The 142,551-nt window shown below is 47.1% G+C and overlaps 1 protein-coding gene across 4 annotated transcripts; it reads left to right on the top strand.

Moving 5' to 3' along the window:
• Nucleotides 1–33,840: 33,840 nt before the first annotated feature.
• Nucleotides 33,841–126,676, top strand: CACNA1I (calcium voltage-gated channel subunit alpha1 I). Of its 4 annotated transcripts, none has more exons than XM_076337442.1 (35): nucleotides 33,841–33,945; nucleotides 34,945–35,078; nucleotides 54,731–54,828; nucleotides 71,942–72,101; nucleotides 74,353–74,668; nucleotides 75,351–75,443; nucleotides 81,443–81,749; nucleotides 83,149–83,552; nucleotides 91,754–91,905; nucleotides 92,529–92,714; nucleotides 94,249–94,366; nucleotides 94,855–95,010; nucleotides 95,458–95,548; nucleotides 97,486–97,688; nucleotides 98,875–99,291; nucleotides 100,229–100,329; nucleotides 101,433–101,556; nucleotides 102,371–102,439; nucleotides 103,408–103,592; nucleotides 103,932–104,058; nucleotides 105,189–105,314; nucleotides 105,804–105,893; nucleotides 106,897–107,089; nucleotides 108,187–108,338; nucleotides 109,966–110,075; nucleotides 110,684–110,817; nucleotides 111,579–111,649; nucleotides 115,365–115,443; nucleotides 116,022–116,143; nucleotides 116,895–117,224; nucleotides 117,846–117,992; nucleotides 122,366–122,482; nucleotides 122,865–123,033; nucleotides 123,914–124,110; nucleotides 125,878–126,676. In XM_076337442.1, exons 1-35 carry the CDS (start codon nucleotides 33,853–33,855, stop codon nucleotides 126,577–126,579), a joined length of 6,273 nt encoding a protein of 2,090 aa, XP_076193557.1. In that variant the 5' UTR covers nucleotides 33,841–33,852; the 3' UTR covers nucleotides 126,580–126,676. The 4 variants fall into 4 exon arrangements, with proteins under 4 accessions (XP_076193557.1, XP_076193549.1, XP_076193535.1 ...); XM_076337434.1 differs by having other exon boundaries at nucleotides 106,897–107,116; XM_076337420.1 differs by having other exon boundaries at nucleotides 33,843–33,945; nucleotides 106,897–107,116; nucleotides 122,868–123,033.
• The last annotated feature ends 15,875 nt before the right edge of the window (nucleotides 126,677–142,551 follow it).

Below are 142,551 nucleotides of genomic sequence, written 5' to 3'. Positions count from 1 at the left end.
CCAGATGGTCTCTATATGGGAGAGGGGCTCCTCCAGCCCCATATCACTTCTGCCCTGTCCTCACTGCTGGTCTGTTGCTGGCTGCAGGTCTCTCCTCGCTGTCATCTCCCACCTTAGTGGCCAAGGATGTGCACCAGACCTGGCACACCTTGCTGTTGCACCAAGTGTGACTACCTGGTGTTGCTAGGTGGCATACAGTGCTATTTGGGGGGACCTGCCCAAAGGGGACAGAGCAGTGGAAATAGTTTCCTGTATCTGGGTGAGGCCACTTGCTTTCTTACAGGAAAAAATAAATACGTCCTCTCCCCTTTCCTCTCTTCCCCCGTTATTTTACTTAGCAGTTGTTTGCACTTCTCCCCTTTCAGGCTATCTCCTTCTCTTGAAAGGAGGAAAAAAATGGCCCCGTAAAACCTTTGCTCATAATTGACAGAGCTGCCTCAGCACTGGGGCACAGAGAATGAGCCTGACTGAAGGGGGGGAAAAACAAATAGTGTTCCTGTTCATCTGAGAAACGAATGATTTTCCCTTTTTCTTCTTCTTTTAATAAGTGTATGCATGAGATAAAAAGGGGAAAAGGCAAAACAGAAGAGTTTAAATTCTGCACCAGGGAAGATCTTGGTGTGTTCCAGTCCCTGTGCACGGTGTATAATTAAACCCAAAATAGAGCAGTGAACTGAGGGAGGGAGGTGGGCTACAGGACCAAGCAGGAGGGGGCAGGGTTACTCACTTCAGAAGTACTATCCAAAAATAAGTCCCTATTTCTTTCTTCTGCTTTGTTTGACAAATGGGCTTGGTCTCATTTAATCCCATTTCTGGTTTTCTCTCTTTCCATCTCCATCTGCCCCCGTTCTCTCTGCAATGTCACCGTAACTATTTATTGGAAGTATACTGGGCCATGATGTCCCCAGCTGCGGCTGGATCTGCTGTGCCAGAGTGGTACCTGCAGTGAAGGACACTGGTGGCTCTGCCCGGGGAGCGCTGGGGAGCGGTGGGCTGCAGGAGCTCAGTCTGTGTTGACTGTAGCTTTATGTCTTCTGATTAGCTCTGTAGGGTTTTGTTTGTTTTTCTCTGGACTGGAGCCTTTTTCTCTTGATCCAAATATATTTCAATATAATTTTTCTTCCATCCACTGCACCCCCATGCCTTTCATCAGCCTTACATACACTCTTTTTTGCTTCTGTGTCTTATTTAGCTTTAATTTATCTTCTTCCTTTTCTTTTCTCCTCTTTCTCTTTTGTTCTGTCTGCACATCTTCCCACTTCTTCTCTCTCTTTTTCTTCCCATTAACGTTCTCTGTTGCTTTATTTTCCTCTCGTTGCATCGCTCTCATCTCTGGGATTGCAGCGTCTCCCCTGGCATGTAGCTAGCCTGAAGCCTGTGCCCAAATGCCTTGCTTCAGCAGGCATCTGCAGAACGGGAGGTGCTTTCCTGTTGTGTCAAAAGGTGAAATACTTGTCCCATTGCTGAATTTACAGCCAGATAGAGGGGAGGGATGAAACAAATAAATGGTTGTTTTAGCAAAATTATATTGGGTAAGAAAATAATAGCCCTGATAATTTCCTGCTCCCTTGTCTTTTTCTTATACTGTTGTCTTATACTGCTTTTTTTTTTTCTTCCATACCCTTGCTTTCCTCTCCTGTTCAATTTTTCTAGGGCATCATACTTTATAATATAGCCACAAGGTAAAGGCCAATGGGCTTGCGAAGGAAACTGCTTTGCAAAAAAGTGAGAAATTCAGGTTAATTGGATGCAATCAGGTCAAAATTTAGTTTATCTTTGAGTGGGTGGGTGTGTTAGCACAAGACTGTGTATGCACGCCCGGTCTGGGGGCTGATCCAGGCATATTCGTTTCCAACTTTGTGTGAATGTGCACATTCCCTTGGAGACTGGGCGAGTGATGTACATCTGGGGAAAATGACAGGAATACAAAAGTGACATCTCTTCATGTCATAGCAGAGAAACTTCTTCCTTCTCTGGCAAGAGAACACATCCTAGGGTAAGGGTAGTGGTAGAGCTGTAACCTAATAAATGTGAGTGAAAGAGCAAATGGAGCATCCGTCCTCAGGAAAGGACGCTCTGTGTGGAGGGCAGAGCCTGCGTGAAGGATGAAGGGAGGGAAGATTCCCTCGGATACCTGTATTGATTTTTTTTTTTTGTGTGTGATTAAGGAACAGGTTTAGTTTTTTGAAGCCATCCCATTTTATTCAGTTACTGAGTTGTCTACTGTACTTGAATGCCTGGATGGGATTGGAAGTTGAGGAAACGGGTGCTGTAGTTTTGAGGGGGAAAAAATAATTGAATCTTTCGGACTGGAAGGGACCTCAGGAGGTCCCTCAGGAGTCCAACCTCCTGCTCAAAGCAAGGTCAGCACTGAACTCGGGCCAGGCTGCTCAGGGCTTTGTCCAGTTGGGTTTTGAAAACCTTAAAGGATGGAGTCTGCACCACCCCTCTGGGCCATGTCTGCTATAGCTTCACTATCTACGTAGGGAAAACACTTTTGCTCCCCTGTTTCATTTAAAGACTATTGTTTCTTGTTCTCCTGCCATGTACTGCAGTAAAGAGCCTGGCTCCATCTCCTTTTCTGTACTGGATGGAGGAGTATTAGGTCCTTCAAATCTTCTCTCCAGGCTGAACAAGCCCTGGTCCCTCAGTCTCTCCTTGCAGGGCAAGTGCTTCAGCACCCTGAGCATCTTGGTGGCCCTTCGCTGAACCTGATTCAGCTTATCAACGTTTTTCTTGTACTGACAGATCCAAAGCTGAGCCAAGTATCCATATATGGTCTAGCAAATATTGTTTGAAGGGAAATAATCGCTTTCCTTAACCTGCTGGTTACAGTCCTGTGAATACAGCCTTATAAGCTCTTAGCTGCCCATGCTGCTGGGGCAGAGTGTGGACTTCTGAACCTTTCTTTGGTTTAAAGCATGCTGTCTGACTTGGCCAGTTGTAGCATCTGAGTGGGGATCACCCTGGTTGGCAGTTGACTGTTCCCCATCTTGGTCCTGAATGGAAGGAACGTGGCTCAGCATCTCTGCTGTGAATTTGGCATGTGGGTGAGGCGGTGTCCTGGGGGGGTGGTAAGGGCTCTGAAGGTAAGGTGGAGCTGCTGACCTTGTCATCAGCAAAAGGGGAGGATTTGATAGTGAGTGGAAGCTATTGCAAAGGGGTCTGCTGCTTGGATAAGGACAAGCTCGCCTCTTTTAGGGAAAAGCCAACAAAAATAACTTCTTCTCATAATCATTCAGTTGGAAATAATGAAGTTTTGGCATCTGTCATTTAATGGCATTAAATCAGACCCATTGGAAACAAAGCACTTTGTGTTTCTATGGCCAGATACTCATATTGCCGAACATGTGACACCAGGTACCACTAAAACACTGGAATCTTGTTTAGGTCTGCAAGGTAACTGTCATGTTGTCTGTCTGTCACACAGGAGGTCAGTTGAAATAATTTCAGTCCTCCAGCAGTCTTAGGCCTCTCTGAGTGTTGTCAAGGGCAGAAAACATGCCTGCAAAAGTGCTGCTGAAGCAATCTATTTGGACTCTCCTGTGGACTTTAAATTCTGAATCCCAGTGTAGCGTGACAGACCTTTGCCGTTCACACAATGGAAGCTTGTCTTCATGCAAGCAGATGTCCTCACCTGCGTGGCCTGGTGTGACCGCTGAGCTATGGGTTCCTGAAAATATAACCTGCGGTAGATGTTCAAAAGCTGTTTTACTTGCAGTGCTGGTTTTATACTACTGTGTGATTAAGGGCTAGAATTATTCACTTGTACATCTTTGCTGTGTCTAAGTAGCTGAAATATGATATTAATGAATTACAGGGCATTTCCTAAGCAGTTTGAATATTCAGAAATACTGTAGAAAGTCAGCAAGAGGAGTAACAGACAATTTGTAGGGAGAAGCCATTCAGAATTGCAAGCCAAGTCTCCTTTCTTTTGAATTTGGTTATAATCATGAATGATTAAGGTCTGTAGGAGGATACTAGAAACTGGTGATGTAGGAAATTCCTAGGAAGCTGGAAAGAGTGCACTACCCTGATGTAACCTGAAATGAATAAAAACCTTGCTTCAAAGCTCGGAGATAGGACTTGCTGAGGCTGTGCTCTGTCCACATTTGGGGGAATCTCCAATGAAGCCAAGGACTTAATGTTGTAACAGATTAAAAGGAAAGGCCCCACTAATGAATTAGCTAGGTCAACTGGTGGCCCATGAACTGTACGAGTGTTCACATGCTTCAAGTGATTTCCCATTTTGGGTCTGTGTCAGAAGGCAGGGCTTGGTTCATGGGAGAGCTGGTGGGTAAGTTGGGGCTTCAGGCTTGGGTAGGAGGTAGATCAGGGTGAATTGGCCACCCTCCCTCAGCAACATTAGGTATGTGGTGGCTCTTGGCTGTGTGGCGCCTGTCTGATGTGGTTGGTTGGCTTAGGAGCTTGGAGTTTTGTCCATCCCGGTGCTGCAAAGCAAATGCCCATCAGATACTTCGGGGCTGTGATGGACTTTGCTTTACAGAGTCTTTTAAGGTTGGCTGAGCAGGTGGTGGATTGTTGTTATTGGAGCCATTTTAGTAGCACCTTCCAGACCAGAGATCCCCAGTGCACCACCAATGAGTGTAGAGGGGAAGATCTTGGAGGCAGAGGCATGACTGCAGGGAGTAATAAGCTACAGCAGGAGATGGAGGGAAGGGGATGGGTGCTGTGGTTCCCTCTGCCTTTGGGGGTCTCCTGCTCCTTGGCCTGTTGATGCATGGTCTGGAGAGACTCCCTTGATCCAGGAATGAGGTGACTTTCTGTCAAGGTGGGAGCTGGGCTTTGCTGCTTGAGGAGTGGAGCCCTGGTATTCTCTGTCCCCTCCTGGTAGGGCTCTTAAGCGCCCGAGGAGAGTGGCAGAGCGTACAGGCAAACAGGTTTACATGATGCTGCATCAGCGAGGGACTCTGTGTACCTTTTTTCCTGTAGCTATGTAAAGGCAGCCCACAGGCCCCTGGCAGAAATGCTTTCAACCATCTTTATCCGTGGCGTGCTAAATGCTTGTGATTAGTTTTAATTCCATCTATTTTCAGTGATTAAAGCACTGCTTTCCTTGCATGGCCTTGTGCTTTTAGTTAGCCAAAGCAAACCCATGTGCCACAAAATCCTTTCCTTCGTCCAAATGGAGGAGAGTTTTATTTTTGCCACAGCTTCTCTTTCAGAAATGCAAAGCAGGATCCAGTAGCTGGCAACCCCGAGAGCTGCCAGGAGCCTGCGCTGCTGCCGGCTGTTTCCCTGGCATAGGAAGAGAGGGATGGAGGACCCCTTTTGGTGCATGTGTCTGCTCTGCTCCTTGGCGAGCATCACCTGCGACAGTGGGGACCGAGGATCTGCGATACACATGTGCCATCTCCCCTGGGCTGCTTGCTGTCGAGTGGCATATGCCGTGCCACGAGGCAGTGCCCACCTTGTTGCTCTAGTCCAGCAACTGCTTCGCAGACCCCCCACCTGCTGTTTCTGCAGGCGCCCTCTCTCCTCCTTTCTTCTCTGCTGTAAGCACAGATTTTCAGATAAGCGATACAATATCATCTTATTTTGTGTGCTATCTGCCATGCTAGCTGTATTCTCCGAACACAATAGCACAAATTACTTTACATAACAGAAGTAGGGAATTCAATAATAGCAACAGCAGAGGGAAGGGGGAAATCAACCACTGAAAAAATGAGGGAGATGTTTCCAGCTACCAGCTTTAATATTCATAGAAGTTAAATTCAACGCAAGACTGATTCTTGCAGGCCAGTCCTGAAACAACTGGAACACCTTGGTAGGGAGTGATATGCGGGGAAATCCAGGTGGCTGTTTTGCCTGAAATGCAGTGGAGAAGGTAGAGACGTGGGGAATGGCCTTAGGCCAGATCGGTACTCCATCTACAAGAGCTGTCAGTGTATCTCCTCCTAAGTTGTGTAGTGTGATCATGGTGATGGCTATGTTTTACCCACCCTCCCCATTTCCATTTTTTTTTTTCTTTGAGATGGTGACCAGCACTGCATATAATAATCTGGGTGTGATCCCACCCCTGAATTAGAGGGCTCAGCACAGTCTTTGTATCGCTTCATCCTGTTCCTCCTGCGTTCTGACATCGTGGTTGGGTATTTTGCCACAGCTGCACAGTAAGCTGAGCTCAGCATTCAGCTGTTCCTATTGCCATCTCGATTCCTTTCTTTGGTAAGACAGTTATTTCGTAAATCTGAAAGATGTGTGAATAATGTACAGTTTTATGCTCTTTAGAGGTATTATTTGCATTTACCAACATTGAATATAACTTATTATCATGTTGTCTGTTTGCTTAGGTCTCACTCAGGTTCTTCCCTGTTCCTTCTGGTCTTGGCTACCTCAAATAACTTGATGTTGTCTGCAATTTTGTCACTCACTGGGTGTTCTCATTTCCAGATAAGTGTGTTTAACGTGTGACACAGCCTAGAAATGAATCTCTACCCATCACAAAATTAATTCACTGCCATAGTAAGGATTTTAATCCTGGTGGGGTATAAACATTGACCAATTTCATTCATTCACTAGCTTGTGTTTAAAATATTCAGGGGGTGGTAAGACATGATTTTCTTTAGTATATATTAAAAAAAAAAAAAGCTTGGAGTTTGTCACAGCATGTTCCTCCAGATGTTTAGATACTCTGCATTTAAAGGTTATTTCATCCCATTTGCTGGGCCTAACTTAAACTCCCTTGTCTAGAGGTCTCTGGGTTGGCTCCTGAGACACTTTCCAAATGCAATGTGTTGCCTGTTAATTCCCCAATTTGGTTCATGTTATTGAATTTTTAAGTGATGGAGCTGCCTCATATTGCAAGTCATTTAGAGATCATTGGCGTAATACTTGGGAGCAGCACCTTCTTGTTTTTTACCATACTGGTTTGTTCCTGAGCTGCTTCTCCTCCTGGCCCCTCAATCTTCAGCAGTATTGTTTCACTTTTAGTGCAGAAAAGGATGGAAAAGAGGCCAGAGCAGAAATTTTAAAAAGGGAAAATGTTAAACTAGTTTCTTTTAAATGAATTGGAGATTAATGAAGCTATTCAAGTGCAAGAAAGATGATAGCTTTTTCTTGTACGACGTGAACAGTAAGAGTGTGATATTGGGGGCATGTTTGAGTGAAGTGGGACTTGAGGCAAAATAGGGAAATGGGTCAGGGTAAGAGGAAATGAAAGCGTGGATAAAGGTTGCAGTGGAAAGGAGACTCAGGGAAACTGTAACGATGATTAATAAGGCTCCTCTACTAAATAACATTTCCTATCTGTACATCTGAAAGCTGTTCAGATGTGCTGCACACGTTTAGAGAGTCCTACAGGTAATAAAGGTAAGTAAATTAGATATGAAGTTACAAATCAATGTATCAGAAGAAAAGTTCAGTGCAGTCTTGGGCTGCACTGTTAATGCTATTACTATTGTTATTTTTAGCTCCGTTTCCTGAGGAAATGAAGTGGAGGTGATCGATGCCTCCTGTAAGAACCTGTTGGCCAATTTCAATCTCACAACCTGAGGTGGGTGGATGGAGGAGAGAGGTCCTATTGGTGCCCTCCCTAAAGGAAGGATGGGCAGAGCAGAGTCCTCATCTATTCTGCTTGGTCCACCAGCCACTGAAAGGCAGTGACCGCCTGGCCGGTTGGCCTGCCATGCCAGATGGCCAACCAGCACTTGTGCAGTGCAGGAGCAGCCATGGTGGCTGCTGCTGCTAGCCATGCTGGTAGGGCACACCGTGCTGAGTAGGGTGCACTGGTGGGAACAAGGAATGGGCCTAGGCCACAGAAGTAGTAAACTGTTGAGAAGATTTTGGGAACATAGCGGGGAAGTAAAACATTGTGGTGTGATGCAGAGTGCATAGAGTTGTATGAGAACTCAACCTGAGATGTGTTGCAAGGTGTAAGGAAGATGGGAAAACCCAGAAAGGATGAAGAGAGTTTTGTGAGCAGCAGAACTAACGACGACTCATGTTTGTGTCTCATCCCCTGCAACCCTCTCTCTCTGAAGTGGGAAGGGGGACCCTCAGGAGCGCTAGGGCAGAGACCTGTTCCTGAAAAGGGGACTTTTGGAGGGGTAAGACACAAATCATAAAAGCTTCATAAATTCTGCAGTTCTGAGCACCTTGCTCTCATTACTATGTAGGAGGATCAGGAACTGGTTGTGGTAGACCCTGTATAAACATAGGAAGAGAAGATGGTCCCTGCTTTAAAGAGTTTGTTGTTTAGGTGTACAGCAAGACACCATACTGTAGACCTGGCATGTAGTACTCCTTTTTCTATGGGATAGGGGTTGTTACACATTGAGTACTCTGAGCTCTGGGGGGATTCTGGGAAGAGCGAAATGAGAAAAGCAGTGAAAGAGCAAACAAGGGAAATGCTGAAGGATCTGGAGGGATTGAGGTTTTTTTCAGCAGGAAAGATTAAAAGTGCCAATTATGGGTTGTTTGACTTAGCAACAAGTCAAGGAGGAGCCTGGAAGGAATTTACGACAATAGGAAAAGTTTCTGTCCCAGGGATGGAGAGGATTTGCTTTAAGACTGTAGAAATGCTGGAGGCTTACGGAGGAGGAAAGGGGCAAAATATTTTGAATATTCAAAAGAGCTTTGTGCCTGTGAAGTTGTTACGCTGATGAATGCCCCATGGCTTGTGACACTTGCAACCCAGCTCAAATGCACTAGAAACTGTTGCTAGGATCCTTCTAGTTGGAGCCTAGAGAAAAGGCCTGGCTGCTGCGTGTGCCTCTGTCACTGCTGACTCACATATTTCTAGGGAAAGAAGCATCAGCTCAAGCACAAAATTAAGAAGGAATATGGCAATTACCAGTCAGCCAGACTGGAAGCCCTATCACTGTTTCCTTGGCTGTAGCCAAAACCCACAAGACTTAAGTGTGTCCTAGACTTTAGTGGGTACCACCATCAGGAGTGATAAAGGCTGGGAGCACCCCCATCTACGATGGCAGCGGTTTCCAGGTATCGCTGCAGTCCAGGAGGGACCACTTATGGTTTTGTTTTAAAAAAGGGGATCAGAAAGCCACAGCAGGCAAGAGCATGTATGGAGATAGCACTACAGAAAAGGAGTTACCTACAAAAGGAGGGAGAGCAGCTGTATCACAAACAAGGAGAAGCCGGGCAGGAGCAAGAGATGTCAATGCTGAATTCCAGGAGGATGCAGCAGTTCAATATTTAAGACTGTGCTAAGGTCAAAGAGAACGAGCCAAGAGAAAAGCTCATGGTTTGCAGAAGATGAGATCATTAGCTATCCCAGGCAGCTTCAGTGCTCTGGCTCTGCCAGAGCCTGATCTAAAAACAGGCTGGGTTTATGCTGTATATAAAAATGAGGTGGCATTTCCCCCCTCCCTGCTTTCCTGAGAAGAGGGAGGGCTGCAAAGTGAGAATATGTCAGGGCAAAGGTGGGAATGTGCAGGGGGTATAAGTAGTGACATCTAGCAAGGTGGCAGGAGAGTAATAGAGGAGAAGACATTTGGAATCATGACAGTGGGGCAGGGGAGCTGGGAGGGGGGTGGAAGGAGTGGGAAGTGGTGCAAAAGGAACAAGAGATGAGGAATACCCTGAGGGATGTGAGAAGGAATAAACAATATCCTGGGAGCAGTGAAAAGCAGCAGCAGGCAGGGAGCGACATTATTGAGATTTAGACCAATCTTACATTGAAAGGAAGCGACATGTGCTCTAGCCGCTCATAATACACGTGTAAGCCGCTGTCCTGCGTGCATACGCTTTTTCAATGATAAGGAAATGAGTAGCAAATTAATTAGGAATTGGGAGCACTGTTCAGATTGGCTGGCAATCCATAAAGAAAAGATGGTCAAATGCCATGACTGAAACGGAGCTTGGAGCTCAGAGAAGGTTTGGGCACTCAGGCTAACTGAGCTAGATAAAACATTGCAAAAAAAAATTGGCTGGCAAAGCAATCTACTTATCCTGAAACTGGCTTATGTCACTGCAGCATCCCAGTGCAATACAATCTTGTAGCTGCATTTTCTCTGGACACTGAGCTAAGCAAACATTTCTCTGCCTGTTTATCTTGCAGAAGAAGCTGATGTGAAGAGGATAAGGATGTTGGGCACTTCTAGTGCTGGGCTAAGTCTGAATTGTTGGTCTGGCCTCTCTCTGACAGTGACTGGTGTGGAAGGTGACAGCTGTCTGAAAGGTGTCTGTACCTTCTGGGGTATTAACTAGCATGAATCATAGCAGCTGTACTAATACAAACAATTATTTTTATAAATTGAAAATGGGGTGTTAAGCAGGGTTTGCTTGGCCTGATTGGTGAAGGTCTGACTCAAAATGATGAGAGCAAACTGATTCTGGAAGGGGAAAAAATTCCTGAATGAGTGTCAGAAAAGTTAAAGCTGATGACCACTTCATCTGCTGCGACTCACAGCTGCCCTCATGTGATGCCTTACTTGCTCCATGCTCCACCTCAGAGACCTGTTGCTTGTCTATGACCCCCATATGCTTAGGCACTTCAAAAAATCAAGCTGTAAATGTGATTGCCTTGATTATAAATGTCATCCAGCTCAGATGAAAGAGGAATGGCTGAGCTGGGGCTGGTCCAGTATATAACTGCTGGTGATTAACCACAGCAGGGAGTACCTCACAAGGTGTCCAGACTTTGCTGCAGGCAGGTGTAGATTAATCCTATGTGTATGGGTTAGAGATTGGTGTAAGTGCTGGGGCTTTGAGTCTCTCTAGTGATGATAACTCTAGGTATGGTTTTATTTTCCTATGGATTGCTTGGTCCTGTATTGAATGATGTGGAGATCCTGATCTTGCTACCTTCCTGTGGCTGTGAGTTCTGCTGTTTAATCATATATTGAAATGGGGGGGGGGGGGGGGGGGGGGGCAGTATTTCCCATCTGCCAGATCTGGATTTGCCATCTTCTAATGCCACTGTGTATCCTCTTAGCTCTGTGCTGGGACCACAGAAGTTCCCCAGTTACTGTTTTTATTTTATACACTTCTATAATTTTTTCTGTTCAGAGGAGCTCAGGATCAAAAAGGATGGCTGGAGTTGCCTTATCCAGCACCCTGCAATCATGAGCCACTGTGCTGTTAAGTCCAGAATGAGCTGCCAAAAATGTACTCTCACACGTCAGAGGTCGTGAAATATTTCTGTGCGCTTTACAGCAGATGTAGGACCTATGCAATAGCAGATCAAAAATCTCAAACAGTAACATACTGCGGTGACGGTCCTGGGAGGAATCAAGGGTATTGTTCATGTAATTGGTGCTTGTAGTGGGGAAGAGGGTTTTCTTGGTAAAAGGGACCAGAAACTGGTCCAAAGTTTCCCTCTCCTTGCAGAGTACAGTGTTTCTGGGCTGTCCATCACTTCTGTCACCTTTCTCCAAACCTCCTCAGGTTCTGCAAAATCCATTGCAACCTGAGGTGACCAGTCCTGCCTAGTATTTGTGGCCTTCCTCCTCCCAGTCCTTTTGCAGCTGGACACCTTGCCTGATGGCGGTGTGCTCAGCCGAGGAGTGCTGTGTGGGTGCGGGGACCCCAGCTCCCTTGCACAGGCTGCTGCTGCTCGAAATCCTGCAAGATGACTTGGTGCAGTTTTAATGTGGGTTTTCTAAGATAGTCACTTTGTTTTTATTGACACAGCGTCACTTATTGTGTTCGCCATCTGCCTTGCTTGGTTAAGTCTCACTCCAGTACCCAAGAGTCCTTTCTGGTCTTGAGAGGCTGTTCTGACCTACCCAAAATAACCTGTATCCTCTGCAGATTCTGTGACCCCACCAAGAGCTCCCTTCCCACATCACTTATATATTATTCAAACCATCCATACAGCACTTGCTTCCTTTACTCTGAACTAATGTCCTTCTGAATGACTCTCGTTGTGCTCTAAACACTTTCCTAAAATCTAGTGTCACTCGTGTATCTCTTCATTCACTGCCTCCTCCTAGGACATTGTACTTAATTACATTGTGAACCCTATTACTTAAGGGCTCGGATATTGTCACTTCTTGAATTAGTTCCTGCGTGTTACTGAAAATGAAGTCAGGAAAAGCTGCCTTTGCTTATGGGTGCTCGAATTAGCTGTTCCAAGAAGCAATTGCTTAAAGCACTGAGGAGCTGTAGTATTCTTTGTGCCAGCTTACAGGTGAATTCCCCCATCTTCATTTTCTTTAAATTGTGCCAGTTTCTTTCAAAACTGCACACCCAGTTGTCTTTATCTAGAGCCCTAATGATAGATGTGCAGCATGGGATTATAAATGTATTACAACTCCTGGGGTTGTGAATTCATGCAGAGTTGATGGTATGATCTTCTGCACTTAGTTTTCCTCTTAAGAGTTTTAAGGTTTCTGAGTTAACTCCACTGAGTTATTTAGAAGACTGCATTATTCCTCCAACGCTTTGGCTTGAACCTACTTTTCTATATAACTTGCAGCCAGGTATTATAATATCCCATTTGCTTTTTAGTGTTCCATCAAGTTTCTGTCATTCATAGTGTATTAGTCATCATCCATTGCCAGGATTTCTAGTTCACCTTAAAATCAGCTCATTTTGAGATGTTTAAAGCTAGGCTTGAAGGGGAGGGGGGGGACTAACAAAAAAAAAAAAAGGCCAGTAGTAGAAATGCTAATGTTGAACCTTCCTGCCTTATTTAAGAGTCTGTGTAAAATGTGACTTGATCGGTCTTTCCTGCTCCTGTCTCCTCTGAAACTGTGAGTGGCTGAGGGAATGTGGTTTCTGGGCTTGGATTTGCCGACTAACTGGTTTATGTTTTTATCTGCTGTAATGAAAGCAAACAAGTTGGAGTCAGGCAGGTGAGAAAGAACCTTCAGTAATTCCCCTTACACCACCCTGCTGTGTAAACCTGCTAGGTTTAACGGGTTGAGGGCTTTGGGGCTTTGCTCTGTGTCCCTGTTAGCATGGTACGCTGTGCTGGCAGCAGGGCTGCCAACTCCAGGGTGTGGAAAATGAGGGTGCAGTCTCCTGCCCCATCCCACCGCAGCCCCTTGTGTCCTTCAGGCTAGCCCTTCTCTGAAGCGGATGGAGGGCACTGCAAAGGAGCCAAGCCAAGGGAGGAAAACAGGATTAGGCATCCTGGGGAATGGGATAGCTTCCTCCTGGGGGGGGCACATGCTATAGGCTGCGAGATTATGCCGGTCCTTTGCTGTAGGGCTCTGCAGGGAAGAGGCTGATGGGATCTCCCACAGATTAATCTGGTTAAACCGTTCTTCATGGGGCAGATAATCTCCGTGTCAGCATTCGTGAGTTCAGACCCACTGATGAAAGCTCCTCTGCAGCCAGGTGGGAGCTGGATAAATAGGGCAGATACTGCCTAACATAATGGCTTTCAGCACTCTGTATAAACCTCTGAAAGCCAAGAAGAGGAGGAGCTCAGTGGAGAAAAAGGGACCAGAGTTGGGTGTTTGAATCTGTCCGTATGTGCATAGTGTCTCAGGTGCACACTGGAGACAGCAAGTGAGTTCCCACTGGTGCTTCTGGAGAACTTTGCCCTGGAACAGGTTTCAGTTGGAAGTTGCTGATCATTTTGCCAATTCAGTTTCACTGAATCGTGAAATCAGCATAAATTTATTGTCACCCATCCACCCCCTGGAAATGATGTGCATGTTTTAATCAGCTCAGCATGTTTCCTTTTGGCTTTGTATGATAATGTCAACGTGGTAATGGGCGATAGTCAAAACCCTTAGGTCAAAACAATGTACTTGAAACAAGTCGAAGCAAAATGTATTTTTGAATATATTGTTTCAGGCCATTGTGAATTAAGACGACGCCAGCTTATGGCACACGGCATGACATTTGACTTCCAACAACCTATTAGGAATCCATGGCCTTAATGTCCAAAAAAACACTCAATAAGATTCATTTTGTTTCTCTTTTTTTTAACAGAGTTTAGTTTTGATAACGGCTGCAGGGCTGACAGCTCTGAAGAACAAGCCTTAATGCATTTCTGCGACTCACATCTTTAAAGCTTGATGTGTCCTGGCAACTCCTCCTCCGTTTCTGAAGCTATCTTTTTCTCTCTTTTTTTTTTTTTTTTTTTTTTCCTTTCAAAGCTTGTAATGTTTCATAGGTAGATGTGAACTACATGCATCAAAGCACAACTTTAGCTGCAAGGTGGGCAGTGGGGTCTGCAATGCAGCCCATGTGGTTTCCTACATGCTGCTGGCTCCAAGCCCACCCCTTGTGCAGGCTCGGAGGGTTTATACTGTGCTCAGGCTGCCTGTGACACCCCGTTTAGACTGCACAAATGAGAAGAGGCAGTGCATGGCCGGGAGTGCAGAGCCTGGACTGACACAGGAACTTATTGTGGCCACTGGGGTTTGCAGGAGAGGTAAGGACAAAGCCTAGGAAGGAGAGCGGCTTTCGGACCCCCGTTCAACCCACCTGTCCAAGACATTTGCTATGCTCTTAGTTGATTTTTGGATAAAAGTCTGAATGCAAGCTCATGTTGTCAGAATGGGGATGACCCCACAGGAAACAAGGCAGGGGTGAGTCCCCGAGGGAGGGCTTCCTGCTCATCCTCCTGCCACCCCTGCAAGAATGGAGAAGGCAGGGGGGTGAGTCACCTGATGGAGCAACCCTGAGCATATCCAAGTCCTTCTTGCTCTTTTGTTGGGTGCTGTTTCACAGAGAACGGGTTAGCAAGCGAGGGCCTGTGTTGGGAACCAGGCAGGACACAGGCTGCTGCCTTCCCCCTTATCACAGCATGGAGGAAGGGGTGAGAAACAGGACCAAACATGTCAAGGATTCTTGCTGGGCATAAGCAAACAAATACCTCACTGGAGATCTCAGCAACGTGAGCTTGTCCCCATAGAGCAGTGCCTGTAACACCCCTACTACCTATCCTCCCCGATGCTGGTGCAATGTGGGGCAGAGCATAAGCTCCCTTCCAGGGCTGGAGTGCTGCGGGGAGAGGTACAAGTAATGGAAATTGAAATGCAAATTCTTCTTCTGAGTGGAGAAAAGGCCCCCATAAATCAGGAGTGACAGGAACACAAAGACACCATCAGGATGCATTTGCACAATCAAGGGATGTTTCATGTATCAGAGAGAACCAAGGCACAGCCTCCGCTCCTGAAATAAACCAAATCCATTTTTTTTTTCATCAGTGAAGCAGTCTCTGAAATTCCCTGTTTGAAGAGCAACAGAAAACAGAAAGGAGATTTGAGTTAAATTTTACTCAGATGTGGCATGTTTTCTAATCCAGACAGGAAACATTTGTTTTAAAGGGTCAGTGAAAAACAAACAATTCCTCCCTTCTTACACATCCAGCAACATGATAGGGATCTGCGTTTTTGGTTTTTTATCTAGATTTTATCATCTTCAAATAAATGATACCACTGCTGGGAACCTTCATAAATGACCCTTCATAATATAATTGTGTAGTCTAGAAACAGAGTAACCTCATGGCAAAGAAGGAGAGCAGAAATGCTTGAACAGAGATCCTGTCCACAGGACACCAGCAAAAGGAGCCTGACAGCATAGAGAGCTTTTTCCTAGGCTTGAGCCTATAACCACAACTAAATGTTTCACCAGCCTGTGGATAGGGCTGGGCAAGCTGGAGATGCTGCAATAGAAAGAGGTGGAAGTTTTAATCTGAAATCAGAAGTGGCAGAGCTGAGTGATTGAATTTGGTTTTGCAAGCCCTGCCCTGGATTTTAGCTTCTCTCTTCATCATGCTGTCACAAGCACCAAATTCATCCAGCTTTTTCTGTGGTAACTGATAAAACCCCTGCGTCTCGCTATCTTCCATGTTAGAGTTGAGAAAGGTCTTTCCGGCTTATCAACTAGCTTCCCTACTAGACAGTGTGTGCTGGGTGTTTTTCTACTTCCATTTAAACATTCCTAAGGAGCCCAGCTCCATTGGGTGCGAGATCTTTTTCCCAGACCTGCTACGAGGTAGTTCTTTGTGCAGTTTTCAGTGTGTGTCTCAAAACCAGGTCGAGGATGTCCAACGCTATCTCTGCGTTGCAGAAAACGTGATGATGTATGTGCAAGTGGTCTAATAAATCGTCCATAACAAATTTAAGCTCTGCTTTTGACAGCAGCTATGTGGTCTTGTCCCACGTGTAGCGTTGGGTTACACTGGCAAGAGTGAAGCAGTTGCCATCTTCTGTTCTCCACCCTATCCCTCTGCTGGAGGTTCCCCTCCAGCAAGAAAGGCTGAGCGGGATGTGTGTCTGCCCCTGTGCTGCAGCGGTTTGCAGGACTCTGCATTGAGATGTGTAAATTGGTGGAGAGCTCCACCAATAGGTATGGGCTATTCCTGCCCAGGTACAAATATAGGACCCTTTTGGAAAGCCATTGGGTGGTAAGCACTGGAGTTGTCCCAGTTTATATTTCATCAGGCTGAGCTACCATCCTCTGCTTTACATCTCATCCAGCTGTAGAATGGGGATTAGGCAGACAGGATTTATTGACATGATTTGGAATGGATTAAAACTTACAATTGAGTTATGCAGGTTCTGTGTTAATAAAACCTTTCCATCACACCACCACATGCTCTAAAGCACATTAGAAAGCAGCTGCATTATGAAGGGCTTGGGGAATTCAGATTTGTTTTCCTGCAGCTGTTTTTCTGTCCCTGCCAGGGTCAGGTGCGTTATGTGCCATCACCTCACTCTGCTGGGGCTGGAAAGAACTATCTCTGTTTCTAAAAGATGACCCATGATAGCTTCCCCAATGCTAAACTGCTTTTTTAACTTTTTTTGAGCCACTTCACAACTAGAAGGGAAGCAGGAGCATTACTAGAAAGTGGGAGGCTCCTTCCTATGGAAGGGTGATTCTCTCTCCCTGGATCAGGTACAAAACTGGCTGTTTCCCCGGTAATGACATGCATTTCATGGGTTCCTGCTCTCCTCTGCCCTGGTTGCTTTATCCCAGTCTCGTGCTGTGTCTCACCAGCCTGCTGCTGGAACTGTTGGTGGGGACGGTGCTCTTGGATGAGAAACAAGAAGAAAAAACTGACTCAGAGTGGTCACAGTGACTGGGTGAAAAGGAAATTATTTAGTTCCACTCTTTCCCCAAACAAGCAGACAAACACATACATGCACGTCCACACTGCTCCCTCTTCATATATTATGCAACAAATTAAATATGGATCCCCAAATTTATGTGCTAATGAGATTAGATGTGTGGTGGCCAAAATTTGATGGAGTCTGGAAAGGGGAGCTGGAAATGGTTGTCTAGCCCCACCTCAAATTGTCAAGGTCTTCTCTGTGTTTGGACAAGTTCACTGTGTCTGTGCTGTGGGCTGAGAGGTGGTTGCTTTACTCAGGACCTTGTCTGTGCAGCCTGTGGGGGTTTGCTGACTTCAGTGGCTTTGTTTTGGATCTTGATGGTAGTAGTTACAGGGGAAGGTGCTAAAGGATCACAGCAGTTCTTCTGTAGAGCACAGGGTTTCAGTGCAATGAGGATAGGGAATAATGATCTCTTTTATTGCTCTGTTTCTTTTAAATTAGGGTTAATTGGAAAAAGTAGGGGAATTCTCAAACATGGGAAGAAAAGGCCTTCTCAAGAGAAAGATTAAATTTCCAAATAGGTATGACTAGCTTAAAATAGAGGACTTTGACTATTTAAAAATAACACGTGCATCAAATGTGTCATCTAAAAGCCTAGGTATGCTAGGTGAAGAAATAAAACACTAGACAAACCATCAAAACACCTGAACGTATGTGCCTTCGCAAGGCAAGACCTATATCAGCTGATGATTATCCTATGTATGTGGCCTATATCCTTGTATATCTTACACATGCATAGGCATACTTCCTTTGAAAAGCTGTCATGCAGCAGCCTGTAACAGGGCCAACGTAAGTCTATCATTTCTTTTTTATACACCTTCAAACAAAACCCTGTAAGGCAGCATCCAGGAAGCTGAAAGGAGGAGTGAGAGAGAGAAGTGTGACTGCTAATGGGGGAGGAAAGGATCAGGCATGTGTGTGTGCGGGGAGGCTTCATGGAAATGGTCTTAAAGCATGGAGAGACAGGGCCAGCAAAGAGCTTTGTACATGACAGCGCCACCCGGTGTGACAATTGTCACTTGGAAATTTATGGCTCTGTAAGGCTGAAAAGTGTATTTGAAGGGTCGCTAGAACTAATTACCCTGGAGAAATGAAGCTGGACTTAAACAAAAAAAATTGTAATAGGGGTCACTGCGCACAAAATACTGCTGCAAATTTGTGATTTTCCTCCATACCTTCCTCCCCAGTGTTAGTGGCAGGTGGGTGGGAAGGGTGCAGAGCAAGGGAAAGGGGGGGTTGGAAAAAAAAAAAAAGCCTTATCAGCCCAGCACAGCATGCAGGGGTTCGAGCGCGTGGCTGGCTCCAGACCTGGCACACTGCGACTGCCCTGGCCCCCGGCCGCTGCCTGGCAAGGGTCTCTCGCCCCACCGGGCCGCAGGACCTCGGCCACCTGGCTGTTGGCTGCTGATTTGTCATCCTCCCCGATGGCAGAGGGGCTGGGAGCAGAGCTGGCTTTAGGGACAGGCTGTTCTTTCCGGGAAAGTGATGGGAGCTCTTTTGCTCTCATTTTTCGAGATTTACTGCGGGTCCTCAGTGGCTGGCTCCTCCAGGCGTGCCAAGTCTGTCTTTACTATCCTGACCTACGCTCTGGTTTTTCTTTTCCTTCCGCTCACTGTTGTAAATAATGTGAAAGCTCTTTAAATGTGGTGAAGCTAAGTGGGTCTCAAAGCGTGCCTAAGAGGAGGCTGTGCTTCACACGGCGTGGAGGCGCAGATGCCTCCTGCTTCAACCTCCTGCCATAGGAACAAGTATGGCAACTTCTTTTCCAGAAAACCGGTGATGCAGAGGGGTTTTCTCCTCTTCTGAAGAGGTGCTATGGCAGGACCGTCCCTTCTTTTCCTCCCTGATAAGTGGTGACTGCAGCTACCTGAGGGGAAAATGTTTTGGTCCCGCACCTGACTCAGGCCAAAATAGACATCCTTTCTGCACAGCACAATGTCCCATGGGAATGGACATGTGAAGCAACACGTGTCCTGGCAGCAAAATGGGTGGATGCTTGAGGCACAGGTCACAGCAGTGACTTCCCTCAGGCCTCTCTCTGCCTCCTGACTCTCCAGGAAAACTGTTCTTTTCTGCATTTTTCTCATGTTCCTTGTCAAGTCCTGTCATTGCTGAGCTGCCACAGGTAAGCTGAAGTGGGACAGGCCAAGTCTGTGGTCTACTTCTGCTTGGAGAAGCACATGTATGTGGTCAGCAGAGCATTAGACATGCAACTAGAGGAAGGGACTCTTTCCCTCTAACTCCCAACTTTCCTCTCCAGAGCTCCCACAAGCTCAGTAGCACCTTGCTGATGGTGATGATGAGGTCCCACTTGCTACTGTCAGTTTGCATCTGTGTTGCTTTCCCAGCCAGGTGGCATTCTGGGTTTGAGAGATGTCAGCTTGTGCAGGAGCACAGACAGCTTCTGGTTGGCGTTTGATAGTCGATACATTGGCTGCATAAGCTGAATGGATGTGATGTGCAAGCAGATTATGGGGAGAAGAGATAATTCTGTTGTCTGCCATGCAGACAGCTGGATGTGTGATGGCTATGAGACCTGTAGGATAATTTGCCTACTGGATACAAGGGTGTATGAGACCTGTAAGATAATTTGCCTACTGGATACAAGGGTGTCAAATCCCACAAGGTATGTGAGTACATTAGAGACAGCTGTGAAGGAGCCTGTGGTCATGGTACATCTTCATATCAGTGATACAAGAATCTGTAGGAAAGAAGTCTGGAAATATAAGTGTAGATTATTAGCAAGAAAGCCTAAAGCTAAAGCTTCTACCATAGTCTTTTCTAGTACACTGCTGGTTCCATGTCTGTATCTGGACAGGAAGAATCATTCTCAGATGAAAGAAAAGGTTGAGCAGAGAAGATGTGAGCTTTGTTAAGTCACTGCTAAAACTATTTGGAAAGGGATACACTGTGTGTAAGGGCTAGGAGAATAAATTTGCAGAAGACGATGGGTCTGCTAACTGCAGGTATCCTGAGTCTAGTAGTAGCTGGTATATCTTGGAGAACAGCATATGAAGCTACTGGTCCTGATGGGCCCCTGGCTCCACTGGGCATGAAGCAGCCATTCTAATCCATGAAGAATGAATTTATCACATATATCTGGTCACTGGTGCCCACCATTGCCAATGTCTTATCTTGCTGAGCTGGGCAGGTTATCAATAACTTGGTGTCTCTCTTTGGCTTGGTGATCTACTGATCCAGGGGGTTTCAGAGGTGAAATGTCTGCATCACGATGCAGCCTTCCCTGTGGTGGACCTTTGCAGGCTGCTGTGACCCCACCTGAGCCCTGTCCTCTGGGGCAGGGAAAGATGGCTGGATTTTGTACTCTGCTCACCAACATTTTGTACTAGCTATGTCCTAGCTAAACAATCATCTTTATTCCATCTTTATGGTAAAGTCACTTTATTGCTATAAGCAAAAGGGAATTAGGCTGCTGGAAATGAGGTAGTTAAGTGGGTGGTATTTAAAGTGTACCACTTTAGTGAACTGTGGAGAGGGGGGAGGAATCTGAGGGTAGCTGACTAGTGGAGAAGGCAATGAAACCTGCATGGGACAATGGAAATGCAAGTGATCCTTTGGTGCTCAGTAATTAACGTGACGGAAGATGGATGGCTGTGAAACAGTGAAGAGTAATCCAATAAAGGAGCAGCTCCTGCAGAGTCACACAGTATTGGGGATGGTTGTTAAAAATTAAAACAAAACAAACCCAATAGGCTCATAAGAAAGACTCTGAAAAGAGAAAGAAAATACCTGGCATGGCTGGAAAGGATGGGGTAATGAGCTAGGCTGTAACTGGTATGTCCAAAATGAAATGAGATTAATGCACATCCGTAGTTTCTGACTGGAAACTGTACAGGGGAAAAATAAGTTAGGCTGTAAATAAGAGGAAGAGGCATATATTTCCAGAGGCTGTCAAAAACTCCAGAATAAATAGAGTGTGAAGTTGAATCTATATGAAAGCAAATAGGTCACAGGAATACGAATGTGGTAATAGCAATGTACTACTAGTCCTAAATCTGAAGAGAGGTGATGAATACAACAGGCAGAAAGACATCAAAGAGGTAGCCGAACTATGCTGTACTGATGATGGAGGCTTTAGCTAGCCTGTGCTATTAGCAACTTGCTGTGTAGGAACCGCCTTTTTTGGAGCTGGTCATTCTGCAGTCAAATGTGTCGATAACTTGTGCTTACATAGCACGCTTTTATCGAAGGAACTTGGAGTGCCCTTGGAAGGTAACAAATTCTTTGGCAAATTGGAAAAAAGAAAGATGCATGGGTATTAGACTGGACTTAGTGTTACACTATCATAACTATGGGCTGAATTTTATCTTGAGATCCCAACGACTTGAGAACCCAGTGAAGGTATCAGTGGAAGACGGAGGTAGAGAGCATAGGTCTTCTGGCTCCTGCCTGTCTGTGCACTGCACACCTGAACAGCCAGAGACCTCTCTGAATGGGTGCAGGGAGCCCTACATTTACGGTAGTCTATATGCAGTACATTACTTGCCTCTATAAAGTGGAACTTGGACACTTTTTCCATTGTTCTCAGGAAAGATTTATGGGAGAACCATTCTCCCTGTGGGCACCGTCCTCATTAAATGCAGTTGTAGTTGAGATAGAGAACGATCTTAGGTCAAAGATGCTGGAGAACAACTTGGGAGACTCTTCTCAGTTCCCAGCTGTGTCCCATGTCTCCTATCTGCCCTTGGGTAAATCCGCTCATTTCTCTGTGCTCTGGCTTCTTGTGTGCAAAGCGGAGATCGTAATGCATCGTTAGCCTGTCCTGTTTGGTTAGATTAAAAACTCTTTGGAGCAGGCAGCGTGTTTTACTGCATGTTTATGTAACATTTTGCATAATTTGAATTTGATCTTGGTTAGTGTCATCTAGGACACATGGAGATACCTCATAAATAATACTAATAATATTTTAATATTGATCATGCTTAGCACATTCACAGCATTTAACCCCCCTAAAACAGCACTCAATACTGTCGGAATCATGGTGATTGAGCATGAGTCATGTTGGCTCCTTTCCCTGGCATGGTGCAATCTGTCAGCTAGCCAGAAAGCTGAGGGGGTTTAGTGAATATGTACTGGGTGTCAGGAACACCTGAATTTTAATGCAGTCCCAGGCAGTGACTTACTGTGTGATCTCTGGGTAATGTTTTTTCTAAAGGGGACTCTGATCTTTGGCCATCCGATTTGAGGCAGTGGGAGCCAGATGCTCGGAGGCTTGGAGTTTCACAATTCTTGTTGGCTGTGTTAGAAATGACAAGTATTACACACTCCTGAAAATCAGGCTCTAAAAAGCTCATGCATTGGAGAACCCAAATCAGGGCCCACTTTGGAAAAACCTGGTCCTCTCCTGCTTGCTTTCTTATCAGTAACAAAGGGGAAGTATTTCTGTGCCTTAAGAGGTAGTTGTGGAAATTAGTAAAAGTTTACGTACTGCTTTGAAGGAAGCACTAGACAGTTTAAATAATCTCATTTTCACTGAGCGCTCTTTGTTGCAGGATGTAAGAGGAGGGAAGGAAGAGAAAGAGAGCAGATGTGCCAGTACTCTCCTTGTACATCTGCTCATCCACCACAGGGTCCCTTCTCCTCAGATGAGAAGCTTAAATAATGAGCATCTCTCCCACCCCTCACAGGTATCTCTGTCACACGTACATGTCAGGAGCTTCCTTTTCAGGAGGCTATCCATAGCCCATTTGTGTCCTTGAGGAGGTGCTGGCTGGAGCTCCTAGCCTCCAGTTATCTGCTGAGACAGATTGGCTCTGTCATTTGCAATCAGTCCTTCCTCCAGGCACATGTCCTGCAGGCCATAGGTGCCAGTTCTTCCAGCATACCCTCTGGGAACCAGGGCAAAGGGGCCAGCTATAAGCCTTCAAAAAAATCAAAAACAGTGAGGGAAAAATGCGCATTCAAAGTAAGGGGTGGTGGCATCTTGAAACTCTGAAAATTATGAATTTTTATTTAATTACAGCCAATAATGAAACAAACAACAGGAGCTCATACCCACTCTTTTTGTTATTGCCCTGAATTTTGCTTAGACTGTATGCAATTTCTTCTGAGTGACCTTACCAAGCACTCACTACACTTCTGAATTAATCTTTATTTACTTTGCTGCAAAGCTTTGTCACTGCATGACTTTCTTCTCTGCACTGAAGCACTCATCAGAAAAGCCTGCTAAGCTAAGCACCAAACACATGACTTACTGATGCTGTATCCACTGAAAGCATCACCTAACTGGGAGAAGGGAGAAAGGCAAAGTGGTTTTATCCCATCTTTCCACCCCTCTAATTCTGCCACCAGAGTCAGAGTACCCTCAAAGATCAGTTAGCCTTGGAAACTGGCTGTCTGGAGGAACAAGGTGCTCACTTCCACATCCTTCACCAAGTGATGTGCTGGGGTACAGGATACTGCCCTGGCACCTGCAGAGAGCAGAGCCCCTGCGCAGAACGACACATACACCTTTTAAACTGTGAGAAGGTCCATAATCCATCCTTTGTGCTTTCATTATCATCTTCACATTCCTGCAAGGCGAGATGGCCTTTTATCAAAGGTGCCCTGCGCTCCCTTCAGATGTATTTGAGTTGTGCGTCCCTTTGAGCTCAGCTTGGACTCATGTGACCTTTGGGTGGGAAGTTGCAAAGAGTGGAAAAAGCAATCTGTAACATCTGAAAACTAGGATGGACTAGAAAGACAACAGTGATGAACAGAGACCAGTGCAAGAAAAAGGAGCAGGAACAGGAAGATAGTGAGTGTGAGCTTTAGACCTTCAGTGCTGGTGAGGTTTCTTCTACCTGTTTTGCTCTCCAGGGAAATGGCTTGTTATTCAAAGACAGGTGTTTCCACCATCCCTTTGTATTTGCTGTAAAGTAGTAGGGGAGAAAAACAACCCTCAAAAGCAACACCCAGACCCACATGTCTGTGCTGTAGTCCTGGGGTGGTGACCCCCAGCCCTCCAAGCCTGGGCAATGACAGGCAGCTGCATAGTAGTGCCTGTTTCAGGAGGTTCATTGGAACTGTGCCCCACAGACTGTTTCCCAAGGCCCACTGAGCCGAAAACCCACAACAAGAGGACAAAACCCACACCTATAAAGCACCAGAAAATAAGATGAGAAGACATCTCTTTACTGGGAAAGTGAAAGTTGTGCTGGAAATGGAAGGAGTCGACCGTGCTTTAGACTCTGCTTTGCACTTTGCAGCCAACTTTCGCCCCCTTCATGTGTACCCTCCTTTCACCTGTTTGTGTTTGTAAGCTACCAGAGAGCTCATGTGGTAGAATTGAGGGGCACAATGCGGTATCACCAAAATCAATGGGAGGCGGGGATTTCTATGCTGTAAAAGGTCCCACAAAATGTTCTTGTGCAACCCTAAGGGCCTGCATGTCTTCCAAAACCTGTCCCCTTGTTCCTGGTTCCTGAAGAAACATTTATTCCCCTTTCTATGCTGTTTCATTGCAAACATTTAAGCATTTCTTTCCACTAGAGTGGGGGAAGGAGAGCTCTGGAAAGCAAAAGAGAAAGAGACCAAGGCAGAAGAAAAAAACCAAAACAAACCAGAAAACATTAGGAGCAGTAGGGAGGGGAAAAAGCAATGCGTGTTTTTGGTTTGGTTTTTTTTTTTTAATTATCTTGCTTTCCCTGCCCTCCCAAATCCATCATCACTAGTTCTTTCCTTCTCCCTTTCTTGAAGTTGAATCACACAGACACTGCTATTATAGTGCTATATTTACTTGGTGGATATGTCTAGTGGACCCACCCAAGACAAGGACCCCATTCAAACCTATCATGACATGAAGGCCAAAGAAGGGACTGCAGTACTGCCAAACATGGCAGGACTGTTACGTCAGTTTGACAGGCGCTGGGGAAGACTTTTACACAACTTTGGATGGTGTTTCTGGGAGGCAGGGCAATGCAACACAGAAGCAGAGAGGGAGGATTTGGAGAAATTTTGATTTTTTTCTTGCAAAACACTTTGTGTTTTTACACTTTGGAAGGGAATTTCCACCAAGTAAGCTTGACCACATCCAGATTAAATCAGATAAAAAGCCAACAAAAAACCCCACTATGGGTCAGGCTCTGTTTTGAGAATGGTGACTCCACCAGCCTCTCTGACTGGTCTTCTCGCTTCCTGGGGTCATGCATGATGGGGGCCCTGTATCAGAGTATTCAGCTGCTTTGTTCAAATTCAGATTTTGTTACTCTGGAGCACGTTGATAATTCAAATCGCTCCTGGACTGCAAATGCCTTCCTGCCTTGGCCTGCCAAGTTCAGGTCTTCTCCGGAGCAGAGGTCCAACTGAGTGCAAAAACAAAGACTAACTCTTCTAAGATCCCTACTTTGCCGCTGACGTCAGTAAGGTATTGCCTCTACAAAGTGAAATATCAGTAAGCAGTAAGAGCTTTACAGTTTGGATCCCAGTTTTGTGGTTCAGGGGGTTTCCTCTGGTGGTCCTTCCCTGGTGTCTGTTACCCCTACAGCTCCATCTGCAGCAGGAAGCAGCTGCTGAACCTGCCACTTTGACCAGGAGATTTTGGAGCAAAATTCTTTCAACTGTCATATAGCATAATAATGTTCCAAGCTGCAGTCCTATCACCTCATGCTGTGACCTTGCTGAAGCTCCTAATGTGAAGCCAGGTCAGGTTTTGGATGGTGATCTCCAAGGCAGAGCCAGAATGCTGCAGGAGGCACCATTTGGGAGTCGGCAGGAGGTGTGATTCCTCAAGTCAGTCCTGAACTGATCCCACAGCATGGTGGAGTATTGCTTTGCTGGCAAGTAAGACATGCAGCCGCAGTCCCAGCCATCTGAGAATATTAAAAAGCTCTTTCTCTAGGAAAAGTCATTACCTCTAATACCCTGCTCAAGTTTAAATTTGGGTAATTACTTCCTTCTGACCTAAAAAAAGATTCTCGGGTGGGGTTTTTTTTTCTAGATACTATATTTTTTTCACGCTTCCTATAGTAAACAGCTTTGTAGGAATGTTACACACTGTTAAACAGATGCTCTGCTGCACCCTGAAAGCTAGATGCAATTTGGAGGTGGGTCATTATCAGTAGAAAAACTCTGGGGCCCAGCTGCTACAGGCAGGAGGTAATCATTAATAGTAGGGCTGTGTAGCAGCATTGATGAAGATGCATGGTATTTGTGAGATATTTGAATAATTAGCGGTGGGATCTGCACACCTCTTCTGAAGAAAATACCAGGTTGCTTTAGAAGACCAAAGTATATCCATCCAGGTGGTGCGCCAGCCAGCCAGAATTCTTGGCATAACTCACGCTGGCTTTAGGACCGACGGGCTCTCCTGTGGTCGCTGTGGTGAAGAGCATTGTAAAGAAGCCTTGCTTTCTCTCTGCAGCCTCCCATTTGATTAGGGGTCCTCTGTGGCCTGTTGTGGCCCTACACTAGGCCAGCGCTCTCTCATTGGCTTCCTATTCCTGGAATATCTGGAGACTTGTCTCGTTGTGTTAATACCTCTGTCTATTTGCTTTTCAGATTCCTTCTTAGCCTCTTAATCTCCATTGTACGTTTTTCCTGCCAGAGGTTATATTTCTTTGTATTAGTTTTGGTTTTGCTGGACTTGAGAGTTTAATGGATGCAATTAGCAGGTCTGAATAAATCATTATGGAAAGAGTTTTAAGAAATGAGAGATTTGCTTAATTTTGTTTCTATAATGAAAAAAAAAAAACAAAACACCTTTCCAAAAGCCATCTTCAGTGCTTGCCTAACTCTGCAGGGGATATGATGTGGTGTATGAGATACAACTGACTTAGTTCTCATTAGTCTCTAAGATAAATCTGAATTTGAGCTATGCAGCCAAAAGCCTGTGTGGCCTAGTACAGGACCTGCTTTCTGAGCAATCCTGGGAAGTTAGACCGATCAGAGAGGCTGATGTATGATGCTTTATTTTGCTGGTGTTTATCTGATTTAATATGGATATGACTGAGTCTTCCTTTTCTAATGAATCTGTTCTCAATGTAAAGTCTCTTCCAAAGGGCAGAAACATCGAAGTATTGCCAAGCATTTAAAATCTACTACCTCCCTTTTCTGTACTTTCTTGTCCTGCCTCCCAATAACACCATCTCAAGTTGTGTAAGTCTTCCGTAGTGCCTCTCAAATCAGCCTAACAGTCCTGCCGTGTTTGGCAGTACTGCAGTCCTTTCCTTGGCATCGATATTGTGAAAGACTTAAAGACCTTAGTGATGCATGTGTCAGCTGTCTAAAGTTCAGGTGCTCCTCTTTCATGAGAAGAGTGTATAAATGACGACGTGATGAAAGCAAACATATACAAGACATTACATGACATGGGAAGACCTAGAGCATGTTGACCCTGAGGGCTTGCAAAAAGGCTTTATGAATTGCACTTTATGGCTTGGCCACCATGAAATCCCAGTGTTGCAATGCTGGGTATTGGCATATAATTTCCAATTGACTCAGAACTCAAAAAAAGAGAGTTCTAAGTCAGGTCAAAAGAACACAACCTTTTTTCTGTAATGTTGAAACATTTCTTTGCACTAAAAAAGACAAAGAAGAAATGTTTCAAAATAGGATTTCTAAAGCTTTTTGTTCTGAGAAATGTTTTGATTGGTTTGATCTATTTGAATGCAAACACATTTTGAGATGTATTTCCTTTTGAGTGAACATCAGGTGTTATATTCAACTTTTTCTAGTGGGTTAGCTTAGCAGATTGATGCTGAAGAGAAAGAACCCCGTTGCTTCTGTTGGCTTGTTTTGCAGAAAATGACCATGAAACTCCTATGCATCAGCATAGAAGGGAAAAAAAGTGAGTGGTGATAAGAAAAAGTGGGAGGGGGAAAAAATGAAACTCACCTGTGAGGGCATCTGCAAAAGCCAACTGCAATGAGAGAGAGAAAAAAAGTACTTCTTTCCCTGGAGCTACTTGTTTCTGTGACCTTCACAACAAAAATCACTCCTTCCATTATAAATGAAATATTAGCTGTCCTACTGCAGTTACAGCATCCTACTGGCTTCTTGTAGGAGGGTCACAAAGCAGGGGAGGAAAGTAGGGAAGGAACACAGTACTGTCCTTAGCTTATTTCAAAGGAAGGGAAAGAAAATGCAGTCACTGCAAACTGGAATTACAGGGTGCAGCCATTTAGCTGGTGGGAAGCATGGTGGGATGAGAGGGAGGTGGAGAGAAGCCCAAAGGGGAGGCAGAGAGGAGTGATCGTGCAAATGTGATGTCTCACCTGCAGGGTGCCCACAGCTGTGCCTGCCTGGCACCAGCACAGAGGTGGGAGGCCATGAGGAGTTGCGTGCACGGGTGGCTGGTGTTTGGAATGCATTGCATGGGGCTCCATGTTTCCAGTTCAGTCACTGAACTGCTCTACTGCAGCAAGCTCTTCTCTCTGTTTTGGGGCAGGAACAGATGCTACCATGAGCAGCCACACCACAGAGCTGGCTTTTTCCCCTTGCTGTAAGTGCTTTGTAGCCAAGGCATTTCTCCTGCAGGTTAAACAGGCCTGAGACATTCAAGACCTGAATTGGCACAAGGCATACCCTAGGAGAGGTTTGGAAATAGCAATGGGAAAGACTGAGGGATTGTCATGCTTGTAAAGCTTATATATTTTCTGTGCTGTTAGGAGTGCCAGCCACTGGGGAGCTCTTTGGGCCTGGTGTATTCTTACTCTTCAGCTGATGTTAAAGGAGGAAGAGGAGAGGGGACCCCAAAGTATTGTTTTGTTTTGCTCTGTTCTATTTTCGTCAGTGATTGTCCTGGTTTCAGCTGGGATAGAGTTAATTTTCTTCCTAGTAGCTGGTACAGTGCTGTGTTTTGGATTTAGTATGAGGATAATGTTGATAACACACCCATGTTTTAGCTGTTGCTAAGTAGTGCTTACACCAGTCAAAGACTTTTCAGCTTCCCATGCTCTACCGACTGAGAAGGCTGGAGGTGCACAAGAGGCTGGGAAAGGGCACAGCCAGGACAGCTGACCCAAACTGGCCAAAGGCACATTCCTTACCACGTGACGTCATGCTCAGTACATAAACTGGGGGAAAGCTGGCTGGGGGGCCGCTGCTCAGGGACTGGCTGGGCATCTGTCGGCGGGTGGTCAGCAATTGTACTGTGCATCACTTGCTTTATATATTATTATTATTACTATTATTATTAAGATTTTATTTTATTTCAATTATTAAACTGTTTTTATCTCAACCCATGAGCTTTCTCACTTCTACTCTTCCGATTCTCTCCCCCATCCCACCGGGGGGTGGAGGGGGAGTGAGCGAGCAGCTGTGTGGTGCTCAGTTGCCGACTGGGGTTAAATTGCGACAGTGATAAAAAGCAGAGATTGAGGCCAATCCCAAGAACATCAAGCGGTACCCAGTTTTTCATGTGCAAGCTATTTACAGGTCCAATACAACATACCTTGCTTCTGCTATTTGTCATTCAGGAATTGAGCCCAAAAGCTTTGCCTGTATCCCATCACCTGTTTCTAACATCATCTTGCATTATGCATAGTCATGTTATCAAGCACTAGCACAACATGTCTAGCTCCCAGAAACACCTGCACATCTCCTTAACTGTCCTGTAACTTGTGGCTTTCAGCACTGACTCCATCCCAGATGGTTTGGGGTGGATGATGGTTCTCTCCTGGTGTGTGATGGTGACACATGTTCCCCTTGAGTCTCTTCCCATCCCAGACTTGCCCTGTCCGTTGGAAGACATGGTGGAGGGTCAATGGATATGTGGTGGCTGCCTTCAGGCAGCAGCTGGATGGACCCTGGCTGGGGTTTGAAAGGACAAGGAGGGGACCCTTCAGCAAAACAAAGTGTTGCTGCCACAGGCAGGTACCAGCTATAGAACCAGTACAAGAAAACGTGTTTTAGGCAAAATATAATTAACCTAGATATGGATCTTGATGCCACAAGACAGTGATGAAGCCAAGAGCTTAACAGGACTTTTACAAAGAGGAGACAGTTATGTGGATAATGAGAATAGCCCATGGTTAAAGAAGTCAGGAAACCTTTCTCCCTTGCTGTTTTTCCTTTTTCAAATGAGTGCTATGACCTCTTTATCCCTGAGGGCTTGAATCAACTGTGAACTGTCACCGTTAAGGGAAAAACCTCCCTTTAAGGGCAGATTATTACATAGTGGATTGCTGAGGGTTTTCTGGTACCTTCCTCTGAAGCATCCTGTGGTGGCCAAGAGACCACAACCTGACCATGGGCAGAAACGTTTGGGTCTCCTTTTAGTTTCCAAAACCTGTCAGAGGCCCCAGGCCTCGCTGGGAAAGGTGTCAGGAGCGGTGCCATGGGAAAAGAGAGCAATGGCGAGGAAGGGCTGGGGCAGAGGGGGATAGCATGTGTGCGGGTTTGCTTGTAATTAGGAGATTTGAACTTCGAAAGGAGTTAATTAGTAATGAAACTTCTGACTGAATGATGCAGACTGTGAAGACCGGCTTTGTCAGCAGCTGAAACTAATTACAGGCTCAGGCACAGGGAAAAGGAGGGGGTGAAGGATGGGGGGGGGGGGGGGGGAGAGGCATCACCGAAAGAAAGATGATAAACCTGGCTGCAGGCTGTTGCTGTGGTGACGGGAGGCAGTTGCCGTGGTTGACAGCGGTGACACATTGAAGGCAGCAGGTACTTCTAATTACCCCCTCCACCGACCCAAGCAGGCAGCAACCCCTCCCGACTCCGGGCAGGAGATGCTCCGATTTTCTCCTAGCACTTTCTTCCTCTCCGCCGCAGGTTGGATGTGCCTTTTCAGGGCCCCCACCTGCTCTGAAAGGAAAACCGTGGGGTAGCAGCTTTTCCTAATGTCACTTTAATAGCCCGGGAGCAGCCAGCGATTCAGCAGCGTCCTCGGGAAGCCTGGACAAGGCTGGCAAACTTTCAGAGAGCTGGTATCCAAAAAGCAGGAGAGGAGAAATTGAGTGCAGCTGGCCACAGCTTTTGGAGCAAGAAGATGAGGGCCTTGCGCATCTGGCCCAAATTGCAATGTTTTTGGTAGCGCTTGCTGTGGCTGGCCAGGTCTTGTGCTTTGGGGTCTTGCCAGCTGCCCGAAGGCACCCTGCCATGGTCTGTGTGGGCTGGGGCGGGGTACTGCAAGGGGAGCGAGAGGAGCAAAGGGAGCACAGGAGCATCCTGACCACCCACGCATTGCTGCTGCCGAGGCATGTGCACAGAAGTGTAGATCTGTATGAAATAAACCCCTGACTTTGAACCCCTTTGCCTGAATTCCCTGAGTTTGGCTGCCGTCGGAGAGTACTCCCTGCCTCTGGGTCTCTTGTGTAATGTTTTCTGTGTGTTTGCTGAAGAAAAAACCCTGGCTTTTAAAAAAATTTCTGCTTTTCATTTTTTACATATTAATTTCATCTAGGGCTGTTCTAAGCTCTGGCTCTGTCTGTACCTCTCCTGACTGCCTTATGCCCAGGGAGAGGGACTTTCGCAGCTGTTGCCTCAGCCCACACCAAAACTCTTTTGGCCCCTTGAAGGGTGTCATTCAGCACTGATCTCTCTGTCAGGGCTTTGCTGGTGCTGCCTTTCCAGTAGCTGTCAAAGCACCTGCTGCAAAATGGAGAGGCTGAGAGAGCTGGGACTGTTCAGCCTGGAGAAGAGAAGGCTCAGGGGGATCTTATCCGTGCATACAAATACCTGATGGGAGGAGTAAAGGAGACAGACTGCTCAGTGGTGCCCAGTGGCAGGGCAAGAGGCAATGGGCACAGCCTGAAACACGGGATATCCCATTTAAATGTAAGAAAAGACTTTTTCACTGTGTAGATAGTCAAATGCTGGAGTAGGTTGCCCAGAGAGGTTCTGGTGCTTCCATCCTTGGAGATATTAAAAACCCAACTGGATGCGACCCTGAGAAATCTGATGTAGTTTGAGCAGGGAGGTTGGACCAGATGACCTCTAGAGGCCTCTTCCAACCTCAACCATTCTGTGGTTCTGTAATTCTGTGAAAGATGATGCCGAACAGATTTTGAAAAGTCCAGAAAAGAATTGCAGTCTTATTCGAAAAGCCCGTGGGAGCTTATGGAAACCTCTCCAATTGCTTTCCTGGGCTTTGGATCAGATCATTAAAGAAACATGTGAGAGAGAGAAAGGTGGAAAGTTGAAGTTGTGCTGTGTAGACCTCTGAGGGCAAACATTTTATTCATGCCCTTTTGGTGTATTCCTCTCAGAAAAGGCTTCTAGTTTTGAAGCCTACATCGAGGGTGGGCTCCACATGCATTACTTTGTATAGCACTTGGGATTAACTTAGTGAGGGATAGTGATAACACGTTCTTGAGATCACCTCGTAGCATGATTGGCACACTAGACCTGGTGCCCTGCTCTTGTCTGATTTTGCGACTGAACGTAGCTCACCGAAAACTAGGTGGGGGGAGAAGAGAAAGAATTAATAATCTTCTAGATCAGATTGTGTGGGTTTGTCATGAATCACTGTCAGAGAATGAGCACGGAAGAGTTGCTCAGAATGAGCCTGGATGTCGAATGTCTTTCAGAAGTGAGTAGAGATACAGGCCACCGTTTTGGATTCAGTTCTGCAAGGACTGAAAATGGGTGCGCTCGGTGGGTTGTATTTTAAATGGATAATTTCTTGGCTCTGTTATTTTAAATTAAAAAAAAAAAAAAAGAATTTTGTCTGAAAATGGAAACTGAGCAGATATGCTTATGTGAGGTGTGTTAAAATACCCAAGAAGGATGGCTCTGCCAGAGGTTGGAGGTCCGTTCTCATTAGATCTACATCACTGCTTTGCAAGGCGAATGCTGGAAAAATATTGCAGAAATGTGCCCACTTTTAGAGCTAAAATACTGTAAATGAGTTCTTGGATAAGTGTGTATAAGGTCTTAAGACTCCTTCAGGAGGAGAGGGATGGTAAAGAGGAGACAGGTAGAGGTTGTGGAGAGCACAGAGAAGGTCACACAAATAGACCATTTTTATCCTCTTCTGTAATATATAAATGAAGTGGCACTTGATGAAATTAAAAGACAAAAAATTAAAAATAAATAGAAGAAAACAATTTTTAATGTAAAGTATAATTAGCCATTGTAGCTCATGGCTGCTAACTATTATCGAAGCAGATATTTTAGTAAGATTATCAACAAAGGATTCAAATGAATGAGCAAAGCATCTGCAGGGACATCAGTGTAGCTGAGAAAACAATTATAAGGGCTATCAATCCTCATGCTTTAGGGCATAAACAGATCACCAGCTGGGGTCAGAAATGCAATTTCCCCCCATGATTACTGAATAACTTAATTAGGCACATTGTGGAGTTTTATCCAGCATGGGTCACTGCTGGAAGCAGAATAACAGATTAGATGGACCATTGACCTGTTCCAATATCTCCAAGTTCCTCTCAGAAGGGAAGAGGGAGACTTCTAGCCTTGTGTTGTACCCCCTTCCCAGAAGGGCAGTAATCACTAGGCTTACATAGAGATCCAACTGTCCATTTTGATCTAGATCCCTAGATTATAGTGATCTCTGCTGCATTTGAGTGTAGGCCGCCATGGAAAGCCTCTTCCAAGTATTTGGAAGATTCAGTAAACCAATGAAGGAAGGGACTCAGCAAATCAACAAGAGAGGAGTGAGCATGTGTTTAACTATGGCAATGCTTTGACTTGTATAAATATCTTAGGCCTTTGTGCTACCTCTACTTTCCCCTTTTCAAAAGAGTTTTGGCTTAATCAAGGAGTGGAGTAGTGAGGAACTGAGGGGAAAAAAACATAAGAATATAATAAATCAGCCTATCAGCAGTTATTTCCCTTAATCTTCCTATTTTGTCACCCCAAGCCTAGAGCAAGCTTATCCCAGCCATGATGCTTTTACAGAAGTTTTCCTTGACTCTTTTCCACCTGGTTTGAGTGTGTCAGCATGATGGTGATTTTGTTAAACTGCGTTACCCTGGGGATGTACCAGCCATGTGAGGATATGGACTGCCTTTCTGACAGGTGTAAAATCTTGCAGGTAAGCAGACTTCCTTCTTGTTGTGATGGTGCCTCAGTCCAAGTCACAAATTTTCATGCATGCTTTCCTTGAGCGTGTGGGCAACACCTTCCCAGACAGGTTGGCAAGAATGTCCCTGGTAGTAAGCTATCCTGTTGTAAAATGGCAAGAGCTTGCTTTGAGGGGAATGGGGCGAGAGGGATAAGTCTACTTGTGACCATGCAATATAGAACAATGGCTAACCTTCCTGATCTTGTGCATAAGCAGGGGTTTCCTGACATAGACAGCTAGAAGATACATAGCTCAGGGGTAAGCCAGGGAGAAATAACTAAGGTTACAGGATCCTGGCAGGAGAGAATAGCAGCCCCCAATGCATTCACTAGTCTGTTGAGGATGCAAGGGTACTACTGAATTCACAGGTAACGTGGCATTCAGGATGCCCAAAGGGAGAAGAAACAAAAGGTATGTCAAGAAGGGCCATGGGTACATCCAGCCTATGAATGCACTAGCTGTGCTTGCTGCTTCCCCAAAAAGAAGGTGACAACAAAGGTTGTCATCTATAGTGTTGCTGAGGCTGTGACGTTCAGATATCTGAAGCCTCCATCTGTGATTGGTATGTGCTGTCCAAGCTGTGCTTGAAGTTGCACTATGTCCTCAGCTGAGCCATTTGCAGTGGAGTGGTGAGGAATCCCTCCTGGGAGACCTTGGAAGGACAGTGTTTCCCTGGTCAGGTTTGGACCTGCTGGTGCTGAGCCAACCTCCTTTCATGTAAGTCCATGTAAGGAGTCTCTAAGCCTACATCAATTACTTCACCCATGGTGGAAAAAAAACTATAAAACCCCCTTGCTTACTTGAGCAGCAGGAAGCTGTGATGCCAGGGCTGCATGGAAGAAGTCTTTCCAGCCCTGCCTCAAACTCATTTTCAGAAGTACTGAAATTTGTGTTTATCTCACATTCTGTGTTTTAAAGTCTAAGGCTGAGAATGCTTATCAAACGCGCTCTTGGGTTTCTGTTTGGCAGGTATTTGATGATTTTATCTTCATCTTCTTTGCCATGGAAATGGTCTTAAAGATGGTGGCTCTGGGGATCTTTGGCAAGAAGTGTTACCTTGGAGATACCTGGAACCGCCTGGATTTCTTCATTGTCATGGCTGGGTAGGTCAATAGTTCCTGCATTTATTTGTTCTGTGTTTGCTAGAGTCTTGCATGGAACAGAAATGATGTAACTGAAGGGAAAGTTTCCATGGTGGTACTACTCCATTACATCTGCTGAACTGGAATCAGGCGTGCTGGGGTTAGCAGTCTATGGAAGAAACAGTAGATAAGGTAGCTTACCTCCCCAGCTGATGTGCAGCCATCTATCTCGCACAACTTCAGTAGAAGATGTTAATTTGTACTAGCTGAAGAGCTAGTCCAGGAACTTTTTTGTTTGTTTGTTTTTAAAATGTCTGAGTGGAAGAGGTGTAACCTTTACCAGAACCAAGCTAGCTTCTCTGTTTCCAGCAGCAGTGTTTTAAAGGTAGGAATGTCATTTTTGTTACTCTGGGCTTTTTGTCTTTGTATTGCACTGGCCTTACCCACACGCATGGTACTATTGGGACAAGTTGACATTTGAGTGTTTTTTACAACAAAGTTGCTATGGTGAAGCTCTGGTTTCCCCTCTGCATGTATGAAGTGGAAAGTCTACCAGGATTTGCCTACTGAATCACAGCAAAATGCTCATCTCTGATACCAGTGGGCATGTGCTTTTTTGGAATTTGTCCATTTTCAATTAGATTGCCTTGTAGTAAAGTAAAAAAAAAAAAAAAAAAAGTCAGAAATAAATATGTAATATTGCTGTTGTCACAGCAAACAAGTGAACATCTTTTCAGAGAGAAAACCCCACTTTCCTCTTCCTCCCAGCAAGGAATTACCCACATTTGCTGTCACCTGGCAGTGCGTGTATTACTGACTGAGCCAGCAGTGAGTTTGAGCTCACTTTGCAGAGTTTTCCCCTGCGGTGTGGAGCAGCACTGTCTTTATATTTGCTTTTGACACAGTTCTTCTACAGCAAGACTTGAAAGTCATTCCCTCTGGAGGGGCGTATAATTGTTTGCTTCTGGGGGGAGCAGAGATTTTCAAACTCAGTTCAGTTGTAAAAGTTTGAAGACTGATTCTTGGCCAGCTTGTGCCTGAAAGGACAGGCAGATGAAAGCTGTAGCTTTTTCTGAATTAATGCAACATTTGTGAGATGGGAAGACCTTTCTTGTGGCTAAGCCTGCTGTGATTAGCATCTGATTTAAAATTGCCCGGCATGGGGACTGCGAGTTCATCAGGAAAGGCTAAGTTAAAGCACCTGACACATGGTGGTGAGAAAAGCCAGATCGTTGTATGTTCTAGCCTGAGCTCCTGGTGGCAAAATTGCTGGTGACTGGATGCAGGGAAAGCGAGACCCTACCACAGCAGCCTTTGAGAAGGAAAGGGAAGAACAGGTGTGTTTGAAAGGGGGACCCTGGAGCCCATGGTGCTCCTCCGTGTGGATGATGCGCTGTGGTATGCTGCGAGGAAGGCTCTGCGCCAAGTGGGCACAGGATTGCTGGTGTATGGGGTAAAAGGCTTGGGAACTGGGGGTCTCGCTCTGCCTAGTGTCCCTGCAAGCATGGTATGTGAGTGGTGCTATCTGGAGAGATGAAGAAATCAGTGGGGCAACGCTAAATGAAAGAGGGTGAGCTCAAGCGCTTACTCCATGCAGGAAACAAGTGAAATCCATGCTACCTAGATGAGAAGGGAATAAACCCCATTTACAGGTTTCCCTCTGTCGCCATTGCTGGCAGAAATTTGAGGAGAGAGTCTTTTGTGCATCTGATAGCAGTACTAGGAAAAAAGCTCATATCTGAACTCTTTTCAATGCCAAGGAGACTTAGAATCAACTCCTTAGATATAAAATAATCAGTGTGGAGGATTTTTCATTTCAGGTCCAAAACTGAAAGAAATTTGTTTCCTGATTTCTATACAATTGTCCTCATGAGGTGTCAGGCTGAAATGATAGTAATCTCATTAGAATATCTGATCTCAAGAGACTTCTGCTAAAGAAAGATTTTTCCATTTAGTTATAGAGAACTAATGACTATATAATGTATTTTGAGTTATAAAAGCTTGTGGTTATTAATTCATTATTCTTTGAAATTCATTAAAATTGTCTGCACTGTTTAAATCAAATCCAAGGCTCAAACTTGCCCTTACATACAGACTGTAGGCTTTTATTTAACCTCAAATTTAAGCCCCAAGCATTATCCTGGTTGGTCCCACACCTGGATCATGGCTTCAGCTTACTCTGGGTCCAGGTGCTGCCTTAGCCTTGTGACTAAGAGAAGACATCCTGCATTACATTCTTGCATGTTTTCTCCATGCCAGTGAGTTAGATCCTGATCAGGGGCTAATCAGTTTTCTCTAAGGGCCTTTCCTTTTCATGGTCCTGGACTCTCATTGCCTGCAAGGGAGGTCATAAATTTGGCTCTGAAGAAAACGTCCATGATGTTGGGAAGCAATGCACTGCCTAAAAGACGTGCAGCTTCTCTCAATTTCAAGAATAAGGACTGTACTTCCCAGCCCCTTCTCTTCCCTTCTCCCTTTCCAAATAAACACCAACAAGGCAGCAAAGGATGGAAGAATAAACTGTAGCATGGAAAAGCAGAGTGCAGGCAAGGGACCATTCTGTTGGGCGTTCCTGGGCAGCTGAGATACCTCCATCTGGCTAGCTGCATGACAGCATGTTTTATCAAAGAGCATAATGATTATTTGCTGCTATTGCCCCAGACGGTGTTTTGGTTACATAAACCATGTATTCAGGCATTCATTTGTAGTTTTCTCCTCACTTCCTTGGAAAGCCAGAAGCTATAGTTTTAGTCAGCTGAATTCCCTCATGTGCCCCTGCCCTGCTTGCTCCTACTCCCCACGCAACCCAGCAGCTCAAGGAGGAAGACTCCATTGTCACTAAAAATGTTCAGTTTCCATGGCGATAGGAGCTGACATCACCAGAACTTTCTCCCCTCTCGCACACTCCCTTCCCCAACCACCTTCAACACGTTTTTTTCAGAAAGGATTAGGAAAAAACCCAAAACAACAGTCCTAAGTCAACGCTCTCCTTCATTGTTCCCCTTGGAGCTCCTAAAACCGAGCGAGGTAATTTGGGTTGAAGAATGCCAATGCCCTTGTGCGCACAAGCAGCCAGGGCTGCAAATTCAGCTTGCCGATGCTCCAGTTCCCAACTGCTCACTGGTGACAGGAGGTTGCAGGTTCCCAGACGTTTCAAGCAGACTGTGCTTGTCACCAGCTGTCCTGGTGGGAGTCCCTCTTCCCCTGCGTTTGTGATTAGGTCTTGTCTGGCATAATTTGTTTCCCACAGCGATTGGGTGCATTTGGAGAACTCGATCTGAGGCGACTTCAAAGGGCAGCTTCCTAAAGTTGAGAGCCTACTAAGTTTTGAAAGTTGAGCTAATGTGAACGCTAATCATGTTGGAAGCGCAGGCCAGTGTCTCTACGTGCATGAATTTAGGATAAACGTCACTTGCTTCTGGCAGTTCTCTAGCAAAAAAAGAGTGAGCGAGCAATTTCTCCTGCTTGCTCTACTCTGTGAAGCAGTTGTGTTCACGTGTGGTTGGAGATGGCGCCACTGTCCCTCTGGGAAGGGAGATGTTCCTTTGCATGACTGTCCTGAGGGTCCCTGTGCGAGGAGTGAATTCATGCAACCTGCCTGGCCTTGGGGGCATTAATTGCACTGAGGGTGTGTTTGTTCTGCCTCTCTTGAGCCAAGTGCTGTAATTAGTGACCTGTGGTCCATCTCTGCCCTCTTCTGCGGCATCCCCACGACATGTTCTGGTATGCAATTTACTTGTGTAAATAGGTAGGTAGGTTGAGGGGGAGTAAATTTACACATTTACTTGTGTAAATATGTAGGTAGTTTAAGCCTTCACTATGTGGCCAGGGGGATGATTGTGATGACAAGTATGTGCCTAGAATATGTCCAAAACCTTTCCTTAATTACTTGCTGCTTGGAGTCCAATGGCTGAGGAGAGGCTGGTGTATCTTTCAGAGAATGCCCCGTCTTTGCCTCTTTCCATTAAGCTGTGGTCAAATCCCATCCTAACCTTGCCTTTGATGGGAGGAATGGCATGACTTTGTATATTTTGGCATTTTAGGATGCACTTGCAGTGTTTTTTAACAGCTTTTAAAAGTGGTGGATATCAGAACAAGACATAGTACTCTGCATAGCCACTTCAGTGGTAATACAGTCTCTCTATTCCAGCCTGAAATTTCCCTGTTCCTACAGCCAAGGATTGCTGTAGCCCATCTCATCAACCACTGCATCTCCCTATCAATTCATTCAGCTGCTTTCACCAATTGGCTCCAAGCTTGGTTGGTTGGGTTTTTTTCCTCTCTGTCTCCTCTTCTGAAAAGAGAAAATCCCTTCCTATTAGTAGGAACAGCAAACTTTGTTCCCAGATGTATGCTGTTACATTTGTTCACACTGGAATACATATTATTTGCATTTCCAAAGCAGTTCATACTGTTCTATATCACTGACTTGTCCTCTTCATTTCTTTTTCTGTTCTCCCAAAAATATGCTTCAACTGCAAAATACATCAGTGATTTTTTTTTTTAAATTTTATTTTCTGCCAGGTTGCGATAGATAAATAAAGAACAGAGCAGCAAGAATTGTGCATTACAGAAGTACATCTGCTCATGAATGAGTCCCCATTTACTGTTGCATGTGAGGTTTATTACTTAGCCAGTTTTTCTCTAGCTAATGTATGTCATGATGATTTCATATCATTCCAGCCATATCAACATAATTACTTGTGTGAACCAGACTTGTAATCTCATAAGAAATTATAGCACATTAGTTTGATGGTATCTATTTTTCCTTAAACCTGTGTTGATAATGGTTAATTTTATTATCCACCTTTAATCCGTAATCTATCAAAGCCGCATATTGGAGATTTCATTACTGTACTGTGATCAGCATCAGTCCAGTTAGCCTACTGAGATCACTGTGTTTCTAAGGTACTGGCACAATATCAGAATTTCTCTGACCATTGGATGCTTTCCCAGTTTTCTGAGACTAATAAAAAATCATCAGTACTGGTCCAGATCTTTTCTGGCCATCTCTTTTAAAACTCTTGGATATAAATTGTCCAGGCCTGCTTATGTTAGAGTATCCCTATTTTGATAGGCACAGCCTAAAATACTTGATCACAGCTGGAGCTGAAACTAGCTTATTATCATATGACATACGTCATCTGACCTTCCCCATAGAACTTTTTTTAATTGAAGTTTGCTGCCTTTTTACACTGTTCATGACAACTCTGTTTTCTTGTTCCACTGATTAACTTGTACCATTTTATGTGCTCGTTCAATTCCCTTACAAATTTTCTACAATTTCCATCTCCTAATTTGTATTCATTGGTATCAACTTCCCCTCTCTTGCTATTACATTGCTGCTTTTGCTTTCACTTATATTGTACTATCTTTTTAGCCTGTTCAGCTTTCTTGTCTCTGTTGAAGCTTCTTGGATACCTGATAAATATTCCTAAACACCACTTGACTGTCATCCACAGTTCATGAATTAAAGTCTTTATCCTGACCTGTTTGCATGGATGTTTGTGTGTTTTCAACTTCATGAATATGGCCTCTCTAATCCACCAAGTATATATAGTACTGTTGATGACCTCACTTGATTTGTACATAACGCATGTAATCAAGTAGTCCTAGCTTTAAGTTCTATGATTAAAAAAAAAAAAAAAAGAAAAAGCACTTAATAGACAGTCTCTGTATCTTCCATCCTTAAATGCAATTCTTTGAGTTGTAAGGCACATCACTGTAAATACTGGGAAATTGCAAGGAGATTTAGGTGTCCCCAACATGTTGCACAAATTCAACCCTTGCAGATGGATAGGGGGAGGGTTTTTCTCCTATGAATTACAGATCAATACCAAGAGCGCTAGTCAGCCTGTTTTCTAGTGTGATCTGGACATACGTAATCACATTGATAGGATAACTCATGTTGGAAAGACCTTGTGAGGTCTCCAGTCCAATCTTCTTGTTCAAAGGAGGGTCAACAACAAGCTCAAGTTAGGTTGCTCAGAGTTGTCTAGTCAAGTCTTGAAAACCACCACAGATGGAGACTGCACCACCTCTCTGGGCCCCAGCCCCACTGCTGATCTATCTCTGTAACAAGTCTGAACCTCCCTTCCCTGCTTGGATTTATGTCCATTGTGTCTTGGTCTTCTGCCGTGCACCGCTGTGAAGAATCTGGCTTCATCTCCTCACTGACTTCCTCGTAGGTACCAAGGAGCTGCTGTTAGGTCCCTCCAAAATCATCATCATCCAGGCTGAACAAGTCCCCATCTCTCAGCCTCTCCTCAAAGGGAAAGTGCTCCAGCCCCTGAGCATCTTGGTGACTCTCCACTGAACTTGCTCCAGTTTATCAACATCTTTCTTGTATTGGGGGGCCCAAAACTGAATGTGCTATTCTCGATGTGGTCTACCAAATGCAAAGTAAAGGGGATAATCCCTTCCCTCATCTACTGGCTGCACTCCTGTTGGTGCACCTTGGTATGCCATCAGCCTTCGTCGCATGGACCATGTGTTGCCTGCTGTCCCCCAGGACCCACAGATCCTTTTCAGCAGAGCCACTACCCATCAGCCCTTAGGCAGCGGGTTAGTCCAGCACAGGTGCAGGACCTTGCATTTGTCTGTTGAATTTTATGAGGCTCCTGTCAGCACATTTCTCTAGCCAGGAGGAATTCTCTACTTTATATGGCAGAAAATTAATCCATAAGTATTTATTTCCAAATTGTCACTGATTCCGTACTAGAAAATACTGGTTTTGACAGAGTGTGCTACTCCCCCTCCCTTTCTGTCCACTTGAGCCTCCCTAGCTAGGTTAAAATCATCGATTTTAATATTCCTTTCATACGGATCTTCCCACCAGGCTTTCTTAATGCCATTTAGGCTGTTTATGCTCATAAAATGAACAATTCCTATTCTCTTTATTACTCAGGCCCCTGGCACTGGTGTATAGACGATATGTTTTTCTCCTCTTTACATCTTTTAGTGCCTTGATTAGTTTTGTTCTTGACATGGAACCTCTGTAAGAACTAACCTTTTTCCTAATTTCATCACTTTTCCCTTTGGTCTTTCATTTAACAATCTCCTGACTTCTATCTCTCAGTTCCCTAAAAACTAATTCTTTTTCTAATGAAATACTAGTTAATATTTCTGCTTCTCCAGGCGTAGCCCAGTGCTCTGCAAGTCTCCTGCCCTATGTGGCTGGCCAAGCCAGCAGTTCATTACCAGATTCCTCCATCATAGTCATAGAATCATTAAGGTTGGAAAAGACCTCTAAGATCGAGTCCAACCATCGACCCAACACCACCATGCCCACTAAACCATGTTCCTAAGTGCCTCATCTACATGTCTTTTAAATACCTCTAGGGATGGGGACTCAACCACTTCCCTGGGCAGCCTGTTCCAATGTTTAACCACTCTTTCAGTAAAGAAATTTTTCCTCATGTCCAATCTAAACCTCCCCTGGCGCAACTTGAGGCCATTTCCTCTCGTCATATTGCTAAGTCCTATCGCTATCATCTCCTTTGCCTGTTGGCCAGGATGGGCCAACAAGCAGCTCAGCTGAATATTTCTTGTCCATCTTCTTCAGAAACTGTCTATAACCTGTGGCATATCATGATAAGAAAAATAATTAATTTCAAAATGCATCTCATCAGGGAGACAGTCCTGAAGGGCAAAGGGGTCCAGGAAGGCTGGACGTTCTTCAAGAAGGAAACCTTAAAGGCGCAGGAGCAGGCTGTCCCCATACACCTTAAGAAGAATGGGCGGGGAAGATGACCGGCCTGGCTTAACGGGGAGCTCTTGCTGGGACTCAGGAAAAAAAGGAGAGTTTACCACTTGTGGGAGAAGGGGCAGGTGACTCAAAAAGAGTACAGGGATCTCGTTAGGTCATGCAGAGAGGAAATGAGAAAGGCAAAAGCCCAGCTAGAACGCAATCTGGCCGCTGTCGTTAGAGACAACAAAAAGTTGTTTTTACAAATATATTAATGACAAAAAGAGAGCCAAGGAGAATCTCCATCCTTTATTGGATGGGGGGGGGGGGGGGAACATTGTCACCGAGGATGAGGAAAAGGCTGAGGTACTTAATGCTTTCTTTGCCTCAGTCTTTAATAGTCAGACCAGTTTTCCTCAGGGTATTCAGCCCCCTGAGCTGGAAGACAGGGACGGCGAGCAGGATAAACCCCCCGTAATCCAAGAGGAAGCAGTCAACGACCTGCTACGCCACCTGGACGCTCACAAGTCTATGGGGCCGGGTGGGATCCACCAGAGAGCACTGAGGGAGCTGGTGGAGGAGCTTGCCAAGCCACTCTCCATCATTTATCAGCAGTCCTGGTTAACGGGGGAGGTCCTGGATGACTGGAGGCTTGCCAATGTGATGCCCATCTACAAGAAGGGCCGGAAGGAGGATCTGGGGAACTACAGGCCTGTCAGCCTGACCTCGGTCGGTGCCGGGGAAGATTATGGAGTGGTTCATCTTGAGGGAGCTCACAAGACATGTGCGGGACAACCAGGGAATCAGGCCCAGCCAGCACGAGTTCATGAAGGGCAGGTCCTGCTTGACCAACCTGATCTCCTTCTATGACCAGGTGACCCGCCTAGTGGATGAGGGAAAGGCTGTGGATGTGGTCTACCTGGACTTCAGTAAGGCCTTTGACACTGTCTCCCACAGCATTCTCCTCGAGAAGCTGGCGGCTCACGGCTTAGACAGGTGTACTCTGCGCTGGGTCAAAAACTGGCTGGATGGCTGGGCCCAGAGAGTTGTGGTGAATGGAGTTAAATCCAGTTGGCAGCCGGTCACGAGCGGTGTTCCCCAGGGCTCAGTTTTGGGGCCGGTCTTGTTCAATATCTTTATCAATGATCTGGATGAGGGGACTGAGTGCACCCTCAGTAAGTTTGCAGATGACACCAAGTTGGGCGGGAGTGTTGATCTTCTCGAGGGTAGGAAGGCTCTGCAGAGGGACCTGGACAGGCTGGATCGATGGGCTGAGGCCAACTGTATGAGGTTCAACAAGGCCAAGTGCCGGGTCCTGCACTCTGGCCACAACAACCCCATGCAGCGCTACAGGCTTGGGGAAGAGTGGCTGGAAAGCTGCCTGTCGGAAAAGGACCTGGGGGGTGCTGGTTGACAGCCGGCTGAACATGAGCCGGCAGTGTGCCCAGGCGGCCAAGAAGGCCAATGGCATCCTGGCCTGTATCAGAAATAGTGTGGCCAGCAGGAGTAGGGATGTGATCGTGCCCCTGTACTTGGCACTGGTGAGGCCGCACCTCAACAACTGTGTTCAGTTTTGGGCCCCTCACTACAAGAAGGATGTCGAGGTGCTGGAGCGTGTCCAGAGAAGGGCAACGAAGCTGGTGAAGGGTCTAGAGCACAAGTTTTATGAGGAGCGGCTGAGGGAACTGGGGTTGTTTAGCCTGGAGAAACGAGGGGAGACCTTGTCGGTCTCTACCACAACCTGAAAGGAGGTTGTAGCGAGGCGGGTGTTGGTCTCTTCTCCCAAGTAACAAGCGATAGGACGAGAGGAAATGGCCTCAAGTTGCGCCAGGGGAGGTTTAGATTGGACATGAGGAAAAATTTCTTTACTGCAAGAGTGGTTAAACATTGGAACAGGCTGCCCAGGGAAGTGGTGGAGTCCCCATCCCTGGGGGTATTTAAAAGACGTGTAGATGCGGCGCTTAGGGACATGGTTTAGTGGGCATGGTGGTGTTGGGTTGACGGTTGGACTTGATGATCTTAGAGGTCTTTTCCAACCTTAATGATTCTATGATTCTATCATGGGTAAATATTGTCCTGGAAGTTTGAAAACCTTCCTAAGTTTGCTTTTTTAATCTTGTTTCACTTATCAGGGTAGCTGTGCTGCCATACTATCTCATTTCTTTTCCAAAGCATCCTTTCCTTTCTGAGTAGTTATGCAGCCTTTGGAGAGGGTTTTCTGGCATCTTTGTACAGCTGGAGGTCCTTTCTCAGGCATACCTGATAGCCCCTTAGATTGAGCAGAACATTTCTTCTTGCTCCCTGTGCCTTTTGGCTAGCTGCTTCTTCATGAGTGCTTTATGCAGCTTCCACACTGGGAGCCTGGGAAGTATTGCTCGCTGTTAACTGAGATTGTTGTTATTATTATTTGTACTTTCTCTCTCTGATAGTTATCTACTGTCCTTGATTTCTGCTTCCCCTAATTCCTTAGATATTGCATCCTTTCTTCCATAAACCTGCAGTGGTGCTGCTTCCTGAATCCATCCATCCAAGCTCTTTTCAAACCTGTGCGGCATCAGTGAGTGTACCTCTGAACACTGACTCTCTCCTTACCAGGAAGCCACCGGTTTACACTTACGGACCCAAGTTCATCCCTCTGCCTTTCAGCCCAGGAAAGGGGGGGGCAGCTCTCTGAAGGATGAGAGGTACCAGCCCCCTAGCCTCTAATGCCCACCCATTCCCAGGAAACAAAATTGGCACCGTGCAGTGCCCTTCCACGCCAGGAGGATGCCACTTAGCCTGAAACACACTGTTCGGCCTTAATCTTGCAAGACGGGGAAGTGTGTTGCCGATCTTCTGCTTTCTCTTTGCTTTTAATTAAGTATGGTCCTTCAGGGACCTTGCCAGAATTTGCATAGTTATGACTTTAAAATCTCAGACCATTAAATACTTATTAGCAGCAGTGTAAACAGCAGAATGCTCAGAAAATCCTAGTTAGCTAATCTTCGATGCTAAATGAAAGTTTCTATAAAATTGTGGCAAGTTAAAGAAAACTGTAATAAATACAGCAATTAGGTGTTTCAACCAGTGATCAGATAAAGATGGAAACCAGCAAGCAGCAGGCTAAATAGCATCTTAACCAAAGGCAGAAATATCCGAAGCACAGCCCTCCCCCCCCAACATGCACTCCCTTTTTCCTCCTTAATGATACTAATTATTTCATTTGCTTTCTCCTAGTAAAACTATCCATAGATGTGCAACATATTGAAATGAAAGCAGTCATCAAAACGAAATGAATCACACCAGAGAAGAATCAAAACAAGGAGGCAGTGGTACTCTGCATGTGTTATGTGTAGTTCTCAATTATTGCCTCTGATTTTTTGCCTCCCTAAAAGCTAATTCCCTACCACGTGAATCTTTAGCTTTGTTTAAAACAAACAAACAAACCAAAACAAAAAAAACTAACACCAGCAGGCTCGCAGGACCAAAATACAGACACCCTTTTTCTTCCCCCCCCCCCCCCCCCCCCCCCCCCCGGCAATGAAATACAGAGCTCAAAGCCCATGTTCAGACTCCTGGTTTTCAAAAGTGAGGCCCCGTCCACCCGTTTTCAGTCATCTGAGCTTGGCGAGTCCCTCTGGCTTTCTTATCACAGTGTGAAAACCTGCTTATGTCTTTTCATATCATGTCTCCGAAACTATTAAGAAACTCTGATGTTTTTTCTTAGTAGACAGTTTGGAGAGAAATCTGAGTGTTCAAGGGTGTGAAATAAATCACATTCCAGGCAGCAAGGGCCCAGTCTCACAGGCTCTGGAAGCTTTCAGCAACTTTTGCTTGCAGAGCAAATAAAAAAAAAAAAAAGGTTAAAAAATGTTTTGTACTGGAGGGGAGGGACAGTTGCTGGTTATTTTTTTAAGAATACTAAGCATCATAGTTCTGGAGCTGACTGTGTAATTAGTAATTGATCTATCATTCCCTGAAGAAATGTCTTACTTTTTACTAACAGAATTATAGTCTCTTTATTATTTTTTTTATAAAGGGGGAAAAAAGGATGTAATGTTTGCAGTCCTTGTTTTACTAGCAAGGGATTTTTTTTTCTTCTATCTTCCAGTTTTTGTGTCAGCAGAATTGTCCTTTTGTAGCATGATTAGCTCTAACTTTAAAAGAGAGAAGCAGGACTGCTTAGCTGGGTACACTGTGGCTTGCAGAGCAATTTAGAGGCCTACTGTGTAATGTCTGGCCACATCCCATATGATGTTATTCCATCCTTTCTACGGTAGGTGTTGAAAGGAGTTTGGCTCATTTATTTAGGGTGCGTTTTGAAGCCTGGCCCCGGAGGCACCAAACTGTGCAAAATGTGTGCAAATGCCTGCACGGCTTGCTCTTCAAGTATATATCAAGCGAGCTGATAGCAGGTTCAGCGCTGGGGCCTGGCAGCCCTGTGCCTCCTGCACCACAGAGCAACCTATGTCCATATAGCAAAAGATCAGGTCCAAATAACCCGTCAGGTGGGAGCCAGAGCATCCGCGAAAATAACATTTTTAAGGACGAGTCCATAGGTGACTGCAGCCCTGATGTGGCTGGGGGCCTGCATGTGTTTAGCACACCCCATGCGGGCTGGTGCCCTGTGCCCTTGCCCATTCCCAATGCACCGGTAAAGGTTGCGCCTTCTTGCAGCTGTGAGCAAGCGAAGGAAATGGGGGCATGGGCCACAACACAACTCTCTGAGCAGGGAAAAGGGGACGCCTTTAATTTCTGTCATAGCCCCTGGGACCTTTGGGGACAAGTAAGGATGTGGCTCCAGTTGTAGAGCAAAAGGGCTGGCATGGTGCAGAAATCTTAAAAAGTAGGTCCTGCCCGGGAGCCCTGCAGTCCTGGGGCTGGCAAGTAGCCTGTTTGCATGCGCTGTGTGTTTTTTCTCTCTGCTGGTACATGTGCATCCTGTAGCTGCAGACTCAGGGTGGAAACAGTAGCCCTCCTCTCTTGCCCAGCATCTGGGCAGGCCTTGTCAAAATCTCCTGGCTCTGCTTCTGATGTCTCCAGATGGGTTTGCAAGAGATTGGATTCATCCCTTACTGGTGCCTGTCTGCTTATAGCTCTCCTTGCGTACAAGCTAGGGCACGTCCAGCCTTGGCAAGGGCTGACAGGAGGTGTCTTGAATGCCACACGTGCCCCACACTCTAGCTGTTCAGCTGTGTGCTCTTCCTCCTGCCTCCTTGCGGTTGCTCCAACGCTGATGGTCCCTACTATCCAGGCAGTCGTGGGCACCAGTAAGTGGATTTTGCTGCCTGCCCTCCCTTTTTTGCACACCACAGATTCAGCTAATAGAGCCCCTGGGGGAGCCTGGCCAGCCCCGTTCTCCATGTCCCCTGCCCACTGCTACATCTCTGGCCACAGAATGGATCTAGCGATGCACATGCTTTTTAATTTCCTTTCATCAGAATGGCTCATTAATATAAGAGGGGCGATACGGGACCATTGGAGTGCATTGTCCAGTGAGAGGACCGGCTTTGCTCCTTCTTTGCATTGTAGCCCCAGTCTTCGAAGCCAGGGCAGAGGCAGTGTGTACTACAGACGTGGGAGGATTTAGGGGTAAATCAGTCTCCCACCACCACCTCACAAACTGTAGGTGGGAGATTTGAGCTGTGGGATGGCTCACACATGGCTCACATATTAGAAGGATGGACACCTTGGTAAATGGAGAGACGTCAGCTTCAACTTTTGGCTGATATCTGAATTAAAAATTCAGACAGGGAAAACTGGCAGACTTAGTCTTATATTTTCCCTGTGACTCCTGTGTTCTGGATCTTTGAAGTGGTAGAAATTCCAGTCTGTGGAATTTGATGGCCAAATCAAGGAGCCGAGGACAGAAAGGCATATTCTTGTACACAGAAGACATTGGTTAAATCATATCTAGTCATGATACAGGTAAACATCAGGCATAGACCCCTGACATAGCTGAGAAGCTGAAGGAATTCAGACCAGAGAGCAACCAAACAATCTTCTGCTTTGGTCATCCCAGCTGCTCGTAGATGCAAGGACCAAATAGAAGTCCACAGGCAGGAAAAGCTTCACTTTGCACAGAGACTCATAGCAAGCCTGAAATTACAGCTAGGAAGTCACAGCCATGAAGTTTCTGGCTTTAGTGCCAAACCCAAATTTATTTGACAAAGAAATATGAATTGATTAGACTGCAGTTAATTAGATTTCAATTGAAAACCCCTATCAGAGAAGGGGAATTAGGCAGCTTTTGAATTCGACAAAAACATTTTGGCTTTGTGTCATAAGAAAAATACTGTCTTGGTGTTTTTCATGAATGCTTCCAGAATACATTTTAAATATTATTTCTTGGCTGCTAATTTTCAGCAAATAGAAGTTCAGGAGCTAAGATTAGGAAAGTTAATAAGTATTTAATAAATGTATAAGGAGATGTAAACATGAAGAGGTAAATGGTAGTGTTTGAACTGTTTTAATCATGGATTTCATCAAATGTAATTGCAAGGAAGCTGCTAGCCAGGCACTGCATAAGTACCTTATCTTGGGTTACACGTACAGCAAGATAAAGTCTGAATTTTGTGGACTTCTTACACGGTTTTCATATTCTTGCTATGTCTATTTTAAATAGTCTTATTTTTTATTGCTCCATCCTGCTGGTCAGTCTGCTCTCCCGTGCCTGGCACAGAGCCACGCTGGCCATGCATTTCTGCTGTTGGGCAATGAGCATCGATCTTCTCTCCCGAGTTTCATTGCTGCTGGAGAAGTGGAGAGTGCCAAGACAGATCCAAGCCCACTTACAGGTGCAGAGGAGCAAAAGAAGTGCCAAGCTGTAGCTGATGAAGCTATTCTGCTGTTGTTGAGACCTCATGAGCAGTGATGGTTTGCGATGATGGTGGTTTGCATGCCCCCTTGTCCCTGTGTGCTCGCTGTCCGCTCCAGTGGCCTGGCATGGGATGGAGGTACACTAGACCAGGTGTTTTCTGGACATGGTCAATGTGCTAACAAATTGCTCACTTGTTCCCCACACTAGCTGTTCTCATCTCTGTTAAGCTCAAGGTCTCTTGTGTGTTCAGCTGAGCAGACTTACCTGGGTATAGGCTAATGTTTATCTGCAAGGCAAAGACTTAAGTCGGAGGAGGAAGCAGGAAGATGATCAGTAGGGAAAGGGGCAAAAGGAATAAAGAGGAAGATGAAAGAGGAAAGAAAGGATTGGGAAGAGAATTGAAGGATATGAGGCAAAGTGGAAAAAGATGAAGGAAAGGCAAGGGCCAAATGGAAAAACTGGAAGTTAAGGAGGAAGATTAAAATGAGTTGTGGAAATGTTGCAGGCGGGCATGAGTCAGAGGGATGTAACAAGAGAGAGGGGGTAGGGAGGAGGTGGAACACCTTGAGAGTGGGGAGGGAGGCAGAGGTCGAGTGGAGAGGCATCCCCCGCCAGGCATCCCCCGCCAGGCATCCCCCCTGCTTTTGCAGGATGAACCCCATGCATGCAGCTGGTGCCCCGTCCTATTTCCCACTGTCCCAACATTCCCACCATGCATCAACATTGAGCCATATGGTGTGGGGACAGTGTGCGTGTCAATCTCCTCTCCTTCCAGAAGAGTTTCATGTGGAAAGTTTTGAAGAAGAAAATCTCTAGCAAGAGAAGAAGAATTACTGTATAAATTCAATTATCTTGACAGCTCAGTGCTCAAATTCCATCACAGATCAGGAGTTTCTCTCTGATTTAGCATAGTTCCAACTTCCTAACCTGCCCCTGCACTTGCCCACCCACACCAGAGGCTGCAAAATGCTTTAGTGGTGCCAGAAATGAGCTGCTGTTTCCCTCAGGAGAGGTGCATTTCCCCCTGCCCCGTCACGATGAGGGGAAAGGACAGCTCACAACCAGCACAGGCTCCCCCCCCCCACACTTCCTAGACTTTGTCTGCCTCTGGAACTTAAAGAAACTAAGGCTTTTACAAACAAGACATGCTTAAAGCAGCCAAGAAAGAGGGGAGAAATAGATGAAGGGCAGTCAGGTTGTGGGGGCTACCCTTGCTCGTGGCACCGAGCTGCCACAAAGCAAGGATAAGGAGCCTGGAAAACTCCTGGAGTTTAATAAGGAGGCAACCGTTTTGTACTGGCTTTAACGTTTCCCTGCTCTTGGTTTATGAACACCCAGCAAACACACGGTTCCCGGGTTGCTGGTGCAATAAGGATCCAAGCCCTGAAGGTCGGGTGCCTGCCTGACAGTCCAAATAAGCACCATGTGCATAATCCACCATCACAAGATCTTGAGACACAGACATGGGAAAATACGAACCTACTGACATAAATCTGCTGCCAGGTTCTGGCTGACCACTTTTTGTGACAGGCCCTTTTGACTCTGTCAACCTGTTACCACCTCCACATGTGGCAGTAGGAGATCAAGTACAGCCCAAACCTAGAGGGATTATGTGTATAGGGTTTCCAGGCAGTGGGGAGCAGGGCTGGCTGGAGAAAGATAAGAGGAAAAACAGCTGGGCTGGCAATCCCTGAAATGCTGCAGATGCCCAGAGACTCCAGCAGAGTCGCTTAGAGATCCCATTTCATTAGAGAAAGGGGGCAACATTTGGATTCATTGGTTTTACCCACACAGAAAATGTGGGACTTTCTGTTAATCAATGGAGTTTCATTTCACCCCAGTCACCTGCAGTCCATCATGGTATGGGCACGCTACCTTTGTGCAAAGAGAAGCGTGAACATAAGCTGATGCTAAAGCCATCACTAGGAATGAAAAGGTGAGAACGAGTGGCCCTAATGCAAAATTGCACTGGAATTGTGTTGGAGTTGTTTTGGATATGATTTATGTGACTACAATAGGCATAACTCATCCGCAGGGATTTAAGCATCCTGGATGCGTCTCTGTTATTACAGCCAAGACCAGGAGGCCTCAGGAAGAACCGTAGGCAGAAGAGGTCTGCTAAGCAAGCCGAAGGCCTGGGGCCTGCTAGGCCTGAGCTTGCTTTTGCTAGAAGTTGCTCTCTGAAAAATTTAACAGTTACCCTTCTCTGACCCGTCCTTGGGAGCAGTCTGATGTTTTCATTGGCAGTGATTGACTGTTTGGCCTTTTTTTCCTAGCTAAACTGGAACGTAATAGCAGCAAATCTGCAGCCACTGAGGGCTGCAGGAGGCTGGTTCACTGGCTGTAGGAACTGCACAGTTGCAGCTAGGGTAGCATTCGTCTTGCTCCAGAAGGACCTGTGCTCACTACTTTGATGATTATTACTTTTCTAGTGACACGCAGACTGTGCCATGCAGGTGGAAAGCTCATTCCACCTAGGAGAGGGCAGCAATGCGCACCTGGTTAAGGTGACTCCCATTGTAATGCTAGCAACATGGCTGTAGCCACAAGAGGACAAAACTTGAATGATTTGTAAATGGAGGTTCTATTTTTAAATGAATTTTGCATGGCTAAGTCTAAGAAAAGATGTCACCTCTGCCCACTGATTTCATCTTGGCCCTAGCTCTGTGCTGTTCCCCTGTGCTCAGTTTCTGTGAGGGCCACGGTGTTCTTCAGGACTTCTCATTTGGTCACCTGCAGTTCAGAAAAGACCACTTTTTGAAATTAGACATATTTTTGGGCTATTTTTTTATTTGGCATCTGACAGAGTGTGTTTCAGGTTGTTCTGCTAGTGCTCAAAAATAATTTTTTTTGCCTTCAGAGGTCTGACCTCAACCCAGTGCTCTAGGGGACGTGGTTTTTTAGGAGAGGAAAGGATGTTCTGTGGGACTTCACCAAGCTTTTTGTTTCTGTGTGTATACCTACCTCCTATAACAAACTGCAGCGTAGGGACTCCTTCAGTCATGAAGCTGCCTCTACATGTCAGGTCTCTGTGGTGTGAAGAGATGTTAGCCCACGTCCTGGGAGCAATACAGCCACGTCTATACGGTGCTTTGGCTGTAACTGTAGTTCCAAAGTTTCAGTAGGTTTGTCTAATTCTGGAGCAACAACACACTGATGAGGCAATCTTGCTTTATGCTTTTGGAGGAAGGTTGATCAGTGCTTACTCAAGACCCTTTGCACTGCGTTCATCTACACCACGCGGTTATGTCCTTTGTGTGATGCCCCATGTCTGTGCGTTTATATCAGTGTGTGTTTTTCCTCCTTTATACACAATTCCCAATTTCATCTGACTGGATCCTAAGCCTCTATCACTAATGCTTTCTGTAGGCTATCTTAGTATTGCTGCTTGGTTTAGGGTGGGGGTTTTTTGGGTGGCATTTTTTTGGGGTTGTGAATATTTTGATTATCTGCATGAAATCCCTCCTCTCTTCTTCTGCACTCAGTGTATGTGGAACTGACAGCTCCAGGGAGGTAAATGAATACCACTGCATTTCAGAGGAAGAATTATTTCATGTAATTACCCTAAAAGTGCATGAGAGAACAGAGTGAAAGGAATGAGGGAGAGGGAGAAAGAGAGCATGAGAGAGAATAGTCACAACACTTCGACAGGTTTACCCCATTGTGTTTGAAAATCTATCACTCTGACAAGTCCCTTTTGTGAAAGGTGTAGACAGATAACCAGACATTTGTTCTTCAAGGTCCTTTTGAGTGAAAAGGGTGATCAATGTTGAATCTGTCGATCAGTCCATTTCACTCAAGTTTTGCTCAAGTCCTCTCTCTGATATTTCTTACAGACTGGCTGTACCCCATTTCCCTCTCAACGTCTCACTTACCTTCTCTGATTCACTTCTCAGTGGTTCCTGGGCAGGGGGATTTGGGTGGACTTTAAGCTACTGGACTATTGACTTGTGGGTCTTTCTATATAAATTGTGATGTTTTTGGTTTAAGAAGGGGTGCAGTAACAGAAGTCTGTGTCACCTGTTCCCTCCCTGTCTCTTGAGCATGTTGGAAAGAAAAAGGAGCTTTTTTTGTAGCTTCATTATTCACATCTGAGAAGAGATTCAGGAGAAACAGTTCCTGTCCTGACTCCGCTGCTGTTTCACCTGCTGATTTTGTCACTGTCTTGATCCCCTCTGCACATCAGGGTCACCCCGGGGAAGCTGGTGACGACAGCCCATGTCTTCCCAGAGGTCTCATGCATCTATGTTGACTAAAACATGCAAAATGCTTTGAGATCCTCGGGCGGAAATTGCTGGCCAGGGTAAATGGTTAGCATAATTCAGTTTCTCTCCGTGCTTTCCAAGAGGCAGGCAAGTTACTGGACATGGACCATACTGAGCGAGGAGGGGAGCGCTGGGCTAAGGCATGCTGGGCCAGGTCAGTTTTTTTCACCTGCACCTGCTGCTCTTGCAGCAAAGCCAATGCATTAGTCATAGCTATTTACACTCTGAAGTTATTTAGGGAGCACGCTGTTGGGTTAGGAAAGCTAAGGTCTAGCATATGTCCTAAAATTAGGCTTTTCCCCTTTTGGTTGGTGTCAGAAAGGAGTGATTCACAGCTATGGGAGAAGGCTTCCCACCTAGCCAAAGCAGTTACTGCTTTAAGTAGAGAGTTTGCTTCTATATGAGGTAAAACAGGTTAGCTGAAGCTGCCTCCAGGTACATCATCCTGCACTATGAGATGAGAGGAACATGGGCAGCACCCCGCTGCGCTGCAGGTAATGCTCAGCAGAACTGCCTGTGCAGCCCCTCTCCTCCTGGCCTCGTGGGAAATGTCCACCCTGCATGTGTGCCCTCATCAGGAGCACACGCTCCTCATTGGGGCATCTTCTTGCAGCACCTTTCCCTCCTGACAGTCACAGCAGGTAAGTGTTATCACAGCTCCTGGCCTGCGTCCTCACGGTACGCTCTCACTGCTTGCTGCCTTGCTGCTGTCCCACAGACAGGCTGTGTTTTCTGCACAGGGGAGCTGTGAGTGCCAGTCCTGCTCTCGGAGGCTTCAGCTTTGCTCCCAAAGACTGAGGCTTCGTCCCCATGACTTCCAGAAACCTTCAATGAAGAAATGACGACTCTGTGACTCAAGCCAAGATTTTGGATTCTTTTAAACTTTCTTCTTCTCTCTCTCTCTCTCCCCCCCCTTCTGCAGGATGGTGGAGTACTCCCTGGATCTCCAAAACATTAACTTATCTGCAATCCGTACTGTCCGCGTCCTGAGACCCCTGAAAGCTATCAACCGTGTGCCTAGTAAGTCATGCTTCCCTCTCACACCTGCTCAGCTTGGGTTGTGGGGAATACGTGATCAGTAAGGATGTGTGTGGTGGTGTTTTCCAAGCTGGGTTCAGGTGCAAACTGAGTGGAGGCTGCTGCATGGTGTGTGCAGGCTTTTCCCCATCATGGGGCCAAGAGGTGTCATTGGATGGGCAGGAAAACTACAGTCTCCCAGCATATCTGCCCTGGTCATCCTTCATGCAGGGCCATGCTGATGGCTCAGGAGCTGAAGCTGAACAATGTGCAGTAAAGGAAAGGGTTTTTCTCGCTCTTACTGAAGGACATCGAAGGTTTGATAACATCTGCAGCCTCAAAAAGGGATGTGTGTGAGGTCTGGAGAGGGGTGAGCTGGTGGAAGCAGGGAGAATTGGTTTGCTCAGGCTTTCACACGCTCTTCCAGATCCTCTCATCTGAAAAATTTTCATGCTATTACAGCTTAGGGGTGTGTACCACCAGCTATTTTGTCTCTCGTCCTCACCCTGAGCTTTGTACTTCCTCTTTTGTGCCGACTATCCCCCCTGCAAGCTGGCATGTGTGTATGAGCTGGGCTGAGCGCCGCTGGGCATAGGGCTGCCAGGGCTGCGTGCGAGCCTGGATGTGTCAGCAGCTGAACTGCTGCTCGCTGGTGCTGTTCAGGTCTAAGAAACATTCCTCAGCTCAGGTCTGCATGCAAACCAGAGAGGTGCTGCAGCCCTGAGATACGAGCCGCAGCCCTGGGGCATGTGCCACACACACGTGCTGCTCCCACATGCCCTGCACTGGTGGCCCCTCCACAGCCCTCACCTCCTCCCTTCCCATGGGATGGGGACAAGACCAGCCTCTTTGCTGTGCTTTGCAGCTTTTATTGGTGCTGAACTGTTTCTTCCCTTTTCTTCCCTTCCTCTGCCTCTCTTTTTTTTTTTTTTTTTTTACTCAAGTCAGTGTTGTTCTTCCTGCAACCCTGGAGCGAGTAAGCAGGCATTGCCATCGCTATTTAACTGCAGGAAACATCAATGGAGGTGGCTCAGGCTTCGCAGTGGTTGTATCCGGGTGGATGGAAGTGAAGCAGCGGGCTGGTTGCAAGCTGTTGGGGTTGAGGGGTTGCAAGAGCACTGAACTTGGTCCACTGTGTCACTCCAATGTTTCTGGCTATCCCCTGTGCAAAGGCAGCAGCTGCTACATGCAGCCCTGTGAGACTTTAAGCGTTTCTTCCACAAGTTTTTCTGTCTTGCAGAATGGCAGGAAGTCGCTCTTCCCCATAATCTCCCTAATCAGGCTGTCTGCAGTGGCTAAGACCTTGCCAGAGCTCTCTTAATCCTTCGCTCGAGCTCAGATGCTCGTTTTTCTTTTCCAGATCTGAGGAAGTTTGCACAGTCGACCTCCCAGTCTGCATCATATGTTTTTCCTTGTGCTAAAGTCACTTTCACAATGCCATCTATTTCTCAAACATGCTATGGAGGCGGATTTGAGGGTCTCTGGCTCCATGCAGAGCCCTTCTAGAAAGGGGTCTTGTCCCTTTTCCCAGGTGTATTTTTATCTCTGGGCAACAGCCAGGGACAGAGGGTGCTGGAAGGTGTGATGGAGGAATGGAGGCACAGTCCTGTGTGCCCAACGTGGCAGGAGGGCGCCAGGCAGAGAAGCAGCTGGTTTGGGCACTGAGCATATGCCCAGGCATATAACAGGCCCATCATGGGGTGATAAAGATGGGAGCCAAGAACAACCTTTTGGCTATCGACTGTCAGCAGAACAACTTCCCCAGCCTGGCTCCATCTCTCTGCCCCTTTTCCAGAGAGGAGAGGGCTGGGAGCCAGCCACGGTCCTGGCTGTGGGCATGCACTGCGGCGGGGGCATCTCTTCTGTGAGGAAGTGGCCTGGATGTTGTGCATGTCAAGCTCACCCCTTCCATGAGGGTGAGGGCAGCACCGTCCTCATGTTATGCAGCCCCCTTTCCTCCCTGCTTCATAAGGAGTCCTGTGAGTCTGTGCTCAAAGACCACTTTGAGGCTGATCCCTGTTATCAGGGTAGACTTAACCTTGGTGGTGAGTGGGACCATCTTGAACGGTATCCAATTGACTCCTGCAGATATCTGCCATATTAATTGCTGGACACCAGCGGTCCGGAGCAAAGCTTGGCTGACAAAAAGTCGAGGCCTTGTGTTATTCCTATTTATCTCCCGGAACAGCCAGAGTCACTCCCCCGCCAGCAGGAGCTGTCCCAGGGAGGAGCAGTGTGAGCGGCATCAGAACTGGCCCAACCAGAGACCTGCTCCATCCATGTGGAGGCACCAGGGGTGATTTTGATCACCTTGCCTGGCCTTTGCAGAGCACAGGCTGTTGAATTTCCCCTGACTGTCCCAGCCGTGACACTGCCTGTCTGCTCCTTTTATCAGTATAAAACTTTACCTGTATGAAATTGATGCTGTTTTAATTTCCACTCTGTGGTTAAACCTTTATGTATCTTTCTTGCTACATAAATCTGTAGTTATATGCAGAGAACATTTTGGAAGAAAGACATCCGGCCGTTAATTAATTAAAAAAAAAAGAAAAATCGGATTCCCTGGGAGAGGAAGCGCTGAATTGAGGGTTGAAAACTGGCGAAGAGGCTGTAAACAAAGGCTTATGATAAATGGGAATGAGCTGCGTTGGAAGAAGGTGCCTATTGGGGTACAGCAAACATAATTAATGGGACCTTTGGCCACAAATCTTTTTTTAATGTCTTTTTTAAAGTTCTTCATTACTGATCTGAAGCAAGAGGAAAGTCTCTTAGTGAGATGTACTGATGATACGAAGCTGGAGGAGTTGCAGGTGCTAGCAAGGAAAGAGGGGAATAACACAGCGGGAGGCAGAGAGAGATTGAGGTCTTGGTGGGAGCGTGAGATATTTGGGGAGGGGCAGGGGAGTTAATCCCAAAGGCAGATATTTGGCCATGTTCAGAAGGCTGCGATGGGACAATGTGGCCCAGCATTCACCGGTGGCCATTTCAAAGGCCTTCACGTGGGCAGCCAGGTAGGGACTGATTTTCACAGAGGAGTCTGGCCATGTGGACTCAATAACGTCAGTTTATTATCAGGAGAATGGACAAAGTGATTAGGAACCTGTGTGATTACTGCATGAGCGGAAGAGTGCTCATGCACTGGGTCTGTCTGGGTAGATTATTTAGCGCCCAAAGAACAGTAATACTCTAATAATCAGCCAGCATTTGAAAAGTCCACATACTGAAGTGAGAAATTTCTGGAGAAATTTGAGAGAAATTTCATACTACATGAAGCAAAAAAAGAAGCGATGCCAGAAAACTAGGAGGGAGGAAATTCAGAATGACTCTAAGGAAACAGTAGCAACACGGTAGAGGAAAAAGTATCACCTGTTAAATAAACTTATTTTATATTCTTGGCAGGTGGGCAAGGCTGAAGTTTAAATGCCCAAATCGGATATGTCTAAATTCTGCTTACCTGTGTTCATTTTTAACATGTTACTGAAAGTCTTTCCTTACAGTGAGACTTGTGAGGCTTTGAAACAATATCCCACAAGGAGCTGACAAATGCTATTTGTGTGTGCTGTACTTATTATGTATAGTGTAAAGGATTCATAGACTCTCCTACCTGCATTGTGACAGAAGAAGGAAAGGACATCCAGTGTAACCAAAAGGTGGCAAATGTCCGTTAAGGAAGAGGTTCTCCACCCAGTTCGTAATTAGGTTGTAAAACTCGCTGCCACGGGAAGTCCTTCCAGCCCTAAATCAAGTAAGAGGCACTGTGTAAATAAAGTAAATAAAACGGGATTGTCCAAGGGATGAGCGCTCGCTTGGAGACACTTCCAGGTTTCAAACTTCCTTGCTTCAGGGTTAGAGCTGATCTTTAGCTACTGGTTATCAGCAATTGATTGCATTTCTTGCAAGTCTCAGCAGGATGTTCTACTGACCATTTTGGATTTCACTTCTGGATGAAGAAGTCTGTGGCTCTGCCCCGCCTGATCATTCCTCCATTCGCATGTCATCTTTGAAGTGTACTAGAGAAAACACGAGGTGCCCTAGTTTTGTAATACAAAAGGGTATTACAAAAGGTAATGAAGGGTATCACACCTTCATTAGTATTCCTGCTTATCTCTTGCATTCCTGACTACAGCCCCAGGAATGCTGCCTTTTGGGGTTTTGTTTGAAAACGCATGAAACAAAAAATCAGAGATTGTTCTGGTCCAATTACCATGTGATTCAATTCCATGGCGGTGAGCTGGTGTGACAAGGCCTGTGAGTCACCTAACAAGTGTAAAGAGGAAAAAAATAACCTTCCAGGTCTCTGTCAGAGGTAGTTGGTTTCTGCTCTGGGCGTGTCTGTGTCCTGGGCTTGGGGTGAAATTCCACATCCGTTTGTTGTTTTTATCCTTTTGCGATTGTGTGGTAGGTTGCTAGGTGAAACGTTGCTGTTTCTGCTAACTCTTTCATCCCTTCTCACGGCAAGGCACAAGGTCTGGGGGGGAGGCTGGTTTTGGTTTATTTCTGCCTGCTTTGAGCAGGGAGTCTGTAGTCATTTCTGATCATTTGACTTTCTTTTGCTTCTGTTATTACTTTTTTTTTTTTTTTTTTTTTACATTGGAGCGGAAAATGTTTCTTCAGTTTACTTTTTCTTGTCACATTGGTCTTACGCAAAGAAGAGTCCTTGCATTGTGTTTGATGTCTTTTCCACTTACAATTTAGGAACTGATTCATCATTTGGAAGCAGATTACTTCAGCTGGGCACACTGTATGGAAGTGAAGAAGTCTGTTGCAAAGTGTTGCATAGCAACTTTATTGAATAGAAAGTGTATACATGTGCTAATACTTGGTGTGTAAGTGCAGTAATACTTATGTGGAGGTATAAGCATTAGAAATATAATGTTATATTCTTATTACTAGCTGTGCAGGAAATAGAATTTCAGATTTGTGGGAAGTTCTGCTCTTTCTAAATGTGTGTTTTCTCAGTCAGAACAAGAATAAGCATTTCCCATCCATTTTAATGTGGTTTTATTCTGCCTAATTTTAGGTGGTTTGTTTGGCTTTTTGATTTTTTTCCTATACTTTGTCATGACAAAGAAGTTTAAAAATCAAAAAACCTCAACTATGCTATTCTAGTATAAAAATGCTTTCCTCTCCTCTTGTCCTCCTTTTCTTTTTGCTAAATGATGTTTCAATAACTATCACAACACTGAAGTGTTTCTATTTCAATGAAATAGCATTTTTTTCTGGTAAAAGCGCTGTGTAGGAAAATCTTGGTCTAGCTCCATTTTTCTTTATTAATCATTGTTATTATAGTAGTTCCGTGGGTCCAAATAGACCAGAGTTTTCTACTTTTCTTCTACAGATCTCAAAAATAAAAACCAAGGCTTGTTAGTTTCATCTTCTCGTGTTTCAAACCAGGTGAGTGAGACCCAGTGAGTGTCACCAGCAGACTCAGGAATACAACTGACATCTCCTAACTCTTAGCCCTGCGTTCAGGTCGCTAGACCAAAGCACCAATATAAAAATAGTCTGAAGCAGCTGAACCCTGGAATGGGAAAAACACGTTTTGTATTTATATGCCTGCCTTAAATCTGTATTCCACACCGAGCTACCTGTGTTTGGTGCTGTAACAGTGCCTAAGACAGAGTAGTCTGGCTATGAACCCCACACTTGGCACGGGGGAAAAGTGATGACATTTACTTCTCTAAATGTGTTTTTTTGAAGCACTAATTTCACTGATGAGCATGTGTGAAATTAGCTTCTGACTGAGATATATTAGGCTGTAAAACAGTCTCATTTACAGCTAGATCAGACAAAAAGCAAGCGCATTTGACAGGCACAGTCCTGCCCTAGCAGTTGGAAATGCAAAGGGATTATGAGATTCCTCTTCTAAGACCCTCCCCTACAGAGTCTTTGCTTCAGATGCCTCAGTGTTTCTGAAAGAGGACTGTCACTTATTTGTTCTCTTCCAATGTTGATTCCCTTTCAAAAATGTACTCTTCCATTTGACTCTTTTGCAGGTACATTTTTTGCCCTCGTGGCTTTATTTGTTAAGCGGTAACTGAAACTCAGATATTGTTGTATTTTCCAAATATTCAAACTTATGTCATCCACAGTTCTTTGTATAAGCTGCTCTGTAAATATTTATTATCACATCTCAGCGACACCCAAACCATGCTTACAAACATGCAAATGTGTACACACACAGATTTATCCACATGCAGCCACAGTCCTGAGCAGGTTATAGTACAGGGACAAGAGTGATGTTCTCTCGCAGCATCCATACACAGAAGTTAAGAGGTCAAAAAGCCCTTTTCATTCCCTGGTCAGGCTATGCGTGACTCAAATGCATTCAAAGATGAAGCTGCCAGCTTTCTGTAGGCTCTGTCCCAGGCAGGCGGGCAGTGAAAGGATGGAGAAAAGCCGACAGGGGATGGACTTGACCGACAGGGTCGAGTTCAGTCTATATCCTCCCTTCCCAACCCAGTCACCTAGCCAAGTGGAGCGAAGCACTGAAGAGAGCAATGTGATTTATGCCCAGAGCAGGCCATTGAAGGATGCCTTGCCTCGGAGAGGTGGACAGATCGGAGATGGAAATGTAACTCAGAGCTGCACTTTCCTGTATGTGCAGCTCTTCATCAAATCAGTCGAGCCCTAAATCAGACAGGCATGTTCAGGATGCAGGGAAACAGTGAGAGGGGGAGCAGAGCAGTGTGAGGATCAATAGAGAGGAGAGCAGAGAAGGAGTGGGGCTTGAAGGAGAAATGCATGAGAAGCAAGCAGCAGGGTTTGCCGGGCACAGCACGTGAAGGTGTGGTGCACCTCTGTGTGTAGGATAATGCAGAAAAAGTGGTGGTGGAGGGAGGGAGGGAAGGGGAGGAAATCAAAACCAAAAGAAGGACTAGTATAAAGAAAGTCTATTGACTCTCAGATAAATACGCTGATGGGTTTGCAAATCAATGCTTCTCTGGGACTTTTTAACAAACTGAGCGGGCTGTAACAGACCCACATCTTGTAGTACTGGAGGAAGTCTTCAGTCACTGAAGACAGGCTCCAATTTTATTTACTTGTTGTCTGATCTCAGTGCTGTTTTTCATGTGCGTTCCACAGTGTGCAATATATTGCCACATCTTTAAATGAGTAATCGAAGTAAATTTGGGAGAAAACAAAACAAAACGAAAATTATATCCCTGTGCTAGTGTGGCATCATGGCAGGGAGCTGGGGAACACTGAAGTGCAGGAAATGTAGACCTGGTGATGCCTTGTTTTGTACCATACATTGCTTAGTCCCTTTTTTTGCGGTCACAGATCATGGGAGAGTCATCTTTCCCTCTCTGAACCAGTCTGCTCGATTTCACTGTTGTTATAAAAAAGTATTCAAAAGTCACAAATTGTGTGCTTCTGGGTTGTCAGATGGCTTTAAAACCATGAGATTTGAAAAAGGAAAAGGAAAAAATATCACAGATTATTTTTATTTTTCCCATGGCTTTCAGACCTTTAGACCTGTGACTCCAATCTTGTAGTCCTCTTTTTCCCCCCATAGTAGTGAGGAATAGAAACAACTTCTCTTTTTTTTACTGTGATCCGAGATTGTCAAGTCATAGCAAGATTTCACGCCTGAAGGTTTATGCCACGCATCCCAAGACTCCCGATAAAAATCACAAGAGTTAGCAACAGCACTTTGGAGTTTGTGTTATTGGAAGTAAAGCACGCCTGGAAAAAAACCCAAACCAAAAACGAGTCATAAAGAGACCTTTGCTGGAATCTTTATTTCTCCCTTCTCCTCTAGGGGAACCTGCACAGCCAGAATTTAAAAAATGCTCAGCGCCTCGCAGCTCCCATTGTGACAATTCTGCTGCCTGTTCAAACAAGCTCAGCCTGCAGTGTACAGAGCGCTCTCGAAAGCCCGGCCACGTATTTTACTGCCTAAATGGGAGCTGAGCTGTTTTGCAAAATCTGTCTCATGGGACCTATCAAGCAATGGATACCATGGAAATGTGAGCAATAATGACAGTGTATTATGGGGTGAAAGATAATGTCATATTACACTAATGCAAATTACACTTTGTGTGTGTGGGCAGGGCAATTTACAACCATAACCTTAAATTTCTCGATCTTTGTGTATTTTGGGCCCGATTCTCCTTTTCACACACATTTCACCTAACATCACATCACTGCCTACAGTAGAAAGAAACACGATTCATGCTAGTGACAGCAAGAGGAAATTAGCTCCCTTAAATCTAACCAGAAGTTGCATTAACACTGTTTTACATAATATTTTGCATTATTCTGTCCTACTTATGCAGCATTAGAGATGTGTAAAGAACTTAAGGGTATTTATAGAATGGAGGCAAGCGGCTCGCAGCCAGGGCACTGGAGTTACCTTTTATCCCTGGCGTTGGGTGACCCCTGCAACTCTGGAAGAAAAGCTGGCACTGTATGTTTTTAATAGTTTTCACTGAAAGTGAATGCAGTCATCATTGCGGTGATAAATGGGGAAAAAATGAGATGATCAGTGAATGAACAACAGTAGCAGGTGGTAGTAGGTGTTGCTTATTAGATGTTCAGTATTAGAAAAAGAACAGAACGACAGCAGTCCCCCAGAGAGACACCTCTCTAAGAAATAACCTGACACCTGGCATCACTCTACAGGACAAGGTTACTTAACAGCCCAAAGCTTGCAAGGGGTTAATGGGGTGAGAGAGTGAAGAAGGGGGATCCTGACCGAGACCTTTGACTGCATCCATTTGTGCTCATGTCACAGATTATGCCACCAAGCATGCTATGGTGGCATGTACTGAATGTGAGTGCCTGTGGCGGATGAGCTTTCTGTTGCTATCCAGGGACCTTAGCTGGGCTCACAGCATCCCTAGTAGGATGCAGCCTGCTGCAGAGCTGAGGTGTCTCCTCCTTTTCGGATCACAGCAAAGCATGGACTGAGGCCCCTCTTTTTCCAGAGGGGTCAGCATTTAGGTGTCAAGGTAAATGCTCTGGAGTTTGCCCTCATTCTTGAGACCACTGTAACCCTGGGGTCAGGTCTGCAATTAGGAGGCCTCATCTCTGGGCTTGCTTCTTCAAATCACCTGGCAGCTCCACCTGGCATGGCTCTGCTTTCTGGTCCCTCTGTAGGGCTGGTGGGGCTTCAGCCCATCAGGGAGGAACTATTTTGTGTGCTGGGTCTTGTGCACCTTGGACAAAGCTGAGAAATATAAGAGCTTGGGACTGAGCTGACTCCACAGGGTCCGTTTAGACCACCTGCCTTCTGTGAAAGGCTTGGAAGGTAAGACTAGAGTCTGACCCTTCAAGCCACAGTTCATTTTTGGCATTATTTATGATCTGGTGAGAAGATAATTTTCCCTGACCTTGGTGTGTATTTCTCTTAGCATTCTCCAAGGTGGGTTTTTTTTTGTTTTGTTTTGGGTTTTTTTTTGCTTTTGACACCTTGGTATTCTCTAAAAAAATCCTTTATAGAGATCTTCACTACCCTGTGATGGAAGCTGGGCCTGTTTCTCTGTAGGATTTACTGCACGTCTCCAGCAAAGAAATGTGACAATAACTACTTGTGGTGTGAGCCAGGCCAGGGCTCTATGGGACTTGTTGCTATATACCATGCTAAAGGGAATTATAATTTTCAAGGTTGCTGACACTTCTTTATGCTAAGTCTCACTAGGAGGGGCCTATTTCCTTGATGTGCATATGACATTTGATGGGCAGGTAGGAAGGAAAGCTCTGAGGGATTCAGAATATTGAGATTCACCCCTGGCTCTGGCACCTGAGCCCCCTTCGGCGGTGTGCTGAGCATCGTGGCTGTGCAGCCACAACACGTTTGTGTTCTCATCTTCCCCCCCCAAGGAAAACAGCACATCTCAGGTTTCCTTTGCACTCTCTTTTTGGTCATTGTTTTAGTTGTGTGTGTGTTGGGGGGTGTTGTAAGTTGTGTATTTTTTTCCTCTTCTTCCTTTTCTTTTTGATGCTCATGTTGCCCAGACCTGATCCATCTAAGGTATATGTCTTGCTCTCAAAGTGAAAAGCAGTGAGGTCTGTGCTAGTCCCTGGCTCCTGAGGGAATTGTTTCTACAGCCTCGGAGCAAGCTTGAGAGAGCTCTTCCTCTTACATCAGTACACTTTAAACCTACTCTGGAGAGCTCTGTTGTCATAGCAGGGTGAAGCTCTGACCAAGAGTTTTTTTACTGAAGCTTTAGTCTCTCTTTTGGCTACCTTGGGCTTAAGCTGAGGAGCACTTTGAAAGTAAGGACTGAGGACACTTAATGCTTGAACTTGAGTTCGGTATCCTAAAGGAAGTCACTGCACTAAGGCGAGGCTTGATGTGCCCATGCTACTGAGGAAATGAACAACAGCTTTTTGTACTGGCTGAAGCTTTATAAGTGCTGGAAATGTCACGCTTTGATATTTTCTGTGTCTGTGGTCAAGATGAGAAGTGACAAAGATCTGGATAATCGGAGGTTAGGTTATCCACAGGCTGAGCTGGATGAGGGGTCTTGAGCCAGTCAGAGATGCTAGAAAGCTTTGCTTGTCGGCAAGAGTGGGGTGGTGGTGAGGAACTCAGTGGTGCTCCTAAACTATGGATCATGCTGACAACCTGCAAATGCAAAACCCCCAACCCTAAACGTACCCTACAAACACTCTGGGAACCTGACAGAGAGATCAGTGAAAAGACTTTGGTTACCTCTGAAGGAGGCCAGTGTTTCACACTTGTGTCTGGGGCAGGTTTTCCTTAGCAGCAGAGCTGGTTTAAGACTTACCCCATTGTCCTGGTTTCAGCTGTGATAGAGTTAATTAGCTGTAGCTGGTACAGTGCTGTGTTTTGGATTTAGCATGAGAATAATGTGATAACACACTGATGTTTTAGTTGGTTTTAGTTGTTTATAAACACTAAGCAGTGTTTATACTAAGTCAAGGGCTTTTCAGCTTCCCATACTCTGCCAGCAAGGAGGTGCACAAGAAGCTGGGAAGGAGTATAGCCAGGACAGCTGACCCAAACTGGCCAAAGGGATATTCCATACCATATGACACCATGCTTAGTATATAAACTGGGGGTAGTTGGCCAGGGGGCAGCACTTGCTGGTCAGGGACTGACTGGATGTCGGTTGGTGGGTGGTGAGCAGTTGCATCACTTGTGTTTTTTTTTCTTCCCCTGGGTTTTTGTTTCTCTCTCTCTCTCGTTTTACTTCCATTACAATTTGTTATTATTATTAATAATAATTATTATTATCATCATTATTTCAAGTATTAAACTGTTCTTATCTCAACCCACGAGTTTTCTTACTTTTGCTCTTCCGATTCTCTCCCCCCATCCCATGGTGGGGGGGGAGGGTGAGCGAGCGGCTGTGTGGTGCTTAGTTGCTGACTGGGGTTAAACCACAACACCCGTACTGTCAGTTAGACCTGTTTTTCCATGGGGTTCATTTAATCCGGGTCAGGCCAGCCATCTAGACATGCTCTCTGTTGCATTGGTGCAAAGCAAGGGGTGACGGTCTGCAATGTGAGTGAGGCTGGCTTTGCAGCTTGAGGAGAAGGCATCTGGAGCTGCACGCCGGCTGTTCCAGCTGAGCTCCTCTTCCTTACACATGTGTTTGCAGGAGAGGCCTCAGTTAGGAGGAATGCAGCAAAGTGAAAAAAATCTGGATGGTGAGGGAAGCTGTAGGTTATAATAATGATGAACTTGGCAGTGCATCTACTGTTGCACACACAGCTGATCGGCTTCTCTTTGCAGTAGTTTGGCCCCACATTTTAGCTAATGAAATGAATGCAGTGTGTGAAATGGCAGCTAAGCCTTGGATCAGCAAGAGATCAGTGAGGAGGGCCACAAGTTGGAGCACCAGCTTGCACTGTGTACACAAACTGAGATTATTTTAACTACAGGGCTTGGCCACAAAAAAAAAAGGTGCAGCTCTCCCTGTGTGCTCTCTGCACAAATACCATCTATCTACTGGAATTATTCCTCAGTTCTGAAAATTCCCATAAAGAAACATGCACAGGAAAATTCTGCCAACCCCGCACTAGCTGGGTGGACTGCCATGTGTCCTGGGGCAGGGGAGGAAGGAAAGAAGGCACACTTGGACAAGCAGCCTGGCTGAGGGACAGAACAATGCTTCAGTCTCTGCACTCTGCAAAATGTCCTGCCAGCTACAGTCACAAATGTTGATGGGGAAGAAATTTACTTTTCCTCCAGTTAAAATGACAATTGGTGGCTTAGATGATGATGCAGATAAGATGGGTGCTGAGAATTATGTTCTCTTCTATCTGGTTTACTCTAAGCAAGGGAACGATTGCTTCAAACCGCTATCTCCTTTTGACTCTGCACACATTAGCTTTGTCCCTCACTGTAGAGCTGGGGAGGACTCAAAAGCCTCAGAGGTGGGTGAGATAGAAGAAACCAGAAAGAATAGGGTTTCTCACCCTTTCCTGAGCCAGTCCCCCGTTCAGATCTCGGGGTGGTTAGTGCTAGGCAGTGAATCAGCTCAGCTGTTGGTCCTCACTCTTGGAAAGAGGCCGGCGGAGAGAAGACGAAGTGACAGAGTGATGCCGAGCAGGGGGAGGCGGTGGTAAGCCACCGGGCACACCTGCACTGCATGGCTGGCTCTGGCTGTCTGGAGCTCGCCTCCTCCCCAGCCCTGCCCTGGCTACTTGCAGCCGCCACCACGCTTTCCCTGAGGCTGGTACATGCCAGGAGAGTCTGCTTAGCTGTGACAGCCAGGCTAATCAGGGTTGATGGCAAGTGTCTGGAGGGAGCTACGGTCACTGTAGCATCTGCAGAGTTTGTCAGGAAGGACCTCTGGATGCCGCTGGGGAGAGGCAGAGGATTTGCTCTGCCTGAACCGAGGAGGGAGTTCAGCAACTTTGCTTCATCTTTTGGCTTTGCTCAGCCCTGTGCTTCCCTCTGACAGCTCGCTCCCCAGCACTCCTCTCACCCTCCTGCCACTTCTCATCCCTGTGACGTACTTTCCCCCCGACGTCTACTGCTGTGTTGGAGCAGTGAACGCATCTCTGTTGTGCTTATGGCTTTGCTCCCGCAGGATATCCTACCAGGAGTAGACCTGCCAGCGCGGTCCCATCAAGCACCCTTCCCCACCCCTTGCCCAAGGGCATGGGTGAGCAGCAGGGAAGCATTATCTGAGCATCATTTCGTGAGAATCCTTCCTTGGATGCCCACAGCCGATGTCATTTCATTTCCTCCTTTCCCCTGGCCTCCTCATGAGGGTTAGTGGGGAAGAGAAAAGGCCTTTCAAAGCCCACACCTGGCACTCATGAATATTTCATGTTTCTAGCTTTTCTTCCCCTTGAAGAGCAAAACCTTTTCATATTTGATGCCCTGGGAGCCCGTTTGGTTACTGAATGTTGCTTCATCAATGCTCTCCCTCCCTGCTTTTCCTCCAGACTGCCCGACCCCTCTTCCTTTCTCTTCTCAGGGAATGTCTCCTTTTTTCAAAGTCTGCCTCAGAAAAGGTCATTGTCCCTTTCATATTCCCTCCTTGCTGTGAGCCAGTGTGGCTTCTGCTCTGCCAATGGTAAAGGACAAATGGGGATGTGGGGAAAGGCAGCAGTGGGGAGGGAGGACGAGAGACATGTGCATGTATGCTGCGGAGCAGTGCAGAGGTAGAAAGGAGATGTAGGCACAGTGAGAGAAAAGTAAAGGGGCAGAGCAGCAGGCAGAGGCGGTGGAAGGTAGGAAAGAAGCAGCAGCAAGACTTTGCCAAAGAACCGGCTTTCCAGCACCTTCCAGAAGTTGTCATGCAAGATGCACCGGTGTTGCTGTGGATGGGGGCTTGTCCAGCGAAGGCCCCTTGGAAAAGGCAGGCATCCCAGTTCTCTAGGGCAGGATGCTCCCAAAGCTGCACTGACAAATATGCCGCCACCCCTGCCTTGCCCTCTGCCCATTTCCATTGCCCTGCAGCTGCTTTAGAGATCTTGTCATCTCAACCACCAGGGTCTGCAGTAAATCATCACTCTCCATCCTTAGGCTTTTCAGGCTTTCTCCCTCTTTCCCCCACACCTCGTGAGAGCTTGAGGAACCAGGGACCGTTTGCAACCTGTTTCCAGTCAGGCTGTGAAGACCCCGAAACACATTGCTCTTTGGGTTCTGCCTGAGTGGGGCTCATCCCCTTCTGCCCATGAAAGCATTCAGACACCTGGCAGTGAGGGTCCTTTCTTGGAGACCCACAGCAGATGCCCTAGCGTGGCTGCCAGACCAGCCCATCCCTTCCTGGGTCCAGGGGACTGCAAAGCCCCAGCTGCGGACAGACCCATGCAGGGTTGCTGGCTTAGGAGGGGACAAGGATGCTGTGAGGGCTTCCCCCCAAAGTGTCCATAGGGGCTGGCACAGGTGCAGGAGTGGCACTGCCAAAATGCCATAGCAGAGGATGGGGCCCAGGGACTCGGGCATGAGTACTGCAGGCAGCACAGCGCAGGCAGCAGGGGAGGCTAACAACTGAGAGAACAAAAGTACTGAGCTTGTATTTACGCTGTACCTTTCATCGATATGGAAGTAGTAGTTGAAGTACCTCCATTAACTGGGTGAATTCAGCAGAGGAGGTTCATTTTGTTTCCTGGTGGAAAACTGATGCCTCTGGTGAAAAATGGGTTCCCAGAGCAATTGCTTTGCAGTTTAGGGCAGGAAGCAAAAGAGGCTTTGCACAAAGTGAAGTGATGGATTTGTTTTAGAGGTGGTTGGCCTATAGAAGAATTGCAATTGATGTTTGGATGGGGGTAGGTTCAGCGTTCTTGCTTTGGGAAGAGCCAATCTCACATCCACAGTCAGCATCAATGGGCAGTGAAGGATGATACTGTTCAACTGGGAAATCTTTAAAAAATCAAAATTGGGTTTCATTTGGACTTAGAAATGGAGCCCACCAATGCTGAAATTCTTTGTGATGTGGAAAAGATGCCAAACGCTGTGGCCACCTGCCTGGCATAGGGCCACCTGCTGTTTCTTGGGTTATGGACCCAGGTACCCCACAGGACCTAGTATGAGGGCAATTGCTATGATCCTGGAGCTGTGGGTAGCACAATGCTGTACCATCAGTAGCCCCTCTGAGAGTCAGGATGGAGAATGTGTGGGCAGGCAGGATGTTTCCAAGGAAAAGGCAGGCAAGTTTTGGAAGTCACTTGTCTGCTCTTGGAACATGGACAAAATCAATTTTTGCAAATTCTGACCCCAAAAGTGTGTTGTCTGTAAAATTCTGGTGGGGACGTCTGTTCTGTCTGTTCTGCATTTCAGCGTAAGGGCAGTCTCATTCTTCCCATTACCTCTGCTCTGAGATGGAGCTAGCATCAATTGATGTGAAAAACATCACCCCCTCTTGCAGCGCTGCTGGCGCAGCTTCCCATGTCACTTGGCTCTCCCCAGTGTACTGACCAGGACAGTTTATGGGAACTACGGAGCTCGTGCTGTGAAGCAGTGTTAATGCTGGGAACACACTGCACTGCAGTAAGGGTGTGTGGCCTTAAAGCCAAAGTGTTATGCAGAGTGTTGCTCCAGAGCCTGGCCGGTCACAGCAACAGGCAGCAGGGCACTGTGGCTATGCTGTTGGGCTTTGTGCGGTGACAGATCAGAAAGCTATCAGTGACTCATGGCATGTCCGCGATCCCCAGTGAGCGGCTGGAGCTGTGCCCCTGCACTGCTGAGTTACTGATGTACTGTCTAGAATCTGCCTTAACTGGTGACTAGTGATACAGCTGGGCAGTCAGGCAAGCAGGGCTTAGCTGCTGCTCCACAGCCTGGCCTTAGAGCTAATGCCATCATTCCTTGTCCTTCATGATCCCATGTAGCCATCCTTAAGTGTCTTCTCCTTCCTACACATCACCTACCTGCAAATACCACTCCTGTCTCTCCCACCCCCATCCGTCCCCAAAACACTCCCTCCTGAGCTAAACCAGTCCGATGCCCCACACCAGGCACCCTTCTCCCTTCAGTGTGCGTGCACCCCACGCCTGCATGCCCCCCGCAGGCACCGTTTCCCTCCGCTCTCTGTGGCGTGAGCAGCTTGGGGAATAGAAATAGAGCATAATACACAGCATCGTGTGGCTAATTACTTGACGCTGGGCACACAAGGGGGATTAACTTGTGCCTCAAAGGGCTGTCAAAGAATCCTAATCTTATCTTCCCCTCCTCTTTCCCCTTCCACTGCCATCTGAAGTAATGAACTGGTTATAAATACCTAATTAGCTAATTATTTGCTGGCCTACATGGAACATCTTCAGTGAAGGAACACCCTGGGCCCCCAGGGGAGGGACCTCCGTGGAGGTGAGGAGAGACGACCGCACAAGGTATGCGCTGGGGTAAAGGCAGTACAGTGATGCTTGGAAGGATTTCTAGACTTTCACCATCCCTGGAGACAGAGGAAAAGTCATTATCTCCATGGAGAAAGGAGCCTGTCCTTACCCCTGCTTGTGGCTGTGTGAGCAGAAGAGCCAGGGAGAAATAAAACCACAGAAAGAATTTATTAGGTAATGAAAGAAAAAAAGTGATTTTGGAAACATTTGTACTGGCTAGAGATGCTGTGCCCGCTGCCTGTGTGCTCCAGCTCTGTTGGGGAGGGATGACTAGACAAGAGAGGAAAGTGTGGTCTCCGTGACTGTTGCCTGATGAGACTGCCACTGAGAAGACCGATTTATGCCAGTTTGTGTGTGCTGGAGAGATTCATCCCACTAGGCAGGCTGGCCGTGGACCGTCGATGCAATTCTTACAGACTGCAGCATACAGTCTTCAAACTGGGATGTCTGAGGCTGTTGAGCTGCCATGCACCTTTTGGACAGAGTTTTCACTCCATTGCCCTTCTGTGGGAAAGAGCGAGGGGGGAATATCAGCGAGATATCTGATGGTACCAAAAGTCTCATTCCCTTTTCTTCTCACTGCTGCAGACGGAGGCCTAGGGTGAAGAGATCATAGCATCACAGCAGTTCTGCTGGCTGCCTGTCAGTAGAGGTTAGGACAAGAAAGGGCAATGATCATAAATCTAGCCTGGTTTGGGCAGTAATTAATTTCTGACACTCTGCTTTTATCTTCATGTGGCTTTTTTTTTCCCTCCTAAATTTTCCTTTCCTTTTCTTTTTCCTCCTTTCTCTCTCTCTGTCCCTCCATCCCACACTTGCTCCTTCTGGTTCTCTTCTCCCCCTGCAGGCATGCGCATCCTTGTGAACTTGCTCCTGGACACCTTGCCCATGCTGGGGAACGTCCTTCTTCTCTGCTTCTTTGTCTTCTTCATCTTTGGAATCATCGGGGTGCAGCTGTGGGCCGGGCTGCTCCGCAACCGCTGCTTCATGGAGGAGAACTTCACAATGTGAGTGCCTGGTAGACGATTTCTCCTTCCTTTCTTCCAGGGACATTTCTCTTTCCCCTTCCCTGCTCTCTTGTCTTCTGCTGCCTGGAGCTCTGTGTATCGCTTACTCCGAACGGCTGTAGGGTGATACCATGCAGAGCGTTAGCTCGTTAGCGTTGCAGTGGAAATGCAGGGAGGGCAAAGGCAGCTGTTTTTAGTCTGTCTTCACGGTTCACAGATGCCTGGGCTCATTTGGATTTGGCCAAGGCACAGGTTAGCATAGCTGCCTCCTCCAGCCGTGCCCAGGGATTCAAGGTGCTGCTCCTACTCCCAGAAAGAGTTGAAACTCTGAAACACCAGGCATGCCATCTTTCTCCTGAACTTGCTACCTCTTCAAAAAACAACAACCAGAGGAGTCTTACAGAAAGCCATAATGCTGCTTGATGCTTCAGGGACATCTTTGGCACCTCCGAGATGAAGCTGAGATCACTGTTTGGACAGTAGTGCATTACCTCCGGAGGCTTTGGAGGGGCACTGGGAAATTACTGGAAAACTTCAGGAGTAGAACTGCACGTGGGAGGTGCCATGGAAAGAGGACGGAGGGCTGTTGGGAGAGGTGTCCCACAGCTGGGTTAGTAGAAGTGTGAGCATCTGAAAGCGAAGAATGGCTGTTTGAATGGGACAAAAAAAAAGATGGGGAAACGTGGGCACAGTTTTGGCAAAGAGAGCCTGGAGCCACACAGGGGTTGATTACAGGTATCTGAGGTTTATTCTGGGGGGGTCGGGGGGAGCCTGCAGAGCACGGCTCTCCTCCTCCCTGGAGGCAGTGGGGTGGAAAAGCTCCTGCCTGCCGCGAATTCTCCGATTACCCTCCTGGGGAGCAGAGCACCAGTTCCAGGGCACAACTTCTCCTGTTGACTTTCTGGCTTTAGCAGATCTCAGACTTTAAAATGTTTCTTAAAACCGTATACTAATCCCAGGTGTCCTATCAGTTTAGCCTGCTTAAAAAAACCTAAAGCTGTAGATCAGTTTAGACTGATTAAACAATTCTGAAGCTTTAGAGCATCTCAAATTGGAAAAAAAAAAAAGTGTGAAAATAAATCTGCAGAACAGCAGTGGGGTTGGAGAGTAGGAGCTGCTTAAAGCAGCCATTTACTGTGTTGATATATTCCTTGGGGAAAAACGAATGTTTAGGATGATTGTCCTATATGTAAATCAGTGGTAATACTACTTTAAGGAGTGTAATTACATCCATGCAGAGACAATGTAACTGAGAAGTGAAATGAGGCCACAGCCTGCAAAGTGACAGATACTAGAAAATCTTTGGCTGACCATTACTAGAGAAATGAAGTCTGCAGGCACCCCAGTTCACCAATGATACGGATGTGTTACGACAGATCTTTGTGGTTTAGTCCCACTTAGTTTAGAATCAGACTTTCTCTCTTTTCTTTTTCATCAACACTTGTCCTCTTCCAATGACATTTAGTGAAAAAGTCTGCATTCATGCGACATGAAAGTTGCGTGTTGTAGCATTGCAAGGAATGCACCAGATAAAGTTTAATGGAAAATTTTAAATCTCCTCCTTTCACTTTCCTGATTATTAGGTCATCTCCAGCTAGGCAAGCATAGATGATTTTAATTATTCATGCATTTGGAAGGTGCTTGCATTATTTGGAAAAAAGCACATGAACTTGTCATGAAACATTGCACCCATAATGCCGACTGTCAAGGAGGAGTCAAAGTTAAGGTTAAGTCAATTTTAACTTTGCATTTCCTGATTTTAAGGCTTAGCTGTGCAACCTTAATTATGCATGAACTGGATTCTTTTTTTTTTAGAAGTACAGAAGGTTCACTGCCAAATGTTATAAAACATGTCCATCAATGGTTACATACATGAGCACATCACAGTAAAGCCTGATGAACTTCTTTAATATCACTGCATCTGATTTAGCTTCGATGCTAATGGGGAGAGTGATCAGAATGCAAATCTTTGCATTCCAGCTTTTCTTCATCTCCATGCAAGCAGATTGTGTAATTTGGCTTGGGGTGATCTGATGGCAGGTAAAACTCTGAAAACTGGGGACTCACCCTGGAAATTTCCTGTTTTCCAGGAGCCCTGTCTTCCCTTCCCTTCTCCTGCGGCAATAAACCTGGAAATCCCTTACACAGTGTAGTCCCTATGTCAGCACGGGAGCTCCCAGCTCCACTAGTGTCGCTGATGGGAAACTGTCTGTTACAGGAACTTTATGACTGTGGGTTTTTATCCTTGCAGACAAGGTGACATTGTCCTGCCCCCTTATTACCAACCTGAGGAAGATGATGAGATGCCCTTTATCTGCTCACTGTCAGGAGACAATGGAATTATGGGCTGTCACGAGATACCCCCACTGAAGGAGCGGGGCCATGAATGTTGTTTGGACAAGGACGATTATTATTACTACAACTCAGTCCGGCAAGAGTTCAACATCAGTGGCATGTGTGTCAACTGGAACCAGTACTACAACGTGTGCCGTACAGGCAACGCCAACCCGCACAAGGGTGCCATCAACTTTGACAACATCGGGTATGCCTGGATTGTGATATTTCAGGTAAGATTGAGTTAGCTTCCTAACAAGGCTCAAGCTATTTTTCTTTTATCCAGCTCAGTCTTTCTGTGCTCCCGTGATGGTTTCTGCAGGGTGTGATACAGCTGCAGAGAGAAAAGGGCCTTGTAACTACTCTGGCAAGAGAGACAGAGTGCACATCATGAAGGGTGTTCCTGAAGATGAGGAGGGACATAGAGCTGTTCCAGGCCCTTGCTGAAATGAGCTACACCCTTTAGGCTGACTTGTACCAGTTTTCCCTTCAATCCAGATCACTATAGCAAAGGAGTCTATTTTTTTTTTTATTTTAAATTCCCAGCACGCTTTGCAGATGGGAGCTAAAATCTGTGCCTTTTTTTTCTGCCGGCTGTATGTGGTGTCCAGTCCAAGGGGCACAGAAACCTGCTGTGGGTTTTCCCCTGCTGCGATCCAGGGAAATGAGCTATTTTAATGAAATATTCCTGCTGTGGGCTAGCATGATCTCACAGGCTTTGATGGTATGCCAGTGTCACCAAGCAGTACCACACTGATTTCCTGGAATGGAAATTTGGCTTCCTTGAAATGAATTGTTGTTTCTCACCTTCCTTGGGTTGCAACAGCCCTGCCAGTATCTGCCTGTATACACTGAGGAGTGAACTCTGGAAGCTCGCTTCCCTCCTGTTTCTCTTTTTGTTGTTTGTCTTTGCAGGTGATCACACTGGAAGGGTGGGTGGAGATCATGTACTACGTGATGGATGCCCATTCCTTCTACAATTTTATCTACTTTATCTTGCTGATAATCGTAAGTATAAGACTTGATGACTGTTAGCATTGCAAGCTAAGAGCCTACAAAAAACAAGTTTTCTGGATTTCTTCTAGGAATCTCAGGAACCCAGCTATTTGATTTTCACCGAGTCGATGGCAGGATCACATAGTTGTCAGACAGGTTATTCTCTTTCACTCAAAAAATATGCTCAGGATTGATTCCTGGTGATATACATACCCAGTGTAAGGTAATGTTCTCATCCGCAGATCTTCTCTCAAAGTAAATTCCCCAAACCAGTAGGCCCAAAAGCACAGAAAACCATTTATGTATCTGCCCTCCTACTTGGTCTCTCTCTATATTTTAAGCTCTTGAGTCATTCTTGAGCCATGTTTTATGGCTTTTGGCAGCACCTGGATTTCTCAGAATCAGGGTCTCATATTCAGATTTTGTCAGATTCAGGGTTGGTCATGCTGAATTACTTCCTCACCATGAACAAAAATGAGCTGCTGCTCCAGAAGTGTTAGCAGTCCAACATAAACTGGCTGTGTGAAATCACCTGTGGCTGGTGGGGATGGAAAGAGAGAAGTGTGTCAGTGATGAGAACTTAGTAAGCAGTTTATAAGGCCCATGGATTTATACAAGTGAAGGTTGAAGGCTGCTTTGCTGTAAGGACATTTGTTGTTGGTGCCTGGAGAGAGAGATGAGAAACATGATGCCATTGCCTCTTCCATTCCTCAAGCCTCCCACATGTAAGTGTATTTTCTTGGAGGGAATATCCTGTTTCTAACAGGGAAGGATTTTGTTTTTATGAAGACTCTTGCACTTTTCCCACACAGAGACCAAAGTCAAGACTAGAAGGAAAAGACCTAGGATGGATTATGGGAAGTATAAAATCTGTACACGCTAGGTGCAATTTAGTTCTAGGTCACTTAGCCATAAGGACCTCAGTGTGTATCTCCAAAGCCTATATGCATTTGGATGGGCTGCTGAATGGACCTGGTTAAGACTCTGCTCTTCACTTACTACTTGTCCTATGTGGCCATGACCTCCTAGAAATAGGATCTCTAGAAGCAGTCACCCAATAACACCAACAGACTCACCTGGCACAGGATCTAGTTTAAATTCAAATTGATATGCAATGATCTGAGAGCAGACAAACCCTAATCCAGTTTCTGGGAGAAATTCTGCAGCCTGTACATATGGGGAGTGGCACAAAAAAAAATCTGCTGGTCCATTCAGGTCAGAGAAATTACAAAAAAGCTGAATCTTCATGGTATCCTCAATTTCTCCCTGCCTTCTGGCCTTCTATCATCAGAAGGAAAAGACAAGGAGAGAAAAACAGAAAGATGACCTACACCCTGTGGGCTGCATCATGAGCCAGGACAGCAGAGGTGAAATACACCTTGAGGAATGCTGCTTTTACTTTGAGGCTGGAAAGTCCCAAGGAGAGACAGTGTAGAGGTATGATTGCACAGGATGGGGGGGAAGCTCCCCCCAGTTCTATTCCCAAAGGCAAACTGAACATCCACCGCTTTTTGTGAGTTCAGAAAACAATTATTTCCCATAAAGTTTGTTCAGATCTCCCATCATGCAATAGACACTTAGCACCTACTTGCATTTTCACTTTGAGCAGCATGGCCAGGATACCCAGATTTGTACAATGCGCAGTTTGGCACAGCCTTTACTCCTGGCCTCAGACGCAGTCTCTCCCAGAGCCAGGAAGGACTGTGCAGAGTCAATGTTTAACCATTGGGGTTGGCATGCCCGTCTCCTGTGGGCCAGTTCCAAAAACTGCCCCTCACCTCCTGCTCCAAACTACATAAATTCTGTCAGCATATTTTTGGTTTCTAAGCAGGAGCATCCTTCTAGTGCCGGCTCACCTCATGTGGATTCCCAGTGATTCAAACTTTGTCTCTGACTTTGCAGGTGGCTGAAAACCCTCAAGTAAACACTCCACCTGAGATTTTACTGCGGAGTGTCATTGACATTTCTAGACACTCCCTCCTCATTTGCAGAAGCCATGTAGGTTTATTTCCATCAAACACAGGAGCACATGAACCTCAACTTACTCTGGGGACTGCTCAGAACAAAGGAGCCATATGCTAGATGGGATATTTCCTTTGCTTTTGGTGGAGTTACACCAAGAAAGTATTTAGCCTTTCTGTTACCTTCTTTGCATGTGTAATGCACTTTTCCAGCACATAGCAACACCACAGTGTGAACTTGCTATCACTTGGTTTCATTTTCCCTCTGAGTCTTCTTATAGAAATGACAATCCCTCTTCAAGTCTCATGAAGCACAGTCCTTCCAGCCTTGATTCTTCCCTCCTTCTCCACGGTCAAAAGGCCTGGGTTTCTAAGCAGGATTGCTTTGACAGTGCAATGCAATGCAATGTTTGTTCAGATCTCCCATCAAGCAATAGACACTTAGCACCTACTTGCATTTTCACTTTGAGCAGCATGGCCAGGATACCCAGATTTGTACAATGCACAGTTTGGCACAGACTTTACTCCTGGCTTCAGACTTCAAGCCCTGACTCTTTGCTTTTTCACATACATCCTAGCTTTGGCTCAAACTTACTCTTCTGGGGCCGGATCTTCGCAGCCTCTTCCTTAGAGCTATGCTTTCATTCATGACTTCTCCCTCCCTCACAGAGATATCTTCAAACACCTACATAAGGGCATTACCTGCTACTGCTCATCTGGCAGGAAGAAGGCTCCACCACCTGTATATATTTCCAGCATGGTCTAGGACTCCTGTGTAGATGTGCTCCCTGAGGGGAGGAGTGCTGGCTCATCCTGGCACTCAGAGTGGCCTTGCAGAACAACCTGGTAAAAGCATTTTGTGTATTCAGCAAATTGTAAATAGCTTCCCCCTCTGCCAGAGACCAGGGAGGTGACGTGCTTTCACCTCTCGGGTCAGTGCTTCATTTCAGTCTTCCTACTTGAGCTCTAGCTGTCTCTTTGTCACCTCTCCAGCTACTTGGCCACTGGTGTGGCTTCTGGACTAGAGAAAGCTCTTCTGAACTCTCAGATTGGCAACCACATTGCAGCACTCAGTGGCCTCCTTGAAGTGCTCTGTGCTTACACATGTGGGCTTCAGAAGACAAGCTGGATATCCAAGCATAAGCAATAAAAATAATGGGCAAGAAAGCCAGCATCTCTAGCACCAGTCATATTTTATTAGATATTGTAGACAGGGATGGAGCCTTGGGCTGAACAAGGCCAGGATCTGCTTAATCACAGTCAGCTCAGTCTCAGGGCTGAACGAGACTCCTGCGTTGGGGCTTTGAATCACTGGTCTCCTCCTGCCTCTGTCAGATGCTTTGTCTGACTCCATGTCAGACACTTTCGGTCTCCCCGCCCAGCTAGCTGAGATGGATCGCTCAATTATGAGCCATCTGGGACCTTTACTGTCCTTCTGCTAGCTGGGAGGCAGAGTCTTCGAGTTTATGGACTCAGCAGAGCCTTAGAGTTTATGGACTTGCCTGTCGTCTTAAGGATTAAACAAGCTCATTTGTTTTGCGTTTGATGTTCCTAGCTAAGAGGTTTAAGGATTGGGGGTTAGTTGCTATATCCAGTCCTCTCACTCCTCCCCTTTTTGGTCATCTGGTGGGAGAACATAGCAAATGGTGCCTGTGAGGACAGGGCTTGGTGATGTGAAACCTGAACCCCCCTTCTGGATTCAACCCCAGGCTTACAGTGTGACCCTGCTGAGGGTATCTTGTTGCCCTCAGCTCCTCTGCTTGTAGCCTGGAGAGAAAGTGTTGTGAGTCTTAATGGCTTGTTGTTTGTGGAGTTGTCGGAAGTCGCAAGGTACCAGGCAGTGTCATAATTAGCGTTCCAGAAATGTGTGCACAGCTGGTGTCCAGCTCCTAACCCTGCCTCACTCAGGGCAAGCCAAGGGAGGTAACTGAATGGGCAAGCCCATGTGAGTGTCGTGTGGTGCTGAGGGGGAAGAGGGCAGGAGAGTGCATTGGAGAAGAATTTGGATTTCCAGTCATACTCTCATCGTGAAAACATGCAAGGTATCATGGACTAGGGAAAATCTTGGGGGAAGGTGAAGGAATCTGAATGAGGCATCGTTTTAATTTTCAAGGCCACATACAGAAGCTGAAGAGAAAATAGGCTGAAATATGGGCAGGAGGAGAGGGAAGAGAAGGGTTCAGTGATGAAGGGAAACAGAATTAGAACAGCTTTGAAGGGTGCTGAGAGGAGGAGAAAAAAAAAAAAAGCCCTTTATTTTGAGATGGTTTATTGTCCTTATGCTGAATCTGGTTGGGAAGGGCTTCATGTTTCAAAGGCTTATTCAGGTGCTAGCAGGGACATCTCCCCTTTGAAATACTGAGAGCCACTGTACTGAGCCTCTGGACAGAGCTGCTGGGCACCTGTGTGAAAGAGAAAGGGACAACCAAGGTGCAGGCTGGTGGGGGAGTGGCAAGGGCTGTGCACTGAGGGGAAGGCTGCTTGGATAGATAAAACAAGCTGAGGTACTTACTGAAAAAAACTCCACCTTTTCCATGCACGAGGGTTAGTGTCAGGTTATCGCCACCTTTGCTTGCCCTCTCCCCTTTGCTGGACGGGTTATATGGGGGAGGACACGTGTGAAGATAAAGGAAGGACTGGATCCAGCTCTATGTCAGAGCTGTTTGCTTGGAAAGGAGAGACGGAGAGGTGAGACTGGGTCCTGTGTGGGTTCAGATAGGAGGAACACAGTGCAAGGATGTCCCTTAGCAGGGATGCTCCCTGGTCCAGGGGAAGCAGAAATCTTGAGCTGGTGCTTCCTCTCCTCCCAGGGGCTGCCCCACAGAGTCCATTTCACAGCAGCGCAGACGTGTGGTCCTTACTCAGAGATCAGACTCTGCGTTTTATCAATGCTGTATCGCCACTTACAGCTCTACAGGGAGTAGGCACCAATCAAGGCATCATAGCTTTTGAGAATGATTTTGAACGTGATTACCAGCCCTTTTATGTATGAAATTCTCATCATATTGAAGCCCAGGTTTTATCCTAAGTGTAATGAATGGATAGATCTCCTAGTGGAGATTCATCTATAATTTTATAATACGTAACACTGAGAGTGAGATTTTTACCTCCAGATCTCTCAGCACCAAGAAATATTTGCTCCATTTTACAGATAGGAAAACTGAGGCAAAGGACTCTTAAAGAGAACATGCAAAGGTGTAAAATAAGCTTGGTAGACTTTTTGGCTTCTGTATGGAGAATAGGAAGAACTTGGGCATTTTGGGTTTTTTCTAAGAAATTGGGGGAGTGGGTTGTTGTTGGTTTTGTATTCGAAATGGAAAGCCTACCTAGGCTGGAGGACAAGTAAAATAAGAGCTAACACAATATGTCTAGTATCAGAAAAATCAGAAGAATAGAATATGAGCAAGGAAACACTGTTTTGCCAGACTATTTAGCGTCCTTCTCAAAGTCATTAGTTTTTGTAAACTCCTCTTTGATTTCAAGAACTCACTCATTTCAGCAAAGTGCCATCTCCCTGTATGGTGAATTAAGGTGTAAATGGTAGAAATAAATGAAATGCTCCGAGAATACTGGTATGTCCTCCAAGAGTTGAAGACAATAAATGACAGTGCATGATTTTTCCAGTAGTAAAAGAGCAAGCAGAGGAGAAAGCGACCAAACTACCAAACTAGTCCTCTGTCTCCCACCTTCTGTTTAACACAAAGGAGAGGGAAAGAAAAAGTCCAGTTTTCATCAAACCCTTTACAGGTAACTTCTAAGTGACTTGCTAAAGGTCCCAAGGCCTGCCAAAAGAGCCAAAAGTCAGGCTTGTGTTTCCTGAATTTCAGTTCAGAGCTCTAAATTGTGCATAGAAATGACATCGAGCAAGTTCCCAAAACCAAGCTCAGCCAGCCCTGGCTTTCTCTGAAATCCTATCCCCATACACAGACTGGTTCCCATTCCTCTGTTTGCCTCCAGTCACTTTCCCCTCCTCTCTCCTTTTACATTTCCCCTCCTGCATGTTATTCCTCATGCTGACATTGACTGTCCCTTCTTCTCCTTTGCTACTAGGTGGGCTCCTTCTTCATGATTAACCTGTGTCTGGTGGTCATCGCAACACAGTTCTCGGAGACCAAGCAGCGGGAGCACCAGCTGATGCAGGAGCAAAGGGCCCGGTACCTCTCCTCCAGCACTGTCGCCAGCTACATGGAGCCGGGAGACTGCTACGAGGAGATCTTCCAATACGTCTGCCACATCGTGCGCAAAGCCAAACGCCGCACCCTTGGGCTGTACAACAGCATACAGAGCTGGCGCCAGAGCCACGTGGAGCCGAGCGATGCCAAGCTAGGCATGAACAGGAAAAGCCAGAGGCACTACAGTAAGGATCGCGTGGGTAAAGCTGGAAATGCCAACAGTGGAAATGTGAGAGTAACTGGGAGCATCTCCATGTGCCAGCTTGCCAAAGGACCTGTGCCTACAAAGCACAGAATTAGAATTAACATTGTCCATTGAGCATGGGGCCATGGCCAGCGCACCAGACCAGCAAGGTGGGGATGACCAGCAAGAATGGGAATGAAACGGGTGACCAGCAGGGAACATGGGAAACCCAGGTCTGAAACCCAGAGACCATAATGGGATAACGTTAAAGGCACTGGCTGAGGCTTGTAAAGGGCTCCAGGTCTGGTATAGCAGGGTGATGAGAGCCATTTGGGAGAGTGAAGTATTAAGGGGATATGACGGAGTGGGACTCAGGATTTGACTTGGTGGCATAGTAGGTCCCCCAGAGCTCTCCTCCCAAACTGGGTTACTGTGGGACCTCAAGAGAGAGGTAAAGGGAGTAGAATTGCAATAGGGTGTCTCCTGAACCAAGGGAGCAATACTGAAGGAGTCAGTTTGATATGCAAGGGCAATGGAGACAATTTCTCTTGATGGGAGCACGTGCTGTTGTGTAAAGTTACACATGAGATACCATTTAAATTGGATTCCTGGCCTGAAAAATGGTCTTACAGAGTTAGTATTAACTGCCTGCTGATGCCTTCCTAAGTTATGCTCCCATTAACAAGCAAAAAGGTGGATTTCTCTTCAGCTGGTCTTGCATACTCAGTCTTTCATTTCTTTACTTGCTCGGAGAAAAGTTTCTGCAGGCTTCATGCACTGTGTTAATGAATTAATTGCTTCATTCCCCCAGTGTCCATTTGATCTTCCAGGCCCAACTGGAGGATCGAGGAACACAAACTTAGTTTTCTCACTGAAGTCAGGAGATCTGTTCTGATTCAGAGCGCAAAGACTATCAGGAAGAAGTGTTCTTGCGCTATCTTTTCTGTCTTCTTGAGATGCTTTGCTAATGTAGCTTCCCTAATTTAGAGTGTTCAGCTCAGCGTGTGGGTTCTTGGACCCCACTCGTAGCAGTTCAGGCAAAAAGCAGCCCTCATGATTGTTTTTCCCTCAGTTCTCACTTAACACAAGCTACTGAGTCTCAAGCTGTAGTTCCTGCATCAGACAAAACGGTTCTTCCTCTGATGGACGTGAACCCCCATTGAGCGTAATCACTGGCAGTAGAACAGTACCATGCCTTTTGGTGACACAGCCAGTCAGAGCAAAGCCCCCAATGGCAATGGCTTCTATTGCTGCCCTTGAGATGATGTGCCAGTGTTTAATCATCTGTACAGCTAGAAAGCCCAGTTACTCTGTCTAAATACCCAAAAGCCAAACAGATGCCCAGTTTCGATGTCTTTTTCAAAGCCTTCTCCTTTAAGTGTGATCATTTCTCTCCCCAGGGCTTTGCCAGCAGCACAACTCTCTTGACTGCCCTCCTCAGGGCTTCGTCCAGCCCATTGCCATCACAGCAACCTCTGATCCCACCAACTGCCCCCAATGCCATAGCAGGGAGCATGAAGTGTCCCGAAGGCTCTCTGTCCTGGATAGCACTGACTCAGACCAGGAGGACGGAGGAGCCAGTGAAGAGGAGGGAGAGGGCAGCAGAGAGGACCAGGGTGCCTCGGCGCTGGAGAGGGAAGAGGAGGAGGTGGAAGAAGGCGGACGGCTGAAGCTCTGCAGTGACGTGTGGCGAGAAGTGAGGGTCAAGCTTCGAGGGATTGTGGACAGCAAGTACTTCAACCGTGGGATCATGATTGCAATCCTAGTGAACACTATCAGCATGGGCATCGAGCACCACGAGCAGGTAAGGCACCTCAGGGCACAGGGTGGGCAGCAGGGACTGGTGAGTCCTGCTCGAGGTTACGGCCTCACTAAGCAGCTGATGCAACTTGGTGGAGGTAGAGATTGAGCAATTTGGACCCCAGGCCGCAGCACAGGTGGTCCCAGCATGGCTTTGGAGAACGCCTCAGGATCTTTCAGGGTCTTTTCTTCCTTATCCCTGCACTTAATCACTTTCACTGTCTCCATGTATTTTCCTTTCACATCCTTTCAATCCCTCTCTTTTCCTCCTCCCCGCTCACTTTTATCCCTCTGTTTTTCTTTTTTACCCTGTCTTCTCCTTCCATCTACTTCTCTCTCCTTCACCCCCGTCTCTTCCATCTTCCTCATCTCTCTCTCTCTCATTTTTCTCTTCATTAGCTTACTGAATCCTTAGTCTATTTGGTTAATTTAATGTGCCTTCTGGGGATGTCACAGGCACTTCACCAGCATCTCAATTCAAATCCATCAGCTTGCTAGCCTTTCCAGCTTAATTAAGAGATGCCTGAGCACAGTCTATCTATACAAGAAGGCTAGGAAAGGCACCACCTCCCATCTCCAGTCATTTTGGGGGCTCAGATGGCTTGAGCCCTTCCTTTGCCCTGACAGCAAGAAGCGATAGATAGGTCAGACATAGATAGCAGGTGTGGGCACAGGTTTGACTTTCACACCAATAGTTTGCAGGCAGCTCTGAGTCAGCAGTGCACTTCATCCTAATGACAGACTTGTGAGATGGAGAAGGATTGTGTGCCCTCATTTTACAGCTGGGAAACAGAGGCTGTGTCTACTTTGTGATGTGCAGAGCCAGCTTCAGAGGGTGTTAAGCACTCCCATGACCTTGCATCTGCATTGCTGGCTGGTAGCTCTGCTGCACTTTGCGTTAAAGGAGTCTATGCTATACATCCATGTCTCAGATCTATGCCACCAGTCTGAATGTGACCATGATTCTCTCCATGTGTCTGCCCAGATCACAAAAATAAGAGATCGCTTCACTACTGAGATGCTGACCGCATCGAAGCTTTGGAGCCAAGGTGAAGTCTAGTCCTGAACACAGTCTCAGGCAGCAAAGAGACAGGCAGTGAGTCTGGTTCCAGCAAGGCACTCAGATTTGTCCTGTGCTGTATCAGGATGGAGATATCTTGACACCCAGAGTATCTTAAATTCCCTGTTTGAGGCAACACAGTGTCTGAGCCAGTATTTGAAGCCTCAGATATCTGGATTCCACCCACGTACCAAACATTAGACCATTTTTCAAAGCCCAGCTAGTTTCTGATACAAGGATGGGAAACCTTAATTTGATCCCAGAATGCAAAACTGCACTGGATGCTTCAGTACCAAAAAAATACTGGCAGGAGCTCAGAGGATAGGAGAATGAAGAAGAGGCTGGAGGGGTTGACTCATGAAAATAGATAAAAAAGAGCGATGTATTTATCACGTAGCAGAGAGATGACTAAGGGTTGAAGCCCCAGACAATATGAAAACTGCCCACTGATGTTTTAAAGATGTGAGCACCAAGCAGGGAGAGTCATTGTTCATTTTGGTTTATTGGAGACAGCATGAATTAAGAGTCTAGCAGAAGAATATTTGAGCTGGAGGTAGAGAATTCACTCTCATGTTCTGGCTATTGTGTGTGTAGATTTAAGCCCTTCTAGGCCGCCTCTGCTATGTTTGTACAGCCCACGGCAGAGTGGGATCTGCCTGCAGCATTGAGGTTTCTAGTAGCAGGTTATTAATGACACATCCTTAAAGTTACGCTATCACTTTTTATCCAGAAGTAGCTAGGAAAAGCTTATGACCCTGCATGCTGTTTCTACTAGAAAGAGAGGTCAGCTGAATTGATCATAACTGAAAAATGTGGTGCAGCCTGTTTATTTAAAATATGTATACTGAATCCTGTTTTCCTGGCACAGGAAGATTAAAAAAAAATAAAAATATTCAGACCATACCATGAATTCCAGGTCCTTTTCAGTCAGCAGTTAACTCAAAAGCACACAGGCATTTGCACTTCCCTTTGCCCTCTTCCAGTTTTCCTCAAGCTATGCTACCAGTATATCTTAGACTGGTGCTTCATTGCCTCCTTTTCTCTCCTTCCTTTCTCTTTTTCCTGTTGTTTTTCCTCCCAGAAACACAAATTTTCACAGAACAATATCCAGTAAAACCCCTCTGCCCACAGAGATCTGTGATTTGCAGGGTGACGCCATCCTATGACTGAAGTAGCTTCTGTTGCTTCAGCTACTTCATCATATGAAATGTCTCCTGGCCCAGAGCTAATGTGTATAGAGATCTCTCGAGGTTTTATTTTCTGGTGCATGGGAGATCACAACCCCAGCCACTCTCTGGGGACGTATCTGGCTGGGCGAGAGGACGTGTGAAGGTGTCACAGGTTTGAGCAATCCTGGGAGCAGCTCATGGCACATCCATCAGCTCCTTGCTGCTCCACTTGTTCATGGACTACACACAGGTAAGCTGGCCCACTGACCAAAGGACCCACCAACCATCAGGTTAAGGGATGAGAGAGACTGCAGAGGCCAGGCACAAGGTTAAGGCTCAGAAACGCAGGAACCTGGGGGACAGAGCCCATGTGCAAGTCTCGCCTTTGATTCCTGAGACTTGACCAACAGAAAAAAACCCATGAATTAAAATTATTTGTTTGTTACAGTTCAGGGGTTTAATATTCACAATGTTTTTCTGCCAGGAGACTTAACCTCAGCAACTCAAACCACTTTACTCGGATCCAAATCACTTTGGAATTTGGCTTTGTTTAGCTTATCCATCCAGTCCCTTGACCTGTCCTGTTTGTGTGGCCAAGGCAGCTTCCCATCTCCTTATGCGTTTCTTGTGAGGGAAATCAAATCATTTTGGGACAAACTGCACTGCTGTGAGTCATTTTAAATCCTTAATCTTATCACAAGTTATCACTTGTAAATAGATAAGTTTATTTAAATCCATCAGTGTGCATTATACCATGTAATATCCTCAGTATTAGGCCTTCAGATATTGCTGGGACATTGCACAAGCCAAAATCCATAATTTCAAGCTTTGTCCTGCTTGAAATAGTTTTTGCAGTACTTCAGATCTGCTTCTACTTGGAAGTGCCTATTTTTAAAATCCAGTGTAGAAAATCAAGATATTAGATGCTTGTGGCTGTCCAGAAGGATCCTTTTAAGAGGGTTACTTTTTTTGAATATTCACAGAGGATCTGGTGCTGCTCGCTTTTCTCCCTTATTCAGCATGAAGATGAAAGGCTGGTCCCAGCTGAATGTCCCAGGCTGCCTTTCTCATATATTTCTTGAATGGCCTGTTGGGCTCAAGCTTCTTTGCCATTAGTAGCCAATGAGACAATTGCTGAGTAACGTGGTTTATCTTCTCCAGTATCTACTTACAGTATTCCTTCGTACATCAGATCAATACTTTATGAGGTCTGTCTTGTGTGGATCAAGAGATGATCCCTTGTTTCCTAACTAGACCAGCCCTGTGGATCAGTACCTTCATATCCTTTAGCCTGTGTGATTTCCCTTTATACCAGCATTTATTGCGTCCACAAGCTCATATTTTACAGTTATTGCTTCTCTTTTTACTATTTGCTGCTTGTCAGAAACATTCAGTAAATGTCCAAGCCAGCTCATCATACTGACATTTAGTAATGTCATCTACCCTGGGGTGGTGGATGAAACTGCATTATTTCAGTCTTGTAAAACTAGGGTATAACAAAACATCACAAAATCCTGCATTGGTTGTGGGGTGGTGATTAGAGTAAGTAAAAGCTAGTTGGTATGTTCCATGGCTGATTTCTATGACTATTCTGATTATTGTCAAGTGACTTTGAAATGGCAAGTAAAGATGGACGGGCTGGAGAGACCTCTCTATGGAATATTTCTCTCTCATGTTCTCAGAGGCAGTGATGTGCAGGTATGGTTTGGTAGGGCTGGTCTGCACAGATCACGTCAATTACTCTTCAGTTGCTAGGCAGTTGCAAATTTACTCCTGGTTAGGAGAAACTTCTGCAGGGGCTTCATGGTGGTCTGCATATTCTTAACCTTTCCTATAGCGCAGGAGTTTCTGGCTGCTGTCAGATAACGGACTAATTACATTTTCAGTCTAATCTGACATAAGAGCTCAAATGTTAGTTAGTAAGAAACTGAAAAGGGGGAAAAAAGCTGAGCCGCTGCCCTCTATTGCCCCAGTTCTAGTTTCTGATCACTGGGCAGGAGCTCTGAAGTAGATCTGAATCATACATTTCACTCTCAGTATTTGATCTACATTGTTAGGGATGAAGGACTTCGTGCCATGAAGATGTGAATTAGGTAGTTTCATGGATTTGGAAAGAGATCCATATGCAGAGTAGGTGAACCAGTCTGGTTAAAACACTGGCTCTGGGCATGCTTTGCCCCCTGGGGTCTCTCTCCCTTTCAAGCCACCCTCCTCACCCTACTACTCAGCTCCCACAGTTTTGTTTGTTTCTCTCCTAGTGTGATGGGTAAACCCGTCTATCCTGGCTTGGCAATATGAACAGACTTCTTGTGGGTAGATTTCTGGTGTTCCCTGCTTTTGCTTGGACTAAAACAGCCTTGAGTTCAGGCCTTTCCTTGTGGACACTTCAATTTACAGTTTCTAGTTAAACCTGGGTGGCCTGGGAGAAGGAAGCCTTGCTAATGGTTTTGATGATAAATGCCTGAGTGCTGTGTGTGGGAGCCTGGGGAGCTCTCACAACTGTGAGATGACACATCCATTGTGTTGGGGATCCCGTGTGTTGGTAGGAAGAAAAGGAGAGAACCACTTTTTCCCTGTTCGCTTGCCCCCTTCATCAAGTTCACACTTCCCTGGCCAGAGAGAGTCCCCCACACCAGGTCCCAGCCACCTGCCTTGTCCACTGTCACTCATGGTCACACTTCCCCAGGTGTGAGGGCATCCCCGCACAGGACACAGCCCCTGGTGGCCCCCATCCTGCAGCCCTGGCTCCCAGCTGATGGCTCTTTGCACTCTGCCGAATTATCTGTATCTCCAGAAATGGCTGCAGTGCAGGATCTGCCTTTAGCCAGTGAGTGTGCCTTTCCAGCTGGCTCTTCTCTCTTTTTCTTTTCTTTTTTTCATGAGTTCATTCCTTTTGTGTTGCTCTTCCTTCCCCAGCCTTTACTTCTTTCCTACTCCATTTTTAAAAATCTCTCCTTCTCTACTTCTTGTGGGTGCCAGTGAATTGATTTTTTTTTTCAGCTTTGTTTTTTGATTCCTCTTTCACTGCCTTTCTCTCTGCCCATCTCTCCTTCCTTTCCCTGCCCAGTCTTTCCTGCCCCTCTCTCTAGGAAGGATGCTTTGCTGGGGCTGATTGATAGCTCATTAGAAAAAGATTAACAGGTGGAAACTTGACTAGAGAAACAGATGTCAGGGAGGGAAGGAGAGATGGGGGAACAGGTGACCTTTTCCACAAGCAAGATGCAAGCATGGCTTTTCAAACATCAGTTGCTCCCTACGACAGCACAAGAGAGAACATGTGGACAGCAGAAAGGAGGATAATCCACCATCATAGCCTGTCACTTTTTTACAGTGCTCATTCTCACTGACATAATAATTTGATTCAGGCTGAAATTGGCATCTCTGTTTAGCATATGGACCTCGTGTTCCCAGCAAGTGTCATTACTGCCTGGCTCTCCGTGAAGTGATCTTCATCTCTCCCGTCCTGTGTGCACTTGCTCGTTCTTTCTCTCTCTTCTCTCTTATCTCCCCTCCTTTCCCCCTCATTTTCAGGATGGTTTTGTTATTCAAATGTAATTATGGATGGAAATTGAGCCATCTCCCCTTTTTTTATTTTAAAGAAATGGAGTATTTCAATAAAAAGCTGCAATGAGAAGTGCAAGGAATTAGCAAAGGGCGTGGGAAGCCACAGATGTGAGGAGCAGGTTCCAGTCCATTTGCTCATCTGGGAGGATCTCGGCCCCTGGGGGCCCCAGAGCAGGGGTTAAAGCAGCCCCCAGCTTCAGGGGGAGGGTCAGGCCCAGAACTGCATTCCTCCTTCACTTCCCCTTCCACCAGCTGAAGTAAGAGGCACAGCCAACAGAAAGGCTGCCCTTCAGAAAAACAGCAAGTTTGCAGTCCTCAGGGAGAGACCATGACTCCCCTTCCTAGTGGGCACTAATACTGAGTTCATGGTAAAAATATTGGCTCTGACCTGCAGGGACTCACTTTTTTGTTTCTGTAGTGCCAGGAGTGTCTGTCCTTTCTTGCTCTGAACAACAGGCTTTTGCAGTTTTCTTGTTCCCATCCATTTTATGTGATGCTTAAAAGAGTGGCCTGGTGGCCAGTCGTAGCTCAGAGCAATGTGAAGGACGAGGGGAGTCTTCAGCCACCTTTTTGGCACAGGTATCCAAACAGTGAGAGCAGTACTGCCTGCTACCACAGAGCCTGGGTCAGACTCACCTTGAAGGCTTGGAGCTGGGGCTCAGTGGCACAGTAGGTTAAACATCAAATATGTAACCTTGTCTGAGGTGTGACATACCTGTCTCAAGGTAAAAATGGAAATTTGGGCTAGAGGAGCCCTGAAGAAGTGCCTTGGAGCTACTGTGCCTTGTCCCTCTGCTTGGGAAGGCAGCACACCTTTGTCTGGAGCTGCTGCTTGGGAAGGTGATGGCCAGCAGCATGCTACAGCCAGGTGAATTGCCCTAGCAGTCTCATGCGGTCTGAAGGCCATGGGTTGTCTAGCCTGGCCCCAAGATGCAATCCATTATACTGGGAGGAAGTTTTTCTCTCACTTTGGGAACATTTTGTACCTTGCCATTGCTGTGGTAGTCTGCCTGGGCTATGTATGTCTGTATCTGAGTACGTGCGAACATGGGCAGACTTGCGCATGTGTTGCCCCTCATGCATCTGACCTTGTTTGAGACCTCAGCCCTTGCTGTTTGGCCGGGTGCAGTCCTAGTCCCTGAGCGAGAGGTGCTTTGAGCAGATGTGTCCATCCCAAATTCAGTGCAGGGAATGCCTCCGTTTCACAGGGGATGGCAAGATCCTGGCATCCCTCATGAATGACATCAGCGCAGCCTCTGTCTCCCTCTGAAGCAATGTTTCATCATTCCTGAGGAAATGGTCTAGACCCTTTCCTGACCTTGTCAGAGAAGTTTCCAAGGCTGCACACACTGAAGAAAAAGTCATTAATTCAGAAAACAAAAGGAGGAGTAATTTAATTTGCTCAGACTTGTTCCACTGATGGAATCATTAAAACACTTTCTCTCATATGCACAAACACATAGGTCTCTGCTGGAGAAGGCTGTATCACAGGGGCTGAAAGATGTGTCAGAGATTCAACAGAAAAAAAATGCCTGAGGCAGGGTCAGATTGCCTTTTTTTCTTTTTTTTTTTTTTCTTTCAACACAGTCATCTTGTGTCATCCCTAGAGGTTTTCACCTTGTGCACCTGCCTTTCTCCTCTTGCTGTCCATTTTTCTCTTTTCCTCACCCTGTCCTGCTCTTCCTGTCCCTTACAGGTAGGTGTTAGCAGTGTGCCCCTCCTCGCTGTTGTTTTATTCATCCAGTCTGATATTCACCTGGGTAATTATTGAGACCACTCTGAGGATAAAGACATGAGAAAAGACTGCTGGAGCAAGACTGGAAAACTAATGCATACCAAGGATTTGGTGGGGAGCGGGGGAGAGAAAAATGAGAAAGGGAAAAAATAGAGGGGAAAGGGGCAGAGAAGTGCACTGGGGTTTAGAGGAAAACGGGGAACTGTTTTCCTATCATTCAGATGTTTTCAGAATTTCAGCAAAAAACTGTGCCAGCTACCTGTGGAAACCTCAGAGGAAGAAATCCTTGAAGAAAGACGTTGACCACAGATCAGCCACTTTTGCCCTGCTTCAAAAAATACTCAAGTTCTTTGCACAAAGTAAAGCAGCCTTTAGCCGAGGGACCAGGGTATGGAGTGGCATGTGGGAGACACTTGGTCAGCCTTGGCTGTGTGAATGGCTGTGGGGCTCCTGATCACCTCTAGTAAAAGAATTTGTTGGGGACATAATCTATGATGAAGGTAGTACATGTGCAAAGGAATTGGAGTGCAAGTAGCTCTATCCAGCTCCACTCTAATCTCACCCATGGGAGCTTCGCAGCTCCCTACAAAGCCTGTCCCTTGGGAACGGTGGCACTTTATTTCCCATAATTTCAGGGCTCTTTCAGTTCTGACTCTCTGAATTTGCCTTCTCTCCAGCCAGAGGAATTGACCAACATCTTGGAGATCAGCAACGTTGTCTTTACAAGCATGTTTGCCCTGGAGATGATCCTGAAACTTGCTGCTTTTGGTCTCTTTGATTACCTCCGCAACCCCTACAACATCTTTGACAGTATCATCGTCATCATCAGGTGACAAGGGCCTTGGGGATCAACTGAAATACACATAGAAAAGAGTAACACAGAGCTTGCACTTTTTCATGTGCCTTTTGAAAAAGGATTTAGCAGCTATACTAGGAGGACCTGAGCTGATGCACAAGGCCAAGGACTGGGAGGTCAAAATGTCTTTTCCCAACACTTGGCGACCCTAGGCAAGCTGCATAGCATTTCTGCCCCTCAGTTCTCTCCTCTGTAGAATGGAGGCAATTGCAATTGCCTTGTAAGTCCACAACAAATATTAGCTGTGAAATATTTTTAAAATGCACAAATTAAGGATGCTACAAAGGTTTAATGTGTGATAGAAGAACTTGTCTTGCTGGAATTTAATGCTGCAATCCTTTCCTCATTCCTGCAACATGCAGTGCCGTGTTCATATTCTTAAGGGAGAAATGCAGCTTCCTGCACATAAGTATAAGCCTATAGTATATACTTCTAATTATATCTTGCTCAAACAGATTTTCTCTCTGACGCCTTTATACTTGCTGCCAATGCAGAGGTGAAAACTTGGATTAGCATTGTTATTCCTCTCTCTCTTCTGTTCGTTAACTTGTCTTTCATTTTGTCCCTCATACTCGCTGTGCCTCTCTGGGCCATAGCATCTGGGAGATCATTGGCCAGTCAGATGGGGGCCTCTCTGTGCTGAGGACTTTCCGTCTCCTGCGGGTGCTGAAGCTGGTGCGTTTCATGCCTGCGCTGCGCCGCCAGCTTGTGGTGCTGATGAAGACTATGGACAACGTAGCCACCTTCTGCATGCTCCTCATGCTCTTCATCTTTATATTCAGGTGAGGAGGCAGTTAGTGGCCTCACAGTGTTTTGGAGAGGCACTGCATGGCTTATGTGGACAGCAACTTCAGAGCATGATTGCATGACTCGTCTTGCCCATTGCTCTAGGCTCAGGCAGCACTGACAAACATTTATTTTTCATAAGGGCTGAGGTTACTGCTGCCCTAAATTGGGTTCAGCAGCTGAAGATTTGGCCTGGACAGGGTGGAGAAATACTGCCACCAAATGCGCATGTTTAGCATAATGTCCCATTGCAGGATAGGTGAAGTCTCTTGGTAATCAACACTGGCTGCAGGAACAGTTCAGTCTGGAGGCTGACTCTCACAGAAGGGCAGCAGGAAGCAAGAAAGTAAGTTCTTCAGTGCATCCTGTGGATGCAGTGGTAGGGAGATGAAGAAAAATGAGAGCAAACAAGAACAACGGAGAGAGCAGATCTGAAGGACAGGTTGGAGGGAATACTTGAGCTCTGAGGCAGTACAGATGGAAAGCAAGGGTTTTTGGTGAGCTATAGGGGTGCAATACACAGCTCCTTCTTCACAGAATCATAGAATCGTTTAGATTGGAAAAGACATTTAAGATCATCAAGTCCAACCATTAACCTAGCGCTGCCAAGTCCACCACTAAACCATGTCCCTAAGCACCACATCTACACATCTTTTAAATACCTCCAGGGATGGGGACTCCACCACTTCCCTGGGCAGCCTGTTCCAGTGCTTGATAACCCTTTCAGTGAACACATTTTTCCTAATATCCAATCTAAACCTTCCCTGGTGCAACTTGAGGCCATTTCCTCGTGCCCTATCACTTGTTCCTTGGGAGAAGAGACCGACACCCACCTCACTACAACCTCCTTTCAGGTTGTTGTAGAGAGTGATAAGGTCTCCCCTGAGCCTCCTTTTCTCCAGGCTAAACAACCCCAGTTCCCTCAGCCGCTCCTCATAAGACTTGTGCTCTAGACCCTTCACCAGCTTCATTGCCCTTCTCTGGACACGCTCCAGCACCTCAATGTCCTTCTTGTAGTGAGGGGCCCAAAACTGAACACAGTATTCGAGGTGCGGCCTCACCAGTGCTGAGTACAGGGGCACAATCACTTCCTTACTCCTGCTGGCCACACTATTTCTGATACAAGTCAGGATACTATCAGCCTTCTTGGCCACCTGGGCACACTGTCAGCTCATGTTCAGCTGGCTGTCAACCAACACCCCCAGGTCCTTTTCCGCTGGGCAGCTTTCCAGCCACTCTTCCCCAAGCCTGTAGCATTGCATGGGTTGTTGTGACCCAAGTGCAGGACCCAGCACTTGGCCTTGTTGAACCTCAGACAGCTGGCCTTGGCCCATCAATCCTGCCTGTCCAGATCCCTCTGTAGAGCCTTCCTACCCTCAAGCAGATAGGTCCCAGTGGTCTGGCTGTGTTGTTCTACCCCTTGCTCCTGTGGTGTTACATTAGATTGTCGGGAGGAAAAGAGAATGACTCTGAGCTCATTGTGGTGGCAGAGATATTTATATTTGACACCATCTCCACTTGTCCCAACAGCATCCTGGGAATGCACATCTTTGGTTGCAAGTTCAGCCTCAGGACAGACACGGGAGATACAGTTCCTGACCGGAAGAATTTTGACTCCCTGCTGTGGGCCATTGTCACTGTCTTCCAGGTGAGCCCACTTTGATCTCTACAGGTGGGCCAGGACAAAGTGAAGAGGACCAGGAGGTGCTTTTTCTCATTGCAGAGCATTGCATTTGCTCCTGACAACACAAAAGGCCACACAAAAGGCTCCAGCATGTATGTTTGGAGGAAGAAAAATTGCATGTTGCAACCAAATGACTGGTGTATCTCTTAGACAAGGGCACTCCTTCCTTCCTAGGACACAGTTTGCAAAGGTCACTCCTGTTGTGGCAACTCCCATGTTTAACACTGTCACCTCAGCACATGACTTCCCTCATGGTCGCTCTTGTTTCTTGCTCAGCTAATGTTATTGGGGCAGTACCGCAGCTGGACAGTGACAGTGAGCGGTGGGTGTGTGGTTATGGGGAAGTTAAGAGGCCTGATGTGGTCCTGATGTGTACCCTTTCACTGCCCTTTTCTGAGAATCCCCTTCATGTTCTTCTTTCATGTTTATGTGGCCTCTGCTACTGGTTGCAGATCCTAACCCAGGAGGACTGGAATGTTGTGCTCTATAATGGCATGGCCTCCACCTCGCCATGGGCATCCCTCTACTTTGTGGCTCTCATGACATTTGGCAATTACGTGCTCTTCAATCTGCTGGTGGCTATTCTCGTGGAGGGGTTTCAAGCTGAGGTGAGTTGCCACCGAGGCCTCATCAGGAGGAGGACTAGAGGTGCTAAAAAGGGGACCTTTGAGACACTTTGAGGGTACTGGGGTGGAGGACTCTCTAAGTATCACACCTCTGTCATTTCCCTTGTTAAGTTCAGGGTGGGCTTCATTACAAAAAAAAAAAAAAAGATGACAGTGTTAATCCTTGCAAGGAAAGAGACAAGCCCTCTGGAAGGGAGTTCACGATTTCCATCCTGTGCAACAGACCCTACCCTACTAGGTGAGTCCTTTGCCCCTCCAAAAGCAAGAACGCAGTATGTCAGCCATCCCAGGTCACACGAGACTCTTTCCCGTGATCACACTGATGCCTGGCTGCCCAGGAGGATTTTACAGTTATTCCAGCAATGAAAGACAAGAACAAATGGTCTTTTCTGTTTATGAGTTCCCAACTTCTAAATTTGTGTGTTCCAGGGTGATGCCAACCGGTCATACTCAGATGAAGATCAGAGTTCATCAAACATGGAGGAGTTAGATCAGTTCCAAGAGGTCCAGGAAGGTTCAGGTACAATAGCTCAAACAGCCTCATTTGCTTATCTCCCATTGCTGTTTAGTGAGAAATCCGAAAGCAGATTCTGCAGAAAATTCACTCCCATCTCCAAGAACTTACCGATTTTCATTTTGAACTTTATGCTAGTTTGTGGTGTTATCTGTGGAAAAACAGAGCTGTGTTGGCATCCTGAGGAATGTGATAGCTAAGGGGAGCAGTTCTTGAATGACCTACAGAACAGCAACTAGGAGTGAGAAGTGAGACTGTCTCTGCTTAGCTTCAGGGGCACCATTTCAGGAACACTGTGTCCAAATCTGGGACCCACATTTGGATAGGGGATACCAACACATTAAAAAGGATTTGGACAAACCTGGAAGTCTTGCCTCATAGTGAGAGGCTAATGAAGCTTAGAGAAACCAGAGAAGTGACTTGATCACACACCCTGTAAGTGCCAACCATAAGGAGAGATTTCTAATGCTAGATGGCTCTTTAATTGAGCAGAAAAAAGCATAATGAGATTGTAAAGGTTGGAAGCCAAAGCTAGACAAATTGAGACTGAAAAAAGCCACATATTTTTAAGGAAAGATAATTAACTGTTGGAACAGTCTGCCTACAAACTGCCGGGTAAGGTCTCCACCCCTCGAAGTCTTTCCTTGAAGACTGCAAGTCTTTCTACAAGAGGTATTATACTTCAGACAGGTCTTGGTGGCAGGGAGCAGCAAGAGTAGCTTGCTCCACAATGGATGTCGAGCCAGGAGCTGATGGGGAGGGACAGCCAGGCAGGAGGGCAGGGACCACACCAACAAAGGCACAGTACTTGCACAAGGTGAGCAGAGCAGGTCTGCTGACACTAGCCAGGGTCAGACAATGGTTCAAAGATTGCCAGGCAAGCCCACAGCGGTGAGGCAGGTCTGAGGTCAAGCCAAGAAGTTCTGTCAGCAAGACAAGATCAGGATCAGCAAGGTGCAAGGATAGGCACAAGCATACTCATGGCATAACCCAGGCAAGGACCACAGGCAGAGGTCTGAGCTTAAATGCAGCTCCCACAGCAAGGAGCAGTGGCTCCAGTATTGGCTTGTCACAGCTCTTTCCTGCAGCTTAGCTGTTTTCACAGCCGTCTGATCCTGGGTTACATGGCTGCACCATATCACAGCTTACCTTGAGTGTAGGCAGCCAACCCCCTAGGAGGGCAGCCAGAGGTTACGGAGCCTGTTGGTGCACTCACAGCTGTGATGCTGCGTGTAGGCGAGTATATGTGACCTTCATTATGCAATAGGCCAAACAAAAATGATTGTTCCAGTCCTTTCAGGCATTAAAATCCACTACCCCATCCTCTCCATCCACCTCAACAAATGCTGATGGTCATCCACAGCACCTGACATGCCCCTCAAAGGTGTCCTGGATCTTCAAGGTCAATGATCAGTCATTTGAAGTGGCCCAGTGTAGTAGGATAGACTGGGATGAAGAGAATGATTGCAGGAATGTAAAGGTGAGCCCAATATATGGATGGCTGCGGGTCTCCCCACATCTTAATCTCTTCCTCAGTGTCTCAGCCTAACAGCTTTAAATAGCCAGTCTGACAGTTGGTGGTATTTGTTCAGACCTGAAGATGTAGGTGTCTGTTCTTGGCATACAGAAGCACACTCTCCTCCCCTTGCTGCCAGGGTTCGGCTTCTTGCTCTGCCTGTCAGCCTGAGTCTGCCTGACCCCAAGGAGAGCTGCCGTCAGTTTTGGGGACTGAGGAGAATGCTTCAAAGTCTTCCCAGCTTGCACTGCTTTTGCCACAACACCCTAAATCAGAAGTAATCGATGTTGATTGATGCTAAACAGCTAATATTCTGTTAGCTGCTGCTAACATGCTAAACAGCTTAGACATCGAAACAGTCACTGGATAGTGAGGAACCCACCTTCTTCTTTTCTCTTTCTTCTTCTTTCCTCATCTTTCCACCCAGATCCCAAGCTTTGTGCAATTCCTGTGACACCTAATGGACACTTGGACCCATCCTTGCCCTCTTCTAACCCACCGGTGGCTGCTGGGGGGGTCAGCAACTCTTCACGCAACTCCCTGCAGCCTGACCAGATCCGTGTTGCTGTTGGCTCCCGGAAAAGCAGTGTGATGTCCCTGGGGAGAATGACCTATGACCAGCCATCCTTGGTGAGTGAGTGCGTAGAAATGTGTGTCATACCCTTCTTTTGAAGTCCAAGCACTCTGTTGTCTTTCTGCCATCATCTGGGGATTGCTGTGGAGGATTGCACTGCTGCTGTAGGCTTCTAACACGAGCACATTGCCTGTCTTTAGGAAGCCAGGTCAGTTCATATTATTTATCTAAACTTCCAGATTACTGACGTCTATTTCTAGGTAATTGATCTATATTCCATTGAGTGTGGGATTCAGCTCTTTTATATCCTTCTGGTGGGAGAGGAGGAACACCAAGGAGACAGAGTCTCCCTCTTAGAGTGAAACACTTTTTGTCCTCTTGCCCTTTCCTTGTTTTCCTAGAGCACAGGACACAAAATGATGCCCTGAGAGAGTTAAGAGCATAGAAATATCTGGGTGATGCCAGAATTGCCAAGCCCCATAACAGATGGGTTTTCTGGAAGCTTTTGTAACAATGAAGAGAGAAATCTTGACTTGGAGCTCCCCATAGCAGGTCCTGCTGCCCCTTAGCACTCCCCCAAGCACTGCTGGCTGTCCAGCCAATGCATCTCAGACCTGTCCACCTTGTAACATTAGCTTCTGGGCTTTCTACCCACTGACACACACAGCTCTGTGGGGTGCATCAGTGCTCAAAGGGTTCATGCCCCTGTTATTTCTAAACAGGGAGAGCTGGCAGCCATGTACTACATAAGTTGCTGAAGTGGTTGGACTAGGCTGTAACTAACAAGCCTGTTTCTCTCATTTCTTCCTTTTACTAAGACAGTCCTCAAAGATGGTGTGTCAGATTATTCATCACCCTGTACCTTGTGTTATCCTTTACCCCAGGGCAGTGTAAAAGGCTGCCAATCAGATTTTTGGAGAGCTTTATTCTTGCTCTGTGCTGGTGTAAGTAACAACATCAGGCACCTGGCCTTTGGTTTTATTATTTACCTTCCCCATAAGTGCTTTGCACACAGATGGTGCTATAAAGTAATCACAGCCAATGCCATTGCTAACTCATTATCAATTTATTGTCAGATTTACAGAGATTGCTGCTAAATTCCCACCATGCAACTTCCTCAATGGCTGAAATATGGCAACCTCCTGACTTAGGGGCCCAGGGAGAAGTCTGTGATCTGAAATAGGATTGCATGCTCCCTCCTTGTGCCCGGAGCTGCTGAATCCCCGTCCCGCTCTCTTACAGTCCAGCTCCCGCAGTTCCCACTACGGTGCCTGGGGCCGCAGCGGGGCCTGGGGGAGTCGTCGCTCCAGCTGGAACAGCCTGGCCCGGGGACACAGCCTGAAGCACAAACCTCCCTCTGCTGAACATGAATCCCTTCTGTCTGGGGAAAGGCACAGGGTGGCAGATGGGGAGCCGGATGGGACGGGAAGGGTGTTTCATCACCGCCGGACGCTCTCACTGGACAACAAAGGTTCCTGTGACCTGCTGGAGTTGGCTTCCGTCCCATCCAGCCACAGAGTGACCCATAAGCTGGGAGCATCGTCCAGGGCCAGCGAGCATCAAGACTGCAATGGCAAAATGCCCAGTATTGCCAAGGAGATCTTCCCAAAGATGAACAACCGCAAGGAACGGGGAGAGGATGATGAAGAGATAGATTATGTGAGTACTTAGTGGAGGGAACCTGGGGTTACACTGCAGTGCTGTGGGAAACCCCAAATCCATCCTCAAGTTTCAGTCTCCCTGCCACGTGGATGGGAAAGCTTGCAAAGGTGCTTTAAGTAGACCTGGAGGACAACATTGAATGCAGATAGGACCTTCTAGGCCCAGACAAGCTCAAACCACATTGCCAGGCTGCCTGCAAGGCAGTCGTACAGGTAGATGGTGGGAGGAAGGCAGATGTGAGGCACATGCATGGTCATTCAGGGGCTGTTATTTCAGAGCAATGCGGCCAGTGATTTCTACAGGCTAGGAAAGGTCAGGCTGTGTGAGCAGCGAGAGCTTTGCATGGGGAACATCAGCAGATCAGAGCAGGAAGCACAGACACAAGAGACAAGGCAAGTGAGTTTTGTGGTGCCAGCCTGGGAGACTGCAATGCCCAATCTGTGAGCAGATCAAAGGGTGGAAAAAATGGAGGGAGGGTCAGTAGAAATTTGAACAGGCGTATATGCTGTATGAAATTAAATCACCTCCAAGCCCAAGTGCCAACAGAAGGCCTTCCTGTCCTGGCCTCTCGTTTAGCTGAGGTAGCAAGGAAACACTGTCCTTGTGTAACAGAGCCACTCCAACAGCTCTGAGAAGGCATCACGGACGACACCCTCCTCTAGAAGGGACACCAGCAGTTTTATTTGTAATGATTTGGGGAGGAAACCAGATGTCAAGAGGTAAACAGGCCCTGGCAAAGCTGCTCCTACCTCCTTTTCAGTGGCTTGTTGCTCTTTGAGTCCATTTCCTCATTCAGGGGCTTAAAGAAAGGCAGGTAGTGTACTTGAGGAACTGCAGGTAGTGGTGTTTTGGGGTCAGATGTGAAAGGAAGAGTGCCTCTCTCAGGCAAGTGGGAAGGTAACCAGTGGCACTTGCTTCTGCTGCGTCCCTCCAGAGCCTGTGCTTTCGCATCCAGAAGATGATGGAAGTCTATAAGCCAGACTGGTGTGAGTTACGGGAAGACTGGTCCATATATCTCTTCTCACCACAAAACAGGTTTGTGCAGTTTTTGCCATGAAAGGGTTGAGAAGATGGGGCAGATTCTGTGGCCGTGCTGGCCACATACCCTGAGCTGCATGTTAGGTTGCAACTTTAAACCTACCAGCTGGGAATGTGTTTTGTCTCCTCCATCTCCCCTTCTACGGCCAAACAACACTTCTCTTCCTTCATTCTGGAGGTGAAAGGAAGGATGAGAATCCTAAATAGCTATTGTGATTTTTCCCTCCCTTTGGAGCATCCCATTTTTCTTTTGTGTCATCATAAATATTTATAGCAAAGCAAGGCAGGGAATACTAACATTAACCCAAAAAGGAGAGGGAATTATTAATGTATTATTAAATTATTAATGTATTATTGAAGTATTATTAATGACTCCATAATATTGATATTTCTTCCCCTGGTACCAGAACAGTCTCTCCATTTAATTTTCAGGCCCAGTACCAACTTATCAACAGTCATATCACACCTTTTAGGGCAAAGTTAGAATTCTTCTTGCCTGAAAAAAATAAATTTGGGATAAATTCTTCCTGCTAAAGGGGTCTTCCCACCAGGAGAAAATGTCCATGTACCCCAGCCATCAGTATTCGCACCCATGTGCATCGCTCCTTGAAAAGAAGGGGGTTTCATTACAGGTCATGAGGAAGAGGCTTTGCTCTGTGTGATACCTATGCTAATGCGCACAGTGTCTTTCAGAGTGGACAGAAGTGCGGTCCCATGACAGCCAACCTACCAGCCTCTTCTCAGCTTTCAGCACGTGGCCTCTTTGCCCTGGGGTGGTACAAAGCGTGAGTTTGGGAGGAAAACGGAAACTCATGCTCTTCTTTACAGGGCAAGAGAGGAGCACAGAGCCATAGTGGTTAGAAAACCACTCTGGCACTGGGGCAATGGATGAAGGTTCAGCTCCTTGCTCTGCCCTTGTTCTGCTCCAGGCTCCCTGTCTGACCATGGGCCACCCTGGGATATTGCCTTGGCAAGGGACTAGTGCTAGGAAAGCTGCTATGTCAGAGCTCAGTTTTGGCCAGACCTCTCAATTCTCTGTCCTCATAGCTCCTAACCTTGCTCTGCCCAAGGCACAGGTGCATACCGGAACTCTCTTGCAGGTTTCGCCTCCTCTGCCAAACCATCATTGCTCACAAGCTCTTCGACTATGTTGTGCTGGCCTTCATCTTCCTGAATTGCATCACCATCGCCCTGGAGAGACCACAGATTGAACACAGAAGCACGGTGAGCACCATTTCCTCCCACCTGCTTTTTAGCACAACCTCTGACAGAGGTTCGTAAGTGTTCCTGGCACTGGTATGACCCTTGGAAGAACTTCAGCATTAAACACCAACTCCCACTCATCTATTCAAATGCCCAAGTATTGGTAACTCACATAGTGTGTGCTTCCCCTGCAGGGTCTTATAATGGGGCAACCCACTTTATAATACAGTAATCCTAGTTCCCTTCCTCTTGGAGAGTAAGAGAGTCCCCCAGGCACCTGCAGTTAAGAGGTGACTGGCAAAAAGGACAGGGACTGTGAACTAAAAGTTAGAAGTAACTTCCATTCTGTAGGAATGGCATGTTATCGTCCATGTATGCTGCTTTTGAGCTATCTTGGAGATGGCTCAAGCTAGCAAGTGAAATGGCTTTTTCTGCATGTCTGACTTAGCTGACCCCCAGACTCTACTGCACTTACACACAATCCAGTGGTTGGTGCTCAGCAGCCCTTCAGGAAGGAGTCCCAGGTCAGCACAGCAGGTCAGGACTGAGCAGCACTGGCAAGCACAGCAGGTCAGGATTGAGCAGCACTGGCAGAACAGGGCAGAGAGTGCCTTGAAACCAGATTTGCAGGATGCACTGCAAATCCCATCCACTGTGCTCTTGCAGAGTTGCGTAGGATCCTGTCCTAGCTGTGGCACAGGGCTGAACCAAGGGGTGTGAGCTAAAAGCTGCCCAGCACTGACCTTTGCCAAAGGCACCACCCTTATTTCCCCATCTTTCAGATCAAGAAGAAGTCAGGATACATTTAAAGCCTTTTCCTTTTTTTTTTTTCTAGGAGAGAATCTTTCTTACTGTGTCCAACTACATTTTCACAGCAATTTTTGTAGCTGAGATGACACTCAAGGTAAGTTACGGTGGAGATGAACAGCTCAGAGCCTTTTCCCAGTGTCAGGAACAACATGGTTCATGTTTGCTCAACACCTTTCTAAAATCTCTCCATCTTTTCAGTGTGCCAGTCCTTCCCCCTACCTTGGTAAAGGCATATACTGCCTGTGGTTGAGTCCCCTCTTGTCAGGCATGGAGGGGATGTTTATCCTAGGCTTTAAATCCAAAGGGATCTTAGTATCTGGAGGAATAGCTGGCCTCCAGGTATGGATTTTGTAATAATGTCAAATGTCTGTTCCCTTCCTCCTGGAGCAAGAATGGGGAAAAAAACAACAATATGAATAACATGCTCTTAGTTGAGATAATTATTTAATAGATGTCTAAGTACTTTACGACAATAGGGAAATCTTGTTATTCCCCTCTTGTGGTTGGGAAAGAGTCCCAAAACTAGGTAAAGACAGTCTCAAAACTTGGTGCCTGAACTTAAACCCCCTAAAATTCATACCTAAATTATGGCCATGATTTGCAGGGTGTTCAGCTCTCCCCAAGGCCAGTGATGTCTGTAGCACCTGCTGGTGTTGAGAACTGCTGAGATTCAAACCACCCCCTTAGAAGCCAAAGTATGGATTTTGGTGCCCGGTTTTACCCCCCAGGTGATCTCTGGACTGGGAGACTTGCCCCAGGTCTGTGGTATGGCAGGGAAAGGTTTTCTGCGCGTTCCTTACAGTGTCCTGTTGCTCAGGGAGGCAGAGGAAAAGTGAGAAGACACCATGGCCCTGTTATTTCTGGAGTTATGTGCCACCACTTTCCCCAAAGACATTTTCCTTCATAGCCTTCTAGGTGAAAGGAAAAGATGATGAGATGACACACCAGTGTCACGTGGCGTTGATAACTGTTCCCCCTCCTCCCCCTCTCTCCACAGCTGCCCTCTACCAGGCAGCATGGAGAGGAGCCATTTAACCCCTCCTCCTCTCCCCTCTCTTGCAGGTGGTCTCTCTAGGCCTGTATTTTGGGGATCAGGCTTATCTCCGCAGCAGCTGGAACATCTTGGATGGCTTTTTGGTCTTCGTGTCTCTCATTGACATCGTGGTCTCGGTGGCCTCTGCTGGCGGCGCCAAAATCCTGGGGGTGCTGCGGGTCCTCCGGCTGCTGCGCACCTTACGTCCCCTCCGGTCAGAGCCCCACTGAGCCCTGCTCAGCCCCCTCTTCTCACCACCACCCCCCAGGAAGGGTCCCAGAGTCAGATCCCTCTGTGCCAGGCAAAGTGTGGTCTTTGACAAGCCACGAGCCACAGGGAGGTTCCCCTTAGCCATACGTCTCTGGCCCTGGAGGTACCTCATCAGACAACCAACCCATGGGAGAGAAGAGGCTTTTTGGTTGCAGGAAACTGATCCCCACTGATGGGTCACTGCACAGGGAGAGCAGGGGTCTGTTGCTGCTGAAAATGCTTAGCTTAGGCCAAACATCCCTGCCCTGTTCCTCTGTCACCCCTCCCCTTCCTTCCTTTCCAGAGTCATCAGTCGAGCCCCTGGCCTGAAGCTGGTGGTGGAGACGCTCATTTCTTCCCTCAAGCCCATAGGAAACATCGTCCTCATCTGCTGTGCTTTCTTCATCATTTTCGGTATCCTGGGTGTGCAGGTAGGGTTGTTACTGCCCAGCAAACAGCCCCATCCCTACCACGGGCATCAAACAGCCCCTGTGCCCCCACCCCCACCACGGGCACCTGTACCCCCAGGTACAGGCACAGGGAACTGAGCAGAGCAGGAGGGACAGGCAAGCCAGGAAACTTTCTGCAGCTGCCCTTTTCCACGAGCTGTCTCCCACAGTAATGTCCCTGCAGCCTTTGGCAAAGACAGACAGGTGTTCAGCAAGTGCAGTCATTGCTGGATGTGCAAGACAGGAGATAACACTCACACCTGGCAGGAGTTGGATCAGGGATTGGGTCAGTGTTACAGGGAGAGTGCAGGGCTGGCATAGCACAGGGCTTGCTGGGCACGTCCATGCCACACCACAAGAGCAAGCAGCTCAGCACCTGCTTGCGTGAACCCTGCCTCCAGTCAGCTCTGTTTCTCCCCCTTGCTCTGAGCCCCAAATCCACCCACAACCTTCTTTTATTTTTTTTTATTTAATCCTCTTTATTTTTGGCTGTTGCATTGCAGAGGAGCAAGGGTGTGGGCGTTACTTCCATCTCAGGGAATGCGCTATACTTAGTCTGCTCTGATGCATCTGTACAAATGCACAATCCAGTACCTTCCATATGGGGAAAGGAGCCCTGGGCAGAAGAGCTACAGCAGTGCAGAGCAGTGCAGTGCAGCTTTGCGAAAAAAAGCATCTGAGAAGCAGGGGATGTTTTTTCTGGTTCTTTACCCTCAGATGAGATCTTCTTTTCCCATCAGCTCTCTCAGTAACTGGGAAGCAAACAGGGGAGATTACTCTTGGGGACCAAACAGAAGACTTTCTTCCTTTTAGGCTGGTGGCTCTAATTGTGCCCAGAAAGGCTGCCCTAATGGCTGTCAGATGGTGAGAGCTTATGGTCACTGCTGCCCTGGGGCAATGGAGGAGGCTGAAAAGCCAGGTGTAGGTTTATCAGGGTGGCCCTGTCTCCTTAGCAATGTGTGAGCCTGTGCCGTAAAATCGTCCTCCCTTTCTGTCCTGCTCCACCTGGCAGCCCTGCAGCCCACTCACCATCTCAGGAGCTTCTGCACATCCCAAGGAGCATGGGGGACCCTGGGGGGAAAGGGGCTGATAGGGTGACTCCCCTCCTGCAGCTCTTCAAGGGCAAGTTCTACCACTGCCTGGGAGTCGACATCAGGAACATCACCAATCGGTCCGACTGCATGGCTGCCAACTACAAGTGGGTGCACCACAAGTATAACTTCGACAACCTGGGACAGGTGAGTGTGCCCGCAGCCTCTGTCTCTGATGGTAACCCAGCTCAGGGCTTTTATCCTCCTATAAGTACCCCTCCCCAGGGCACAGATGCAATGCCAGTAAAGCCTGATCCCTGGGCCAGGAGGGGTGGTTATTTGGCATAGGTATACATGCGGAAGCTGTGTCACTAGTGGGTTGGTATCAGGATGATGCTTACAGGTTGCAGGGGAAAGAAAAGTGGTGGCAGCAGAGAGCTTGATTTTTATTTCTTTTTTCCTCCTGCCGCGAAGCAGATGTTCTTCATGACCTCTCTCCTCTGGTGGGTCTTGCTGCACATGGCTTCCTGTTCCCCCTCCCTCTCCTCCACGGGGGAAGAAGCAGGTTTTGATGTGTGCAGAGACACAGGCAGGAAGAGTATTTCAATGTTGTGTGTGTTAGAGCATAAATGCACTATTTTTGCCCAGCCTGCCAGATGCACATGCTCCACATCTGCTTTGCTTTGTTTGTTGCAGGCTCTGATGTCCCTCTTTGTTCTGGCTTCCAAGGACGGCTGGGTCAATATTATGTATAATGGACTAGATGCTGTGGCTGTTGACCAGCAGGTATGAAGACTTCTTCATAAAAGGACCTTTTTGAGTTTCCTTCCACCTTAGTAAGGTGGAAGTGTGCTGTAACATCCTGCTTCAGACACCTCCCTCAAACCAGGAGTCCCTTCCAGGGCCCTTGTGAATCCGTTGCTCACCTAGTTGCAAGGGGTCAGGGTCATGCCTGGTCCATGCAGGGAGGTGCAGCTGTGGCCACGCAGTGAGTGTCTGTAGTAATTCTCACCCTCTACTCAGTTTGGATCACACAGCAGGTCTTTAATCTATTTGTAATGATGGAACAACAATGCCATGTGCCTTTCTGGGCAGGCTGGCTCCCTCCTGGCCCACAGATGGTTATTTTAATATCCTGTAAAGCAGGGGCTGTTGGGCTGCTGCCCACTGCATCCCTGTTCTTCCACTGCTAAGGCAATGACCTTGATAGTGTCCTGGTGTAGGCGCCTGCCATGGGCTGCAGTACCACAGGCCTGAACCTCAGGGATGATGGTCCATTTACCTCTGAACCTCTGCACAAGATGCACCACTGTTGGCTTTGTAGGCTCTTTGTCAGGAGACCCAGTCAAAGTCAGGGCCTTCTTTCTCTCCGAGCTTGAATGACATTTCTATTCTGGTCTCGTTGCCATTTTGGTGACGTGTGGATGTGGTCTCTACTTGCCCTCGAGCCAAAGGTATTCCTGGTGCCTGGACCACCCGTTTTACCACATACTGATGTTGTACCTGACCTGCGGCTGGGGTTGTGCCTGAATTGTGGGTGACTGTGCAGGCGGGCCCTGGCCCTTGACTCCCACCTGCTCCATCGATCGCCAGCTGATGCCGAAATCCAGTCAGCCAATCACAAACAGCCTTGCCTGTAGTCCCAGCTCTTCCCAGCCCACTCCCCTGACTTCCATAACCCCTCCCCACCTCCCCAGCAGCCAATCACCATGGCAGGTCCCACCCCCATCACTTCCATACCGCCGCCCATCCAACTGATTGACCACCTCTGTTCTCTCACCTCCTCCAGCCGGTGATCAACAACAACCCCTGGATGCTCCTCTACTTCATCTCCTTCCTTCTCATCGTCAGCTTCTTTGTGCTCAACATGTTCGTGGGGGTGGTGGTGGAGAACTTCCACAAGTGCCGGCAGCACCAGGAGGCCGAGGAGGCGCGCCGGCGGGAGGAGAAGCGCCTGCGCCGCTTGGAGAAGAAGCGAAGGAGTAAGGGACAGCCTAAGTGTTTGGTCGGTTCGTAGGCCAAGGTTTTCTGAGAAAAGCCTTCTCCTCTTCTTTTTCTTTCCCAATGGACCGGTCTCTGAAATGCATTGCTTGTGGCTGCGCTCTCAGCCTTCCTCCCCACGCCACTGCCGTGTCGCTACGCACCTCACCGGGGCGGTCTGGGGAAGATAGGTGGCTGATGAGGTCTGCTGGGACTCCGGGGAAGCCACTGGGGTTTTAGCACCCTGCCCCTCAGGAGATAACATGTACCAAAAATACCCCTGTGCACCTGCTGGCGTGCACTGTTGATGCAGGATGTGCACGTATCAGTACACCTACTGGGCTTGGGATAGTCCCACCTGGGCTTCCTGCAACACAGCTGGTATTTGGGGGAAGATCTGGACAGACCATCCTTTGTGTTTAAACCCAAATTTAAAGAAGAGGGAGGGTGAAAAAAAAGAGGAAGACCCCTGTGTTTTGTTCCTGGCTCTTTCCATTAATGTTGCAGTGTCACTCCTTCGGGTCCCAGACCCTCTGGGGTGAAGCAAGCCCTCTTCCTGGTGTTTCTGTCCTCTTCTGTATTACTTTTAGACAAAAATTGCAAAAGCATACTTGCCCCTGGAAATCATCCCTACTACCCCAGACTGATGGTTTTCTTCCATTCACAGCCTGTGGGCATGCTTTCCCTTCCTCTGCTCCAGTTTTTCACTCTCTCCTGTGACACCCTGGGGCCTCTCCTGGAACCATCTGCTCCCTTTTATCATTTGTGATCTTAATTTGTCGAGGCATGAAATGCTGATTTAGCACCATTCCCACAAACATAGACTAACAGATTTTCTTTCTAGCATTCCTTTCCTTGTCTTTTTTCTACTTATTTTTTCCCCACTTCTACTTTCTTCTTTTTGCATTTTTTCCCTCCTTCCTATGTCCCCTATCTTTTACCTGTCCTTTTCTGTTCTTTCTCTCTCCCGCCGTCATTCCCTTTTCTTTCAACACCTATCACCACTTTTATGCCTGCTCCCTCTTCAGTGCTTCTTACCCATTTCTCTCTTTCTTCCAATTTCTTCCTAACTCTGCCCATCTCCCTCTTTCCACTGAAGAGGCGCAGCGTTTGCCGTACTATGCTACCTACTGCCCCATACGCCTCCTTATTCATTCGGTCTGCACCAGCCACTATCTGGACATCTTCATCACTTTCATCATCTGCCTCAACGTGGTCACTATGTCCTTGGAGCACTACAACCAACCTGTGGTGAGTGAGATCATGGAGATAAGCCCTGCCTCTAGTCATTACGTTATTTTGCTGCAGCTCTCTGATGACCACTGCCCACCAGAATAGGTAGGACAGTTGAGTGTCTCTAAAAAGTACCATTAAAGTGTTGTAAGAGTTAATGTAGCAGGCAAAGTTATATGAAGAGTTTTGTATATATCCAGAAAGGTAGCCCCTACTCAGTCACTTGTTATCCATTAAAATCGATAGAGATAAGGTATCTAACCAAGAGTCAGGCCCCTAGAAAGCACGGTGCAATTAAGTCTCTGTGCTTTATATTATTAAGTGGGTATGTGGGTCACCCAAATTTAGCTGCCTGGTCTGCTTTGTATGTTCCCCTGGATCCTAACAGGAGGAGTGGTGGAAGCAGCAGTGTCCTGGGAGCTTCAGGCTTTGCATCAGATTTCCAAATGTCAGTTCAATTCTCCTGCCATATGGCCTGACCTGAGAGGACTAGAGTGGCTGGTTGTGTGTCATGGGATGGGATGTCTCTACTGAGCCACCTTTTTTGCCTAAGAGAAGCTGCAGGGGCAAAGTGCTGGGCAGAGCCTCTCCCAGCTGCAGGGGCTGATTCCCAGCAAAGGGTCTTGAAGGCCAAATAAGTTTTATACTTTGGTTGGGGAAGACCAGCTACCTCTCAGCGTTCCTGGCAAAGCTCATGATGCCTCTGATGGAAAAAATGTATGCTGCACATATCAAAGGAGCTTTCTGTCTCCATATGTAGAAAAAGCATTCATCATGACATCTGCCTGGTGGCACTTCTGTTTACTCTTCAGGAGACCCTTGGTTGAGGTGACAGCTCTGGTGCCTGAGCAGATGCTGTCCAAGGCAGCTCAAGCTTTGATTAGGAACTGAATCTGTCTGTCCTCATTCAAATCCACTGCCAGTCTCCTCTGTTTCTTGCCCATCTTGCCCAGCTGCCCACCTTTTATCTTGCCCTTGATGGTGCCCAGTTTTACTCTGCAGGAACTCTCAACCTTGTCTATTGTCATCCTCACATCAGGCCTTTGTTCCTGAACCAGTCACTCCTCTTCCTTACTCCTCAGCTCCTTCCCCTGGAACGGAGGTCCAGCCATGCCAGCCTGCTGTCAGGTTCTGCTAAAGAATCTTGCCAAAGTGCTTCGAACCCGTCCAGTACAAAGTGCCACCAGATGGGGGCATGACATATGCCTGCCCCAGATCAAGGCACAGAGGGGTTTCCTCCCATCAGAGATAACATGTATCCACAACTGGAGTAACCTTCGTGCCTCACTTCTGGTCGATAGCTATGCCAGTGCCATTAACATGGTGGCATCCAGGTGGCATGGGCTATTGGCAGAGGAAGAGGCTGATGGTACTTAGTGGATTAGCCTCACAACAGTCGCCTCCTCCCTGTTATGCTGAGCAGTACAGGAGAAAGGAGCAACAATTGATCCTGAGAACAGCGTGGGGCAGAGGGGCCAGCTGATGATTACCCTTAGTAGGTAGCCTCCACATTCAAGTAGGTAGGAGGCATGGGGCAGCTTCCCCACCTCCTAATGAATTCCTGGCACTCAGGAGAGTCCCCCCACAGGTTATGTGCTTGATGCTGCTTTCGCCTCAATTCTTTACCCTCTCTTTCTGCTGGCAGTCCTTGGAGACCGCCCTCAAGTACTGCAACTACCTGTTCACCACTGTCTTTGTGTTGGAGGCAGTCCTCAAGCTGGTGGCATTCGGTCTGCGGCGATTCTTCAAAGACAGGTGAGCAGAGGGTTATGTTAACCGTGGCTGTGGGACAACTGGGTTTGGGGTGGAGGTTTTGAGGATGGATCCCTATCTGGAGCATGAGGTGGTAGCAGAGTAACCTGACTGCCTCCCAGTTCGGCACAGCATGGACCTAGCCTCAGCCCACATGAGCTGCAATACCTAGGCAATAGTAAGAGTTGTCCAAAAACTGCCTCTTGGTTGGCATCTGCTGGTTAGGCTAGAAAGCAAAGGAGGTGGGGTTAGAGAGAGCTATTTTTTTCCTGCCCTTGAGGCAAACTGGGAGCATGCTGAAGCAGAACATATATAACGAAGCTGATTCGAGGTAGTAAGGCCATAAAAAGCTGAGCCCATTAGTCAAAGCATAGCACCATAGTAACACAGCTCCATGCTTTCAGATCAGGCTGGCTTGCCTCTGGCTGCTCAGGGTGTGTGCAAAGTGAATCTCTGTTTGTCTGCAAAAGCCCATATAGGCTGACTCAGAGTGGGGCCTTGAATTCATACATAAAGAAATATTTAGGTTAAAGTGGAGACAATTCACTTTCTTTTTCAGGGAAATGGAAAAACTCCATCTTCCTTTATTCTCTTCAATTTTTCTTCTTAAGGTGGAACCAGCTAGATCTGGCCATTGTGCTGCTGTCTGTCATGGGCATCACATTGGAAGAGATTGAAATCAATGCTGCTCTCCCAATTAACCCCACTATCATCCGGATCATGAGGGTGCTGCGCATTGCCCGGGGTGAGAGAGACACTGGCCAGAGGCAGGGGTGTAGGTGGCCATGGAGTGGGACTTGGTGCCATGACTCATGGAGCAGCGGCTGTAGAGTCATGGGCTCCCCCTGTCCCTAGCCCTGGGAGGGAGGCAGGGCATGTGGCGGAGGACAGCCTAGAGGCTAAAGCTTTCTGGCTTCCTTAAGCCAGGCATTTTGATGCAGTGGTTTTAACAGGAGGTGAAGGACCAGGAGGGTGAGCACATCATGCGAAAGCTGAACTTTCCCTGTTATTCTTTTACAGGGCAAGTATGGCAGTGGTGTTTGGAAAAGAGGCCACCAAGCAGGTTGAAGTTTGCACAGGGAGGGTCCTGAATCTTCCTGGTGGTGGCCAAGATGTGCTAAGCTGCCTTAACAGATGGTAGCTGGAGGAAGAGAAAGTGGTGGAATGAAAAATCAGAGCAGAGGGAGAATTGTGATATGCAGTGCTGGGAGAAAGAGGGCTCTTGGCCAGACTGTCTGGGTGAAGCAGAAGAAGCCCAATAGGCATGGGTGGCAGAAACAGAGTATTCAGTAAGAAGGAAATGCACTGGAGGAGAAGGAACCACTGGGGTTGTACAGTCAAAAGAAGTGGGCAAAGGGAGAAGGGGGCCAAGGGGCACAATACAGTTTTTCTAGGGCAAGGGGAGACAGGACATCTGTCTTGTGCTACTGCCATTAGTAAGTCACACAAAGGATGGACCTTCTGAGCTCAGTCTGAGTGACGCTTCTCTTGTGCTTGTTGTGGCAGTTCTGAAGCTACTGAAGATGGCCACAGGAATGCGGGCACTGCTGGATACAGTTGTTCAAGCGCTGCCACAGGTAAAACAGACCAGCTGCCCCAAAGACTCTCCTTTTATTATAGAATCATAGGATAGTTTGGATTGGAAGGGACCTTTAAAGGTCATCTAGTCCAACTCTCCTGCTATGCACCCTTTTTCCAAAGGCTTGATTCTTGTGGAGTCTCAGAGGTGGTGTCTACACTCTCCTCAGATAGGTGTTGTCCAGGTTATCATGTCAATCACAGGGGTACAGTTCACCTCATGTGTCTGTTCTCCAGTGGGTGAATGAAATAAGGCTTGATTCCTGGATAAGGGCAGATTTCTTCCCATCATGTCTAGCTAATGTCTACCACTTGTGGCTAGTCCCCAGCTCCTCTCTCCCTCTTTGTAAGAAGGGGAGAGCGACTGGCAGCCATTTCAGGAGGAAAGGAAGTCTTTGTGTCTCTGCCCCTCTCACCCTTCCCCACACATGTCCCCTTTTCCTCTCCTCTCTTTCATTCGCACTCCCGTCACTCCTTTTCTTAGTCAGTGCCTCTCCCTTCCTACTTTCTTTTCTTCCTTTCTCCTCCTGGATCCCTTTGTGTTTCTGAGCTTCTCGTGTATGAGAAGCAGTGACGTGCTCTGTTGTGGCTCACACAGCCAGCAGTTAAGTGTCTACTGCAAGACAGCTAGACAGAAGGATTTCATGGGCTGTGAGTGGCAGCTGTTCCTGAATTAGATGCTGACACGGTGCTTTACACAGGCTTCAAGCCCACTGTGAGGATCCTCTGTGATGGATGATCAGCCAGGAAGACTGGTCCTCTTCCTTTTGGATCCTCCAGAGAGAATTGTTAAGCAAGGAGTAATGGCACCAAGTGGCTCTACTGATCATACACCAGACCATTCCCTTGGCAGGCCCCAAGCAGGCAGCTGTCTTGCATGATATCAAAATGCATGGGCATTTGTCAGTTGATTTATCAGCTAATGTGCCAGTCTTGGCAAGTGATGCAGAGCTGAGAATCAGTCTGAAAACAGCATGAGTAGTTACCCAAGGAGTTTACTTCCGATGTTGGTGACAATAAATGTCAATATGAATTAGAGGAATCTCATGACACAAAAGCGAGGGGGAAACAATGTGATCTTTCCTGGATCCTGTGCTCTGTCTGATCTCTCATGCTTTTCATTATACAATAATAATTTGTATTTCTGTCTAATAATAATAATATAATTCATATATAGGATATATAATAATGTTGTCATCCAGGATAGTTGGGGGCTGAGATACAATGGACAATGGAAAGAACAGGAGATTAAGGGTGTTCTTACAGCAGGCAGCTTTGGGCCAGTAACAGTTATTAGTTCTGGCTCTGCTGCCCCACGGTGGCTCAGTGCAGCTTCTCTGCACCTCGCTCGTTTCCATTCCAGGAGCTACCACAGCTGATTTGCTCAGGATCTGGAACGGGGCAGGTCTCTAGACCCAGTGTCTGCATGTCTGTGGCTTGTTTATTCTGCAATACAGATAAATGCAACACACAGATATTAAGAACTGGCTGAAGTAGTATCCAGAAGCCCTCAGTAAGAGGACTCTGCAATATATTTGCATTTAGAAGATGACACTCAACTTCAACCCCCAAAATATAAAGAATAAATAGGAGAGGAGAAAATGTTCATATCCCTGTCATGTAGATGGAGAAACTGAGTCATCAGGCAGTGTTGTGTTTTGCTCAGGATAGAAAAGGGCACAGCTGGGACCTAAGTTCAAGCCTCTGAGCCCTGCTGTCTGGTCCTAGCCACAAACCACTAGTATATTCTTCCAGACTTTATAAATTCTGGCTTTCCTCTCTCACATTCACCTACAGCTCCTTTGCTAACCAAGATGGTCTTTTGGAGGTCATTAATATCTGCCACAAAACCCTCACAAGCAGATGTCTAAAGGTCTGGCCTCTAGGTATTCCCTGGAAGGTAATACCAAGTAGTGCTTAATCCTTGCAGCATCAAAACCTGTGGTCAATCCACTTCCTATTGATTGGCTTTTGCTTCCTTCTATAACAGGTTGGCTTCATTTAATCAAGTTATATAACAGAGGGGTCAAAAATCACTCCGAAGTTAAAGTTGTGTAAAAATCTGCACTTAAAGCAGGGCTAAAATCCCCCAGTTTCACTGTTAAAAGATTGAATTTAGTCTCCATATTTTATACACTGAGTCTTCAGGGGACAATTGAATTATCTGTAATATTATTCTCCAAGATTTATTGGCTTTGCTAAAAGAAGCAGTTAAAAATAAGCTGTCCTTTCCCTTGCGCTTTTTCCTCCTCTCGACCTTTCTCTTTATGTTCCTAGAGCACAGACTCACATCAGGGACTTTGGCTTGCTAATGGTATATAAGGCGTCTCCAGTTGTCCTGTTTCAATTCCCTTCCTGTCTTTCTTATACTGCAACAATTCTTAATAGTGAATAGAGCTTTAATTTTAAAGAGCCCTTTGGAAATTTAGCCCTTAGCTAAATTTTATTAACTTCTTTTTCTTAATGCCCTGTAGACACAGACCCAGAGGTGTGTGTTCAGAGCATTTAGTATGGTGTCCAATTTAGTAATCAGAAATAATTCCTTCCACTGAGTATGTATGGAGCCAGGACCTGGCAGCCCAGGGGAGTGGGTGGGCTGAATCATTCATTTCTCTCCTGAATTTGGATGGCACAGCAGTTGCAATGACTAAATTAGACTCCTGAAGTGGATGATCCTAACAAAGGCCCAGTGACCACCTGCATTCAGACCAGACACTGTTCAGTTTTTCAAAAACGCCCATATACCAGTTAGATCCTTAATTTTTCCCTGCCTTCTCTTGCTCCACCAACAGTGTGCTAACCGTTACTGACATTTGCTGTTACTGTTCACCCTACCTCTTTCAAAAACCCCTCCTGCTTGTCACATATAACCCAGCTGCCCCACATGCTAGGAGGCAGGAGATTCAGAGGCAAACAGTGATTTGGGAGAGTGAGGACTTGGGGACAGTGCCCATATTGCCGGTGGTACTGCTGCCTTTGTGCACCATGAAGCAGCAATCCTCGCATTGGAGGGTTTCCAAACAGAAGCTGCTGGTGGCCCAGAAATTAAGCTTTGACCTGTTATTCGCGAGATGCAAAGGAAGCTCTGTTTCCCCTCTTGGCTCCTTCATAGTCTCCTCTTCTCTTCTCCTCCTCCTCTCCCCATATTTCAAGAGGGCCTCTTTACCCTTCTTCCTTCCTGCCTGCCTACTCCCTCCACAAGCCCTGCTGTAACCTCCACATGTGGCTGGTGCTTGGCCCCACCATGCTCTGCCTGGTTCATGGCAGGAGCTGGTGTACCTGTGCCCCTGTCTTTTTGGAGCACTGCTATTGCGCTCTTCACATGAGCATAGCTTCAAGGGACTTGGGCAGTTTGGTCAGGCATGTAGCACTGCAGGACACACCTCTACACTGTAATCCGTAGCTTGTCCTTCACACAGCCAAACTGGCTTCACCTTCTGTGCCCCTGCTCCCACGTGCTTGTCTTCACCTGGCCCAGAAACTGCACACCAGTCAGCCCTGGCCAGAGCTTGTGCTGGAGTGGAGGCAACTTGGAAAAGAGCATCCTTTGAGTCCATTTGCAACTGGTGATTTCCCAAGTGTTGAGCAATTGTTTGGTTGCATTTATACACTGGGAATTTGCTGCTGTTCTCTTCAGGCTTTGAAAGACAGAAACACTTGCCTGTACAGATGAAATAGGCTTTGGGGTAGGCTGACCATGCTGTTTGCTTTCAGGTGGGAAACCTCGGACTGCTTTTCATGCTCCTCTTTTTCATCTACGCTGCTCTAGGAGTGGAGCTCTTTGGAAAACTGGGTAAGTCTCAAGTGGACCATGCTCCAGTGTGAGCTACAGACCTGCTGGGAACCTCAGGTTTCTCAAAATCAGTACTCATTCAATAAAGGGACTGAATTACTTGGTGGCCTTTATTCTCCCTTATGTGTAATTGATAGAAGAAGAATTTCCCTCTAAATTGTTATTGTCCTAACAGCCTAACAAAATAAAAGCAGTGTCTGGTTTCTCTTTCATTCTTAAACTTTGGCTTTTTCTGCACTGCCTACCTTGATATTGCTTTCAAGATGACAGGAAACACTCAGGGAAGGCTTGTTTATATCTCTTGCCATGGAATATTGATCAAGAAGAAAGGCAGCACAATGACATGTTGGGAGGATCCCCCTGAGCAACAGAGTTACACTGCCTGATATCCCGGGGCTGGGCCATCAGGGATTTTTCTGTATTGCTGGGCAACAGCCAACTGTTGGGCAGGGTGCTGAGGCCATTACTTGAGGTCTCTAGGCTGTGAGAAGCCTGAAGTTCCCTTCCCCAGTTCCTGCTGTTGATCTCAGGGCCAGCAGTGTGTCCTCCACTGATAGCTGCGATCCCCTTCCTTTCAGTATGCAATGATGAGAATCCCTGCGAGGGCATGAGCCGCCATGCCACCTTTGAGAACTTCGGGATGGCCTTCCTCACACTCTTCCAGGTGTCCACGGGTGACAACTGGAATGGGATCATGAAGGTAACTGGGCCTCAGGGGTGTGGATGTCCTTATTGTGGGGAAGGAGAAATTCTAATGTGTGTTTTGTTCAGCACTGCTTAGGCTAGAAAAGGGAAGGAGCACTTGAGCTGGATTGCTAGGTAAGGTCCCTACTTGGGCCAGAATCTCCCTCCCCGCCACAGTAACTCAGACCTTGGGCTCATCTAGTCCTACAGACATCTGGCTGAGAAAAGTGCAGATTGTCCTTGGGAGGAACAAGAAGACTGTCCAGGCTAAGAGGGAATATCCACTGTCATAAGGCCTGTTACCAAAGCTGAATGTAGGTGCACTGGACATGGCACCCATCTGCAGAGCAACAAGGACAATCCAAAATAAATACTTCCTTCCTTCAAAGGACAGGGAGAGAGGAAAGTTCTTTGAACACATATGGTGCTTTTGAGTCTGGATGGGAGAAGGCAGTACCAGACTGCTCAGTTTTGTTCTTGCTCACATGTGTGCAGCTACAGTGGCAGCAACATGAGATGGTCTGGAAGTAGTTTGCTCTGTACACCTTTGGACGTATTTGCTCTGAAGCAGAGAGCACATGATCAGATAGTGTCCTTGATTCTTCGAGGGCCTCATGATCCCAGAGGGTGTGGGGTGATAGAAACGTTTGCCCTGTTCTTTTCATTGTCATCAGTGTTTTTTGACAGAAAGAGCAGCCAAGTTTGTATTCTTACTTTAGTCCTTCCTTCCTTCCATCGTTCCCTCTCAAACCCAACTTGCCCTCAAGGACACCTTGCGTGACTGCAGCCACGATGACCGGAGCTGCCTCAGCAACCTGCAGTTCATCTCCCCACTGTACTTTGTCAGCTTTGTGCTCACAGCCCAGTTTGTCCTCATCAATGTGGTGGTAGCTGTGCTTATGAAACATCTCGATGACAGCAACAAGGAGGCCCAGGAAGATGCAGAGATGGATGCTGAGATTGAGCTGGAAATTGCACATGGGCTGTGCTCCCGCAAGTCAGGCTCCCCGAATTCAGGACAGGGAAAAGGAGCAGGAGACAGTGGGAGAACAGATCCTGAAGGACGTCTGTGCATGAGATGTTACTCTCCAGCACAGGTGAGTACACGTTTGAGCTTACCAACCAGACTGCAGCAAGTAGCTGTGGGGAGAAGTTGGGCAGTCTAGATGAGTGAGGGCTTAGCATTAGCAGATAGACTCTTCCACCTCAGGGTGAGAGGTTTGCTTTCAGTGGTAGACTTTTGAGTTGGTGGCATTGTGTGGGGACAAGGCTGTGACAACAGTGGGGTCCTGTTCATTGTCATCATGGTGTAGGAGCCTGAGGGCCAGCAGAGGAGGAATGGAGCAGATCAGCTAAAGGTGTGTTAGGAGCGAATTTGAGAGGTGAGCTCAGGAGACGAGAGCAGGGGAAATGGCAGATGAAGAGTGAGGCACTCCAGCAGAGCTGGAAGGGAGGCGTGAGCAGTGCTGTGATGCACTGACAGTGAGTGAAGACAGTCCCTCTTTCTGTTTTTTTTTGCATTGAACTCTGGCACCTTTACACACCCTAAGGAGCAAATGCTCCCCCAGTGACCCTGTGCAGGTACCTGCAGAACAAGGTGCTGCTCCAGACAAGTCAGGGTGGAGAACCCAGCCCCAAATTCACATGAAACTTTGAAGCAAAAAACTCGGCATTCTTAAAATGATCTCTCCCATCCTCCCCCCTTTCTTGTCCCCTAGGAGAACTTATGGCTGGACAGTGTCTCTTTAATTATTAAGGACTCCTTCGACGGGGAGTTAATGATCATCGATAACCTATCGGGCTCCGTCTTCCATCATTACTCCTCGCCGGCCATGTGCGAGAAGTGTAACCATGACAAGCAAGAGGTAACCTGCGTACGAGGATGCGTGAGGGGACTCTTCCCCCAAGACCTGCACACCCACACCCACATGCCCGCAGGTCGTCTGATGTGTGCTCCTGGCTGTAGATTGTGTAGACAGAGAGCTTGTTGACATGTGTTTGTCATCTGTCATGCATTGCTGATACTGCCTCTAGTACAGGCCTGCCCTCCTTAGCCACGGGGGGATGTTTGAGGTGGTGGAAAGGTGAGATGTGCCAGGACACAGGTCAGGAGTGAATGAGCTGTAGAGAAATGACTATGAAGGCATCCTGGCAGCTCTTGTTGTGTTCAGTTCTGCAAGAAAAGCAGAGGTTCAAGCTCATGTTGTATGGAGGACTCAAAGGTTCTCACCCCAATGGTAGCACTCAGGGACAATTCAGTGAGAGATTTAAGCATGTGTTTTGTCCTCATTTTAAGCATGTGCTTGCTTATTCCCTGTTGAGGTCGATGAATTAAGCACATGCTTAAATGCCTTGTTGAATAGAGTCAACGTCTGTGAGCAAGGATTGGTTTGTGGTGAAAAATGGCTAATTAGTTTGAGCAAAAACTAAATAAGAATGGGCCCACTGAGAAAGTTTGAGAGTCTCTTTTCTAATGTAGAACCTGTTAGCTGACAAATGGGTTGTTGCTAAGAGCAGGATACCAAATGGCTTAGACTTGTGCTCCTAAAGCTAGTAGATGCTTTGGAAAACTACTTCCTAAGCAATTAGTCTTTTCATGTTGTGAAACTTCAGGAGCAAAGTAGCCTGGGAGAAGTTAGGTGAGTAGCAGAATTAATTTTGTTTCTGAAATAATTTTATTGTATTTAAGTGCTATGATCGTGGTCAGACTTGTGACAGTAGCTTGGCTCATCTGTCAGTACATCAGGACATCAGTGGCAATCTTCATCATCTCCTGCCCCATAACTAACTTGGTATGTTGCTTTTGCTTATAAAGAAACCAGGAAACTTGGGAAGGGAGCTCTCATTGCCAGATTATCCATGTTTGAAGAAAACAATATTATGTTTGGCTTCAGACGCTTAGTTCTGATGCTCTTATTTTTTTTCAGCCTTTCAGCTATCTGCTTGTCCCCATAGCTTCCCTCTGAAAGTATCAAAATACGTACATTGCTGTAGTTTATCAGTATTGCAGCACTTCACAAATGGATGCTGCATTAATGCAGCCAAATAACTAGTTTTCAATTAACTGCGATTTCCACTGTTTTATGTAAGTCCTTATATTCGGCAGTTGGTGCTCAGCCTTCTCAGAAAATCAGATCTTCTAAGGCATTCCAGAATGATTGCCCCGAAATTAAGTCCATTTGCAGCTAGTTTGCTGCATTTGAAAACCTTCCAGATAGTCTTGAGTATCCTGCCTAGGAATGAAGACAACAACAACAGATTTTCTTACCTTCCCAGCAAGGAAACTAGACAGCAAAATCTTCAAGTGCAACCCACAGCAAAGAGTTTAACAGAATAATCACAACCAAAGAATTATTCTTAGATCATATTTTCTAATGGCTGTTATAAAGCCATAAATTATTTTTCAAAATTGATATTTCAAGACATCTAAAATGTGGAATTGAAAAGAAATTGTCTATATCTGCAGGAATAACTTTAGGAGTAAAATGTAGATATTTTATTTCTGATCATATGAACCAAAACTACAGCTCAGTATTTTAAGTCGTTGATCATGACCTTCTTTTCATATTTCATAGTATAAAACACATCGAGGAAATTCCAACAGGAAATCACTACGTGGAGTCACAGCTAGGATTGTCCCAGCACTAACACCAGCAATGCACATAGTCATTAATAAATTAGAGTGTACTCTGGTACATCAACATATCTGAATGTGCATTGTACACACAGACAGAATTGTACTATCTCAGAAGCAGTCATTAATAAATTAGAGTGTACTCTGGTACATCAACATATCTGAATGTGCATTGTACACACAGACAGAATTGTACTATCTCAGAAGCAATCGACAGCAAGTTATATAGGCAAAACAGTTTTTATTTAGTCCTATTCAATACATGTGTGTTCGAACAAAATCGTATGCTCGCTGCCCACTGAATCACCCTTAACTCTGCCCTTGTGACAAAAATCACATATTAGCTAAAAATGTTCACTCCCTTTTTTTTTTTTTTTTTTAGTTTAATCCATCGAGATGCTGAGCACAGTGGATGGACACAACACCTATTAATAATTTTGAGCATATGTTTATGTGCTAAGCTTTTTGTTGCATTGAGTAGAAGTGCTCAGCGTCTTTCCCAGTTAAGCTGCTGGCATCTTATTTTCAAACCAATTATTTGTACAATTAAGGATTTTTGTAATCATGGCTCTGTTTTTAAAGATATGTTATATCTGCAACTAGTTATATTCTAAGGGATACGTGTGCATGGTTCAGTGTGTCAGGTTGATGTCCCTGGCATTTTTCATGGATTGTGCTCCTAGTGAACTGCCCCTTCTCCCCCCACTACAATTTTTTAAAATTTTTTTGTTCCTCATCTTTAGTTAAAAGATTTTTAAATATTCTGCAGTAATGGAAGCTCTAAGAACAAAACATCTTTTTTTCATACCGCTAACCTCTTCTCTTGTCATCGCTATCCTTTCAGTCTTGGGCTGGTTGACAGTTAGACACCTGTGTATTGGAGGCTGATAGTGTGTTTAGCCAGTGGCAGGAGTTTGCCAATGAGCAGTGGTGAACCGTGTTTCCACACGTGCAGTTTATCTATTCATGACTTTGTTGATTATGTTTTTTGTGTAGATCCCAGGGTGGCCAGAATTTGTGAGCAAGTGGTTCAGTGAAGAACAGACTATTCTGGCTTTTGTTGAAACCCATTTTTATGGATGGAGAAGGTAGTTGCAGATGTTATCACATTTCACGCTCGCGTCTCTACAAGCACAGCTGTAAGGCTGTTCTGGTGCAACAAGCACTTAGGCGAGTAATGGATGAGTACGCACATTAAGTGGGACTGAATGAAGATTGTGCTTCTCTACACAAGTAGTTGCTGACTGGTGGCTGTGTAGCGTGCTTGACACAACTTCATTGTGGGTTCTCTGGTGTGTCTGCGCTCTGAGCAGCAGTTGTTGGTTTTGGGCTCTCTTCATGGTTGAACAGCACCATGTTACTGTGTCAGAATAATATCCCAAATAAGGATGTCATCTGTGCCCTTTATTTAAATCCAGCTCTGGTTTTCTGTCCTGTTTATTCAAAGTGCATTATCCCTTGGATGGAGACCTCTTCCAGTCTCTGGCATTGGCACAAGCCACTAAACTCCCAGCTCGAAGGAGTCATCTCTCCAAATGTTCCACCTGCTCTTATAGCACAAAAGCTGTACCCGTCTCTTGCAAACACAAACACAGGGGAGGACAAGATAAATGGCCAGGAAGCAAGTTGTCCTGACTGAGACAACGCAGAATATAGCTCTCAAGAGTCAGGGGCTGGTGGTGGGAACTGGTGGGACTCTAGAGACCAGTGACGGAAAGCCAAGCACAGGAGGGACAGAGCAGCTGCTTAGGCTACTAGAAAAAGGAGGTGCTTTTCAGGCATTGTGAGAAAGAGATATCAGGCAGAGGGGAATTGAAAGCTTGGAGGAAAGAGGATGGGAGAGGGGCACATGTTGTATGAAACAGGCCAAAAGATGGAGCAAGGTCAGGCATGGGACTGGAGCGGAGCTGAGGCTTAAGGATGAGAAAGATGCAGTGGTCGGATGGTTTCAGAAAGCAAGAGACCACAAGTATGGCTGGGTGGGAGGGGTGAGCTTAGGGATGGAGAGCATGATGGGAGGTGGTGTTAGCTGAGGTCTTGGGTAGGTTAGAGGTGAGGCGAGAGGGAAGACACAGGGAAGCTGGAGGGAAACAGAGTTTCAGTGATGAAGGTAAGAGAATATGAAAAGCATGATACTGGCATGGACTGCAAGAGGCATGACTACCCCTGGAATGAAAGCACCTTCATGTTTAAGCAGGGCTGTCCGTGGCACCTTCAGAGAGAGGGGTCTACTTCTCATCCCTCAGCAGAGCAGACTGCCTTGTCACCGGCCTGAGGGAGCCCTCTCCCTGCCTGGCTTTACTTGCAGGGCCTTGTGCCAGCTGTATCACTGGGACAGATTCAGGACTCCTTCCTCCAATTCTGGCACTAGAGGAGCATGGACTGGCGGTGGGCTGCTTGCAGATCATATGTTCAACCTTCCTTAAAAAGTGGATTCTCCTGCCCAGCCCAGGTCTGGGTTAGGTGGTACCTGATGTATCCAAGGAATATAACCTAAAATTGATCTCGGGTCTACAGGCTCTCACTTATCCACCATAAACAGTGTGACTGCTTGAAATGTGGATGCCAGGCATGACCTGTGACAGCTCCTTTTCCTTCCTGCAGGTCCAGCTGGCTGAAATGGAAGCATTATCCCTCAACTCAGACAAGTCCTCTTCCATCCTTCTAGGAGATGAGTCAGACAATCACAGCGCTTCTCAGCTGAGTCCTAAGGAGATCAAGGTTAGCCCCAAGCAGTCATGGGCATGTTGCACCATGCGCTGTATTTCTGCCCCTGCTCATGTGAAGTGCTCTGTATTCATCCAAGTGTCCCTGCTGAGGAATATAAATTCTGGTCACTTTTCAAGAGCTCCTCCGTGGAGACATATTGTGGAGAAGGATTTGAGGAGAAAAAAGGGATGTATGTTTTTGAAAGTTCTCTTCACTACTGTCAGTAACTTCCTCTGAATGAGCCTAAATTTAGGGGATTTGGGCTGGAAACCTGAGCATCTCTTAGCTAGCTTGAAGGTATCTTCAGAATCAGCTCTTCTTGAGGCTTTGACAGGTCTGCTCTGTCATCTGCCATTAAATTTCACAAGGCTTTGTCCTCACTTATTTTTTCCAGCAGGATGGCCAGGACAGACCTGACTCCAATGGGGTAGGAGATCTGGGGGAATGCCTGCTCCCAGTATCCAGTACGGATGGCTCTACAAACCCGGACAGTTACCTGTGTGAAATGGAGAAAACTTCTTTCAACTCAGTTCAGTCTTGGCTAAAGCATGAAAGTACCAAAGGTGAGCACAGCTCTCATCATTCTCCAGGTCTGCTGAAAGTGTGGGTTGATTCAGCTCACCTGCCTTTCTCCTGCCTCCCCCCTGCCAGGAATGGAGTTAATCTGAAGTGGGGTTACACTAACCAAGAATTAGCTTTCAGTTTGCCAGTCCTCAGGAATGGGGTGAGAAGCAGTTCCTTCTTTTGCTGCTAGATCTTATATCCTCCCTCAGATTGGCTTATGTGAAGTATCGTGAAAGAGCTGATTCCCATTCACAGTAGTGCACCCATGCATGGTCAGAGAAGAGTGGGGACAGCCTCCCCTGACATGCCAGCTGGATGAACTGTGCTCGCTTGGCATGGTAAAACATTGCTGCCCCCTGAGACCAGACTCCTCAGGTACAGGTTCAGGGAACACGTAATACATGTCTGCCCTTGGTGAAAGTGCTCTAGTTCTACTCTTGAGCACGCTCTGGCCTCCTGTGGTCCCCAGGTTTCCCAAACCACCAGTTTATTTATCTCCCTTCATCCCTTGCTTTGCAGGATCTGGGATGAAAGTCCTCTGGCAGTGATACGTAGTTGAATCAAGGCCTTACAGCTTGGCATTTCTCTGTGAGAGCAGCAACGGGAGAGGCAAGCTGGGCTGTTGCTTTATGGTTCTGAGCCGTGTTAGATCTTCCGGGTCTGATGCAGGTTTTGGTCCTTGCGTAGAAAGTGGGACCCAGGGTGTGAACACTAGACTGAGCCTTCTTGGCCAGGAGTGCATGTTACTAAATATCCCCCATACACTGGACTTGCAGGACCCTTGGTGTAACAGCAGCAAAGGCACCAAATCAAATTGGAGGACTCTTCAACTTTATTTTTTTTCTGTTCTCCTTCCCATTTCTTTTGGTGCTTTGTCAGTCCCTCCCAGCCCCTTCTCTCCAGGTGCGTCTTGCCCTCTGTTACCTGTACCAGCAGAATTTTTCCACCCAGCCATCTCTGCCACCCAGACAGGGCCTGAGAAAGTCTCACGTCCACACAACCTTCCTAAGATCTCTCTGCAAGGCTCGTGGGCATCACTGAGATCTCCAACTGTGAACTGTTCACTTCTTCATCAGGTGAGGACCCCCGCTTCCCTCTGCTAGGAAAGCTTGATCTTCACATCACACCCAAACAGAGGGGGCTGAATGGGGAGGAAGGCAGAGGAAAGAGAGAGGCAACTGTGGTCAGGGGCTGGGTGACCTGATCTAACTTGTTGGAGGAGCACAGTGGACTACACAGTGCAGGAAGGTTGGGGAGGAGAGACGGCAAAGGGGTGTTGTATAGCTCTTACCCCCTGAAATCATATATTATTCTGCTTTGAATCAAAAAATAGTTTGACAGCTGCAGCTGGCCCCACATGAAGACAAAATCACATCACTTCTTAGCTCACTCCTGGGTCCCCTGTGCCAAGTGAGCTGCAGACACCTGTGTGCACAGCAGTCACAGTGTAAGCCAGGGAGATGGCAGCTGCACAGCCACCTCGGCTCCTTTTAGTGCCGTGACTCAGGATCACACACCTGCTTTGGTTGGAACAGGCTTCTCCCCACCTACCTCCTCCACAGCCCTTCATGCCACATCCACACACCGTGTCCCTGAGCTCGCTGTTTTCCCCTGCCCACTTAGCTCTTACATCCCAGAAAGGCGCTATCTCTTTCTGAAAAGGCAGCTATTTCTCACTAATGAAAGAGAAGAATAAAAGTGTTGAGGGAAGATCAAGTGTCTCTGAAGAGCAGAGGAGGCAGAGATGAAAGTCCAATAGAGATCCCTGTTACTGTTCTTGGAAGATACTCCATGAACAATTCCTGTTTGAGTACAGGGACACTATTCCAGACAAACTAAAAAATAAAAATAAAATCATATGTTATCCAGTTCTATGTGACAGACACTGTTGGCACAATACAAATGTGTATAAATTCACCAGGGATAAATTTAGCCTCGAGCTGAGGCCGCTGAGTTGTTGCGGTGTTGAAACTTCTGGTATAAGTTTAGACATTAAGAGACAGAGCTCTGGAGTTGGCATACCGGTGGGGCAAAAGTACTGAACTGTTGTAAAGGAGAAATTGGTAAACTGATTATGTGATGCAGACTGTGTTGAGTAGCTATGGTTCAGGAGACCGCTTCCAGTCCTACATCCATCATTCCTAGTGCTGTGTCCCAGTGATGATCTCACAGTGTAGACCAATTTCCTAGGAATAACTGAAATGCAGCTTAACTAACAAAGCACTGATACAAGGAAATTAAGGCTGTTTCCTCTTCCTGCTGGAAGGGAACCCCACCTTTCTGCCCTAAATACCGTCATTGCCACTAGCGCTGGTCAAAAGAACTATGAAGCCTCTTTTATCTCCCCAAACATTGCTGATTTTTTAATGAGAGGAGGTCTACGTAGAGGGCCTGAGGTCTATGTACAGAAGACCCCTGATTTCTGGCCAGCTGGTGGTTTTGATGTGTCCGCAGCCAGTGCAGCAGGTTCACAGGGAAGCCAAGAGCAGGGATCCGCAGGGAGTCTTGTCCCTGCTGCCTCCTGGATTGCCAGTGGGCAGGGGCACCCTAGCAGCAGGGGCTGCAGAGCTCACAGACCCAGCACCCCTTCCCTTTGGTGGAGCATTTCACAGGGGAAGGGAAGATTCATCCTGGAGCAGAATGAAATCAGAGCTCAAAATATTGAAACCTTTCCTCCTCCAGAAGGGATTTCCCTGGGCAAACTGAATGGCTGGTGCTTTGTAGCATTGTTCAGGTGGTTTATAGCTGCCCTCCCCAGCAGAGGAGAGAGAGGAATTGGAGTTTTTCCCCTTTTTCTGTAATTGTGGTTAGTTGTGGTTTATTTTCACACCCCTGTTCCCCAGGCCCCTGAGAGCGATACCTCGCTGGAGAGCCGGAGCAGCAGCTCAGTGGGCAGCCTGCAGACCACGCTGGAGGACAGCCTCAACCTCAGCGACTCTCCCCAGTGCACCCTGGACCTCCCGGTGGCTCTGTGCCCCGTGCCAGCTGCTGGCAGCCAAAGACCCCTGGCAGCCCCCCTCTCCCCCGCCTCCCGCTGCCGGAGCCTGCGGGGCCGGGGGCTCTTCAGCCTGCGAAGCATCCGTCGGCACCAGCGCAGCCACAGCAGCGGCGGGAGCACCAGCCCCGGCTGCACCCATCATGACTCCATGGACCCCTCAGATGAGGAGGGGGTGGGCAGCAGCCTGCGTGGGGGTGGCAACAACAGTGAGCCCTCGGAGACCCTCAGCAGCCTCTCGCTGACCTCCCTCTTCTCGCCCCCGCCGCTGGGGCTGACGCTGGTGAAGAAGTGCAGCAGTACCAGCAGCCTCCACACCAGCCCCTCGCCCCGCCGCCCCACCGCCCACCACGCCAAGCCCTTCTACACCGTTGATCCCCGGGGCTTCCTCTCGATGCCCTCCTGGGTGACAGACTTCTGCAAGGACACCCCCTCGCCCAGGGAAGGAGAGGAGACAGATGGCCCTGGCAGACTGGGGACGGGGGACCGTGGCTCCCCGCTCCCATCTGAGCTGGAGCTGGGCGACGGAGTCAGCAAGAGGAACAGATGAGGGTCCCTGGGGCGCAGGGAAGGGAGCGTTCGGCCGCCGGCATGGGGAGCATGTTTCACTAGCATCTCCCCAGCAGCAATTCCAAAGGATTTGCAAGAAAAAGAACCAGGCAAACAAAAATTTATAAATATATATATATACATAACTATATATATATATATAGAATAAATACTCTGGTACCGTACCTCAGAGGCGTGGGAGAGTGCAAGCAATACGGGAACAGTCCTGCCCAAGGGCAAGACCTGGACCATCACCGCAGAGACTATAGTGACAAGAAAAGGCCATGGGGTTGTGAGGGACAGGACCCTCCAGCCAGGTGACTGCCGCATGGCAGCTGTTTAGTTATATACATATACATATATAGAGAGATCAATTTATTTATTTTTTTTACCGAGAGATTATGAATTTCAGAAAGTGCTAAGGAGGAACAAGCAAACGGGGGCTGAAGGAGGTGCTATGCCAAACAAGGAGGGTGGGGGCGAAGGGAAGGGAAGCAGGGTGAGCAGCAAGGGAAAAGTGTCTGGGGTTTGCCTTGCCTGTTTCTGGGAACTTCCTTATTGTCCATGCTTCCATTTCAAACATTAAAATTGTGGGCCAGTCTTCAGGTCGAGCGTAAATTGGCAAAATGCAATTGTGCGCTTCTGTTGGTGTAAGGCAGCAGAGCTCTGGCTTGAGGTGGATTCACGCTGATTTACAGCAGGTGAAAATCTGGCCCCAGCAGCAGGGAAAAGCAAACAGCCATAGAGCACGGGAAACATTTTGAGGTGAAAAGCCTTGCTTTGAAGGGAATGTGTGAACACAGTGGGCATGCTCATGGGAGGAGGGGATAGAGGCTACATGGCATATTTTTGTTGTTTTCTTGGTTTTGTCTTTTTTGTTTTCCAAAGAAAGATAACTGCTAAGGGAAAAAAAACACAAGATACATGGGGAAATTTGGAGCGGGAGAGGCAGGGTGGAAGGGGAGAGGGCGGTAAAAAGGGGAGAGGAAATTGAACTTTTCCCCCTTTCATTTGCAGTAATTGTGATATTTTATTTTAGAAGCCCAAAGGTGCAAAAATCATCTCTAGAGAAACCTATCTGTTATTTTTGTATCTATAGCTATATATATTAAAAAAAGACAAAAATGAGAATTTTAAAAAAGACAAATAAAAGCAAAGGGGGCTTCAGCAACACAAAATGTAGTAAGTCCCCTGGCCGAGGGCTAACCCTGTTCCAAGTCCCAGCAGGAAGACCCTACAAGAACATCCTCAGATCGGTGGTGGCTCTGCCTCCTCTCCAGCGTCACCTTCATCCTCTGGCGTTTTCCTGATTTGCATCAGTGTAGCTGGGACCGGAGTCCTGCTCAGTGCCAACCGCAGACATGGAGAGCAGGGAATATTGGCACGTGTGTGTATGTGTATGTGTGCATACAAATGTAAGGATGTTCATGTGTGTCGTGTCCAGGCTAACTGGTTCACCAGCTGGAGAGATGGGGGAGAGGGAGAAGGAGAACGGCAGCTCTCCTCGCCTCTGCCTTGCAGGGAAGTGTGAGTGGAGAGGGCTGTGGTGTGGAGGGCGAAGGCAGACCAACTCCTCGAACCGTGACCTGCCTCAGGATCCAGGATTCGATCTGGCAGACGTGATCCTCTCCTGGCATGGTTGCAGCAAGGCCTCCAGAGGCTGCATCCCTTCTTGCCTTTCCAGCGGTATGACTGCACGGTCTCCTTCCTGGCCAGGGCCAGCCTGGATCTCCTCCTGCAGCAGCTCCAAGGTTTTGTACCCTTCCCAGGTTTGCAGGTGGGTAGGAAAGCCAGCCACCCAGGAAGCACAACAAATTTTGGATGTCACCTACCACCCCAGGGAAGCTCCACTAAGGTGTGTCAGAGAAGACAGAGTGAGAAGGGCAGCGGGGAGAGGATAGCAGCCCAGCAGAGGTGGGGAGGTTTGGAGGCTGGTGCACTGCTCAGAGAAGGAGTAGGGCTCCCTCAGGGATTCCTGTCCCATTTTTTCCATCAGATCAAGAGGGCCCCTGCAGCCCTCCAAGAGCTCTCCCAGCTGGCGTATGAAGCATTGTGAAGTGGGCAGCACAAAACAGATGTTCTGGTTTTATTGTGATCTGTCTGATTTTTAAGCAGCTGCTGCATCTTATGAACTTGGGCTGTAAACAGCGAGCGCGACAAGTGGGACCAACAGCCAGGAAAAGGATAATTACTGTGTGGACTTGATTTATTTGCTCGAAGGAGTGTTTGCTGTGTTGCAAGCATGCACGCTGGCTGCAGGGAGGTCAGGCCTGTGGGGAGAGGACAGGAGAGCCCGGGTCCTTGTCCTTGCAGAAAGGATGCTGATCCAGATTTATTAAAGCAATAATAAGGGTCTTTAAATGCTTTTTTTGCACTGGTGGTTCTTTGGGTGAGTTGCCCCTGCCTGCTTTCCCGTGGGCAGAGAGGAGAGACAAGACACGTGGTTTCATGTCCTCAGGGAAGGAGGGCAGTCAGTCCCCAGATGGCTGAACAATGAACTTGGGCTACACAAGGCTTAGACTCAAACCCAGAGCTGCTTTGAAGCCAGAGGTAGGGCTTACAAAAAAAAACCCAAACAGTTAAAACCTATTCAAACCCCAGACAACTCAATGCACAGTGTGTTTCCTGGAAGGTGGCCATAAGGGGACTTGGAGGTGGGACTCTGAGCTGTCCTGGCAGTCGTGTGGGCTGTGAAACATTTCAGCTGAGGAATGGGAGAAAGGTCAGAGATCGGTGCAGTGCTAGAAGCTACCCCGATATTCGGTCATGATAGAAGTATGGCCTGCACTTGGAGTAGCTGGGAGGGGAGAAGGGCCAAAAGATGGTGGGAAGGATGGTGGTGGTGACCTCACGGGGTGACTTGCAGCCCCTAGGATGGATGCTCTCCCGGCTTATTCTTGTTTGTCCCTGGAAGTGACTTGCAAGGAAAAACTTCTTTGTTTCTCTCGTGGTTTGGGGTTCATGACAGTCCTTTTGCTCTGCACGATGTCTCCCCTTTGCCTCCCAGCAGGGTCATGCCACTGTTCCCCACCTCCCCGCAAAAGGGCTTTTACCCTCCGCCGTATGACTCGAGCAAAAGGCTTCTGGCTTAGGAAGGAGGTTGCCATGGAAACAGAAGACTAGGTTATCTTTAGAGAATATTTTGTCTCTCTCTTTTAATTATTTACTAACTCTTTGAAGAAGAAGGAGGAAATGTCCATCCTCCCCAAAGAGGAAGCAGAATACTAAAACCCAGCAAACGCCTTGTGTTTTTGCTGGGGATTTCTGTGGCAGGGCAGGTTGTGCGGTTTCTCCTGGCAAGAGCTGCCTTTCCCAGCTATGCCTGGCTGTTGGCACCAGGAAAAACCTCTGTCATCACCCACCCACCTCCCAGACAACACCTGAGGGCAGCCCAGGATTTGCCCAGGCATCTTTTCAGCCTCCCGTACTTCCCACTTCCCACGGGGGACTATATCGCAGGCAGCTCCTGCCAGGATGCTCTTTGCCATCGTCAGCCCAAGATCACTCTGTTTTGTCCCGCTGCCACATTACCCTCGTGCCCGACTCTCCCCCACATCTGCCACCGAGAGCAGTCCCTCTCCCTGCTCGATGCTGAGCTCCTCCACGTGCTCTCACACTGCTACCATGTCCTGCTCCGACTGCTGCTCCACCAAGTTAGGCATATTTAGTCCTTTTCATCTTGGCTTGCCAGCTGGTTCCTCCACCTCTTTTCAACATTTTTCTGAGTCTTTTTTTCTAAGCCCTCCCTGTACATTTTCCCCTCTTGCCAAGGCCTCTGGGCCCGTCGGTGTGGTTTATTGTAGCTGCAGAGCAGAGCCCATCCCAAGGGCTTCCCACCTTGTCTTGCACATGAAATCCTCAACCCCTCCAACCTGCCCATGGAAAACGCACACGTATTTAGTATTTCTTCTGCACCCAGAGACCCTGTCTCAGCACTGCCAAATGAATGAAGTGTACCGCTAGGTATACTTCTTCTCGTGGCTTCTCCATCTTCATCTGTTTTCCTTACTACTACCAAAAGTTTCCTTATGAAATTAGATATATGGGAAGCAATTGCCAGCATGACCACTGTTTGCTTTCATGGGAAGTTGGCAGTGTGGTGCATTTGGTTTTTTGGGGGGGTTTTGGGGGTTTTTGTGAGTCCAGGTCCTGTGAAGGACTGAACACCACCAGCTTTCTGTGAAATTAATATGAGTTGAGCAGGCCTGGGGGGGGGGGGGGGGAATTGAAAGTGTTATGGAGCAGAAAAATAGTTTTTCAGACAAAAGAAACTTAAAGCAGAAAACTTAGATGTCTTCAAGGAATTTTCTACTTTTCCTTTTTGCTGAGAATGAAACAATTCCCACCAAATGTCTCTCAGTCCGAAATGCTCCCACAGAGCATCACAGAGGTGTTGTGTCCTGGGTGGCCCCTGGTGACTGTCTCCTCGAGACACCAGGCCACTCGTCCACCCCACGGGGCACTGAAGATGGGTCCCCAGGCAGTGAGTTGCCCTGCACACCCACCATGCAACGAGAGCAAAAGGAGTCGTAGCAGTGGCTCAGGAGCAGAGATATGGTTTTAGCCAATGTAACTAAAACCCCAAAATTTGTTATCGAAGACGTGGAGGTAAGAGGCTTTGGTTTGCTTGTTCTCATCACAAGAATTTCACAGAGAAGAGAAGAGAAGAGAAAAATTAAACCCCGCTGATTTTCTGACTATCTGCGATACAAAACACACAGCGCACCTTGTAGGAAGTGCTTGGTACTTTGCAAAGTCAGGCCCCTGGATGTCTGCCACCCAGTTCAGTTTATCTGCATGTGATCTGATTTTCCAAATAGTTCTTTCCCTGCTCTTCATGAATACTTTATTTTATGAGATCTGCCTTACTTCTCAGTTTTTTCCATGTTATTTTTGTTTCTTGCCAGCGACTGGCTTCCAGTAGGAACTCAGTATCTCAGTATCTTTGAATTATCATTCATTTCTTCCATCTCATTTAGACATATATGTTTCTTCTCTAGCACTTTTTCCTTCTTCTGCGTATTTCTAAGCCCCCTGTTTATTTCTACTAAAATCCTGTCACACTTTGAGCAGGAGCTGGCAATGTGATATTCAATATTTATGAATATGGCCTCCCAGCCACTTCCAGAGCAGATGCACTCAATTTATAAGTGAAGAGCTCTCACCCCCACCAAAACCGGCATCCCAGCCTCCGGTTTGCAGCGCATGTCTGCTTTTGCTCCAACAGCAGTCTCAGTAATAAGGGCTCTGCCCTTTCCCTTATGCTGGCGATGGGATTGCACAGATGGACCTTATGGCCGGGTATGTCCTCAGCGTCACTTTGCATGTCAGCAGAGCTGCCGAGCATCTTTCATGCTCGTGACATTAGTAGGAGCAGGGAGGACTCAGCACCGCACAAAGTTGCTCCCATTAGCAGCTGGGCTGTTGACATGTAAGCCACAGCAGGCTCCAGCTCATGGTCCCCCTTTGCTGTGCAGCGCTGCGAGCACAGAGGAATACAAATCTTTTTCCTTAGGGGTTTTGTCTGTAGTCAGCAAAGTCAGCAGCTACGGCTCTCCCTTTGTTTCATGGTCCATGGAGCAGAATGATAGAGTGGGAGAGGCACTGTTTTTCCAAGAACGTTTTCCTGGAGACCAGAGCACTTTAACCCCTCTGGCTAACACTGTTTTAGTTATCTGTATTATTTCTGAAAACTTTGAAAGATGCTGTGGCTTGGGGTTTTTTTTGTTTCTGGTTGCTGGGGCAGGGTCGGTGCACACAGTGCACCGTGCAAAACAACAGCAGCTCCTCCTGCAGCTCTTCCCCTCCCTTTCCTCCAGCTTATTCATCCTGGATGAAATTTTTGCACTTTAAGTTACCTGTTTGTGCTGACCACGGTGCAGTGGGATTTGCTGCCTGTCATTGCCCTGCTGCCACAACTTTCTTTCTCTTCTTATCTTTCTTATGACTCCTGCTAAGGGAATAGCACTGTTCCTTCACAGAGCCTGGCAGAGCATCTCCAAAAAGGGGGCTGGTAACCACCCAGCACAAGCAGGCGGGGTGGCCACCCCTCCTTCAGTCAGAAACACCCATATGGGTTAAGATGCTGCTTCAAAACAAACCATCAGCGATACCACGGGCCGTGCGGATGGCAATCTGAAGAGAAAATATTTTTCAGTGAAACATCTTTAATCCAAGCTTTTGCTCCTAAATTGCAAAGTGCCTTCTTAGGAGAGAGCTACCTACCCACATACAAGGAGGAGAAGCGTCATGCAAGAACCCAAGGTACATGGTCCACGCACAGGCAGGCATTTTTATTATCCTCCAAGTCCTTGGTATAAGCCTTGCTTTTGAGCTATCACAGCTTTGGATATGAAGTACCAGGTGGGCTTTCCTCTGAAACTGCCACTGCCACCTTTAGTTGCATCCAATAATAGCTGGGATGATAACAATGAAAGCAGATGACCCCATTTCTCCTTTCAATTACAACTTCACAAACACAGTTAATTTATGTTCCCATTTACACATTTCTCCCACCTCCTTATCTGAGCCATATGAAGGGTTTGTTTCAAGATATGATCTACACACAGAAGTAGTACACACTTTCTAGATAATAATAGATATTTCTAAGAAAGCGTCAAGTGCAATGTAAATGGGGTGGCGTGGATAAAAGATCTGCTTTTGTGTGTATATTCCCTCTACATACATACAACCGCCCTCCCATACACTTATATTTCTTGCAACAGTCTTTAAAAATGACCTTCCATTGAATGTAGAGTTAATAACACATGAGAGACTGTTAATCATCATTGGCCACTGATTAGTTTCTGCTGTTATAGTAAGCCCAGGCATAGGAAATAAATCAGGAAGAAAAAAGGAAAAAAAAAGAAAAAAAAAAGAAACCAACAACAAACAACACGGCATTGAATAAAAAACCCAGAGAGACTATTCTGAAAATCCCTCGGTGTCTGCTCAATATTTATTCTTATGCTTCCATAGTCACTGCTGCTTTGTGTGCGTGTGTGTGTGTGCGCGCGTGTGTATGTGGGTGTAGGCATGTACCTGTTTCAGGGTGGCTGTGGTTTATAACCAGATCTCCCACTGGCCTTTTTTTTTCAAGTGTATATTAAAGCAATAAACAGCCCAAACTGCTGACACAGGACACTGCTCACCAGTAGTCTCCACAGCACTGATACAGGCAATGCCTGGGCAGCACTTCCATCACTGTCCCCAACGAGTTGCAGAGGTCTCCGCCCACCCCAGGGCAGAGAGCCCTTCCTCCAGCCATGCACCATGGGCCTGGAGCAAGGGACAACCTCAAAGCATCGCAGCCTGAGGAGCCAGGCATGGCTCGTCTGCAACCCATGCTAGTCATTGCAGCATGCCCACAGCTGCTGCTCAGGGGACCAGTGTCCATGGGGAGGAGAAGTAGGTGCGGCAGGGCTGGCGGGGAGCTGTGGCAGACCGCACGGTCGGGCATGCAGGGACCTGGAGCCACTGGAGCCACCGTGTGTGTGTGTGTGTGTATGTGCCTGTGTGCATGTGCGCACGTACATGTGGGACCCTCCTCGCACCATGTAAATCACTAGTCCGTCTGCAATTCAGGACTTGAGCTGTGGCACTTCAGCATCAATGATTCACTCAGGAATCCAAAGAGGTCACAGGTCCATGTCAAAACATGTTGAAATACTCTCCCTTTTGGGCAAGGACATGCCACACAAGGGAGGCCAGGGAAACGGCAGCTCTCTCTGCGGTACAAACCACCAGTGTGCAGAGCCCTGGCTGGGGCGGGCAAGTGTGGTGGGCGCCCCTGCACGGCTCATGAATTTGGAATGTTAGTTATAATCTACCTGAACATTGCTCCTACATGGATTTGCATATGAAATGGAGACAGTGTTGGCAGCCAGAAGGAACCAGGAGCCCCCGCCCCCGGCCCTGATATCCTGGAACCTGTTTGAAGTCTGACCTGTAACTTGGGATTTTTGCTTTCAATCCCAGGCATCTCTGATGTGGGCACGGCTGAACAGCCCAAAATCTCACAACAAAGCAAGGGTGCCCATGCGGCTGCCAGTTCTGTGACCAGAGTCAAGCCCGGGGCTCTGGATCCTGCTCCACAGTGATCCCTCTGGGCCTCATCCATACTCCTGCTCGGTGACAGAGAGGCAGAGCCATTGCCTCCATCCCAGCTAACTCGGATGCCCTGATCTGGTGGGACCCACTGGCAGGCTAAGACCTGGGGCTGGGGGTGCTGGCTCCATCCCAGCCTGACTGGTAAACAGCCTTTTCTTTTGTGCTTGGATGGACACAGCATTTTAATGTTTATTTGTGTCCAACCAGGCAAAAATACAGCCTAGGTAACAAAGAGGTGAAAAGGCCTGAGGGGAATTTGCACTAACGATGGAGAAAGCTAGTTAAGGGTCTGGAGGAGGTGAAGATCTGACTCCTGGCTTGAGACATGGATGATTCACTCTGAGGGACGCCCCTAGGGTGTGGGATTCTTCCCTCCAGTCTCATGCTCGCTGCCACTGCATTTTTCTGCTCTGTAAATACTGCAGGAATCAATGCAGCAGCTAATGTGGCACTTTTGACATTTGAGGGAGGATTATCTCAGAAGCGAGTGTATAAATCTGCTTCATCAAAAGTCCGGAGGCGGAAAGCAGATGCTGACTCGCAGCCCCCTGCCTGCCTGGGGTCTCCTGGTGGCAGCCTTGGAGGGGCAGGACCCATGGGTGCGGGAAGCTATGGGGCTGTTACAGCACCCAATGGGTCCAAGCATGCAGGTAGGGAGGGAAAGAGGCAGCCTGGCTGGTTGTGCTGTTTGCTTTGCACTGGTGATGATGCAGTGGTATCATTTTCATGCTAAATGCTAATTTTCTGCTTTGCTGGCCTCAGAATCGCCTACATTCGTATCCTTCATTGCAGCAATTAAAGGGCTGGGTGCTCGAGCTGAGGCACTTGCGATGAGCATGATTTTAATCAGTGTGCACAGGAGAGAAGGAGGAATGTGATTGCCCTGCTGTTGCTGTGGGAACATGTGAGAGCAAATCTGGGCCCATGAGGGGTAGGAGAGCCCCTACGCCGGTACGCGTGTGCATCAGCTCCAGCCCAGCGCTGGACCAGGGAGTGCAGGCTTGCCGCATCTTCCACATCTCCATCTGGTCAGGAATTGCTGTATAACTTCAGCAAAACATTGAAACAAATCACCTGCTCTTCTGTCTCATGTTCCTACCCTGTGATACCACCCTCCAAGGTGCCGTGTACCGTGCAGAGGTCCCCAGCACATTGCAGGACAGGCTGAGCATCACTGGCCTGTCCCCTCCAATGGGGAGGCAGGGCAGAGGGAATTCTCCTGCACACAGGATTTCCAGGTGTGCCTGTAGGCAGAAGGAGGCAATTACAGAGGTCTCTGCTATGAGCCCACAGCTGAGGTTGCTCTGCACAGGTGGGCAGGAGAGTCCATTTGTGAAAGTGCTAGGAAAGACATTAGCATGTAAGTACTTAAGCACTTACACTGTTTGCCTAAATCATAAAGCTTGTGCTACTGGATATACTTGCAGATCCCCTCTGCCTCTCCAGCAGGCTTAAATGTCCCTCTGAAGGGGAACGGGGGCTGTGTCACTTTAATCCTTGCTGCTTTGCTTTCCCTCAGTGTGGCTCAATGCCCACGTTTGCAGGGAGGGGACCATCCTGCCAGGGTCCTCAGCAGAGCCATAACTCTCCCTGCTGCTGCCGCAGCACTGTGGGAGCCACAGCAGGTGACATGGGCAAACCTCCCCTGAGAGATGGAGTGGGGAGGGGGTCCAGGGCTCCCCCCTCTTTGTGTCCCATGTCAAGGGATTTCTATGTGCAGGGGCATCTGCAGGAAAGGAACACCAAGGGAGGGACCAAGCCCATATCAAAACTGCAGGAGCCAGTGGGAGGGAAGGAGGGGGGGAACAATATTTCTGGGGCAGAGACAAGCTTCCTAGGTCATCATTTCAGCTTCTCCTTGAATTTATCCCAATTCCTTCCTACACACCCCTCTCCTCTTTTCATCCCTTTCTCTCCTGAGCTCATGTATTTGGCTCTATGGGGGACACAGGGGAGTGCATCAGTCACAAGCCCCTTTCATCTGACATGGGGGCTGCTTGTACAGGTCTTCTTACACACCTTGAGCCATTTGGGTCCCTCAGTATGGGGACTCATGTTTTTTAAGCCCCTTTCAAGTTCAGGAGTCACTACTGCGTTAATGCTCCTTGCCTGAGACGAATGTCTATGCTGTGCCAGTTTCCCCAGTCCCACACCTGGCTTTGAACATCACTTCTGCTACATCCTCTGTCAAGGGGACTGATGCATGCCCCCTTCAGGGACCTCCCCAGTCACTTCAGGGTCCCATCCCCGTCCCACCCACAAGAAGGGCCCTGTGTCCCCTCACAGCCCATCCTGCATCGCGGGTGCAAAAAGGCAGGAAGGGGTGTGGGAAAACGCATACCCCTTTTCCAACTACTCCCAGTAGGTCTGAGCATTCCCTGCAAATGTCCTGAGAAGGAAACCCTCTGTCCATGCTGCCTCTGGAAAGTGGGAAGGGAGAAGGAGGTGGCTCTGTGTGGTCCATACCTAGGAACCAGGCTGAGGGCATGCCAGTGTCCAGGGTGGTGGGCACATGGTGAGGAGGCAGCGCTAGGTGTCAGGCAGGGGTGCACTCAGCCCATAGGGCTGCAGACCACAGGGGGCTGTGGAGACAAACCGGAGCTTGCTTCAACATAGGTACTCCAGGCACTTATTTGTGAAGGGATGGAAGAAGAAGGCTTCAGCATGAGCTCCCCAAGTGCACGTGGGACATGGGACCACACAGGTCTGTGCCAGGCTAGTTTCACTGCTCCCTGCACCCGGGCTGGCATGAAATGAAAGTAGCCTGGAACAACTTCACCTGCTGCAATTCTACCACTGATGGCCAGAGAGACGTATCTCATATCTGTCTTACTCCTTGACTCTCCGTTCCTCCATCTGAAGTCCCTGTCTGCCTCGTTTCCCCATTTTGTGGCCTACCCACTTTTTGTGGCAGTCAGAGGTGGTAACTGCAAACACCACAAAAATCAGAGGAGTGGCTGGTTTTGTTTCCTTCACCAGTTCAGAGAAGATTTTGAGTCTTCTCTCCAGATTAGCCACCATATCTCAATGCCTGTCCTGTTCCCACCAGTAAATTTTATCTCAGAGGCATTTGAACACTTTCTCTGTTTTTCTGGAAGTTTTAGCAACTGCTAAATCTTGCTAAATGCCTGCTCTCTGTTCAGGCAGGAGGCTGGGTAGCCTTGGTAGGCAGTGGGCAATTCTGGGCAAACAGCCCACGCATACCTACAGCACAGCTGTGCAACACACCGCGCCTCCCTGCACGCATGGTCTGGGCAGGTCAGAATTGCTTTGTGTACACAGGTCAGCTCTACAGCACGGTTACAGAAGAGCTGGCTTTGACCAGCATGGGCTATAGGTATCTTATGTATAGACATCTTTTCGACCTGCTTCCCAGCCAGCGGCCAACCTGAAGGACAAGGTAGAAGAGGAAGCAGTTGGAGAGGAGGTGGGTTCTTCCCTCCATTGAGCTCACAGCTCCTGCCCAGCAGGACCCTCTGTCAGGCCCCATCTGACCTCTCTTTTCTGTCTGGGCCAGCACTTGAGAAGGGAGGACAGACACAGAGAGCACAAGTGAGCCAGAGGTGTATGTTCATTATTTAAAATTTTTTTTTTTTTAATCTATTTGTGACCAGCAGCATCTGAAGCAAGCTGTTATTTGTCTTTTCATCATGAACAGGTGGACTTCCAGGGCTTAGGTATGTGGGCAGGGGCAGGAGATGCTCACAGGGTGGAGTGAAGGGGCCACATTTGGACCCGCTGCACATCCCAAAGGTGCGTGTCAGCCAGGGCTCCCTGCTGCAGAGGGGAAGAATGCTTGGACATAGAGGCAGTGAATTCCCTCTCCCTCCTTCAGAAACGTGGGTGAGAAGGGAGCTTTCTTCCCCACGCTGGCTGAGCTTTGTGCTCAGCCTCTCTTCCTCCTGCTGTGCGCTCATGGCAGCACAAGGACGAGAGGAGCTGGAGATTGACAGCCATGAGGGGTTTCCGTTGCTGTTTAGGACAGACCTCTCTCCATCTCTTCCTCTGCCTTTCCATTTGTTTTGCCATCTCCCTCTTTTTCCTTCCTCCACCCATTCTCCAGCCCCAAACCCTTCCCTCAAGCCCAGCCCTCCTCTCCCTTTTGTCCTAGTCCTCCTTGCTTTTTCTGTAAGTAAGGAATTAAATAAACCTCTGTGGAGACAAACCCAGGTAGTAGCTTCTCCCTTTATCGATACAATTAAAGAAGAGGCACCTCCTAAGGATGCCACATTTATTTTAATATCAAATCCAGCATGCACCAGGTCAGGGTTTTGTGAGCATCCTTAGAGCTGCATGCATGCTTGCAATGCAAGAGCTCGCTGTGAGGTCTCAAAGCCCCTACATACCCAGGTCCCTGCCGCCTGAAGTGGCAATAACCACCCTCCAGGCACTGCCCCACACGTAGGACCAGGGAAGGTGGGGTCTGACCAGCACCAAGGGATCCCCATCACTCAGATGAAGTCCACCTGGAAACTTGGTAATAAAGAGGGCTATAGGGTACCAGCCTCAGGGCATTTGCATTTAATGGGTAATGAAGGAACCTGAAGGTAGTAGAAGCAAATAAAAAAAAAGGAAGGATGCAGAAGAAAGGTTTCTTTGCTTTACAGGGCTTTCTTGGCTGGGGCTGTCCCTTGGTGCTGTTATCTTGTATCTGTGCCATCAGAGTAAATAAACCTCCTCTTGTAAACGCTGACCTCAAGCTATGTAGTAAATTCTGGTGCCAGCCAAACCTGTGCTTAGTCTCTCACAGTGGTATGTTGCTTCTCAGTATGATGCTGCTGTATTGCTTTCACTGCAAGCACCGAAGGGAAAGGCCACAAGATGCTTTCCTTCGGGTCTCAATTCCAGGTACGCTCCAGCATCTGGCCGATTTTTTTTACTGCTCACTCTCACTCCTCATATTGTAAAAGTAGCAAAGTTTCCTGTTATGTTTTATGCCATGTTTCTACTTGAGAGCTGGCTTAATCTTTGCGTTTTCCCCTCCCTGTTAATCTCAGGATTAAGAAAAAGCTGTGCAAGTGTGACTTGAGCTTTTAGAAATATTTTCTCCTTTTAAAAAAAAAAAAAATTAACCTGCAGTGAGCAATGCTTTTTATTTAGAACTAAATTCATTAATTTTAACTGAAGATGGGCATGTTGGGCATTAATACATGTATAATTATGCAAAATCACTGTTATGTCTCTAATGAAAATTAGATTCTACCACTGAGGCTGTGTTTGGCGATAGTGTATATCTTCATTTGCGCTGTATTTTTTTTCTAGCTGCATGACCTAGGATTACAGTTGCTATGGTGATAAGACAGTTAGTGAAGGAAGGAGTGAAAGGTAAGTTTGTATGTCTGCCTGTGTGGTGGGGGTGGCGGGGGGGCTGGCAGTCTCCTTCCCCAATGCTGCATCTGCCTCCTGCTACTGCTGGGACTGAAAAGCACTATTGCACAGGCCGTGGTATTTTCTGAGTAGCTCAGGGTTGGGCGCTCAAGCAGCGGTAGCAAGTTTTCTTTTTCCCCAGCAGTATGTGTGCATGACCAGGCCATGGGTTTGCTGTGCTGGGACTGTTTTTCAGTGGGGTGGGAGGGGACCGATCCCCTATGTGCATCTCTGTGCCAATGGCCTTAGAGGGGTTTACAGGTGGGGATGTCTGGGCTAGTGGGGCCCAGAGTAAAACCTTCCAACTACTCTTATGTATTTGTTGACCTGCGTTTGTGATCCTGTGTGCCCTGGGCTTGGAGCTGGAGATGCTGAGCATGAGCGGCAGCTCCATCTCCCCTGTACTCTGAGTTATGTCACCAGTCCTTCTGCTGGGGCTTGCTTCATGGTGCTTGCTGCAGGAGAGGCAGCATCCCCCAAAACCCTTCCAGCAGCCAGTGCCACCTCCAGACCTGAGCAACTAGCTTAGGAGCACAGGGGTTGTTTTGATAAGCAATTGATAGTGGAGAAAAGTCTGTCCTTGGTGCAGCTTTTTTTATTGACAAGGAACATACACAAAGTCCTGTTTCCCTGAACACAGCTGCCCAAAACTCCAAGTGTCTCTCCTAGCCTGCGCTCTGCAGCCAAAGCTCTCCCTTAGCTTGCTCCGTGTTGTGAGGGAGCTTCCTTGGCTTCCTGCCTGCCTCTCCCATCCTGCTGCCCCTGCCTTTCTCTGCACCCCTCCATCAAAACTGCCCTCGCCATTCGCTTTAAGGTCCTAGTGGAAACACTTACCATGGAAACTCAGGCTGACCAGCTTTGGTGATTGCAGGACTGATTCAGGCAGATTTTTTTGCAATTGCCTATTCCAAAATAGCTGAACAACTTCTTTATCTCTTTCCCCCTGAAAGAACAGTGGCTGCTACCATCAGCAGCTTAAAAAATTTTCACTTGATCCTCCCAGTAGCAATGCTTTTGTAACTCTGTGGAGCTCTGGGTCATGTTCTTCTCTCAGGTACATTGTGAATTAACATATTGACGGCTGGTGAGTAAGTCTCAGGCTTTCATCAATTGGTCTCAGTAGCCTTGAATATCTCCTTGGACTCGTTAAACTTTTTATTAGGTATAGATTTTCCACCAGAGGTCTTATTACTGTGATTATCAAAAGACAAAAGTGTTTTAAAAGAGTATCTCCTCTCCTGCCCTGCCATACTTTGTTTTTCCCCAAGTGAACTCTTTGCCTGCTTGCAGCTTATCAACAGTGCAACCGCTTTAATTCAAGCAGGCAGCGCTCTCCCGCTCACTTGGACAGGGGTAAGGCAAACGAGCTGACTGACAGGGACAATCCTGTGCTTGTACTGCTCTCTCCCCTTGAGGAAAACTCCTCCAAGGCACTGAGCCTCTGAGAAGGGGTCCTCTTCATGCTCAGCCACCCTCCCACCCACAACCATCAGCATGCATCAGTGGCTGCACAAAATACCTGTGCTCACAGACGACTCCACAGCTGGGGGAGAAGGTGGAAAAACCTGATGGGAGATGCTCATTGGTGATTAGAGAGCAGAGGGAGTTGCTTGTCAGTCTTAAGGGTCGGAGCTTGAAGGAGCTGTATTTCAGCCTGTTGGAGAGTTGTTACCACCCTCTCATGGGAGAGAAGATAACCTAGGGGCTAAGGCTCTTCTAGCTCAGAAGTTGGGGAGCACTGAAATAACAGAGCAACTGCTTCAGCTGCTCCTCCAGCGGGAGTCTGTCTTCCTTCCAAACCCCAAATATCATGGCAGGCGCTGAGAGCAGAACAAACCTGTGGCCTGCTCCCTGCTGCCCACACGGGACCGCTCAACAAAGTAAACTCGCCTGCATCTTCTCCAAACCACAGGGCTCAGCAGAGCAGGCTGCCCAGCTTTCCCCTTGAGGACTGTTTCAAAGTGTTGGCAAATGCAGCCTGGAGATCAAGAACATGCTTCTGTGTGCAAAACCTGGAAAAGCAAGAAACAATAAGGAGCTGTACAAGGGGACGTGCAGCTCAGACAGAAGAGAAGGAGCGGAACAAACTCTCTCATTTTTGCCTCCCCTTCCTGAGGTGAGGAAAGCAGCACAGTGAGAAAATAAATGGCTCTTTCTCCTGAGAATCCCTTCTGGCTGAGTCCTGCTTCAGCTCTGCCACATCTCAAGGTGCCCTTGCATAATAGGTATGAGGCTCTGCAAGTGGAACTGAACAATAACGAGGACGATGGTTCATCTAGTTTGGAGGTGTCGCCAAGGTTAAGTCGGCCTACGCCCTGCATCAAAAATTTTTCCATAAAGACAAAAAGCCGGCTTATTGTCATAGGAGACTCCCTTCTGAAGGGAACAGAAAGCCCAATATGCAGACTGGACCCACTTCGTAGGGAAGTCTGCTGCCTCCTTGTGGCTGAGGTTAAAGGTGTGAAGACAAAGCTTCCTACCCTGGTACAGCCCTCAG

Source organism: Aptenodytes patagonicus, chromosome 1 (assembly GCF_965638725.1).
Source record: "Aptenodytes patagonicus chromosome 1, bAptPat1.pri.cur, whole genome shotgun sequence".
Lineage (NCBI taxonomy): Eukaryota > Metazoa > Chordata > Aves > Sphenisciformes > Spheniscidae > Aptenodytes > Aptenodytes patagonicus.
This window is presented reverse-complemented; position numbering and strand designations above follow the sequence as displayed.

Coding starts and splice junctions, on each gene's coding strand:
- CACNA1I (XM_076337434.1), top strand. CDS start 33,853: ATGATGGTGATTTTGTTAAACTGCGTTACCCTGGGGATGTACCAGCCA. Junction 81,750..83,148: donor GAAAAGCCAGAGGCACTACA/GTAAGGATCGCG, acceptor TTCTCTCCCCAG/GGCTTTGCCAGCAGCACAAC. Junction 110,818..111,578: donor GGTGCTGCGCATTGCCCGGG/GTGAGAGAGACA, acceptor TTGTTGTGGCAG/TTCTGAAGCTACTGAAGATG.